Source organism: Gallinula chloropus (genome assembly GCF_964237585.1).
Source record: "Gallinula chloropus genome assembly, chromosome: 2".
Taxonomy (NCBI): Eukaryota; Metazoa; Chordata; class Aves; order Gruiformes; family Rallidae; genus Gallinula; species Gallinula chloropus.
In genome coordinates, this window is record NC_140086.1 from 117,192,759 (window position 1) to 117,336,937 (window position 144,179).

Here is a 144,179-nt window from a genome sequence, read left to right on the forward strand (position 1 = left end):
TTGGAATGGGTTACTTACCTTGGTACGGAGCAGGGCACCTGTCTCAGCACGGTTCTTTTCAATGTCTCTCTCCCAGTGGATTCTGATTTTTTCCAGTATGTCATCCAGGCCACTTCCCAGGGGAACATCAAGTTCTTCCAGCTGAGATCCAGCAAGCTGTTTGTATAACACCTTCACATCCTTGAACAAAAATAACAGACATAAAAGAAAGTAAACTGGACAATTGAATGGTAGCTTCAGAGAGGCTCAAGGAAGAGCATCCTGTTCTTCCTTTGCATACAAGTGCTCCAAAAACACGTCAGCAGGAGAGAGTAATTGTGTCTAGAGTTCCATGCTTAAAGGTACGACATCAGTTGCACACTGTGGTCAGGAACATAAGAATAAATGAGATTTGCACATGCATCTGAACCACCTGGCACTGCAGTCCTTTTACATCAATCCGTGTATGCATGCTATGGGCATAAGCAAAAAATGATGTGACAGCGCCTGGGAATTCTGTTTGCAGGCAGCAGCTCCTGACAGTGACAGTACTGGGAAAAAAAGGACGGGCAAATATATGTGAATTGTGAACCTGCAAGAAGGAAAGCCTCAAAATGTGCCCACAAAAGCACCAGAAGGACCTGAAATGGACTTCCTAGTGTGAGCACTGGAGGAAATAAAGGTTTGAATTAGTTCAGGAAACTCTTTGGGACTTTATTGTGCCAAAGCTCAGCTGGAGTAATTGTAATAGCTGCTTCCAGTCTTTATTCTGTGACTTCCAACCCTGGAGGTGTTCAAGGCCACATTGGATGGGGCCCTGAGCAACCTGATCTAGATCATGCCTGGAGGTTGGTGTCCCTGCCTGTGTCAGGGAGTTGGAATTCTAAGACCCTTGGGGTCCCTTCTAACCCTCACTATTCTATGATTCTATGATTCTCTTGAGCAGCTTCCCCTGGTGCCACTGCTGTGGGAAAACAAGGTCTGTGCTGGGGTGGTTCTGGGAATGCTCAGATACACCCAACGGCTAAAGACAGGAGCATCCTACCACCCCACAAGGGCTCCTTGCTGGCTGAGTGCAGAGCGAGAGGAGCTGTTGGAAAGCTGTTCTTCTTGTTATGCCATATATATATGTATATAAATGGACAGAGAACAGCATCAGAGATGACTGTGCTGGTTTCACAGCAATCATTGTGATAGACAGAAGTCTAAAGAGGATAGCATGTATTTCTATCAGTTGTCCGTTTTCCCTCTTGTCTAAAATGACTTCTGTCTTTCTTGTGCCGTGCAGTGGGGCTTCTACAAAATGCCAGCCTTGGGATTAGACTCCTGAGAGTAGGGAGGGGATGAAGCAATCTCATCTTGGCAACCCAAGTCTCCCTGTTCCTGCCAATGTTGCAGAAATCCTGTGGTTGGAGGAATAACCTGCGAGGCAGGATAACGCCTTGTTTCTGGGAGACATCATGGTTTGAGCTCTCTCTTTTGCTTTTGAAGCATCATCACAATTTCTTGCCACCCCTATTGTGGAATTAGCAGTAGCTCTGTGTCTGAGCCCCCAGTAAAGGTGCTGATTTAGGTCTGATCCTGAAACCCCTGCCAAAAGGAGTAAACCACCTTCATGCAAATAGTGCTGGTGAATGCAGTAAGTGGGACACCAGTGCAAAACTGGGTGATAATGGGCTCCCCTTCCAGCTGCCTGCCCCTGTGACTTGCTTCGGCGGTGCGGTGCTCAGGAGAGACTCGGTTTTGGGAACCAAGCAGCTTGCTAAGCCAAACAGGAGTCTTTCAGGGGAGCCCAGTCAATGCTCAGTGTTAGTGCAGCAGGACCAGAGCTTGTTCCCTGCACAGGCATTTTTCTCCTTATGTCTCTCTAAACCAGTTGCCATGCAGAGCTGTCCACATATGTGACTGTGCAACCCCGTGTGGTGTCTGGCAAGAAATGGAGCGATGACACCTTTTCCACGTCATATTTATCAGATGAGAAAGAGTAAAAACTTAAATATAAGCAATTTGATCATGCCTCAGAGGTTAGTGCTTTCAGTTAACAGCAAAGAGAGAAATAGAAGCAGTTTTGAGGACAATCTCCCCCACGCAGACATGGTAAGTGGAGCTTTTTAGTGCTTGTTTTGCACTAGATGAATGATACCAACCAGATGAAAGAGGCACACATTGGCTTTGCAGTGTCCCGAGTCTCGACTTACTTCTTCATGATTCTTTGACAGCAAAGTCAGTTCTTCTTTCATGCTCTCTATCTGACTCTCCAGATCCATTTTAGTCAAATTAGCATCATCAATCACTTTATATAGGGAATTAATTTCATCTTCCACTGCCTTTCTGAATGGCTGCTCATTTTCATACCTGTGAAGAAAAAAAAAAACAAACAAAAAAAACCCCCAAACCTTAACACAGCACAGTTCAGCCAGAAAAACCGGCATTATTTTTTTTTTTTCAAATGACACCATTGTGCTAATTAGCTTATGTGTCCCAAACAGAGGCAAAGAAACACAGAAGATATGCTTTGCTCTCACCTTGTCTCGCTATACTTGGGTTTTACTGCCTGAAGTACCCTGTCATTAACTCAGTGTGTAATAAAACAGGCCTAGTTAGAGGTGTGTGCTGTGGTGGTGATCAACCTGATCAGACTCCTGAACAAGCACAGAGAGCCATGTGGTCTTTTGCTAGGTCTGCTGTTTATGTGCTTTGGGAACCAATGACTATGGGTGGCTTTTTCTCCGTTTGCTTGGCTGCAAAATGAGAATAATTGCTCAGACATCTTCAGGAAGACTTTTCAGAGCCACACTTATAGAAAACAGGTGTGCATCGAGCATTATTTTTACTAACGGACACGCTGAGGCAAAGTCTGGTCTGTGTTCCAGGGTCCCAGCCCATTTTTAAGACCAAATCCCAGTAGTATCAAAATTAAGAGGAAATGTGAGTGGCTGGTTTGCCAGCTATATGAGTGTAGCTTGCTAGGCATCAGGCCAGAAAATGAGTATCTTGGAGTTGTGCTTTTCTGAAATAAAAGATACACCTAAAAACACGATGAACACACTTTTTGATACAATTAAATGAAAGAGTAACAGAAAGGGAAGTTTAAGGGATGATAAAAAAAATGTAGGAAATAAAACCCAATTAGTTTGAAATACTGTTTGTGTGTCAGATCTTGCAAAAAAAGCTATTGGCTAATGAACAAGTCCAGTGTGATTAAAAGCTAGAAGGATCACACCTCCTGTGTAAAATTTAAAGAGCTGCATGCACTCATTGCGCATTGTAGGCTTTGCAAACAATGACATTAATAAAAGGTAGTTTGCCAATACTTAAGGTCTTCTTTTACTATTCATTTCCCTCAGTAAAGACAAGGGAAATCAGTGCAGCCCATTTCTGTTTTCTTATCTAGTATTTCCACACTGACATTTGTAGTGGTCTAGTTTTTGCTTTTCAACTGCTGCAGCAGAATGATTGCTACTTCCAAACCCATTTGTGTGGTACTGAAAATGAAAACTAAAATCATTCAGAAGTTGGCCTTTATCAAGTGCCAGTCCAAGTTTGAATGAATACTGTAACGAATCTCAGTGAGAGATCAACATCTCCATAGCAAAGAATAGCCAAAGTAATTTTGCTAGTGCACATATTTGTTACTATAAATCTTCAGAATCATCCAAAATAATGCTAGCATCATCATTATTTTGCTGTTAGGAAATCCATCCTGAGTAAGGTGGTTGAATACTCACCTTAAAAGAACAAGCCCATTCTACTCACTAAGTGTTACTCCCCTACTCCTTTGCCAAGGCAAAGTTTCAAAGAAAATGGCCAGATAGGTGCCACCACAAGCCTACCTGTCCTTAAAATCTTCAGCACAGGCTTGAATGTTCTCAGTGTGCAGCATAAGACGAGCATTTTCAAGGACTGCTTCACCCACCTAGAAGAAAGAGACAACAGAGCTCAAGCAGTGAAGGGCTACATGCTCTGTACATGTGTCTTAAGCAGATGTATAGCTTTGATTCCTAAAACAATCCTTCAGCCTAGAGCTGTTCAAGGGACTCATTCCATGTAAAGTAATCTATTGATTTTGTACATAGAAATTCCCTCTTTTTTTTTTCACCCTGCAAGTAGGCTGTAGTGTGTCATCCAACTGTTCACTGCTCTTAAGCGTTCATCTTCCTGTGGAAACACATTTATTCTGATCATCAGCTGACCACAAGGGGCAACATTCGTTACAGTGTGCAAGGTACATTCATCAATTAAGTCCCACTTATATTTTCTAGGTAGGGCTTAAGTAGCACTTATGTGGTTCCTATTCTACTTCCCATATCAGCAGGGTGTCCTCTTCAGGGAGCCAAGGAATACTTGCTGCTCATCCCACCTGCCAGCCGTCCTAAGCTCCCAGATCATTGTTTTTCTTCTCTGCTGGGATCCTGCAAGCTCTTGCGATGGATATGAGACCTGAAAAGCTGTCAGTCTTCAAAGATTATTACACTGAATGTGAAATGCTTCGGAAAGATTGTGCAAATAAGACTCTGGTATCACTGCTATGGCTCTGGGGGGTATCTTTAATGTCCACGAGGCACTTGAGGGGTAAACAAACTTGAAAGGCTTGTGACATAGCAGCTTGTTGTGATTCAAGAAGGTTATATAAAATGGTAAAAAGGTTAAAAAAAAATGACCACTGCCTGCCCTGGAGTCACATGTGCACTGAACTATGGAAGTGACCAAAGATGTGCTGGATTTGGTACCAGGATTAGAGTTATTTCTGCAAATAAAAGTCATGGGGCTCCTGCAATCCCATGGTCCATTGTGTTGCTCTGGAGGAGCTAAACTGAACATCTCTGGACTTTTTCAGGGGACACCTATGGACATTTGCAATTGAAACTAAACCACCACACGAATAAGAACAGCTTTTTTAAGCAGGCCAGGAGAGGTCTTGAAGCAGAAATCTTTCTTTAGATAATTAAGTCTGCAACTAATTTAGATTGCAAATCTGCTGAAGCACTCTACGCCTCTGAGGTGAAAGAGGCCATGCAATGTGGAGACATCAAACCTATGTCCAGGCAAGTTATCTCAAGTACTGCAAGTTGCATCATTGCCTTAATATGGTCCCACCTGCTCTTTGGCCTACTGCTTGGTGATAGGGTGGAGGTGGACATGCAAGGCTGAAGCATTTCTACATGGTAATTAACATTCACTCTCGCAAAAAGTGGCTTACTGCTCCAAAAAGTCTTACAAATGCTTAGACAAACAAATATGAAATATGTGAAGGTGTCTGGTAAGGAGGCATCTGGAAGAATAACTTATTCTCCACATTGAGAAGTCCATAATGGATCATGAAGTTAAAAGCATGCTACATCTTTTAAATCTGAGAAAGTGTGAGAGTTAAAAAAGTGCTTTGCATACTTCTCACCTGCTGTTAGAAACAGAAAAGGAAGGTGGCTGGAAGCCTGGGACTGGAGCTCCATCCCTGCCAGCTCCTGCTCAGCTCAGCTTCCAAAGGAAACAGAACTCATGCCATTGCATGGGTGGCCAATTTTTCTTTAATAACTGTGGGATTTCTTGGCCAATACCAACTGATAGGATAGAGGGGTAAGCCATCTCAGGGACACGTGGTTCCAACACGTTTCACAAAAATAGCATCTAGACAGAGGAGAGAGGTCCTGCGAATGCTGCCACTGAACAAAAAAGCCCCAGTTTAGGCATGAGAAAATCCGAGAGTGCAGCTAGTGCACAGGAGCCAGAGATGTTACAGAAGCTGCAGGGGATGTCACAGAGATGGTATCTGACAGCACACCTGCCAGCCCCACCATGCAGCACATGAGTACAGCAGACCCTTATGTGCTCTCTTGCACACAGAACTGGGTCATCTTCACCTTTTTTCCCCTTTGTTCATTTTCTCTGCTTTTTGGCAACCCCACTTTGCCTAACTTCCCAGCCCCCAGTTTGTCCCTTCTGCAGCATTTCAGAGTGGCTGGGCAGAGCTACAATTTTGGGACCATGCTACTCTGCCATTTTTGTGTTCCTTTGCACCAAGGGACCTGAGTTTCTCTTGAAAGACAGAGAAATAACCTTTACTTTTCACAGGGCAGCAGCATGGAGGCAGTTTTTTTGATACAAGTTCTGAATTTTTTGTTGTTTTCTTGTTATTTTTTCCCCCTCTTTCCTTTTTGCCTGCAGAAATTATTTTGTCTTTGTGCCACCTATATGGATTTTCAGAGCAGCTGTGATTTTTTTTTTCCTGACTCAAATCAGGGAGCAGAAGCGCTGCCCCACGATTTGCCCTGTCCTGTCACAAGAAGCCCGCTTGCCTTTGGCAATGAGCTCCTATGGTTACAATGGCTGACTTAAAGTCTGATGAAAATGGCTGTCTTTGAGGGAATTGGGAACATCCCATGAGCAAAAGTAACATTAAAGGCTGTGAGTTGCACAGTGCCACTCAGAAGTGTGTTAAAGGCTAAGTTTAAGAGGCTGAATTCTGTGTAAAGTGGCTTTTAGGCTGCATCGAAAGTCAAAGCAGGGAGCAGCTGGTGATTTTCCATTGCCTGGATTTCTGCCACTATGCAGAACAAAACTGGGTTTAAAAGTGTTTTTGAGTAGTAATCTTGTGGATTTATTGAAGCATTTGAGATGGCTTCTTACCAGAAGTGGATGTCTCTACCGGAGCCCTGCTACTGTACAGCAGGCCTCGGTTCATCCCTGACTCCCATATTCACAGGCCGACAGCTAAAGCCAAATCTTTGGTAAGAAATTGCAAGGCTTTCCAAAACTGCACACAAACCTGGCCCATGCTGCGTAAGTAAAAACGTTATAAACCCCTCTAATGTCTGGATTACTTCAGGGATGAGCGTTGTAGCGGGAGCCAGCCGGCAGTAGCCTTTCGCCCTCCTGGAAATGAGCCGTTCATGCTTCAAATCCAGCGGTGAACCTGAAGGATAATTAATTACATGGTAGCTTTTATGTAGAAACCAGGTTTCCTGAGAAATTGTCCCTGGTCTGTGTTAGCCGTGAAAGCCCTTTTCTAGGCTTGAGAAGGAGAGATGTGAGACTTCCACCTAGTGGAAGTCTTTTGTTTGGTTTAATTCTCCCAATGTAATCAACAGCTGGATGCAAACACGCAGCATTGGTGAGACAGATTCACAGCCACTTCGCTGACACATGGACTAAAAGGGATGATGCAGCAGTTTAGGAAACAGCCTTCTTTGTATCCATAAGGAATGAGAGGGCTCGTGGTGCTGCAAGGACTTGGATATTGCCTCCTCCACTTGTAAAGCAGAGGACAAGACCGTCCTGCTTCTCAGGGCTTCTGGGAGGCTTAATTCACTGATGCTCATGTGACATTTATACAGCCAAGATGGGATTTGTTATCAAAATGCAAATATTATTACTAATAATAGCTCCTTTAAGTCACGCATTGACTTTCAAGACTCGCCTGTGTCACGCACACACACCTTTTTAGGATGGGGTTTTTTTAGCTCTGGAATTAACACTGAATATTTGTAGTATGAAACAGCTGTAAAGCATCAATAATTTTTTTTAATTTTTCTGTGATTTTATGGGCATGAAAACACAGTTTTAATTTTTAGCAAAAAAAAAAAAAATCTTATCAAAATCTGCATTGACATACAGGCCCATTTTCTGGGTTATGATTGGCAACAAGGAAAACCAGCTGCTCCAAGGATGTGTGTGTGCAGATTCCAGCCTTGATAAAAAGGGATGTGGTACAGACACTTATGGGGAGAACTTAATCCTGGCAGCTGGCAACTTTCGACTTTTTAATAGAGATCTGACCAAGTTTGGAATTGCAAGATTTACTATGCCTTTCACATCCTTGGCTATGCATTATCAATAGTTTTGTATACTTTTGCTGTTCTTACAAATGCCTAATCGTTTTCTGAATGCTGCTGAATTTGTGGCCTTAGGTGTGGCCTGTGAAATGAATGTCATGGTTTAATTATTCATGTAACGGAAAATTATCCGGCTTTTAAGTTTACTTGAGTTAAAGGAAATGATGCCTCTGTAAGGAAAGATCAGAAGATGCTCATCTAGTACACTGAAAGAAAATGTTATAGGACAAGAGGGAATGGGTTCAAGTTGTGCCAGCTTGGATACTAAGAAAAATTTCTTCATTGGAAGAGTGGTGGAGCACTGGAACAGCTGCCCAGGGAGGTGGTGGAGTCGCTGTCCCTGGAGCTGTCAAAAAATGGGTAGATGAGACGCTTCGGGAGATGGTTTAGTGGTTACGGTGGTGAAAGGCTGATGGTTGGACTTGATGATCAGATGTCTTTGCCAACTTTGATGATTCTATGATTCTATATCAGCCCTTTGCCTCCCACGCATTGTAATTCACAGCTCAATCAGGCTAAAATGATGCAAGCCAGTGCCTGCTGCTCAGATGCCAAGCAGTAAACTGGTAATGCTTTCGGTCACGCTTTCCGTGTCAAACCCCTTCTCAGAGCCAAAGGCAGGAGGAGTGGTGTTTGTTGATCGCCTTGGGAAAGGTAATACCCAGGGAGAAGCTGGGAGGATTGACAAGTCCTTTGCTGATTCCTGCCACATTCAAGAAAATATGACTACATTTATACATCTAATATTTAATAAGTAAATAGCACTGCATCAAAAAAACGGCTGGTTCTCGAAGCAGGAGGCACCTCCTAAAGAAATGATACATAAAAGCTGTGAAGTTGCTGAAGCACCAGGAGAGAACCTCACCCCTCCACCTCACAGCTGCGTGAGAAGGTAGTGCAAGGTTACGCTGCTGGAGGTGGCTGAGTGGCTATAACTAAAACCAGTACATTGCCATCCTCTACATGGTGGTTGACTGAGCTCCATGCCATTTTTTGGGACTTTGTTGTGCCCTTAGATCAGTGGCAGAACACCGTTCCACTGGTTTACAGACACTGGGGTTGTGCTGGAGTGCGCTGCGGGTAATACTTAGTCTCTCTCCCGGCCCCGCAGCAAATAAATTCCTTTGTGTAAGTCCCAGTGCAGCAAATCCTCAGGCTGTCAGTCCTATATATTCTCCAGGCTTAATATTAACACTGAGTAAATGCTGGCAGTAAGGGCAGGAGCAAATAAAGGTATCCCAGTGATCTCTCAAAACGCTCCCCATCACGTGCAGGAGTCATGGCAGTGATAAAATTGGTCCAGGACCTTGATTCCTTGTTCTGCTTCTGTGTTTGCTCCTGTGATCCGAATCTGTGCTATGTGACATCTTGGAAACAAAATAAATGGCCGTGCCTCCTGTGCAGCTGTAATTGAACGGTCACAGAGGCTGAGCGGCGCCCTCTTCCCTGCAAACTCACTGAGATTATTTCAAGCATCCACTTTTCCCAGGTGCAGCCCCGCTGCATGGGAAAGATTTGCTGTTACAACCAACCTCCTGTTCTGCAGGAGACACACATTTGTGTGGAGAGAGAATTTTCCACAAGAAGACCAGGATGAAGCCTGGAAAAAGGAGTATGCCTGGGGTAAAATCTGATGAATTTGTATTGCTGTCACATAAATTCCTCTCTGCAAGGTTTTCTCATTTCCCTTGTTTCTTGCAAAAAATCCTCCCACTTTATGCCTGTCCCAATTAGTGTGTCTCCACCTGATCCCTGGGTGGATAATTAATGCTGTGAGCTGGATAGTGGCTTCCCCTCATTCAGCTCCTCTTCATGATCCCCTGCTACAGCAATAGCTCTGATGACTGAAGTAAAACATGAACTTTTTTTTCCCCTCCTGGACCCTCCAATTGGACACTCTGAGTCACTTGTTGCCACATTTTTGCCCAAAGCACTGTGTTTGGGAGAAATGTTGTTGTTCTGCTGGGAGGACAACTACCTGAAATCCTGAAATATGGGATGCTGGAGCACATCCCAGGAAAGGCAGGAGGGAAATGAGACCTTGGTCCCCTGCGGTCTCTTCTACTGAAGAGTTAAGCCCATCACATTTCTGATGTTGGGACCAGGAGAGTCCTACGTGGCCATATCCTTGTCTGCCCACTAGCAGTGCAAGAGGAAGGTGCTACTGGCTAGAACTCCACCCCCTCACACCCCCACATTGTGTATTTCTACCCCAAAACTTTCTCAGCTGCTTCATGCGAACGGCACTGAGGGGTTTTACAGCTGCTGGGCATCCATCCTGGTTGAGCACACAGTACTGGCCAGGAATCAGAATGAATCTTCAGATTTGCGGGAGGGTATGTGGCATTAAGGCGAATGTGGACATCTACACACAAAAAAAATCTAAATATATTTACAAAATTTACATCTAGAAATGTATCTGCCAGGTATCTCTCCTTTCTGTTGCACCTTGCTCCTTGGACACCTTTTAGTCCTCTGACTGGGATGTGCCCTGGCAGGGAGGTACTGGCTTCACACGACTGCGGCCATTTCTGTGGCAGCTGGTTTTGGTGTCAACACGTGTGACACTTTAGGTGTTGATGCTGGGATACTTCTGTCAGTTAGCCCCATGATAACTGAGCTAATTGGTGTTTGGGCTGGATGAGGTCCTACTTCATCTTCCAAAAAGTGAAGAAATCTATTAGTCAGAATGATACGTGACAGCTCAGGTTACATCTGAGGAAGTCAAAACACACCAAGAGGTGCCTCTTTTATTACATGAAGTAATTTGGAAAACTTTGTGTATTCCCTAATGTGTATTAATGGATAAAGAGATAAGGATGATGCTAATCTTTTGCTCTTATTTTCTATGAGACTTGCAAATGCTGTTACTGCAGAGCTTTATTTGATATTGGAAGAGCCCGATATTCAAGCTAGACTTCCTTATGAGCTGCTCTTATTTACCTATAAGAAAGGGAGTTAGAGGCGAGGTGACAGGATGGCAATACAAAGAAAGGTGAAAAGGAAAGCAATTTGGATGAAAAATCCTTCGATGAGTAGGTTCACCTGCACTGCAATGTTTGGGTTTCACATAGGGAAAAAACAAACCTTTTCTCCTCAAGTACTTAGGGTTCTACTTTTTTGGTTGCAACCATAAACCCTGGTATGTTTTACAGGTGAGGTCTACAACTGAAAAATGGGACACACTCATCTGGGAAACAAGGGACGGTGGCTGCAACGTGCCCAGCTACCTCACAGTCCTGCAGTGAGATGGTAGGTTTGGTTTGAGGGTATGGCGTTTTGTAAGCACCCCAGATTCAGAGCATCCCTTGCCTTCAGCAGCTAGGTACTTCAGGAAGCTTTCAGGATAAGTGGCATCAACACTGTTTACAAATGTAAAGAGAACAACTTCAAAAATGGGTGCTTAACTGGCCATTCTGCTGACACCATCCACATGCACCAGCTCATGCTTCCATGTTCAGGGTTTGGACAACATTTGTAGCATTCTGTGTGAAGACCTGCCTTAAAATGCAGTGCACTGTCAAAAAGCACCCTCTTTCCTATGCCACAGTAGAACTCTGGCCAGTCCAAGGTAAAACAAAGTGTCCCATGGAACTTGAAGTTGTTTTTCAGGCTTTCTGAAGACCCACTGGCGGCATATTCTGTGTGTGCACAAGCGCTGCTGGGAAGAGATGTGCAAGATGCTGGGCTCCAGCTCTTTTGGGTCTTGTCCGCTCCCGCTGGGTGGGAGTCAAGAATCTGGTACTTGTGAGGTACACTGAGACCTTGGGGGACAGAGCCCCATGTTTGCTGCAAGTGGGACATCAACCTGCAAAGTCTTATTGGTCTTATTGGTCAGCAAAAGGAACTGTTTCTTATCCATGAGGTCAGCACAAACATCATTTTGCAACCTCCCCGCAATAAACACTTTCCTGGAAAACCTGCAGCTTGCGCAGTACAGAAAAGGTAGGACCAAGGGATGGTGGGGTGGCGACAAGGGGGAGGAAAGGAGTCACTCATTTGTAGCTGTGTAATTATTATTTTTAAATAAATAGAGCTTTTGAAAACGTGGTTAAGCAGACAAGGGAATAAAGTACAAATCTGAATCGCTAATTAACAACAACAACAAAAAATCGTGCTTGTAATGATATCATGTTGAGGGATAAACTAATTCAGTCCTAGCAGTTTTGTTTTAATAATTTTGATGCTCAGTGCAATAACCACAGCTAGGAAAAAAAAATAAGAAAAAAACCCACCCATTTTAATCAGCCCAGATTATGGCGCCTTGGGGTGCATTTCAATCGCCCCCATGCGCAGGATGCCTGAGGCAATTCTCTTGCTTAACAGGCATTTTCCACAGCACACTGTGAAATGATAATGCTAATTATCATGAAGATAGATTTAAAGCCCTCTGTCTAGGGCACAGCGCCTTGAAATCAGGCGGCATGGCATCCATCATCAGCATCAACCCTTGCTGCTCGGGGTTGCTAATAACTCGTGAAGCTCCCCTCCTCCCCCTTGCTGCCGACAGCCCTCCGGTGCTCACCTGATGGTAAATCGCCTCCCAGTTCTCCCGCAGTGCTCCCCAGCTGCCCACGCTGGCTGCTTTCTTGTCCAGGTAGACTCTGATGTGCTCCTCTAGTTCCTGGTTGACCTGCTCGAGAGCTCGCACCTTCTCGATGTACTCCACCAAGCAGCCGTTCAGGCTCTCATAGGAGAGACCCCTGCCCTTCTCCAGCCCAGTGGTCAGGGGCACGGCGGCAGAGGAGCTGCGCAGACCCTGGAGGAAGACGCTGCTGATGCCCAGGGCTCTGCGGGACACTCGGGTGCCCAGGCTGCTCACGCCGCCGGTGGGGACGGTGCCCACATAGACGCCAGGAGGTCTCGACAGGCTCCCTCCACCCCCGACGCTCACCCGGCGGCCGGGTGGCCCCGAGCTCTCGGCTGTGGAGGAAGAAGGCTGCTGTCCCAAGAAGGACGACCGGCGCCTTGGCAAGGGCATGCTGCCACTCCAGCCTGCCGAGCGCTGCCGCTCAGCCCGGCCGCCTTGCCCCGCACTGGCGGGAGGGATGTGCCGAGCCCAGCAGGTTGGGGCTCGCGCAGGGTTTCGGCTTTGTGCGACAGCTTTCTGGAAGGGGAGCTTTGTGCTGCCCGGGAGCGCCCGTCACATTGTCCGGGCGGCCGCTGGGTCAGCAATCCCATTTCAGGGGAAATCTCCCTCCTGCTGCTGCTGCAAATGTGGCAGATGAAAAGCACAATGGTGTTTACAGGGACAGCGGGACGGGGATTCAGTACAACGTACGTGTTAAAATACCAGTGGTGTTTTCTACACCAACACCCAGATGATTTCCTACCCTTGTACCTACAGGTATCTAGACAAATATTCACACGTGTTGGCTGCTCACACCTCATGCTTATGCCAGCATCTCCTGCAGGGAGATGTTACCTGATGTCAGCAGAACCCAAAGTTTTGAGGAGTCGGCAGGGCCGTGGCTGACCAGAGCCAGCCCAGGCTGCAGGGCCTTGAATGCTCCCTTGGCCCCGCTGCGGCTCCTGGATTTCTCTGTGCTTTGGCTTCACCACTGACCAAGGCTCGTTGCCCCAGACCCAGCAGATTGTTAACTAGGGACAAGCACCTTCACATCTACTCCTGCTCTGTGGCTTTAATGTCACATTGTCAATTGTTCCTGGTCCGTTCATCAAGGGCCTGTTTCGTGCTGACCAAGTGAGGCTACTGTGAAACAAAAGAGAAAGGTGAAACAACCCCTGAGACCTGTTGAGGGGGATCAGGGAGTTTTCCCCTCCTTTTGTTGTCACCCATCTTTAGCAACTAATAATCAGGTGGATTGTTTAGAGGTTTATAAGTAGGATGAGCTCATGGTACAGTGAGCTATGTCACTGAACCGTGTTAGGTATAGTTTTTCTATACCCACACACAGGGGTGCTTCACCGCTGGGATGCCAGACTTGTTCCAGAGCAGGATTACCGTGTGCGCATCTTTGCAGGCATGTCTGCAATGTGCTGATGTTGGGCATTGTCCTAATGCGGTGGAGGTTTGCACAGGGCCATTGGCTGTGAGTCTTTGGTGAGGTGGAATACAATGAGAAATCTCTGTCTTCTGCGGGCGCCTAATCCTGGCTCACTGGGTTCGTGGCTGGAGTTTGCTTTGCTGGATTTTTTAAAGTTTGAGAACTGCAAGACTGCCTACAGTCAGGCCACCATTTCCCAGGTGTGGGAAGCCTGGGAATTGCACAGCATCTCACAGCTTTTCAAATATTTTTGATTAGTTTCTAGGCGTTCTGCATTTAGTTTGCCAAGCAAACTGCTGGCTAAATGAGAGGAATCATCCAATGTTTCTTATCCGACATTTTCAGTGTATTACAAAAGCAACACGACATACAGAAAGCAAATGTAAAAATAGGGACTTCTTTGCAAAGTACTGAACTTAGTTCTCTGTGACCTCGCTCTCTCTTTCCACCTCCATGTTGAAAAATCAAGATGAAGGTCTTCAAGGTATTGCTTTTGCTCTTGGCAAGACCCTCAGGAAGTTTTTACTCTATAACCAACTGGTGGTTCCCAGGAGGCTGGTTAGTATTTGATCATGGGGATTGCAAGTATCATGTTGCGTAGTGTTTATCCCTGGGCAAAAAGACGTATCCCCAAAGTGCCCATCTACATCCATAGACAATCATGTCTTCCTGCCTGCCCTATTCCCCTCCTAAGGAAGTGGTGCATCACACTGATTCTGAGCAGAAAAATCAAATATCTAGAAGAGCTCCTATAACATTACAATTCTCTGGGTTTTTGGTTTGGTTTTTTTTTTGGATACCTGTGGCCCACATTCTGATTTGTGCCCTGTCCCAGTAGAAGTGCACATGTGGGACAGGGAGAAAGGACAGGTGACAGTGCCTCTGTGTCCACCCCATCCCAGGGGGAACCACAGTTTGGTCTGACTCCTGCCATCACTTAGTAAATTCATCAGGTGGCTGTAACCGCAGCCACCGGGACACTGCTGGCAGGTGGGAGCAGCTGGACCAGATGTGCCACTGCTAGACTTCCTTTTTCTGGTAGCAGCCATGGCTCACCTTGAACAAGGCACATGGTTAATGATCCCACACTAGCCCTGTCCTTCCTGAGCTTCCCTTTTACACATTCAAGCGATAAACCTGAGCAGCCAGCAGGGCCATGGAGCAGCCAGCTGGAGCCGGGGATGAACTCCCTGCTGACCCACAGACTGTTCCTGATGACTGTAGGTAGGAAATGATCAACAAGGACTGATGATAGCCAGAGGTGGGGAGATGATGGACAAACCCTCAAAGGACAGAGGCCATTTCACTTGCTGAACGATACAAAAAAGGCAGTTTGAGAAGCCAAACTGAAAATTGGTCCCATGGTAACAGTTCTGGGTTACTCAAAGAGAAAGCATCGATTTAGGCAAAGTCATTCTGTGTCCCATGTTGGTCTCTCCTTGTAGCAACCTATTTTTAATCCATCATTCAAGCTTCGTTCACCCTTACTATTCCCCTAACGCTGTTACAGCCTGGAATCTAGCACTTAACTGAGTAGGGCTGAAATGCTCTGAAACACTGCCTGTTTGTTCCTAAGGGGGAAAGAGGGGCCTTGGAGAGGAGAAGGGGGTGTGGGGAAGCTTGGTTCAATGGCACTAGCAGTCTAAGCACAGAAAATAAATAAAACAGTGGGGAAGTGGGATATATGTTCAAAGTCACAGCACTCAGTTGGTGGGCGTCCCTAGTCACCAGATTTCTAATAGATACAAAGGAGGTTTCTGTTCCTTTGATGGGGACACTCTACAAGCCTTCTTTTGAGGCTGTCTGCTCTGCAGGAAATAATTCAGAACTCATTGGGCCGGAGCAGAGCAGCTGTGAGCCCAACATGTCAAGTGTTTAGGACATTCATGCAGGAAAAAAAGTAATTCTCGTCCTTGCTTATGTAAAATAGTTTGGGAGCTCAAACGGGAGCTTGGCTTTCCTGTTTAATCAGTTGGACTTGATGATCTTGAAGGTCTTTTCCAACCTTAATGATTATGTGATTCTATGAAGAAGGTAACACATTAAAATAATGGGGTAACATTACTACCCCAATGGGTTTGCCCACATTTTGTGTGTCCCATGGGTGCAGCAGGTTTGTTTATCATCCCACTGAAGCCCAGCTCCCCTGCTCTCTCTCTGCTGAGCTGTCAGACCCTGGCTGGTTTCTACTGGGAGGGGAACTCTGAAGGGCTCATCTCAGTCAGTGTTCAGGCAATGCTGGAGTCATGCAAAGGATACAAGACTGGCACATGAGGCCTATGGAGCAACGAAGTCGGTCCTGTCTGAGCTGTATCATAGCTTGGCAGTTTAAAAGAAAGGAGTGGTCAAATTATTTCTACAGTAGGAGGAGGGATGGTCACTGAGCAGGAATGCTCATGGCCAAGCTTAGCAATGTCACATTGGATGGAGGATGCTGTACACAGCACATGCTGCCCGCACCAAACCCAGTCTTACCCAACATTCTTTCAGAGCAAGCGTATTTAGCAGCAGATTGTAAGTGACAGTGAAGAACACAGTCCACCTGGCAGGTGTTTTGCTTAGAAATACCTTTATTTTATAAAGCCACAGTTTGTTCTGTAAAGTTTTACCACACTTATAAAAAAGGGGCTGACAATTCTGAGGGAGAAAAGAAAAGCTGAAAACATTTCTTGTAATTCAGGGTTACACAAAGGTTCTATTTATAATATATATATATATTTATTTATAATTTGGAGACGGTGGAGATCAAAGGGCAACAAGCGGGCAGTGGCGGGGTCATATTTCAGAGACTTGCTCGTGTCCTACGAACAGCGTCTCTTGACAGAAGGGGTTCACGAGGACCATCCCGCTGTCACGGTAGTCGCCGTTGGCGGGGGACCGCGGCTCAGAGAGGTGGTCCTAGGAGAAAGACAGAGAAGGGGGTTAGCACTTCACTCCCCGTGCTCTCGGTGAGCACGCAGGGCACTCTGCTGCCCTGTGAGAATGAGGAAACGGACTGTCATTTTTATTGTTCCCCATCCAATCCTCCAAAAGTGCCTTAATTTTGGAGTGCCTGTTGCCTGGAGAGCAGGTTTTGCCCTTGTTCAGGCAGTAGGGGCTGTGGGTGAAATTCTCCTCTGATATTCAGGCTGATTTTTATGAGGCCAATTTCTTCTCAGTCTGTTGAAGTTAGATGCACCAAATTGATCACATTCTTTTTGTTTTGTTTTGGTTTGGTTTGGTTTTTTTTTTCCCGCTTTCCTGACATGTTGCAACAGTTTCCTGGCTATCAGCTGGGCTTGACTCCTCAAAGAGGGATTGTCAGCTTTTTTTTAACATCAGAATACCACATATATGGTTCCAAGCTCGCCCAACACTCCCCAGTTTGGTCATGTTGTGATCAGGTTTAAATGACTTGGATGTCAGCTTTTGGAGATCCTCCTAGATGTGAATAGGCCTGTCATTCAGTTCTTGGTAAGTCCAGGCCTTAGCTTGAGCAACATGACTGCCAGTGAAGTGGGGTTAATGAAGCAACTGTGGGTGCCTGTCTAGTCACATCTCAGAGGTTCTTTTTTAAACACTTTTAGTTAATGAGCTGAGTTAGCTAGCTAATCTGAAAGTCAATTCAGCATAAGCTCAAACTTGCTGCTATTTCTAGGTTTTAAATACCTTTGAGCTAAGCTAAAACTTTCTTCCCTACCTCCACGGCCAGAGAATACATCTCTATCAGCAGTATCACCTGCCTGTATGCAAATGATGCCACTGAAGCAGCAAGATCCCTAAGTAAAGGCTGATGAGTAGACACCACCACTACACACTGCCCCACGTTGCTGCTTTATCTCTGTATCCTGGGAACACTCACCCCCTCAACTGGTATTTGAGAAGCTACAGGCAGGTCCTGAGACATAAATGCACAAAATTTCTTTGCATTATTAACTCCTGCTACCCACCACCTGGTGGCGTGAGGGAAATGCACAACAGGACAGACAGGTTAGAAGGACAGACTGCCAGTAAGAAGCCAGCCCAAAGAGCGCTCCTACGCAGTCAGGGTACGGCTGGGCACTGGCCGTAGGCTCGAGAGGAAGAGAAACCCAGGAACAAATTCACCTAGGGGTGGTTAATTGCTGTGACCCCACAGCAAGAGGTAACGTATTCACAATGCCTGGAAACAGGATGGCAGTCCAGTTTGGGTGATATGTTTATCCCATCTTATAGAGGTGTAGGGATGAGGCCTTCTCAAAAATCTGTTTCCTAGAACACGCACAGGGGGTTCAAGGCTTTATTCATATGACTTCCTCTCCCCTCCTCCCAGCACAGCTTCAGTTACCGTTTTCAGACCCCGGTTCTGCAAGTGAGGTACCTCTGAAGTCTCCAGGGACTGGATCTCTCTTGGTAACTCCACAGCATGCCTGTTGAAGTAGTCCATGGTGATAGCGTTATTCCAGTAGCTCAGGTTGTTTTCTGGGTTAGATGTCTTTTTCTTCCTCCTCATGCAGCAGACTGTCAGCAGAACTGCTGTCAATAGAAACACGTCAGAAATTCAGTTACTTCCTTTCAGTAAGGACTCATCAGTACCACGGATTTGGGTTTTATGTTATTTAAGGAGCGGGCCAGTGCCCTTCATTCACACGACTCCTTCTCTCCCAGTGAGACCTAGCTGTCTCCCAACAAACCCCACACCATTAAGCCTGAACCTGGGCCAAGCAGGTGAGGCAGAATATGCAGTTTTTACTTTCTGTTTGCTGTGAATTTATAACCTTTGAGACGTGGCTGCCTGGCTAATGAAACGTTTTGGTGGTGGAACCGGTGGCATTCTAATACCTAAGCTGGGATTTACAGACCACGGGCACCTCTGACCGTGAAGACACCAGGACAAGGTTCCTCCAGAGAGCTGGCTGAGCATTAGTTTCAGGAACTGCTTTCAGTTCTGGTGTCCAGCTCAGGCAGAGCACAAAAGCCAGGCAAAGCCGCTGCAACGAACTTACTGCTCCCGCCTGTCCTTGCTCAGGCAGGAGCTGAGGGGTGCAAACGGGTTTGTTTGGAGGAGAAACGCAGAAGCTCTGTGTGCTTATCCTACACCTGCTGAATTAACTGAGTGGTCATCTAACTGATTTATAGAGGCAGACAGGTAGCTGGACATATACTTCCTTTGATTTGCACCCGTGAAATAGGGAACACCCTGCTGTTCTTAACCCCCTCACGGTAGAAAAGAAGAGAGGAAAATATTCATGAAGCAGAAAAAGATATTATTTTCTCAGCTACAACCAAAATTATTTATTAGAGTTATAGCCCTGGGGAATGAAGAGAATGTGGAGAGGTCAAAGCTGCTTTGTGTGTTTTGACAAAACATCCCAGCTACCTGTATGCCACGGGTCTAATTTCTTATCCCAGCTACTCACGTAAAATGGCAATACAAAAGTGTGAGGCTAGAGCTCCATTTAAAATAAAAGAATAAGGTGCTAAGAAAAAAACAAACTAATGGGTTTGAGTTCAGGCAGATTATGTCTCATTCAAAGGGAAAGGTGAGCTTGTGCTATAAATCTTCTGAAACTAATGGAAAAATCTCTCCTGCGGTTCTGCATGCTTCAGAAGAGCGGGTCATCACCCAGCTCACTATTATCTTTGACTCACAGTGCTTCAGTCACAAAGAACTTCATTTGCTGACAGGCCACCAGCATGACTCCCGCTGCAGTGCCCACAGGCAGGACCCTTCAGGGGCCACCAAAACTGCACTCCCTGCCCAGGGAAATGTACGCCCACCCCCGCAAAGGGCTGCATCTTTGCTCTCTACTTTGCTGCTACCCTCTCCATGTCCCAGCCCAGCCTGCAGGCTCATTAAGATTAGTAAGGGAAGCAAGACCTATATTTAGTCCTCCCCATTGCTGGTGGGAGCCAACAGACCGGAGAGCTTTCTGGTGCTCCGGCAACAAGTGCTCCCTGAAAGGTGCCTGAGGACATGAGAGCCCCAGGAAAGCCAACTCTATTGCTCTGTAAATACTTTCAAAGCCCCTGAGGCTGCTGACAGACACACATGGGATTTGGGATTTAGGGGCTGGCAAGCCAGTGACACTGAGTCAAGAGAGAGATCTCTGCCTCTTCCAGCAGGGAATGGCCTTGCCACGTGCAGATACGGCTGCTACAGAGCAATAGTGCTGTCACCTCTGACCTCAGTCCACATGTAAGTGAATAAGTGGAAAACCATGGAAAATGGGTTCCTGAGCTTCCTGGAACAGAATATGTTTTAGCAGAACGCTCTCTACCTAAGCTGTCCCAATTCAAAGCAGAGGAGATCTGATTTAAGAGGGAAGGAGAGGACAGTAGGGCTGAAATGGGGCTATTCCCTCTCCATCTCATATTAACTACTCTTTAGGGGCATATTTTAGTGACATTAATGTAACTACCATAGGACTGCCCACTTCCAGAACAATACTAGGAACAGGGAACAGCTTTACAGGGTACAGCACTTTTTTTTCTCTTTATTTTTCTTGGATAGCTCTTTGCTCCCATGATTAGAATGATGTGTGTTACAGGAAAACCTCTTTCCAGGCAGACAGTTGGGATGGCCAGTGAGGACATATTAAGCGGATGAAATACAGAGAAGGCAGAGATGTTTTGGAAGGGAGAATGGCACTAATCACCACAGCAGAGCTGAAGAGAGGAACAGTAGCTGCAATATTGAGCTTATCTTTTCCTGGTAAATGTTCTGATGTCCTTGTAAGGACAAGATAGTGCTGTTGTTCAGGGATGCCATGGATCACCTCTGTGTCAGAGATGGCTAAATCATTTGGGCAGAAAAAAGGGCTAACTGTGGTTTTCAAGCTCTCACCTGGATGCTTCTGGGAGTCAGAAAAGCTAAACTGACTTCTCCCTTTGCCTGCTCCATGATAAAGTCACAAGGACAGTTCAGTGCTGTCCCCTCTATCAGAGATTACAATATGTGTTTGGAAACATCAGAGGTCTCTGCAATTTTGTGGAGACTGGTGGTTTAGGGAGTTCAGAAGCATTTCTGACCCATATCCTTTGACCTGCTGCCACCAGTCTGGAGGGAGAAAAGTCAACCCACATGTTCAGGGGCTGACCTACTGACAAGCTCCAGCCTTGATGCTGGTATCTCTGGTCCTAATTATGCCTGCATTACCTGTTGTGTCCTCTGTTCTTTCCTTGGCACACAGAATAGGACATAATACATCCCACAAACAGGAGAAATTAGATTCTCACAGGTTTCTAGGCTGGTGGGAACATGTCCATCACCTGCTCTTACCTTGCACAACACCTGTACACCGGGACTCTTTCACCTGTCAATGTAGCCATCAGCTGTATGTCAGGCACAGCACATCTCATAGGAAAACATCCAGCTTCATTTAAGGACATGAAGTGACTGGATATCCCTCCCTTTTCCACAAAGTTTGTTCCAGTGCTTAATTTCCACCGTGGGCACATGTTTACATTCCCTGTGTTGTCTAAATACCTCCCACTTCAACCAGCACTTTCCCAGTCTCCTTTTGCCTTTTTCATTAAAAGCTTCCACTGTGCTACCAGAAGTGTCCCCCATATATGTGGGCCTTATCCTTCTCTTAGGCTACCTGATGTCACAAGCAGAGTTCTGTTGCATTTCTCACCTGTTAAATCACTCATGTGGCTCTTCTCTAATCTTACAAAGTTGTTTTTTTTTTTTTAAATATAAACCAGCAGGTTTATATTTTATATCCAATACTGGCATCACACATGCAGCATAGCAAGATCTTACCAACTCCCTATGGTTTCCTGATAGTCTTCTGTTTTTTCTTTCAACTCACTTAAGTACTTTACCAATCTCACATAGCTGCATGCCCCCTTCTCCCGCTCTCCAGCTCCCACGTAAAACATGATGTTCAGAGACCTGAGTATCACAAGCCCTTAAAAGTCCAGAAATACTCAGACTGAAGGATGGTAATTTACTTCTTCCTGTGCCTGCATATCATGCCATAAACTCAGTTTCTACAGAAGCCTTGCCTCAGTGACCAAAATAGTGTTTTTTTCCTGTTATTTCTTTTGATTTCCCTCATTTACTGTGGCCAGCTAGAGTGGTACAGTCTTAGCTGTAATGCAGGTACAGTGATGGGTTTGGTTGTTGACCACAGCCGCTGACATCTGGAGACAGAAGGCTCTTCTCCAGCTACATCTGAGCTCACGCCTGGGGATTACGCGCAGGGCTTGGGATGTCTCTCGCTCCGGGCCGGGAAGGAAACATTCACAGGTTCCGTGGTGGAGAAAGGTAACTGCAGAACACGTCCCAGTGCACGAAACGTGAGCTGAGCGGGGTTAGGTCCAAGGCAAATTCTTCCTACACTCTTTGAGTTCTGCTGACGCCGGCGTTCGCAGGCTCCGGCTTCCTCTCGTGTTCTCCCCTGTCAGCAGAGCTGACGACACGAATTGACTTCTGCCCATCTGATTTGCAAGTTTCTGTTCTCCTGCGTTTTATCCTGCCACTCTCTAATCACAGAGACCTCAGTACTAGGAGCCCAAGGGCTGGGACAGTGGGTTTTAAAATGGGTTTGCAGTGTGTCTTGTTCTGCGCTGCAGGGACAGGCACACACAGATGTACAGGCGCAGGGGCAGAAAAGTTTTCAAGGCTGCCAGAAGGACATGGCAAAACCAACTCAAACTGTGACATGCAGAAAATACTGATAGCAGTGTTAAGTATGACTTTGCTTCTCTGGGAACGTGATGATACAGAGTGTTTCATTTTTGCAGCCCTCAGATGGAACTGGCAACATTGCTACCATGAAACTGAAGTACCAAGAGGTGAAATGATTTCCCCAGGTTCACACAGTAGATGGGGCTGGCACATTCCTATTCAAAACATGACTTTTCTGGCTAGCATTTTGAGAGGTTTCAGTGGGACTAAGAAGCCTCTGCATCCACAAAGAAATATGTACTTTAAGGATAGGGAGGCTCAATCCCATCTCTTATTTCAGCAGACAAGCTCCTGTGGTCCAGGTCTTTGGGCTAGCACTACGGCCACTGAGCTGTGCCACTGGTGGGACCTGCCAGCCAGCCCTCAGTGTGGCTGAAATGCCAGGGCACAGTGATGCTGAATAAACCCTCTGCTGCATCCTACTCTTAGGTGCAAATCCTCACAGCGGGGATGGGTGAGCAAGGAGCCCCATCAGGGTCTTCCCTCCATGAGAAGTTCGGCATCCCAGGCACTTCTTCCAGTGGGGATGAGGAGCCAAGGGCTCCTGTGGTCACTCATTGGCTGGTCACATCCCCTGCTATGGACATTAAAACACCCACAGGTTTTCATTTAACAGATGCCTGTCAATAAAAGGTGTGACAGTGGGCAGCACATGGGGCCCTACTGCCTCAGGCATTGGAGAGGGACAGATGTGTCTCTGCAGCACAGCGGTGTGTCTTCCCTCCCAAGGATTCTGGGTGGCAGGAGCTGTGTGCAGAAGCACCCTGAGAAGGCAGCTTTCCCAGCCCTGTCGCCATGGCAGGGGAAGGATTATGGGTTAAGACCCAAAAGCACAAGCACTCCTGACACAGGAGAGACATGCCAGTGGCTGCTCAAAGGGCTCTGGAAACAGCCCAGAGGTCAGTGAGCTGACTCAGGGACACTCCTCGTCAGCAGGAGGAAGGAGATGACTTAATGGGAGTCCTGCGGCTCTGCAGCCACGCACAGCTGCTGCTTCCTGCTCTTCAGCTTCCCCTTTCCTTCCCGGTAGTGGAGGTGACTTCCTTGCCTCGGGGCTGCCTCTTCCATGGTGCAGGGCCTTGCCCCATCTCACAGGCGTCTCAGCAGCTCCTCGGGGCTTGCTGCCCTTTCCACAGGCCTGCCAGCCTGAGCTCAGAGCTGCCAACCCACAGCTCTGCGGCAGCAGTGACCTAAGAGAGGAGTCTACAGAGACTTTCTCCGTGGCTTGTTCCCTCCTAGGGCAGCTCAGGTGTTTACAAGCATGGGGCTGAGTCTCAATATCTAAGATAACTCTCCCTTTCTGCATCCCAAGGCAGCATCAGGGCAGTTTCTCCTCAGTCCCCCAACCGCTGGAAGAAAACATTTTCACCCCCTCAAGATGAAATGAAATCCAAACGTCTGCACTCCATCCGTCTTCTAGCATCATCCCTCTCTAGATCAGAAGTGACGACACCAAGCGCCAGCGCAGGGTCTTCTGTCCTCAGCTGCAGGCGCCTGTGCCCGGGAGGTGGCGACAGTCCCCTTCGCACACCGCACACCCAGCCTCGCGCACCCTACCGCACACCCCGTACAGCACACCACACACCCTGTACTGCACGCCCCATTCCGCACACCCTGTACTACACACTACACCCCCTCCATACCGCACACCCCATACCGCACACCCCATACCGCACACCCCATACCACACACCCCATACCACACAGCCCATACTGTGTACCCCGTACAGCACACAACACTCTCCCCATCCCATACCACACACCACACCGCACACCCCACACCACACACCAGCACCTGAGGATGTACAGATGCCTGAGGGCCAGGAAACAACACACCCCTCCAGCTTGCAGCACAGAGGGGAGCCACACTGATACATGTGGACCTAGGTAAAAGCGCTTTGGGATGCTCTAAGCTATTTTTCCTCTCCTATAGGAATAAGCTGTGCCTGTGCAACAGTACTTATCCTGACTGAATTTAGACAGCAAAACTTTTGGATGAGAGCAATTCCCTAGGGAGATTAAAAAAAACAAACCCAAGCAAACACTGACCTGCCTGTCTACCACATATTTCACCTCTGAAATAGGGCTGAGGATCCCCAGATTTTTGAAAGGACAGTCCTGTTGAAGACCATGCCCAGAAACCTGGTCCTGAAATCAGGACTTGTGAGTAGTTAAGTCACTTAAACAAGCAGTATTAGAGCTGGTACATGATCATTTTCAAAGTAACACTTGCCCTTTTAAAAAATGTAGCTGACAAATCCAAGAAACAGGACAGGTGCAGTCATAATGTGTTGTGCTCCATAAGAACAGTTTGAACACCACTCTTTTAATGAGCAGTGGGTTAGAAGTCCTGCCAACAGCCTGCTCATATTATTATTACTACGACTACTAATAACTATCATTAGTTATTAGCTCATACATACGGCACACTGCAGGCAGAGCCATACACCACCTGACACACTGGTTCCTGTGCTGGTGTTGCATGGTACTGTGTTTTTTATTTGTATGCTTTCTATCCTGATCAGCTTTCCTGCTGAATGCTGGCCCAAAACATAATGCTTGGATTTATTTGACCCTCTGTTTTTACTGACCAACGGGGCCCTCATAATGCTGCACATGCTATACCCCCCTTGCTCCTCTCCCTCTTCCGCAGAGGTATGTGTGCACGCTTCTGTTTTGGTTCCCCTTTATTTGGGTTGTCCACCTTTTAGGTTTGAGCTTTGTTCACACTTGTGGTTTTAACCATGTTGGCAACAGCAGAAGCGATGGCCCCAGGGGTACGTGTCTAACAGATACACTGAGCCAATGCAGCTGACAAAAGGACCGGTGCTGCTCCCTCTCCAGGTGTGTATTCCCACAGCCTCATCCGCACCAGGTCTCATGCTTATTTGACCCTGTGGGAGCTGATTCATCTCACTGCATGGACAGAAAGTACCAAAGAGCAAAGTGAGTATTTCTGGGCTACTTTAGCAATCTGAATGTGGCTCGGAGAGGTGTCAGGGCAAGCCTGGGCAGAGGGAGAGGGGCAGAGCAGGTGGCTGCACCTCAGAGAGAGCAGCACTGTCCTCTGCAGCAGGAATAAGCTGTACACAAGACATCTAGCCTTGTCATCAGGACAGCTCATAGCTGTAAATACCAAGCTTAATACTCAACATTAGTGGCTGCTGCCTTTTTACGTCTTCTCAAGTGGTAAAAGCTGGGAAATTGTTTCACTCCAGATAGAGCAGCACAATTACACCCCACAACCCACTCAGTGTCTCCTTCTTATTTCTGTAGAGCCAAACCCCTGTGAAGATGCTGCCCTACCTTGTGGATGTAACCTGGAGAAGCAGGGGACACCCTGGCATCCACCCAGAAGATCTCTAGCAATCTCTCCTGTGTTTTTTGTACTTGGGTCAAACGATAGACCATAAGCCAGCTCTGGGAACCCAACCTGCCCTGGTCCTGCAGGTGGCTGACTCCCGGTTTCAAACTTTTCCTGCCCCCTTGGCAGCTGCAAGGTCAGAATTAAATGGAGGAAGCGAGCACTTTGTTTGTCAGCTTTAAAATCTGACAGTGCCTGCAGTAAAATATTTTATTGCACTGTAAAACTGTTATTTCCTAAGATATTAGTCATTTAAATCCAATTCCAGTGCAGCTTATAGCACTTCCTAAAGACTTGTACCATTTTTGGTCCACAGCTTAAATGCCTTGAAGTAAATCTGCTTCACCTTCTCGAGTTGGTCAGCCTTATGTTACACTCTCAGATGGAGGGCCCAAAAAGAGACTAAATGATTTCTAATAGCAACAGAGCAAGTATGCTTTGAGTGTAAACAATTTTGCCCTGCATTTTGAAGCTAAGCACTTTGGTTGGTGAATGTGATATCTGGTTAAGTGACTGCTTCTCATCCATCTCAAGTTGACCTGCCCCTGTTGGGTCTCCAGCTGGTCTTTGAATCATGGGCAAAAATCTGAATCTTAAGGAAGGAGAAAGCAAGATAAAGCAGTAATTAACTTACAACATGAGGATATAGGTACGCTGATAGCCAGGATGATCCAGGCAATGTCCATCTTGCTGAGACAGATGGTTGCTCTGTGCTGGGGTTTGTCCCCTTCGGTGACATGGGAGATATTTCCTTGCACCCCAGGTTTCCAGGTCCCTGCAGGAACCAGTCTGTTGAGGAAGTTCCCGGTGGCGGTGGAGCCAGCCGTGGAAATGGAGCTGGACAACCTCGTGGCAGGCGCTGCAGAGAGAGCACTGCCCAGCAAGGTCGCGTTAGTCACCGCACCGTGCTGTGTTGGAGCGGGTCCCTTGGGGTCTCCCGCTCCTGGGGAGGACACGCTGACGTCAAAACTGGTCTGAACCGAGTGACCTGCTGCTGCTGTTGCAGATCCAGGGCCAGCAAACAGAGGGACGGTTGTACTGAGATTCAAGGTTACCAAAGAGTTGTTTTTGCTCAGCATATCCCACACGCCGTAGTGGGTGTGTTTAAAAGGCACCGACACTGCTTCAGGATCAGTTGATGGTCCAGCAGTTGTGGTGGCAAAATCTGCCTCCTGCACCGCCAGCTTGGCCCCGTCCCCTCGCTCTGCTTCCCTAAGGCTTCCCGAGGCGTTGCGGTGGGGAGAAGGGTCCGAGTGCGTAGTTCTTGCCAGCCCCGTGACGTTTGGATCACTGGACGCTGTGGTCTGGGGCTGAAATGGGTGGTCTGTGAAAGGGCTCCTCAGGGTAGGGAAGGGGGAGTGCAGGGTTGTCTTTAGGTAAGGCTCTGAGGACCCTGTGAAGTTGCCTTTGAAAACCTGGAATATTTTCCCCTTGGGGCGAGTCTGTCCGGAGTACAAAGCACTCTGGTTGTATAAATGGTACGTTTCCTTGTCGCCGACGTGAGGGCCATTTGCTTGCTGCTGCCCAGTGGAAGGGCCGTTCTCTGCCAGGCTGATGGGATGGGGAATGGCGCGAGTGGACGCGGGAAGGGGTTCTGCCGTGCGGCCATCTTTGTGGCGAGGTGTTGTTTCCATGGCTGTGAGAGTGGTAGTGTCCATCGGGAAGCCCTGAGAGGAGGAGACAGTGGGGGACAGTACCTGAACAGAAAACACCAGCTCTTCTGTCAGTGCCAAGATCAGTAGAACACCTGGAGGAAAAGAACACAGAGAGAGGGTGAGATGCCAGCGAGGGACCAGCGGACAGGGAACGGCATGGCTCGCGTGCCTGGCAGGGAGGAATACCTTCCATCTTCTGCAGGAGGACAGAAGACTTAGCATCCAGGTGTGGCAGCTTCTCTGAGAAAGTAGCAAGAGAAAGGAAAACCCACAGGGGCTGCTGTGGCCCCATGGCCGTGGGAACAGTGAGGGGGGACCAGGAAGGTTGGGGGGAATCTCTGCAGCAAAGGGAGAGAGGAGCTTGCGGTATGGACTGAGGAGAGAGCTTTAAAATGTAATAGGCAGGTGATTTCCCTGTAGAAGCTACAAAGCATCCTAGTCTTTAGGGGACGAAACAAAAGACGTTTTCATTTTTGTTTTGGCCAGCAGGCCTCCAGATGAATGTCTACATTATTGCAGGGACCTTTAGTCTGCTCATTCTTTTTGGCTGCAAAATCCTATATTTGGCTGCCTCCAGTCTTGGATGCCATTAAGCAATCTGGGGTTTTTTTTTGAGAGAGCAGCTGCTTAGCCCTTGCTGAAAATTAGGTCAAGAAGGGATGTCTGATGAGAGGGCTTCCAGGGTTATATACGCTGTCCTTTACTTAGCAACTTTGGAAAATCCGGTGGCTTATTTTAGAGTGTGAGATGTGGAAAATCTCCAGATGTTAAAAATAAGCACAAAGACATAGCCACCCCAGCCACTTTAAAAAGCCACGTGATTAGTAGGAGTCTGACCCAATCTAACCCAACTGCCCTTCACACCCATAACCTGTTCTGCGCTCACACGTGCTGTGGGATGGGGTTGTGTGAAGTTTGCCTCCCGCCACCCTCTGTAGCGCACATCATTTCCTGCGGTGCCAGACTCACACCACTGGGAACATCCATTCTTCCATTTATTCCTTGTCCAGATAATGGACGTGGGCAGCTGCAGTAGCATGAGCCTCCCCAGGACGCAGGGCTAACACACCGCGAGTTAGCGTGACCTGCAGGGACCACATCAATCACACGTCACCGTTTCCATATGCTGGAGCTGTCGAGTGTAATGTGGATCTCTGCCCACTAGGAAGCACACGGCATAAATCCATTTTGCACGGTCCACTGAGCATCATCAGATGGCACCATTAGCACTGTGCTAGCGTGAATTGCAACCGGCCGTGTCAAGGTGAAAAATGTTGTCACAGTCTTAACAAATCAGGGAGGCAAGTTCGTCAAAGCTGCAGGACTCCAAATTGGGTAATGATCCCTTTCCAGCCAAGACTGTGGAATACCTTCCTGCCTCCTTCTCCACCCTTTCTGGGCTTGCCAGTTTTCTCTGTGAGTGTGGTTATGCTATTCAGTTCTACCCTACTTGAACCCTGTCATGGGCACCAGCAAAAACGTAAGACAAGGCCTTTGGGGAAATGAAAGATCTCTGATTAGGTGTCCACTTGGCCCTAGAGCTCTGCTGCATGGTGGGCAGATGTGAATGCCATGAAATGCGTTTGGTCTGAATCCTGTCAATCATTCATGTCCATCCACAAGCTGTGCAAAAGCTGACCCACGGAGCAGGACCCGGTCCTCTTACTCAGCTAGATGCTCTACTTGGGTCACTATCATCAGTTCTGAACCAGAACAGCCCAGAGCTCAACAAAATTCACCTCATCTTGTCCCCAGCAGCCTCCTGTTACTTCACAGAGTATCCAGAAGATGAAAACACTGTCTTGATAATATAGTGAGAACCACTTTCCACTGACGGATGCTAAAATTCTCTATTTTTAATTTTTACATCTGAAATAAATATCTCTGCCAAATAAACCATCGCCTGGGATACTGCTTCCCAGTTCCCAGCCAGCCACAGCCGATATGCTCTTAGCAGAACACCTATTCAAAGTAAAAAAACCCATTTTCTGTACACTGAGACACAACCAGCAGAGCAGATCGTGCTATATTCACAGAGCATCACTCTTGGAAATGAAAGACAGGACGTACTCTGAGGTCAAGGTCAAAGCGGATATCCTGGTGTCCATATGGCTAATATTTCGTGCCAAGACAAGATGCTGCCACAGAACAAATTCAAAGAGGAAAGGATGACAATTTATGTTGGATTTGGTGTGTGGAGATAATGTTTCAGGAAACTTCAGACCTGCTGTTCTGAGCACACAAGAAGAAGCGCATAGGCAGATCACATGAGATACCAGATTATAATGATTGCAAAGCCTGCTACATTTTCTTTTAATGTTCTTTGTGTAACCACATTTTTTCCCACCTCATGCACAGAAAAACATCTCTGTTGGGTTAATGGCTTTCTCTAGGATTATTCCTTAAGGAATAAGGAAGTTGTCAGCTTTTCTACATGTTGTGACCTGGGGTTAGAAACCCTGATATTTGGCTAAAACCTACCTAATATCCATCTCCACCTCTTGAAACGCTGATAAATCGGAAGCCTGCTGCTATGAAGATTTATGATCTCTCTGGGGCAGTCTGTTGTGGCAGCGGGTCACCACACATCAGGCATGGGAAGCCAGATGTGATTAGCTAGTACCTTCAGGAGGCTTGTAAAGTACGAATAATTATTCAGAGGAAATACTACATCAGAAGTAATTTATCTGACAATAAACAATAACCTCCGTGACATTAGGCTGTCTCAGGCTGTGGCAGTCAGGTTTTGCTCACCTGCTAGGCTCCCTTTTAGCAACCTCTGCAGAGCCCCCGTGGCCCCATAAACCACAGCTTCTTAGGACCCTTTTTTTTTCACTAATTAAATGGATTGCAATAATTCCTCCAGGGATGACCAGAGCGAATCTGTCCCCCTAATGCCTAAAAAAAATATTCTGTTTATAATACTCAGATTGAGACTGAAGAAAATATTCAGATTGTAAAAATAGCCAGTGCTGTATATTTTGGGAGAACCAGCTGATATTAAGGACTTCATGGTGGGCTTTGCTGGCCCTTTTAAGTAGAATTAATTACTTTAAAATTGATCCAACAGCCAACAGAAAAGCAGAAGTAAAGCTGGAATCGGTATTATCAGATGCTCTGCATCATCACCTAAGTGTGCTCTGGCTGGATTTTCAGTGACCTGATTGTTCAGAGCTCCCACTCACTTCCCTGTCACTTGAGGATCTGCAACGTCTTATAAAGCAGGACTCTTGCCAAGGGCCCTGATATTAGAGGGCCCTGTTTGGCAACTTTGGTTTAAGCCTAGGAAAATGCTATTCTGAATTTCTATACTAAGGCATGGGAGGCATTTGTCACAGAAATGGACTCAACCAACCCCTTCAAATTTCTTCCCTTCTCAACCTCTGTCTCTGCTTCACAATTGCACCCAGACTTGAGAAAAGGGCCATGGTGTGTACACCAGTTGTCCCCCAGTGCCTCAGTTTACCCTTCATCAGACTACAACTGAAAGGAAACTTTCAGCTTGCTAACAAGTTGTCATGGCCAAAGTTCTGATATCGCAGGGGGGGTGGTACATAGGAGATGCTCTTGGTCTGTTCTAAGTGCAGTTCTGCAGCTCTTGGCCAAATTCTTTCAGTTTTGTCTGCTTAAGACTCTTAGGACTGATCTTACTTAGAGCCTGAGCCCTTTGGGGTAAGGACTAGTGGTCCTTACTATCTGCTGTAAGCAAATCATAATAATTAGTTATCTTTTCAAAGGTCAGTTCACACCGTTATGTTTTTTTCATGAGGGGCCATTTTTAAAATGTAGGAGCTCATGCTCAGAAGGGGTGAAACTGGTTTGGCTTTCAAATGTTGTGTGTCAAATTCCCACTTCTGGAGTCTAATTTTATGCCTAGACTAAAGCCATTCAACCCTAAAGAAAAGGCTGAGCTGACCTGACGTCTCTGTGGTGCGAACTGTGGTGTCATCCTGTGGTCCTGCACAGTGCAGCGGGAAGGGAATATTAAGTACAAAATGAGCTCACTCAGGGATGGAGAACAGCAAAGTGGACACTGAGGGTGCCAATGTGCATTTAGCCATAAAAACTCCATCCTGACAACATCGTGCAATTGTTCAAACCTCAACAGGAACCCACTGTGCTGCTTCTTCCCATCGCACACTCACATGAGGAATCCAGAAAAAGTGTGCACAGTTCTGCACATGAAAAAAGTGAAGGATTGGCTTTATAGCGATGTTTTAAAAGACTGGTTGACGCCCTCAGTGAGTCTCTGAAAAGTCAGGGCTTGTGAATATTTTGCTTTCCCAGACTAGGAAATCTGCAGGGTCCTATGATTTGGGAACTTCCTAGTGACCCTTTTATTGGCATGCAAGAGGCAGAACCACCTCCCTCCAAACCAGAAAACTAAGCGATTCAGGCCCCAGCAGCTGTTTTGTCTCAGGACCTCAGTAGCCCCTGCTTAGCAGCCAGGGTCCTGCCATAGGGTAACATGAGAAGGCTTCATGTAGGAGTTAATTCCGCCTGGTGCCACACGGGACACTTCATGGGCACTTTGGGAACAGCCTTTGTGCCTGACATGGCAGAGCAGCCATGTGGCTGTTGAGTCAGCACCTCCTTTAAACAACACAAACTTAACAGAACTTCTGATCTAAAGCCCGTGGAAAGGTTCCCAATGACTTTAGCGGGCTTTGGACCAAGTCCTAATTGCCAAATATCCAGTGGAAACTTTTTTCTACAGCGAATGACTATGCACAACAAGCTCAGCCTGGTGTTTGACCCCTTCTGGCCTCTGCTGCCTCGGACCTTGCAGCAAGACAAACAGAGCCACCCTGAGCAGGGCTTGGCAAACATTTTTGCTGTAGGAAGTCAAGCAGAGATTTTTGTGCAGAGACCTACTGCTGGACTTGTTATTTCAGGATGATGTGGGCAAGGGAAGCAGGGGGAGCTATCCAACAAAGGACCTATTATCTACAGATCCATGGCTGGGGTGCACGTGGGCACTGTAGGGATGCTGAAGCCTCTCCATGCTTCTAACAGTCTTGATTTACTAACAGCAAGAGAAGGTTGTGGAAAACCTGTTCAAAGCCACAGCAATGTTATTGTCATAGTGAAATCTTTCTTCACAGCACCGTTAACTTCTCTCGCGTGTCTCTGCAAATCCAAAATGTTAGCAGGAGCAAAACAGATCTTTAATAGCCAGAAACTGAGCAGAAAGTATGTGTTACTGCTTTTGTTATGGTCTTTTGCTTTGTAATCTGTCAAAGCAATATGACTTTCACTCCTAATAATGCAGTCTTTGTACAAACAAAGAGTTAAAACAAATTTCATCTCCACGATGAAGAACCGAGGGAAGAAAAAAAGTAGGTTACTCTGCCTAGAAAATTTCTCTTCCCTGCCCTCCCGTTGCTGGCTGTCATGCCAGAACTCCCAGGTGCTAGCTTACAAGTTACTGTCTGTTTTCCCCTGTAAGTATTAGACAGGGTGATCAACCTCTGTTTCAAAACACAATGTATTTGGTAAAAAGCAGGGAAGGAGACACGCCGGGTAGCAGCTCTATTTGCAGCAACGTAAAAGCACTGTCAGAAGCTCTGGAAACCACATGCACAAACACAAATTAGGCAGTACTTACTGAGGGTCCCTGCACAACAACAGTAAGGGTAGCTACAGTTTTCCCATGAACAGAACGTCCCGGTCCATTACCAATATACAACCACCACAGAACACCACCATTACTGCCTCTAAGATGCACATCCCTCACAGACTTTTGAGAGATTGAGTCTGCAAGATAAAATTCATTCCTGGTCCTCCTGTGCTTCAAACAATGGGCGATGCAAATAGGACAGTGCTGTGTAGTTACAGAGCCGGCAGCTCCCAATCCGTTCTCGTGCTGCACGGCAGACTCACAGATACTGTGAGAATAGGTGCTTTAGAAATGCTTCAGATCCCCTATTCAGCTAAACATATACAGACATCCGAGCCGTGGAACCTTGTGAAAGGGCTCGCTGACAAGCTAGGACAACAGTAATTACCGAGAGGAGGGTAATAAAAAGAAAGAGCCTGACTCTGGCTGCTCGCTCAAGGTAATGACTTACCTGAAAATATCATTTGGACTTGTCAGCAGACATCCTCACCTGCTCACATCACACAGATTTGGAAGCTTCATCCCTCAGTAGAAAAAGGTGTGGGGGAAAAAAAGCAACGTCTTCTCCCCCAGCAAGGCTGCTGCACGCAGGAGTTGCTGTTATTGTTGGAACTGGTTTGGAGGAATGAGGACAGAGACAGCCCAGGCAGGCGTGTCTTGCGGGGCTGTGCAGCGAGAGGGCTTGCTCCTTTATGGAGTACCTTTGCAACTGCAAAGCCAGATTACTTACAGAGCCAGTTCCCCTCGCTGCCAGCAGATTGAAGGGCTGCTTGGTATTCCAGCTTGGTTTCCCATCAAGTCCAGATACAGTTTGTCTGACACGGGTCTATTCAGATGCCAGAGGATTGCTGGCAGTTCTCGTTTTCTGGGAACAAAACAGCAACAAGCACCCCAGCTGCACGTCCTTGGGAGGCTGTTCAGTCCCTATTTCAAGGCAGAGTGCCCTCCTTCCAGTGCAGTGTTTAGCTTTTTGTGTGTGCATGGGTTTTACAGAACTCCCTCCTGCTTCTGTACCTCCACCAGGCTTTCCACTTCATTCAATTATCTCTAATGATATTAATATTCCTGTCAGAGGAAAATATGGGGAATGAAATAGCGATCCTCTCCTCTCCTTCTCCTTCCTTGGCATCAAAATGCATATTCTGCATTTTATTTCTTCACTCCTCAGGGGCGAACAGGCAATTTCTACTTCGTGACCATAAAAAAGTCCACTGATCCTGTGATTCCTAAAAATGTAATCCTGCCCCCCCCCCCTTTCCTTTTCTTCCTTTATTCTGCTTCTCTCTTTCCCTCCAGCACAGCTGGGTGTCTGAAAGAACAGTACCTGAACAGTGACTGGAGAGCACAGAAATGTGCCCTGTGCAGCCACCTACCAGTCCCTCAAATGCCAGAGGCAGATGTTAAGAGTGCAACAAGTTGGGGGATTCTTGGGAGCAGCATAGGAATCCCCCAGGAGTCAGAATCAGTCTTTGATTCGGAGCCCCTGTCGCATCCGGGGGTGCTGCAACAGCCTGAGTGGTTTGATCATGGGCTTCTCCCAAAATTCATTCCTAATATTTTGCTAGAGAGAAAAGCCTCTTGCTCCTTCTAGCCTACCAGGTGCAAAGGTTCTCCTTTCTCAGGTCTTGGACCAAGCGTGTTGCAGCCTGACTTCCTTTTTGATGCCACGGCCAAATCAGAAAGGAATGATGCTGTGACGATAGGTGTGAAATTCGACAGCACTAGCAGCTAATGGGCCTCTGACAGGGACCCCAGTGCTGATTTTTGGGGACTGAAGCTCCTATCAGAAGGCCAGGCAGGTGCATATGTTGTATCACAAGTATATTTTACCTGTAGTTACACAAACTGTTTTCACAGTCACGATCACTTCCGAGGGGATGTGAAAAGACAGACCACAAATAACATCCTTAGATCTGCTTTGCAAGCCTGTGCTCTCGTGCTGATGTTCCTTTTCTCCCTGCCCTTTCACCCTTACTGGTTCCAGTTTGAAGGTTTTCCTAAATAAAGGTATTGAGTGCATTGTAACACCACCACCCCAGTCCCCCCCCCAACACCCCTCCCACCCGGGTCCTCACAACTATCAGCTTGTTTGCCAGTTTCCAGAACTCGGGGCTGATTAAGAGCTTGCTGCTGAAGAGATGATTTAGCAGGAACCCGCAGCTGGTGTAACTAGAGAACCATGCCACGTATTTTAACCTTTGCTGGAGGATCTGCCACATCTGTAAGTAGTAACTCATGACAGATTTCTTCCCCCTGTGCTGGCATGGATGGAAACATATGGCTCAAAATTGCAGAGACCGTAGTTAGGAATTTCAGATGAAAAGCCTTCGTAAGGACAGAGGTTCTGTGCCTTCCCTTGTCCAAAAACACATGGAATAAACCAAAATCAATTTTAAAATCATATGAGCATTCCTTGGTCTGACAGCTCCTCCCTCACACAAAGCTTGTCCAGCCCCAGCTTTGCAAATGCACATCCCCTCCTTTCCAGCCTTTACTTGGCAGCAGTTTTTGTTGGCAGGATGCTGTTGCCAAGGGAGACAGAAAGGATGTGCAGCTGGCTTTTCTTTCACCTGCACTTAGTGCTGCTGATCCTATTTATGTTACTGCAGAACCTTTGGCTTCTAAGAGACCTACTGTCAATGTCACCGGACCTTTTGAAGAGTTTTGACAACGACACGAATAGCTGTGGCCTCTGATGGAAAGCTTAAAATAGGATCTTGCCAAAGAGAGGATGTAGTTGGTGTCACAGATGCTGACTCAAGCAAGGGTATCCATTTCACAAGCAGCATTAAGAAGGGGGAAAGGAGGATTCAAACCTATCTTAGAAAGGTTTTTGACAACCTCCCAAAGAAATGAGTAACTTCAGAAATGTAAGAGTTACATGCCTGGTCTAAGGTAACTGTGGCTCTGGTGGGGAATTCAGCCCATCCCCAGGTTGACTGGTACCCCAGAGAGGCTCCTCTCTTGCCATTAGCAAAAGAGGTCACATAGAGGATATTGAGCTTCAACTAGAAGTCTAGCTTTCAGGTGATGAAAATTAGGTGAGATGAAACCCACCTTGAGGATTTGTTTAGGACAATAAATAAAAGTGATTTTTGGAAAGGTGAAATGTAGTCTCTGTATTGCAAATCTTTCCAGGAGAGGAATTCCACTGCATTGGCTGTTCAGAACATGTCTCTACTGAACACCAGACAACAAGCCTTAGAAAGCAACACTTCATTGGCATGAAGAGTGGACTAGAGCAGGGCTTGGCATCCTGTCCACGGTAGTGCATTAGGAAGCATTTTTCTTTCCCATATTAGAGGGCAAGTGGGCAAGCACTAATCTGTCCGAAGCTCGGAGCTGCTGCCTTTCAGAGAAACAGCACAGCACCGATGGGCTGCGCCTGACCCCTGCAAGGCAAGACGTCTGGCACCTGCTGGACTGGAAAGCACCAGACAGTACAGGGAGGTGGGAGCCACTTCATGCAGAAGCATTTTTCCAAAAAATCACAGCTCCTAGATCTGCTGCACTCCTTTCAAAAGCCTCCCACATGCAGTTGGAGGTAACCAAGTCAGAGGCTTTTGATTCCAGCACCAGATGATAGGTCTTTTCCAAACCTAACTTCTTCAGGCCTCCAGCTGTTAGGAATTTACACTGACTTACTTATCAATCGAGGATGCTTACTCAAGACTTAGGACTCTCTTTACAGCACAGTAATTTTTAGCTTGCCTTTTCTAACAAAACATTTACAGGAGCAGGCTGTCTATCCCTCTGCCTGTCTTTCCCAGCAGCTTCTGATCCATGGCTGATTTCAAATGATGTAATGTGCAGTATGACAACTGGCAAGGAGGCAGAGCAGAGTGCTGCGCTCACGGATCCCTCTGCTTTGACAATACAGACCTTTTTTCCTTTCCCTACTTGCAAAGGCTGTGCTCCCATTCTCCAGCTGCAGCTACAGAAGTGTTGATACCGCAGCCAGAAGGGATGCTATAGTTATGCACAGGCTAACTTCTACAAACCCTGAAGGTATTTCAGTCATTTTGGCTGTTTGCTGAAAGTAATTTGGATGATTTATTACTTATGCCCCCTTCAAACACATTATTACCTCCAAGTGCCTGTTTATCCTTGTGCTTGATCTCAAATGAGATCTTGTAATAAGGAGTTTGCACTGATTTGTTACGTGAGCAGGTAACATGCTAGAAGAAATCAACTATTGTATTTACCTGCAGGAAAGCTTTACTCTGATTTTTGAACCATTTTCCAGTTTAAGGAAAAGGGATGCTGTGCCTCAGAGTGAGTAAAGGACTTGTTAAGGGGCTTGTGCAGTTTACACTGTCTCAGTTTAGCATCGGGCAACTGAGAACCAAATCAGGTCAGGATCAAAGGAGTCAGCATTTCCATTATGGGGGGCTGACTACTGGTTTGGGGGAAGAAAGGGTCAGTGGGGGGGCATGGGTATTATTGAGTGGTAATAATTCCCCAGGGACTTGGGCTATAAAAGGTAGTGAGAGTTTCCATGTCCAGATTTTCTCCTGTGAGCACAGCCTGAGGATGTCAGGTTACACATAAATCAGCTGCAACGTGCTGCTCTTATTATCTGCTGGATTATATAGGGCTTGCATAGCCTCCAGAGTGGATGTTAAGGTTGCTAGGGAAAGAAGGCAGCAGTTTTAATTTCTGTTCATCCTTCCTACATATAGCAAGAGCTTTCTCTTGGCTTTTGGAACTAAAGGTTGTATTGCCTCTTAGCTGTTTCAGGTTCAGAAGAGGCTGGTTTCAGAATAACCTGGATATCCACCATGGCCCAGCTCCACCGAGCCCCACGTGTGTGGTCTGTGAGCTGCTTTGCAAGGAGGTCTGCTCATGGCCCAGGAGTGAGGTCAGCAAAGCCCCTTCACAGCCTGCACTTCATGGAGGTGCATGCCTGAAACTCAACGAATGCCAGGGGTGTGTGTTCCATTAGGATGTACAAAGATAAAAGGGAAAGATCAAATTCCCTTCTTGAAAATATCAGCTGCTCACTGAAGAGTTGAAGAAAGGGTGTTTTTGCTCCATTCGGTGAATTGCAAGATTACACAGGTATTGAGCTATGGATTTTTTTGCCATCCTTTGAAGCTGGGTATTGGTCTGGAAGGAAAGATGGTCCAACCTGGACCATAAATTGTACGTTCTTATAAGTAAGGTCACAGCAGCAGCCGGATATAATTTCTGCTAATGACAGCAGGACTCTGCTGCTTGTATTTCACTCAGTGTTACTGCTCCTGAATTAGATTCAAGAGGGGGAGATATGCAATATCATACACAAAGAACGTAAGGGTGAGATGGCATGGTGATGCGGCGTACTTGATTAGTCAGGGGACCAGGAATTCAAGTGGAAATATATATGATGTTGGGAAGAGGATCTCACTTTATAAAAATATGCTTCATCAACTCTGCAGTTCATTTCTGCACTTCATATTTCCTATTCAGCACGAATGCAGTTACACAACAACGTTTCACCTTTCTGAGTGGATGGTCTCTTTTTGCATGCACATTTCCAGTGTTTTAAAAAATATTCGGCTATCAATAGGCATGTGCTACTTCCGAACGGCATTTTGAGCATGGATCGGTCTTGACTTTTCATGGGGACTCATGGCATATCTGAAACATCATTTACTTTAAATGGTTTAAGGGTAGATAGCGGACTCAGGTCATTAGAGCTTCATCCTGCCTTAAACATGACAGGCTGGCACTGTGATACGCGGCTTCTTTGCACCACCGACATAGATCCACTGTTTGGAACAACAGTAACAAGCATAAGCCCTCTCACAGCATTATTCACACAGTACTTTACAGGTAAGATATTTTATTTGTCTGTCCTTTCTGGTTAAACCTGCCTCTCTTCATATTCAGGAGTGAATCGGCTTTGCCCATTCCTGAAATGTCATCACGTCCCCACTTAATTGTGTTTTGGAAGGGAATTGTTCTGACAACCCTAACAACTTCTGACTCTTCACAGAACAGCCCTTGTGAGGAGATTAAATGTACTAGCTTCCCCATGCTGCCCTGTCAGCACGCAGCCCTTCGAGACCTTCTCTTGATGTGAAAGTGAGCTCAGCCTCAGTGTTCGTTCATCCTTGACTTCTGTTTCGTTAATACCAGTTGTGCTGTTGGTGATATGACGTGGACATCTTATCTCTCTCCTTCTCCCTCTAGCAACTACACCAGGAGCCTAATGTGCCTTCAGTCAGGCTATTACACAGTTCCCAAAGAGCAGTACTTACTCTTCAGCTGCTGATCAGGAGCCAGCAGGCAAACCAGAGTGCTGCCCTTCTCCGTCTCCCCTGCACCATCTCCCTTCCAGGAGCACAGCATCCACGCCACGCGGATGGCTGCTGAGAGCACCACGTGCTCAGACACCTCTGCCCTTACACTAAACCTGCAGCCTGGGTGACCCTCGCTGAGAAAACATCGCAGGAACAAAGCCCTGAGGTGCTTGTCCTAACGTTTTGCCATGCGCCGTGTCTCTTGCCCTGGGATCTGACCGCTCTGCTCTTCGAGCCTATTGATTTTACCTTTTTTATTTCCCCCAGTGGAGGTGCAGAAATGCCAGCCATGTAACTGGAACATTTGGTTTTTGGGAGTTTCCATGCCACCTCAGTGGGACCGCCTGGGCTCGCTGCACTGCCCTTAACACATGTGGTTGCCGGGGTCCCAGGAAGGGCTGGAGATTTCCTGACGCATCGGCAACGAACTTCAAGCACAGGTGTGGGCTGTTTCCTCAGAAACAACATGAGTGCAAATGTACCCAGTGGTGCATTTGGAAAGAGAAATTCATCTCTGAAATAGCTAATAACATCTTTTTACTGCTTACACCGCTCTGATCCAGGCTTGCTTTGGTCTGGGCTTAATTTATTAATACATAAAATGTAACCTTGAAACTAGGGTGCAGCAGAGCTAATGACCAATGAAGAACTTTCTGTTAAGCACTTTGAATGAGGTACAATTAAACGTCACTCGGGGTCCTTGGCAGACAGATGCTGGAAGAGCTGCGCGGCAGTCAGACGCTGCGTTCCCATGAAACACAACGATAATACTGACATAAGTGTTTTGTTGTCACACTCCTGCCTTATTACATTTTCCCTTTCCTCTTTCTCTCTTTTTAAGCATTCTCAGCTGTCATTGTACCCGAGCAGTGAAATTATTCCCAGAGTAAAGTGCAGTATCGGAAAGCCATTCCTTTTGGAGCCAGAGCACTAAGTGCGGCCTACCAGCGCTAAAGCCGCAGGGCAACACAGACTTTGCATTAACCTTAACTACTGTGGCCAAGAGAATATATGAGCAATGGCCTTAGTAAAGGTCAGGGCACCGAGAGGAAGGAATACCAAGGAGCATTAGACACAGGATGTAATTTTAAGATAAAGTGCTGAGTTTCATCCCCACTCAATATGAGTTGAAAGGACTGGATGGGAATAAATAACAGAAGCCTTGCTTGAGGGACCAATTCCATGGCTATTCATAGCACGTCAGGAAAAGTCCACTGGGACATATGGTGGCTTCTGCTGCACGGATGTAAATCCAGGAAAGCTCCTCTGCAATTAGTCAGATTATTCAGTGCACAAATGACTCTGAGAGGAGAACACAGGAAACATTAAAAGAACCAGTGGAAGTAAAACATAGTTGCAGACTGAAGACCCGTGACCAAATGAGAAGAAATGATCTGGAGATTAATCACAGAATCACAGAATGTGTTAGGTTGGAAGGGACCTTTAAAGGCCATCTAGTCCAACCCCTCAGCAGTAAGCAGGGACACCTTTAACTAGATCTGAATGCTCAGAGCTTCAACAAGCCTGACCTTGAATGTCTCCACAGACGGGGCCTCTACCACCTTTGTGGGCAACCTGTTCCAGTAATGGCAATTAAAAACTGGAAGGAGTAGTCAAAGGAGTGTAAAGGTTCATCTTTTGTTCTCTTCAAATCTGGGTGCTGAGTCTGCCATCTGAATTTATCACAACAGCTCAGCACCACTGTTTGGTCCTTACTTCTTCTCTTTACCTGGTTTGCTGGAAATTAGCGTTTCAGTCAGATAGGAGATAAATAAAAAGTACTTGAACACCAAAGATGTAGAGAACAGCTGGTTGGCCCCAGACTATTCCCCAACAGTAACTTGTATCTGGTAGCTAAAACAAAGTTATCTGGCGTGAACCAAGGTCAGTGGCTGAACTGCCTAAGATATAACGAGCAACTCGCCTCAGGTTGTATTTTGATGCAGTCACAGTCCGACTTCTTGTTATGGTCACTGCCTCAGGAAGGCACTAAAGCCAAAACAGCTTCCATCTGATGTCAGTGGCATCACCCACATGCCAGGAGCACCCCACATGAACAACACTTCACTGAACCAGGACCGGGTTGGGAGCAGGCAGGTAAAGCAGAGGGAGCAGAAAAACAACCTGTAACCTGTACCCCTGCTGTTACGGGCCTAAACCACAGCAGATTTCTGAGGAGGCATACAGCACGCAGCTCTTTGCGCAGATTTGTTACTTGCCCCTTCCACTGTGCTTATTTAGTGTATATTTATTCAAAAGAGTCCCTGCTGGGAGCTGCTCCTGCCTGCTCATTCACTGTCAATTACATTGCCAGAAACACAGAAGCGCCGACAGCCACGTTTCTGTTGCATCACAACTATTTCCTTAAGATGACCTTGGGTCCAAGATATTTATTAGGAGAGAAATAAAACAAAAAGTGGAAAAAAAATGACACAGCAACAGTCTGTAACAATTTTTTTGCCAAGGTGGTGTGATTTGAGCTTGTAAATTACATGCAGGCACTTTGTACTTGCTCTGGCAATACAAACCATCTCATACTTGGTGCTCCATGTCAAGTTCTGCCTCTGTCTAAATTAATGCTCCCAATTAGTCCTGTTTTACTGCGCATCCATCATGGGAGATTCACTGTTAGGCCTTTGAACAATACAAATCCATATACTGGTAATTATGACAAAATACATTTAGCAAGACACAAATGTTTCATATTTATCAGCAGTGCCTTGGGTGCCTTGTTTTTTTTCTGACACACTTTTAATTTCTACAGCCAGATTCATCTTTGACTCTAGTAACTAACTGGATTCAAAGGCTGTATAAGTCTTCATGCTGGGCTCAGTCTTGGCTACTTTGTTTTTCCAGCACGTGTCTTGAAAAATCATCTACCTACCATGCATGTGTCCAAGGCAGTAACTGATCTTCCAAGCTACGTGTCACATGCCACGCAGGGGAAAAAACCTATCCAGACTTATTCCTTGAAATTACATCATATTACTTAACTTATCCAGTGGTATTTCCAAACTCTCTCTTCTTTTTAATATGTAAAATTATTGGCACATGTTAAAAATATATGTGGAATAGCTGAGGAAGGACTGAAAAGATGGTAAAAGGCATGAGTGTACCTAACGCACTGACCAAAATTATCATTCCCTAAGAAGCCCGTGGTTTTAAGAGACACATAACTGTCATGGTAATTATTTAACTGGGCTAAAACTTTTCAGGTTTGGAGTCAGTCCAGATATGACTGTCACCGATTCTTTATTGCCCGGTCACAGGGTGTCTCTGGAGGCACAGGGCGAGCACGATTTCCCTCAGCAAGACCTCTCTGATGTAAGAGGCTATCCACATAGCACCAAGTTATCTTACCAGCTCTTGCTGTCTATATAGACCTTGATGTGAGTGTGGGACAGGGATGAAGTGGAACTGGTGAAGCTGTAAAGCTCTACCTCTTGGCTTCTGAAAGGGCTGCAAGAGACGCGCCCAAGGGCAGGCTGAGTCACTGCGCAGAGAGCTGCTTGGCTTCATTGCTGCTCAAAAGGGGAACAGTTTAAACCTGGCTCCCTTTGTGGCTCTGGAACAACACAGCAGTCTAGAGAGAAAGAGAGTGCATCACAAGCTCTGGGGCCAGGTGTTGGGTTGTCCTGGGTCTGGCTAGGATACAGTTAATTTTGCACAGAGCATCACTTTTTCCTACTCGCTGCCACGCAGCCTGGACAGCAGAGAAAAATCACAGGGAAATCCTAGCAGGGATGAAAACAGCAGGTCTCTGTAGAAATTATTATTTAAAATCTTCTAAGGTTTAATAAAGATTGAGATCTTTTGCTGCTTGTCCTGTCTGATTCCATAGAGGCTTTTTAACTCTACAGGGTGTTAACTTTTCCACAAAATACAGAGGTAAAGAGCTAGTGGATCACAGCTTTCAGGGTGGATGGATGGATGAATGAGGTTAATTTGGCTTTTCCTGTAACATGATTTGTGGGATGAGGAGACCCCACCTAGCCCTTCATTTTCAATTCCTAGCCTAGTCAACACATGCATGATTATCTCATAGGCACTTCAGAGCAATGGCCCAGACCCTCAGCTCATGTGATTTGTTTGTCCCTGCGGAAACCCCGAAAGCACTGCCAACTTGGAGCCCTGCTGAGGCTGGCTCTGTACCTGGGAAGCTGCGAGGCCAAGCACCCTCCATTTTCTACAACACACTTAAGGCCATGAGTGGAGAGCAACCCTTCCAAGGCTCCAGCTTCATCACAGTGGCACAGTTCGTTAACAGGATCATGTCAATGAGTGCTTCTCCCTACACTGCCCTTCTGAGACAATGCTGTAGAGCTTTAAACTAGCCTTAAACAAAAACACTGATTGCAAGGGGGAGGAGGATAGGGAGGACAGAAGGGGAAGGAACAGAGTAATATTTTTAGATGGTAGGACAAAATAGCCGATTGTAATCTCTGTTTAAAAAGATATGAACTGCCCATTCATTCCTTCATTCCTTCATTCATTCACAGGCATGAAGATGATCAAACTCACCCTCCCCAGAATAAACGTTGCTGATGGCAGTTATGCTAATCCACTGCTCGCAGACGCCCGGCAGTGTGCATTTACATGTCTCTTCGTGACGTGCCTATGATTATGCTGGAGAGCCTTCGAGTTCAAAGATGAAATCTTTGGACTGACAAGCTCTCCCTTCTGTGTACCCACAGGCACCAGCACTCTATAGTGGCAGCTGTGGGGGAGTAAAACTGGGTGTATCAGTGTTGTTTCTAATTAACGTATATATATATATATATATATATATTGCATGTTTGGTGTTTGTTTGTCATTTTATTGATAAACAGATTAGGAAAAAATGCAGTCTTTTATAGTTTAGGTCTAGGCTCCTGTTCTGGTACACATGAAGGACTTTCATTAGCCAGAAGTTAGGAAAAACTACTGGCACAGGCTGCCCAAGAAAGACAGTGCCGTGGATCAGATGAAGCATGCCAAAGTGGTCTGAAGTGTCCACACAGAATGGTCTCCACTGGGACAGGAGATACAAATCCAGACTTGTAAGGCTCCCTTTTAGTCTCCATTACAAACCCTGGGCAAAATCATCTCATATGGAGGCATCATCTCAACATATGGCAAAATATCCTACCATGTGTGCACAGCATACTGCTTATGAAGATAAAAGCCATTTAAAATGATGCCTGATCATGCAAAGTGAAGCCACAATCGCATTTACTTAACTCTAAATGTGTGTAACAATCACTGAAGCTCAGCTCAGGCATAAGGATTGAGCGCTCTGACTCCAATTCACAAGAGGTAAAATCATCTTGAATTGGGTGGATGAGAACCCTGGTTGACACATTGACTTCAGCTAGTCCTGGAGGGCCTTGCTGAGGCATGTGGCTGTCAGACTGTGCAGAGAATTGTATCAAGAGACGTCAGGAGATGGCTGGGCTATTTGGGGAGGCTTGTTGTGATATTTAAAGGGTAGGAAGACTCAATTTCATAACTGCTGTTCATCTGCAGTTTGCTTGGTGCAGCATGTGACAATCCAGTAACAGGCAGGGACTGGAAAAATCCGCTTTCTGTAAATACACTATGGGTTTAAGGGGTTTTAACATGGCTGCTTCTTTAACCATTTACAGGTTACAGTGATTTTTCTTGGGTCAAACAACTTATTTGAAGATGAAGGGGCAGATTTAGTGGAATTTTATGTGGAATTTCACACAAGGGCTCAGCTTGACAGAAACAACAAAGTTCACCCAATGAAAAACCCCAAAGTTTTTCAGACCCACTCAATGGATTTATGTGTCCACAACATTTTGATGAGATGCAATCTATACTTGTGTTGTGGCTTTCACCAACAGGTCAAGTTGAGGCCCAAAACTGACATGTAAATGAAAGCATTGACTCTTTAACTGACACTCCCTGGAATGGGGAAGATTTTAAAGAGACCCCTGCGGATAGCAGGCTCAGAGGGAAAGGCTGTAAGGAGGGAAAGGAAGAAGGAAAGACAAAGGAGGTGCAGACAGAAAGTAGGGAGAAAGACGTGGAAGGAAACCGAGGAACAGAGAATAATTGGAATGGAAAATGTGTACTTTCTAACTGAGCAATACCAGATGCAAAAAATATATCCAGAATAAATAAGGTTATCTGCAAAGGTTAGTTGCTGTACATGGCCAAATCCTATTTCTGACCATCCCAGAAGCCTTCCATTGACGTGGCCAAGGTATTTATTTACTGTGTGCTGAATGTACATTGTTTATACTTCAGCCCATGGATTGACATCAGAGCCGGAACTGGGCCTTTCAGAATCAATCTGACGTCCCTCCTTTTGACCTCAGTTTAACATTCTAGGAAAAAACCAAATTTCTTCATGAATATGTACAGAATGTGCCAAGATGAGTTCTGCCCTTGGACTGGCATTTCAGTGCGCTGCTGTATTTCAAAGCAAAATTTGGCCTTCGACTCTAATTGCTCCCAACTCTAGAAATATTGAATTGATTTTCCTCAGACATGAACTGTTTTCTCCTTCATCACCGAGGTCTATAAAACAAGCTGAGTTCAAATTTCCTAGCGTCAGCTGTTCTTGAGTTATGAGGTCAGAGAAGCTGCAACTGGAACAAATAGGAATAGCTGGTTTCTCTTCACGCCCACATATCATAACAACAGCCAGGCTGATTTTGCTGAGAGTTTTTGAAATATTCACCTTTAGGCTGAGGCCGAACCTGAAAATACACTGTCACACTACACCCCCAACTCCCCCTCCCCCAGAACTTTCTTGGGAAAATTAGGAACAAGTGGAAAATGGAGCTAAGCCTGGAAACAGAAATCCATCTGAGGCTGTACCTGTGGTTTGCTTCCACAGGAGTAATTAGCAATTCCCATGCCTCCATCATTATTTAACTTTGTAAGAGCCTACACTCACCTGAGTGGGCCTGTGGCTTTCTTGTTTCTTAGAAGAGTCATTTTCACTCTTAGCATCAGATAATCATAGGGTGGTTAGAGTAATTTTAATCTGTTTCTTATGTCTGGCAGACAGGATCCCCGCCACGATGACTGTCGGGAACGTCTGCAAGGATTCACCCAGATCCTTGCTCACTGCCTGCTTTGGCAGAACCATCTTTCAAGTTCAGCCCAGACCACAGCCAGGACAGTGTGAGCAGGACTCAGTGCTGCTGCTTGCAAGGCCCGTCCAAGGGATTTATCATCATCCGCTACATTTCTGGCTTTCACATTGAGACAAGGTGATCGGATGAGGGACCCTCGCTATGTCAGGCACTGAAGGGACATTGTAGCTGTCCAACCTTCCTCAGACAAACACTTGTACTTGTGGTTGTCTTTCGCAACTTTGATAAGAAAAAAGTAGATTTTTAAAAATTTGAGCCACTGGAAGCAAAGGCCCCAACTTCAAAAGCTTATAAAAGAGGGTTCAAGGAGGAATTTGAGTCTGGAGCTTAAAAAAACAACTTTCTTTCTTGCATATAAGATACACAGACTGACAAGAAAAGCTGGTTTAGTTCTAGTTGTCTCTTTTTTTGCTAAAAATTATTTGCACTTGAAAACCTGAAGCAGCCAAACCGTGTGCACACCCGTAGCCAAAGGCGGCGGTTATGTAACACCACGTAACCGCCGCGTTTCACATGTCATTCCCTGGGACTGGGAATCTCTGGTGCAGCCTGCTGACACCGAGCACATCACATGGGGCCACCATGTGAAAACGTGTTATTACTCACTTGTCACGCTCGGAAAAGCTGCAACTGCTCACTGCTCTAGCGAGCCATGAGTGAGTTGTTTTGCTCCTGATCAACCTCTCCTGGAAAACGCAGAAACACTGAGACAGAAATGCCCGTAGGGGATAGCGAGATGCTTAAATGATGATCAAGGGCAAGTTCTATGGGCAGAAGACAGCAGTTGCTCAAGGACCCAGGTGCCTGTTCTGCCGTTTTTGCCTCATGCTTCTGGGACAAAAAGCTCACAGAGTCCTGTGTGCCACCAGGATTCCCCACCAGGTTCAATCTCACCCTGATGCTCTGATGATGGTCATGACATAACAAGATGCAAGGGGAAGCAGGGTCTGTCTTTGAGGCACCTGCAACACACTGAAGTCACAGGGGTTACAGAAGCAGAGCTGAGGGCAGATTTGGGCCCATTATATTTTTTGCTGTTTGAAGGAATTGAGTGCAATAGTGAAGCTGCTCCTCTTTAGAAACGGGTTACAGAGTATGCATATTTATGGGGCTTTGCTCCCCAAGGTGCACACATGCAACTCCCATGTAGCTAATGTGGCTGACGTGGGAATGCTGAGAGGTGGAGAGACAAATTACTAGGTGGTTTAACAGCTCAGGCTTTCAGTGAACATACAGCAATCTTATTTAAAAATAAGCGAATAGCGGTATTTATAAAGCGTCTGCAACTCAGCATTCAGGAAAACGGGGAATTTGATTAGGAAAACATTTCAAACCCTGAGAATAATGATACAGTGCAATAGTAGCTGCAGTTTTTAAAAAAGCTGATGCAGTCTTGCCCAGGAACTTATGGGACAGGGGATGAGGAATTATTTTTTCTTTTCTCTCCCTTTTTTTTTATTTTAATTATAGGAAGACTTTTTTTTAAGCAGAAAAAGAAGATATGATAGATTTTAAGGAGGAGCAGAAGAGACAGGCAGTCAGGTGGGCCACAGATATATCCCAGTAGGGAAGACACAAGGTTTTGTTTCATGGCCTATGAAACAAGTTTTGTTTGGTGGGCAGATGACCCTGTGTTTCTCCCTACCTTTCTGATAGGCAGGTCATTTAGTATGGTCTCAACTGCCTGGAATATGCACATGGAGTAGCTCCATGTCCTGTCCAGGACCCAGCAATCCTGGAGTGTGCTCTGGCTCTCCATATCTCAGGAATACATGAATGATGTCTGCATGACAGGGTGTACTGATGCATAACTCTGGGATAATTTGGTTTATGGATCCACTTCCTGAATGTTAGTTAATGAGTCCAGAAGCTATAAATACCAAGCCTCCAGCATGCCCAGATGCATTGATAGACAAGTGTTTCCAGGCTAGGCTGGACATCATGTGGACATTTGTGTCTTTTTTTTCTAAAGAAACTTCAGAGGCTGCATGCAAAGGAACATCAGGGAGCACAAGGAAAGCCACAGAAGCCACAAGCCACACAAGCCCTGGTGCTGCCCTGCCTGTCTCTGTCTTTCCAGAAGTTGCAAAAAAACCCCCCACAACTGTCTCCTGAAGAAGCTGCAGAAGGGCTGCCTACAGCTCCTGGGAGCACAGGAAGGGAGCCTGTTGTATCCCCATGGTGCCCTGACTTCCTCCCACCCAAAGTGGGGCAGGACACAGCTGATCCACTCTGCCTATGCCCCGCTCTGACCCTGCAACGAATGGGGCAGGCGCTTATTATATAAAGGGACTTACTACAGGATGCTGCAACCAGCTGGCTCTTTTTAAGGGTACAGTAATTTATTTATCTATCTGCCTACCTACCTATTTTGTATGCCACTTTATTTCTATCTATCTGGAGAAATAAACATAAACAGTATTTTTTTATATATATATATATACCAATATAAGATACTATGTTGTTGCAGTAGTTCAAATTTCACTGTTGCTTTGCACAGCCAGACGTCCTCCAGCCAATTCAATATATTTAGATTAAAATATTTGGCGGAGCGAGAAGTACACAGGCAGCCTCCTTCTGCAGCTGCCCTCACACACAGGCAGACACAAGGGCTCAGCAGCATGGCAAACCGACCTCCCTCAGGTTTCTGTTCTATTTCTGCTCTGCTAAGGGGCTACGGCTGGGATAGAATTAAATAGATGGAACATTTGCCTGCATGTACAGAGGGGGGCAAGCAGAAACGGAGGGGGAAACAGTTGATACATAGCTGTCACTGTAGAGCAGTAAATATTACCATTAATTTTTCTCATCACAAGTGCACATTCATTATGGCTTTCCATGTACCAAATCCATAAGTCTATATGTGCTGAGCCAGTGGCTTGCCATAGCAAGCAGCAAATAATGAATGATGTATTAGCTCTCTTATAATGGATTGGTTATTTCAACCATACTTGGCTTGATGTGATGAAATAAATGACAGCAATTTTGCTAATACATGGGTTTTCTGCTCTCCCCCTCCTTTCAAATAGGGCAGAAAGGTGTCCTTTAACATTTAAAGTCATGGAAGAACACAATATGTATGATGGTAAGTGACTATAATGTAGTATGCCATAAACTGTAAGTACCGTCTGGTTTGAAAGGAAGCTGATCTGAGGTATAAAGAAGGTATTTTACACATGATAAGAGGTAATAAATCTAGAGTTTGCTGGAGGATTTAGATCCAACTGGAAATAAATCCATTGCAAATATTTTTGAAGTATTGTATAGCTACATTAAGAAAGGACTCTGCCACTGAGCTGAAAGTGCTTCTGTTTCAGCAGGTGATATAGCTTTGCCAGTCAAATACTGATCATATCAATCAGTTTTCTATTTCAGGCTGATGCTGGGAAGCACAGAGCATGAGCAATGTATTCCATGAGCAGTGTTACTACATTCTCCATTAAAATACACCTGATTCAATAGCTAAGAATTACTGGTTAATGTCCATTCGATAAAGGAGTAATTGGATGGGGTGAGTGCATCACAGCTCTCTTCCTTCCCCATGCTCTCCTTGCCTTGTTCATGAGGCCAAGCTGTGACCAAGGAATCAGAAGAAGCGGCCAGGAGCAAGTTTCCATGAGCCTAAACCCAGTATCAGAACGTAGTATCCAAGAGTTTAGAGAAACAGCACCAAATTCGACCTGTGCAAACCAGAAGAAGCAGAAGCAGCTGAAGATTCATGCAGAGCTGTCCCTCTGTGCCAGCAGGACACTCAGAGGAAAAGGACCTTGGTGATACCTCCATGATAAAGCTATCTTGGGGAAGGAAACCACCAGGCAGGAGGAAAGCAGAATTCATTTCAGAGCTGGGAATACTGACAAATTATTAGGATAACGCAGATGGCCCCATGTAAAAAAAAGATTCAAGTTTGGTCAAAGCAAGATGCAAAGATTCAGCATCTGATCCTGTGTCCACTGCCATCAGTGGGAGGATTTCCACCAACCTAAAGAGGTTTCAGATAAACCCTGTAGCTCGGCTTGCACATTGTACATGCACCTGGTCCCTGCTCTGTCACCACAGAGTGGCTGTGACCCCACACTGCTCTAATCCTTGGCAAGAGGATGAAATCGTGCAGGGAACTCAAATAACTCCCATGGTGTGAGGACTGCTCTGCCCTTTGGTAGGGCTGGGTGCTCAGACGGCTCTTAATGCTGCCTGCAGCCAGCTGCACGTTCATCTGCTCTCTGGGAAGAGGCACCACCTCTTGGTGATATGGCAGTTCCCCCCTTCTTTTTGCTGGCTTGGACGTGGAAGTCCCTGCCACCCCAAGACTTTCTGATCCTCATCTGGTTGTTTATTTTCCAGCACTCCCCTTGCTTACTGGGCTTCTCAGTCCTCAAAGTTTTATCAGACCCAGCTGACAGGGTCCTGCAGTGGTGGTAGTTGCTCCTGATGTTTATCATCACTAGGATTACTGTTTCTCACCACAGATATTTTTTTTTCCCTGATGTGTGCTGACTAGTCTCTTTCCCTGCTGCCACTTTGCTTAAGTCACATTTGCCCTCAGAGAAAAATGTGGCAGCATCATGAACAGGAATGGAAAGCGCTGTCATACGGGGAGACCAGGATGCAACGTGATTATCATATTAACCAGCTCACTGCCCTTTGGATGCTTGGCCAGCATCCAGCAAAGTGACATCAGTATGGTGCTCTGGGCACATGTTGCAAGTCGTCACATTCCACCTAAATGTCAGAGTGAGTCCTGGATGCTGCAGGGATCTCAGGGGCTGCTCAGCAAAGTGCTGCACAGTGCTGTGCCTGGCCAGATCCATGCTTCCTCAGCATGACACACAGCACACTGCATGGGAGCAGCAGTGCTGCTCACCCACCCTCTTGGGAAGCCACTGAAATCATTGCATACTCCTCTGGGGACAAGCAGGCCAAGGGGTACCATTCACAATTTTCTGTAGCAAACATAAGGTGCAATCAGCCAAAATATGAAATGGACATCTGGCCTTGCCTTGCTAGTAGAGAGCCCTTCCTTGTTGGTTTTCTTTAAGGCCTCCCACTGAAATTCTAATATTTCAAGGAGCCTGATGCGCTTTGGCTTGGGGAAGCCAAGGACGGCATTTACAGCCATATAGACCACTGGAGACCAAGCAGAACTCGCTCCCAGCAGGGACCTGCATGCTGATGACAGTTCTGGCACCTGTCTGCAGTCCACTGAGACATGACCACCCACGGTGGGCACTGGCATAGGCTGAACCCCCTCTTCCAGCACTGGGCTACCCTTTCCTGGTGCTGTCACACACAAGCCCTGCCAGAGCCCAAGCCCGGGCATGGTGTGGCAAATCTAGAGTCAGGACTTTGTTTTCAGTGGCTTCCTCAGAGCAGTACAGTCATGACCACTGTCTTGCCCCTTCAGCAAATGAAGGTTCATTTCCTACCCAGTCTATCTTTTGTCTTCTCCCTAATCCATCAGTGAAGTTACAAAGCTGAATTTCCATGGCAACAGACTGTGAGGTCAGAGAGAAAGTATTAGGCAAGATCAAGCATCTGAAGTGGAATTGGGAAAGGGAAAGAACAAAACTACTTAAAAAAAAATTAACAGTCACAGCAGAGGGAATAATGAGAGAGAAAGAAAAAAAAGACAGGTCAAATAATCTGCTCCTGGTGTGAAGATGCCTTTCAGTTTCTGACAAAGCCAGTGCTGGCCAAACTACCCTTTCGTACACACAGAACTCCACTTTGTCTCTTTGCTTCCTTTGAAGTCAACAGCAACTCCAATAGGAGCAAAATATGATCATCCCAGGAACTGCAGGAGAATTCCCAGCCATCAGGAAAATTTCCCAGTATCTGCCTCATCTTGCTCAGTGTGAGCCCGCCGCATGCTATCACAAGCCTCTAGTGAAAGAACATCACCAGCTCCACAGATGGTGGGACACAGGGATTTGTAAACATTTTTTTTCTAAACAGAGAACATGTTGATGCATTTTTCCTTTAATCATCTTCTCAAAGGTGTAATGACCACAGCCTAAAGCCACATGGAATTAGCAATCAGTGTTATTTTCCTGGAGTAGCCCTAAATCAGGTATGATTTAATTGAATCACACCTCACAACCAGGTGCCCCCAGCATGAGCCTCGTGTGCCCAATGGAGGTAATGGGGTTAGTGGGGTGAGCCTTGCATAGAATCATAGAATCATAGAATGGTCTGGGTTGGAAGGGACCCCAAGGATCATAGAGCTCCAACCCCCCTGCCACAGGCAGGGACACCAACCTCCAGCCCTGGATCTACACAAGGCTGACCTGGCCTTGAACACCTCCAGGGATGGGGAATCCACTACCTCTCTGGGCAGCCTGTTCCAGCACCTCACCACTCTTTCTGTAAAAAACTTCCCCCTAATATCTAATCTAAACCTTCCCTCCTTTAGCTTTAGTCCATTCCCCCTTGTCCTGCCATTATCTGCTCTTTTAAAAAGTTGAATCCCCTCCTGCCTATAAGCTCCTTTCGGGTACTGGAAGGCTGCATGGCCCAAAGATGGATGCCATGACTTTAGAAATGGCAAGGGAGGAGAGTGAGGAAGGAATACAGATTTCCCCCAGCACACTGTCATCCCTTTGAGGTCAAATTGTCGCACAGGAGGCTGTGTTTTTGCAGGAAGGCTGGCAGTTTTCTCATATTTTTAATAGGGTCTCCTGCTGTGCCTGAGATGCAGCTGCCCGCTGCTGCATCGCAGCTGTCACACAGCTCCGGCACTGAGGGGCTGGAGCCCTGTTGCAGACCTGCCTGCACTTGAAGCAACGCCATATATTGCGTGTCCACGTTAGTTACCACCTTCCCCTTCCAGGAGATGATCTAGGAGCTACAGTTCTACAGAGAAATCCAATTAAGGACGTTGCACGAGCCCCTCTTCAGATGAAAGCCGTCAATTCATTAAGCTACAGGCATGCTGCCTACACCCAAGGAGCGAAGCGCGTGTTTCCATCCCCCCCAGCAGTGCTCCCTCCCCTCCTTCCCGTGCGATCGGCACGTGCTACACATCAGAGGAGACAAGAGGCTTTGGGGTCTCTGGGCTCCCCACGGGGGATTTTTCTCCCTTATTCAGGAAAAATAGAGGAGGCAGGCATTACCAGACCCTGAAAACATCCCGGTGATGTTTGGAGGGGAGACAGGCAGATGTGAAGAGAAACCTCCAGCGCATATCTGGGATTTGTAACGTGCACGGGCCTTTGTGACTTAAATTACTGCTTTTTCCGCTGCTTGATCTGAGAGCATATTTGAGTCGATCTGAATATCAAAGAAATTCAGCGAGGCAGTGGGGCAAGGAGTAGGGCAGAGACTGACAAAATAAGAAACCAGGGAGGCGGTACGGAGATGGCGCAGCAGATAGACCAGATTAAAAGATGAAAAAAAGGGGCGACGTGCCTGGCCAGCAGGCAAAGCTGCTCAACTTAAATATGCTTATTTTTTACCCCCGCTTAATTTTTTCAAAGTGACATGTTATGGTCTGCACATACTCTCTTTGAAAGCAAGGTTTTCTGACATGGGGGTGACAGAAGAGCTATAATACAGCTTTGCAGCAGAGTACGGTGGAATAATCCCTGCTGTAGGACTGTTCCTCTAAGCCATGTCTCCAAACAAACCCAGAGCTTGATTTAGCTCCCAGGGAAGAGCATTCAGAGCACTTGGCCAGATAAAAGCATAGATTAAATGATACTCTGCAACCCTGAAACCAGAAGGGGAATGTATGTGTGCTATGAAGTCCTCCAGCCTCTTCATGCTATGTGGCTATTGGTCACTCTGAGAGGTGGAACATAACCAGATCCATAAAAGAGAGCAGAAAGCATGTCTGCAGCCCCTCTGCAGAAGGAACATATGTCAGAGCTTATCATGCCTAAAAAACAGTCCACAGTTGCTTTTATTATCATTATTGTCATTTCTCAGCAAAATTCTCCTTGTCCCTAGTGTCCAGGAAAAGCCTAGGAGGTATTAAGAGACAGCATGCCAGCTCCAGTGCATGTTGCCCATCACTCTGGTGCTACATCAGTCTCTCACTGGGTCACCAAACCAATTCCCACACATGAATAAGTCCCATACCCTGTGTTTTATACCCAGGGATTCACCAGTAACAGATGGCAGTGTTGTCACCAAGAGGGTGGGACCTGTATTACTGATGGCTTAAAGGGAGCAGGAGATGCTTGCAGCTATAAAATTTTATGCATATGTATGATGTGTCTGTGTATATAGATATATATGTGCACACATACGTACATAACACTCACAAAAACTTATAATTAGTGTTTTCACGCTTGCAGGTTCTTAGACTGCCCCTAGGATGTAATTAGCATTATTACTCTATTAATTAAAATGTTCTGCTGTTTTGAATTTAAAGATAGCACACATGATGGTTTGCATTCCTGGAGTATAAAATAATCAGTCTTTGTTTAACTCTGCACTATGATTCCTCTCACTTTTCCCCATATGCTGTTTTGAGGGTTAGCCTTGCTGCAATTTCCTTCTCTCCCTTATTAATACTGAAATATTCTTACTTCTGATTCTTCTTTCATTGCTCCCACTGGTTTCACACATTTTCTTCACATGGTCAGGGGTACTTACTTTTTTTTTTATGATTTGCACATTTTCACCCATCTATAAATTGGCTCTCATACAAGTCAGTCAAAATTACATTTTGATTAAAAAAAGACATAACAATGTCATTTTTTTCCCCCATCCAGCTTTCAGGCTGGTTTTGCAAAATAAGCCAGTTAACAAAATCTTGACTTGTTTATCTGCAGTTTGCAGGCTGGATTATAGCTACGTTTGGGGGGCCATTTTCTGCCTCTCTGTTTTGTTGAGAATCTACTCCAACCTTGGCAGCTACTGAAAAGTTGCGTGCTCTTCTCACAACTTGTCATCTTCCATCTTTATTCAGGCATTGCACTTGGCTACCTTTTGAGGCTTAAAATTAACATGTTATTATTGTTTCTGAAGACCCTTCAGACTTTCACTCCTACCTATTGGAGAAATTTTGATTTCTGTTTACGTACTTGCTCATAATTTGGGTTGTGTTTCCAATCTGTCACTTGCTAAACCATCTGTGCCATCTGGAATGTGCCTGGCCCCAATTTGGTGGAATTCTCTTCCTTATGAAATTCATGAGATTCAGCCTGCAGATGCTTTCACTGCTTCTCTGACAAATTTACTTAATTTGTCAGCTTTGAGGTTTGCATTTTTGTCAGTTTCTAGGACCGCATCATGTTCTTGTTGTTATGCTGTAGGTGGGGGTGGGTGGGGAGTGTATATGGAACATGGATACATATGAAACACGCAAAACCTTCCAGTTTCAACAGCTTTGACATACAAGTGAACACAAAGATTTGGGTACTCAAGATCCTACGAGCCCTTTTTCTTCTAGTAGGCCATAAAATCACCGGCACTTGACAGTGCAAGTGTAAGGTAAATTCCTGCTGTGCAGAAGGTCACCATTAGGTTTATATTCCAGATTAAGCACTGCTGCAGATCCATCATCCAGGAGGAACTGAAACAGACAAGGCACTGGCTCAAATACTGCACTGAGGTGAAACTGTATCTTAACCATCAGTAGATAAACCCTTCTATCTGTGAGAGCCTTTAGCTCAGAAACCAACCAAAACCGTACTAGAGATCTCCTGAGGAGCTGATTTTGGTGCTTTCCAAAACAACCAGTTGGGCCCACAAAGGCTGACAAAACTGGACAAACTTTTAATGGATTATCTGGATGATCTCTTGCTAATCAAAATATGCTGGGCCAATCGTGGGTCAAATGGAGGTAAACAGGGTCTATCTGCTTCTAATTTTGGCATTATAAAGGTTACTCACTTTGCAATGCTCAGGATGAAAAACCTTATAGGAAAATTTTCCTACTTTTTATTTGCTGACTCATGTCTTTTCTGGACCAAATTTGGCTCCTAGGAACTAGTGTTTTGATGTGCAATGATGGAAAAATGTGGTCCAAAGAGCACAGTTCTAACAAAATAGCCAAAACTACAGATGCATTAGATTTTACATGAAAGAAAAATGAACTTTTCCATGAGTTTCCACCCACCCCTAATCAAACTGCGAGTTCCTAGACAGACATTATCAAATGTTAACATGTGAAGTTAAATACTAGCACCTTACAAACCAGATCTGATTTGCAGGGGGATAATCCCACCCAGCTGAATTGATTTGGGGAAAATGCAAAAAATCAGGTAAGAACAAAAGCTCCTGAAGCCAGATGGTACAGAAGCCCATCCTGCTGTGCTTACCTGTTTTTCTCTGTCACTCCCCCCATGGCTGCCACGGCTCAATCTGCTTCATGTTACGGCATTAAACAGAAGTTCTGATGGTCAGCATTTAGTCTGCTGGGTTCTCATCAGAAAATGTTCAAAGTGAGCAGGTGGTCAGGGAGAAACCAAACCAAGCCAGGCTGTGCTCTACGTTGAGAAGCAGAGAAGACACCATCCACAGTAACCTCCACTGACTGATTCCCTTTCAGCTATCAACACTTCTGTGGGTTTCACGTGGCCATCCCAGCTCTTTGGAAGAAAACCCCACCAGCTATTGTAGGGCCACAGCAAAGAGGAAATCGAGGAGACTTTGCCAGTTACATTTTCTGCCTCGGCGCAGGGAGTCACGGAGCTGTTATTTTGCCTCATTATCAGCAACGCAACTGCCAGGGCTTGAAACTTCCACTAAGACTGGATGATGAAGCTGACACCAATTTGTGGAGCTGCCTTGTATTTCCACGTCCTAACTTGACTGCCTCGTTCAGCTATCAGGCGAGCCGTTGCTGTGATTACGGTTGTGTTTAGCCATAGTAAAACCCACAAAGAAGCCACGTAAGGTTAAAAGGCGCTATCTGGATTTATGTTTGTTAATGTCATTAAGCGTAAAGGGCTCCTTTGGAAGACCCAAATCGCTGTGGTCTGGATTGATGCTAATGGGCAGCATCCCAGCAGGAAGACAATGCGTGCTTCATCACGATGCTGGAAGGAGTTTGTCTGCTAGCCAAAGTCTCTCTCCTACTGTTTATAAAGCAGTATCTCACTGAACACCACTCCCCCCTCCCCTTTTTACAGTTCATTACCACACAGTCTTCTAAAGGGGTTGGCTGCTGTTCAGTTTCATGGCTTCAGAGTTGCAGAAAAGCACCTTTCAGGGTGTCTAACCTTCCCATTCCAACCTCACAGCTGCTCAATGCGCTAGGTAATATTTCACGAGGTCTCTTGCTCAGAAATGCCCTGTTCATTGCTCCTGTGGTAATCCCAAGTGGACAGAAAATCCATCGATCCCGTGTACCACAAGTAATTAGAAGTGGGGCTGCATATCATTCCCCCAAAGTTGTACAGGTCAGGAATTTATACATGAAACAGTTTTCAGTGGATTGAGCATTTGTCCTCTGAATAATGCAGCCTATAAATTCAAAGTGCCTTTAAAAGATTACATTTTTATTCTTTATTGTCCTCAATTAGTGTTTCCATAATTTCAAAACAAAGCCAGCATTTTTCCTTTTCATGGGATACCAGGATTGTGGTGCCATACGTGTCGTAACTTTTTAATTGTCTGATTTTTATGATTCCCTTCAAGTAATGGATCTCCCTTGTGTACTCACATTTTCACTTTTGATTGTAGGCAATTAATTTTTATTACCATAAAAAAACCCTCCTGAAACTCTTCTATGATGAGCTTGTTTTATTTATCCAGTCATTAGCCTGCGATGAAAGCGACACCTCTAACGACTCAGTCAAAACCCTTCTACTGGCTGCATATACAGAACTGCCGTGAGGGGTTAATCTTCTGTTCGATTACAGTTACTGTAAAAAGCTGGCATCCAGTTGTTTAATAGGTTTTCTTAATTCTAGTCTTCTACACTCTAAGAAATAGCTAGAGGCAGATGCTAAAAAAGGTCTTCAGGCTTTCCTGCAGTCACATGGTTTCCTTCACATGAACTGGTAATTACTTACAGGCCTTTTATAAATAAAAAAATCCTTTTATTTCCTTGCCAGCCAGCACCATCAACATTTTAATGAAACATTTAGGAGAGACACAAACTATTTCTTGACTGAATTGCAAATATCATTTTGCACTGACGCGTTATGTTCACGGCTTCCACGAGCTTGTGCTGCCCACCAGACCTTTCAGCCACATCTTGGGCAGGAAGGATTTTTTTTGAATTCACAAGGTGGTTGTGAAAGGCAAGAAAACTCACACCCTTTTGGGATACCACTCTGCTGCAGGTAGGGGCTATTCAGACCTCTGGGAGAGCTGATGAGAACCTCATGTCATCTGACTGACTTGTCTCAGCATTAAAGCACCAAATGCAATCGGTTTGGTCTCTACAAGATGGAAATTTTGTTTCTGAGCACGTTTCATTTGACAGCATTTGCTGTTTGTGGGTGGACTCCATCATGGGCTTCGAGGGCTCAGCCCTGGGTGGGACTGAGAGTGGCTGAACCCAAAATCTTTGCTGGGGCCTGCCAGGAGCATACACATAGGAGTATGTATTTTTGTGACTATGGTTGTTGCTGCAACAATATTTTTTGCTTATTGACCGAATACAAATTTTATTTAACAGCTTCATGTGCTGCAGGAGGAACCCAGAATGATACTTGCCTTGTAACTGCGGAAAACACGCTAAAGAAAACTAAGGGAAACGGATTATAATTCCATAGAATATGCTAAGGAGTGAAAAAAAATGCTGATTCCTGAGGACTTCACCATTTTTCTTTTCAAGTCTCTTTCTAGCACTTACAAATGCATAAATTGTTCTAATGCTCTTTAGGTCATAAAAAGCAAATCGGTAGGGTAAGAGCTGCTTTTCCTTGACAAGTTGGGCACCCCACCTCGTTACAGAAATGAAGACAGACTGCTTCCTTCTCCCCATGCCGTCATGATCAAAGGGAGAGGATGTGGAAATTTTCCTCACTGAAACACGCTGCTATTCAAAGCCCTTTGTAGGCACCTCACAGCAAAACACAAGTGTCTGCTACGAGATGAAAAGAGAGTGTGTGTTTTTATTTATTCAGGATGGCAATCTGCAGCCCCAAAAGAAATGTATGTATGCAAGCATGCACGTATCTACATCTGTATATGGGGGTCGCTAAGGAGGAGAGCATTATCTGCAGGGCCCTCTCCTTCCTCTGTGCAAACCCTCAGCCTTGAAGAGAACTCGCAGGCTGCTGCTGGCTCCTGGCAGGGCTCTGCCATCCCTTCCTCTGTTACCAGGCAACATTATCAGCGATGCTGCACATGTGCACTGGACATTAATTACCACTTTCTGCTCACTGTTTATATTTTCATTTATGCGTTTTCCTTTAGAAACATGAAGCATCCTTGAGAGAGTGAGATCTTCATTGAAAGGATGTCCGCTCCCCTAAGCTAACCAGTCTGGTGGGTAAAATGTGCTTCACAGTGGGTCAGGAGGAAGACCCCTGTGCTTCTGCTCAGCTCTGGTCATGCTGGGTATGACCTCAGCCCTGGTGTGGCTGGGAAGGACTGTGCTGCATCATCTGTGACCTGGCATGGCGCATGGCTCTCCCAGCATCCACCCACTGCTGGCAGGTGTTTGTTATGTGGAGGAATTAAACCGCCAATCCTGCAATTAAGGGGCACCGGGATCAGTGGAAAAGTTACCTAAGCTGAGAATTGTAGTGTGTGAGCATGTTGCCATCTGGGTAGTTAAGGTGAGACTTTGAGTTTGTAAAAACAGATGTCAGGAATCGGACGTGTGAAAAGGCAGGCAGGAGTTAAAAAGTAATGTAGTGCTTGTTGTGGTGAGTGCATGGAGATCTATCCCCTGGGTGAGAGGGACAGGCACTTGAGGAACTGGCAAGACACCTATACAGCAATACCTTGTTCCTTCACTCTGACACATGGAAAGGCTGTTCTTAGAATGAGAGATGGAGTAAGGCGCTGTCAGGGCTTCAGTTAAGTGTGTGATGCCCCTGGTTACAGGAGACAGAGCCACAGCACTGGCCATTTCTTCTTATCCTACCCAGAGACCTCATTTCTCAGCTCCTGTTTCGAGGTCTCTATTCTACCAGCTTTAATTACACGCTGCTGTGTAAGGGAGAAGCAATGAGCCACACAGTGTACAGCTATTAATGAAAATCCCATTGGTGCCCGGGGGGGTTGCTGGGGGCAGTGCTGAGCTTGGCGCAGGGGTGACAGTGGTAGGGAGCTAAACCTGTGCTGCAGCAGGGCTGCAGGCAGAAGCACAGGGCAACACCACCACCCCACCTCCTCTGCTGGCCTGCACAAGTGCACAGGCTGAACAGAAATTCTGTACCAAAAGAGACTGTGGTCTGTGAAGCAAAATGTGGGGAATAAAAGAAAACGAACTTGCTGGGCACTTCCACCAAAACCTCTTCTGGCTACGGATGCCTCCTTTTCTGAGCATCAATGTCAGAAACATCACAGCATTCTGAGCGTGAATGGGCTGCTACTACATGTCCTCTAAAAACTTACTTGTCAACCTTCAATGTGTTTTAGATTGAAGTGCCCCAAATCATTAGTCCCATTTAAAAAAGCAGGCAAGGCTTTACTGTAGGAGCCTGTCTCACCATCGCAAGCAGCATCTCTTTTTCACTGCAGAAACACTCTACCATCATTTCTCCATGCCAGTGCAGTCTTTGTGTCCACAGGCAGCCTGCACTCTATCTAGCCGCACGTATAATAGATGTGAAAATGTTCCAGAAGGCATAGGACATGATTTCAGAAAGGGAGAATCATCTCTCTGTCATTACCCTGCCTCTGGTTTCACTGCAATGACACAGTATTTCAGTCTCCTACAAGAACCTCCAAGAAAGAATTTAGGGTATATGGCTCTTCTAATCCTCATAAATCTGGAATTACCCCAATTACCAAGAAGAGACATCATTAAAAAGGAACGACTGCAACCACCTTCTCAACGTCCCTGTCACTACACTGACAATTTAATTAAAATTGCTGTGCATTTAGTTATAATTAGTATGTATCAATAAGGAAAATACAGATTATTTTTTAAAATTCTCAGACTGTGCTCATTGAAATATACCTCAGCACTGCCACTTAGGGATTACATGAATTAACAGGTTTTATCATTCTTGAAGATACAGGAATATCTCAAAAGAAAATCCTCATCTTCATATGGGATCTTCATGCCAGTTTATAAACAGAGTTAACTAGAAGTAATCATCTTTACTGCAAAAATGCATGACCCTGAGCATGTGAATGTCACATTCATTACATAACACTACACAATTTTTGTCCTGTGCTTTGCTGCCCAGCATTAAAAAAAAAAGAGAAGAGGGACCCAAGACAAACCAAAAGAAAATACTAATTTTAAATTTATTGTACCATTTTCTGTTGACAGAAGTCTACTTTAACTCTGGCCTTGCATGCTGGCTTGGGTGTAAATCTGGAGCAGATGCCTTTGTGTCTGTAGAGTTAGGGCAGCCAGGTGCTTACCCATCAAAAGCTTCTGTTGATTCCCTTCCCAGACTGAAAACCTGTGGAACTGTCTTCGCAATTCTTGACACATTTCGTGACTTTCTTCAGACACAGAAGCAGCCCCACTGAAAAGTTCTACTTCAGTTTTTAATAAAAATATCCTTCTAGGCCCTGTGAGTCTTTAATGCTTCAGTATCAGAAGGCAACTAAATGAAACCCAAATGCATTTTCTTATCTCATATTGTTTAAGACAATCTCAGGATTTCCCGGAGCCTGACTAATGATTTTTGAGCACTTAGGACTGCAATGACTCCAGCTGGGGAGCTGATATCCACTTATTTTATTTACTAAATTACTTTATAACAACTGTTTGCCTTTTCACATGTCTGATCCTTGACATGTGGTTTTACAAAAGCAGAGCCCAGGCCTGTTCCAGCGGGAAGACCGTGGTACTCGCTTTAGTAAGACTGTCTGCCAGTACTTCTTCAACCTGGACATGGGACACTGACAATATCCCAGCCTCACAAAGCAGAGCTTAAAACAGCTGCAAGATATGCTTGGCCCACGGCTGCAAAAGATGCTGACATAGTAAAGGAAAGGCCAAGCAGTGAAGACAAAAGGTGTCTCTGGAGTCAAGGAGGATGAAGCTTGCGGGAGGGGGCAAAGGGTGCCTTTGACCTCGTGTTCTTTCCTGACACACCAGGCTCTCCACAAAGATAAAATCCAAATATGACCTCTGCCTATTTTCCTGGCATGCACCTGATCTGCAGTCCTTAGCAGGCAGAGGGAAGCAGGAGGGTAAGGCAGATTGACTACTTTGCATGTGATTAGTGCGAAGAAACAGTCAGTGCTTTCTGTGTCAGCAGGTTGTATCTGCTGGAGCAAAACCCAGCTCTTATGAACGGCTGTCATGACACCTAGAGAAGAAAACACGCAGCTTAAGACTGGGATGTTGTGAGGAAAGGCTGCTGCTGGGTAGAAGAGTAGTGGATCTAGGTAGGAAAGGCAACCTGGAGGTTAAGCCATCTTGGCAGCATAATGGGCTGGGAAGAACGTGGCCTGCAGCACCCTGCCATTGCTCTCAGAACAGGTGAGTGTCCTGTGCTCTGAGGTTCACCTCTGTGTATGCAGAGCATGTGCGCTGAGTTTGGCTGGGATAGAGCTGATTTTCTTCATAGTAACTAGTATGGGTCTGTGCTTTGGATTTGTACTGGAAACAATGTTGGTAACAGGATATATTTGTTACTACTGAGCAGTGCTCACACAGAGCCAAGGCCTTTTCTGCCCCTCACACCCCCCCACCAGTGAGTAGGCTGGGGGTGCACAAGGAGTAGGGAGGGGACTCAGCTGACCCCAACTGACCAAGGGGATATTCCATACCGTATGATGTCATGCTCAGCAGATAAAGCTGAGGGAAGAAGAAGGAGGATGGAGGGGACATCCAGAGTGATGATGTGTGTCTTCTGTGGGGACAGGACAAGGGGCAATGGCTGCAAGTTGGAGCACAGGAAGTTTCGCACCAACACGTGGAAGAACTTTTTCCCAGTGAGGGTGACAGAGCCCTGGGACAAGGGCCCAGGGGGGTTGTGGAGTCTCCTTCTCTGGAGATATTCAAGACCCTCCTGGACACCTATCTGAGTGATATGTCCTAGGGAGCTGCTTTGGCAGTGGGGTTGGACCTGATGATCTCTCAATGTCCCTCCCAAACCCTACAATTCTGTGATTCTATGATTCCCAAGTCACCATTACACGTGATGGAGCCCTGCTGCCCTGGGGATGGCTGAACACCTGTCTGCCCATGGGAAGCAGTGAATTCCCAAATTTGCTTTGCTTGTGCAAGCAGCCCTTGCTTTACCTATTAAATACTCTTTGTCTCAACCCACAGTTTTCTCACTTTTACTCCTCCAATTCTCTCCCCCATCCCTCTGTGAGGAGAGTGGGCAAGTGGCTCTGTGGGGCTCAGTTTCCGGGTGGCATTAAACCACAACAGCATGGCTGGGTGGTCCTTGCTGCAGCTTTGAGGTGATGTATGTTGCTGCTGCTGCCTTAGAGCTATAGGAGTACAAGAGCTGCCTCTGTTAGTAAAGGCAAAACAAAGCAAAGGTGGTCCTGGCACACCATCCCTGCAGGATGGTGGCATCCAAAAAGGTCAACTGAGGGCTAAATCCATGCCTGTAGGTTTCCAAACAGCTTAGTCAGTGGTGAGGAATTACAGTTGAAGTTTGTGGAAGAGGAACCATTAGAGAAGGGGTAAAGTTTGCCATAAAAATAACCATTTGGGAGATTGGCTCTATGTTTTGTTTTGTTTCCATATGGAATTTTCATCAAAATGTGTGTTTTTCTGCGGTTGCTGCTGTATTTCAGACTTTTTTTCCTCTTTGGGAGCAGTGTGTGTTGTCTCCCAACTGCGCTGTTTATGTTCTCCTCAGCTTGCACACCAGCTGCATGGCAACACGCTGCAGGTTGCCAATAAACACAACTGGAAGCCGATGAGACAAGAGCTTCTTTGAAGATTCAGATGCAGAGCTCTCTTTTGGATGCCATGCCATGCCAGATTAAAAGCTCTCTGTGTATCCAGACACTGGTGATAACACGGACACTTCATGCAACCCCCCCACAGATTAGTATGGTCGCCTCCTGATGGAGGAACCTCAGAGTTGCTTAGCTTTTAGAGCCAGACGAAGAGCACAGTCAAGATCATCAGACCTATATACCCTCTCAAAGCATCATTCCTATGGAGAACTTCCAAAATCATTCGGGTTTTTGTTGAAGTGCTGTCTGGTTTGACTGTACATATCATGTCTAAACTCACCCATTCGTCTTATGCACATAACTGGATCTCCGCCTGAGATCTTCTTCTCCACAGTTCTCCCTCTGTTCCCCAAGTAATCAAGCAAAGCCCCATGAAAACTCATGGTGTAAGATGCAAGTTGGATTTGATCTCAGCTAGATAGCTCACTGTGCTGGATATCAACATGTGATGGGTATGGGATGAGACCTGCCATGATGGCGCTGGCATCAGATCTGCTTTATGAAAATGGGATAATGACCTTAACATGAAGTTACAATGTGATGGTTACAGTCAGTGGCATAGAGGCAATGAGCCCTAACTGGGACATGCCTGCTTTGTGGGGAGAGCTGGCAAAATCTTTGGTCTGCAAAAAACCAGTCAGCTGCCCAGACTGGCTGCAGGAGGAAGCACTGGCATCCATGCTGGCAGGACATCACTCTGTGCTGGACTTAATCCTAAATATGCTTATGAGAGGAACTCCTGGGCAGAAGTTGGTAAATATTTCCTGAAAGAAGTGGGGAATTGGCTTTGAATTCTCTTGGCATAAAATGTTGGTTTGTTTTGGTGTGGATTCCCTTTCCCCCCCTTTAAAAAGGAAAAAAAAAAAGCAACTTGATTTTGGGGGCCTTTAAATATCAAAATTGTATTCTGGTTTGACCTTCTTGAAGACAAATATCCCCCAGATTTCCCCCTTGAAGTTTTGTGGAGGTCAGTACAGGTTACCTATTAAATCAGCATTTTCACTGAAAAAGATGTTCAAGCCCACCCTGCATTGTTGTGAAAGAAAACTATCTGAAATACAGACCTTTGGTCCAAAAAGAGCAGGTCCCGTTCAGAATAATGATGAGCACTGCTGTGGTTTTCAGATTAGGAATCGAGACATAACATAGCACAACACAGAGGCATGAATGAGCTCTCAAAGAACGCAAGATTAGCACTGGAGCCCCATGCAGGCATATTTGCCTGACTCCCAGAAGAGGTCATGAGTCACCCGACTCTTTCTCCTCCAGGAGGAGGAGGGAACTCAAAACAGGACAGTGCAACTGCAGACATTCAGATTAATCTGCTTCACGGCACAAATCTGCCTCTGAGCTGAGGACTTCTTTTGCTTTGTTTCCTCCAAATTTTGCTAACATTGCTCAAGCTTAAGAGGCAAAGTTCTTCACTTTCTTTCACCCTAAATAATCCCAAATCAGCCACTGGGATAGCATGGGAGGTGAAACCGTGATCGTGGTCACCATCCCAAATGAAACCCAGTAAGCTCCTTAGACATCACCCCTTCTCCCTGTGGTTATGCCCCAACTACATTTTTGCCCTTTCCAAGCATCTTCTCAGCACAGACTGGTGGGCCTGCGGCTAATGCAAGGCACACGGCGGATCTATTGCAGCTAGACTAAGACTCTTGGCAATACAAGCTTTTTTCATGTAAAACATTTTTCCTCTTTCCTGCACTAATTCCTCAGGGCTGTGGAGGAGTGGTGTTCAGTGTGGTTGGCTAATTTTTATTAATGCAATCTCTCCCTACCCCTTTATTGGTTACATATGGGTGTGAAGTTGATTAGCCAAGGGAAAAATAAAGTTACACGTCGTTTGTCTTCCCTTACATTTCCATTGATCAATCTATTCAACATTATCCATTTCCCATTAATTTTCTATTTGCAGCACACCTTATTTTTAGAGCCATAGTTAGCAAATTGATTTGCTGCTCTTAATCAGCAGTTTCCATTTACAGCTCGGGAAGTGGGATTAACACAGCATACTTGCCATTTCATCTCTGTCAGTGATACCTCACACTAAATAATTTTTGCAGATTGGGTTTGCCTTCTGGAAGACAGACAAGCTATATGAAAGTGCAGCCTGCTCATGGGGCTCTGAGTGGAAAGATGATGAACATAGGTGACAGGATCCAAGAGATGAGCCAGTCAGTAACTGACTGGCAAGTAGGTTTTTAATTTATTTGGCAAAAAATCACCACCAGCTCCTGTTACCAACTTTTTCAGTGGGCCAAAAATCTAACTCAACAGAATACAGGCCTTCCCAGCAACACTAACAAGGTGCATAAAAGTCTAAGAGAGCCAAAATATCTCTGTTCAAAGCAGAATGCAGTGGTGAGAACAACATTGCCTCCTGCATTTGCACTGCCTTCAACCCTCACCCCTCTATCTGATTTTAAATGCAACAAAACTTGATCAGAGGTTGCTCCAAAAAGGCGTCATGATATGAAGGCAGGGTGGAATTTTTTTCAACACATCACAGAAGAGGGTCTGAATGAATTAGGAGATAATCTGTTAATTCATCAGATTGTTCAGGCATAATGCACATAAATGATAGAATAAGAAACATTGCTGTTTTTCTATTAATGGTTTCACATAATGCCGCCTTCCCTCCTGAGAGTTGATTAAAATGTAATTTAAATTGCTCCTGTCTTAGAGCTTCATTGTCTATTATCTTGAACTGAGCCAGAGGCTCCCTATTGAGAGGATGTTTAACAGCAGAACATTAACTGATCTCACTTTTATTTCAATGCAGAAAAATTCTCCATCTTTCTCAGCTGATCTTGTTCATTATGGAAAGATGATGAACACAGGTGACAGGATCCAAAAGAGATGAGCCATTCAGTAACTGACTGGCAAGTCTTTTTATTTAATTTATTTGGCAAAAAATCACCACCAGCTCCCATTACCAACTTTTTCAGTGGGCCAAAAATGCAACAAAACAGAATAAGATCTATTGCTGTTGTTGCAATTCTTTTGCCTAAATTCAATCTGTTGGTATGTATTAACTTGGAGCAGGAATAAGCCTTATTACAATACATCACTGCAAAAAATGAGTCAGAATTTCTGTCTCACTATGCACTGTTTAATCAATGGAAACCATTTCTAAAAAATGCATTGTGTTAAAATAATTGATTTGGGAGAACTATTTGCCACACACTGTGATTTATGTTTAAAGACTTTTTTTTTTTCCCCTTTCCCTACTGAAAATAAGAATGATTTGGCAACTAAACCCATTCCTGGAGCAGACTGAGTTGAAGTAACACCTTTACTTTTTTTGGTATCTCAGTGCAAACTCTGCATTCAAGAGAAAAATTGTGACATTAAGCTCCTTACTATACAGTAAGTCAATATCAAAGTCGATCATAGTACTGCAATGGAAACCAGCAAACAGGACTCCATAACAGAAACCAGTGAGGTCTGGTATAGGTTTCTCTTTATTCTTTGATTCTGGTACAAAGCCAGAATTTTTTCTCAGGCTTTTCACATGGGGTCCTAGTGTATTGCATTTCCACAGAAACTTGGCATTTTAAGTCAAGAAGAAGGAGTAATTCCATAACCATTTTCTACCACACAGCACTGGTACTAATCTCCAAGTCTAATGCTTCAGATTTTGCTCAGTATTAGTGTGCTCCACAGAACAGCCATGCAAAATCTCATCTCACTTCTATCCCCTTTACACTGTTAGCACTTTTTTACTTGCATGACAACGAGGCAGCATCAAAAATGTTAAATGTTTCTTTCAGAAACACTGTGAAATCCTACCATCATAGAGAAATATAAATCTTAACTTGCAAATCTAACTTAGGGACTTGCACTTACTAAATTCCTTGGAAAACAGTGCACAAACATTGAGTAAAGCTGTGTCTTTGCTAGTTAATCAAGCAAGACTCAGGAAGATCTCCAGATCCTGGGTTGCAGTTGCCCATATTATCCATCCAAAAGCAAAAGGGTTCCCAGGGATAGCACTGGTGCTGTTCCAGCAGAGCTACTAAACTGCTCCTTAAGCACTGTGAGGACCTAGCTGCCCTCCACTGCAGGCTGGCAGAGGTTCCCAAGCCTAGAGAGAGATCAATAAACCTCAGCAGCTCACTGCTTCATGCTAGCTGCCATTAAGTCTCAGAATTATTCTCAGGCACATGTAATTTACTAGTGTAGATACTAGCATAAGTAGTTGGAAGTACTCATGAGAGCTACGGAATAAGATTAAGACCAGCTGGAACCACTTCCAGAGGTGCAAAGTTAACCACAGGCTGAGTGGGGGCAATGCTGGGGAAAACAGGACCTGCCTCCACAATCCATTTCACGTGTGTTTACACAGCTTCAGAAGATGCAGGATACCATGTTTATTTACATCACAAAATAAAACCCCAACCAAACTGCAAACTGGACACTCCACGTTGTAAGTATTTAAACACAGTATCAGTGGAAAGTATTTTAGGGCAGAGTTTTGCTGTGTGCTCAAAACACATCTCCTGATTAAGAGTGATTCTATATTCTCAACAGCATAATCAGCTGCATACAGAAATTACTTTCTTTTGAGACATCATGACTGAGCTGTAAGCTGTTACGTATGAAAGAAAGCTTTCAGAAGCAAAGATGGGAAAGGTAATCATGCAGCCACAAGCACTGAAACAAATCTGTGTAAGGGTAGAGTTGTGTTTATGGTTGACAGAGCTAGCAGAAATCCGTTAAGCATGTTAAGTAGAAATACGCAGTCAGACAAAGATAAATTATCTCATCTGGCATAGCATTAAATCTAAATTGTGGTTTAAAACATAGGATGATGATAAAAAACAAAATCAGAATTGCTGCAAGGGAAGTTAAAAGAACTCAGCATTTCACTACAATGAAAGGAATTTTTTCCCCTGCTCCTTCAAGACCCATTGTGTGGCATTTCTATTTTAATCTCAGAATCTGAAACCATTTGCTTTGAGCCTCTGTATTCTACACTCAAAGTTCTCAAGGTAGAATTTTGTTCAATTATTTCAAGCATTTACCAAGATAGTCTAACTGCATTGCCTATTACAAGGAAAAGGATTTGAAGAACTGTATCAAGAGGGATTTTGAAAATTTTGTGATTTGGTTCTTCTGACCAAGTCTTTTGAAGTAATTACACCTGACAACAGGGGACTTGAAATCTGATAGCACATGAAAACTGAGAAATAAGCAAATTAAAATAAATGTAACGTGAGCTAAATGGATAAGCTTTTCTTGCTTGCTGGTAATTATGATTTTAAGATGGGCAGGGTGACTTGGATTAAGTATGCAGCATCAGTAAGACCCCCACTTTCATTCATTAAGTCTTTTGCCAGCCAGGTCTGAAGGAAAAATTCTGATCTCCATTTCACTTTTTATATATATATTTCTGGGCTCCCTGGTATGAAAAAGACAGGGATGTCCTGGAAACAGTCCAGAGAAGGGCTACAAAGATGATTAAGAGGCCTGGAATATCTCCCCTATGAGGAAAGGCTGAGTGAGCTGGGACTGTTCAGCTTAGAGAAAAGAAGACAATGGGGGACCTAATTAATGTTTATAAATATCTTAAGTATGCGATGCAAGCGGAAACGGCCAGCCCCTTTTCAGTGGTCTGTGGGGACAGGACAAGGGGCAATGGCTGCAAGTTGGAGCACAGGAAGTTCCACACCAACATGCGGAAGAACTTTTTCACAGTGAGGGTTGACAGAGCCCTGGGACAGGCTGCCCAGGGAGGTGGTGGAGTCTCCATCTCTGGAGATATTCAAGACCCATCTGGACGCCTATCTGTGCAATATGAGCTGGGGAGCTGCTTTGGCAGGGGGGTTGGACCCGATGATCTCTGGAGGTCCCTTCCAACCCCTATGATTCTGTGATTCTGTGAGATATATATAAAATCTTACAACAGCAGTGATAATGACTGTGGTGTGGCCATGAAGCTTGAGATGGTGACTGACTTGGAGCCACCTATCTCAACCAGAAATGCTGACCAAGAGTGAAGATCGTGTGTAACCCAATCTGAGGACTTTGGACTGCGGAGCTCTAGAGTAGAGCAGGAAGTGCTGAGGGCCCATCATGTGTTTTAGGAGGCTACTTCTGATTATTTCTACCATCCATCATCAGCTGGGGCATGTTAGGGTGCTCCAGAATCCTGCCTTGTTTCACCCATGCTGATTAAATTTCTGCCCACTGAGAAAGCTGCCTCATGGGAACCAAGGTGCAGTACATGGGAACAGGCAGGAGATTCATTGCAAAATTATCTACCTAACCTGAACGAAAAAGCTGACCTAAAAAGCTGACCTAGCCTAGACTGATCATCTAAATGAGAACTAGTCACTGAAATCCAGAGTGCTTTTGGGCAGACTTACAAGACACAAATCAAATACAGTACTTTTGAGGCCACATTAAGGGCAGCCACTTATGCTTCAGGCACCCAAGGAATCACGAAACTGATGTCGCTACAAGATAGAAGACTTTATAGGTAAGTTAATAGACAAAGGAAAAGATATTGAGTCAGACATGAAAAATTTTCACAGAAACTGCCAGCTTTGTGTTCTGCCTGGGAAGGTGCCAGCAATAAAACGCAGTAATTTCAGACATTTTCCCATCTACACATCTCAGTAGAATCGGAGCCTCTTCATGTACAAGATGTGGGAGGAAGCACTCCCCGTAAGCAGACAGCATTCATACTTAATGTTTACATCTTGCTGTATGTACAAATTTCAAGCTACTTTGCATAGTTCCAGGCACACAGCTCTCGCTGAGTTCAAATGAGTTGCACATGACTAAACCACCACGAGCCGCTTAAGAAATACCCCCCTGGGCCTTAAGCAAAAACTCATTGTTTAAGTGTTGATTATTATTTTTTCTCCACTGAGATTAATTAAGGCCTTTAAGGAGCACAAAGGGAAAAGAAGAGAGAGGACTTCCTCATTAGATTAATTTTTCCATGTGTATGTGGTTAATTTTCAACTGTGGGTGAGATACACTGAGAAGCCAGCATGGGATCACGGACCTTCAGGTAATCGATCCAGGTAACAGTGCTGGTTAGCTGAGAGAGAAATTAAGAGTTGAGAAATTCCTTGTAAGAAGGAATTCACAATGAGGGACACAGCCACTTGCATGAAAACTGCTAGATATCAGCATCAGGAAGCCAGTCACTAAAAAACACGTTTAAAGTATGAACATGCTTATGCTTTAGCAGAAGTATATTCAGGGAGTGCCCAACTATCTCTTGTTATCTGCAGACCTACCTCTTCTGCTGGATGAAGCCCACTGAATAAAGCAAAACAAAAGAACAAAAATAGTTCTTCCTTTACTGCAGCGTAAATGGAGGCAGATCTGAATTACGATGCTCCCCTAACCATAACAACCATGCTGTTTTAGTCCACCTGAGGTTCTGCTTATAGAATTATACTCCAGGACTGTAAATCAGAGCCAGAAAAACCACAATTTAAGCAAAACTGCAGGTTAGAAATCAGGATCTAACTAACCCTTTTTCCTCCCATGGGGCTGATTTGCATGAGACTGATTTAAAATGCAGAATAATACATGAACTGCATGAGGAGTTTAAAGGTTTATAAAATATCCTAATTCTCTCCATACCCAGACAGCTAATTTAGATTTTTGCTGTGGATTAACTCACAAGCTGTCCAAACTCATCTTCCCATTAACCCATCTTGATTAGCAAGATCCCAACTGCTGTACAAGGGGCAAGTTCCATCTCAGATGTACTAATTTGGATTCGGGGGCTAAAGTGCCCTCATTGCTGTTCTCTTTTGTGATCAAGAGTCACTTTAAATGGCTTTACTAATCTGATGTATGGGTTAGATGGGGAGGAAAACCTTCAGTCACATCAGCTTAAGAACTAACCATCATGATCTACATTAATTGACATGGTGCACACTGCCACAGAAGCCAAGTCATGGTCCTAGACAGGCTCTGAAGGGCTAGATCTCCTGCCTCTGCTTAGATGCAAATGATCATGACATAGGATAGGCAAGCAATGTGAAAACCCTCCAAGTTCCCAACAGAGGGGAGACAAAACAACAAAACCCTATTGAAATGTAATGCCTGCTTACAGGGGCATTCAATTAATCAGTTCTTCTGCAACTGAGGTAACATTAAACATTGTCCCAGCAGGGTATCCAGTAATTCATTGAGTAATAATTACAGCTCCCAAAAAGGACACAGCAGGAAAACTGTTTATCCATCAGCATGCTACTGTTTGTACATGACCACAGGATAAATTGGTGCTTGGATACTAACCCCCAAGATACGCAGTAGAGCTACCTTCACCCATATAAAAAACCTCATGATGTATCCACAAGCTTCAGAACATTTTGACATGGGCCCAACCAGGATCATTATTGGACCTAATATTTTACCTGATGATATAGCATGGTCTACACAAAGAACTTACAGTTGGCAGCTGTTAACAATTGGTGAAACAGAGACCAAGTTGCTGACACACAAAATCAGAAGTGATGACAATTACCACAACTAATGTTACAGTTTTGCTATTAAAAACCAAATATGGTCTGTACTTTTTTTCCTTTCTTTAAAGAAGCCAAGCTGACACTGGGTGATGAATGTCCCCATGGCAGACCTTCCAGCTTGCTGCTGAAAACTGCAGTGGGCAGGGAACTATGCATTACTTCTGCCTGTGAGCTCTCTACTGTGAAGCTCAGGACAGGACCTCCTTCTGCAGAGATGACCAGCAGGTATCCCTCACAAAACATTGACGTAGGAGGTCTTGCAAGATCAGGCATAGATTGGGATTCTAGACAGCTGGTCTTCTGTGTAGCTTGATTTTTGTGCAAATCTGTGCTGCTCAACAGTTCTGTCAGGGGATTTGGCTCCTCTTCTTGTGAGTCAAAGTCTGATTTTCAAACACACACATACATTCAGAGAAACCCAGGCACACGCCATAGATGTTATGAATCACAGCCCCATGACCATAACAGTAGACAGGTGGCAGGGCTCAAGGTTTGTTGCAAAGCACTATGTTTGTGGGACAGCTGAAGATTATTTTAAAATATAGGACTATCAGACTAAAAAGGAAAATAAATCATTCAACCTGAGTACTATTATTATTGTTGTTGCTTACTTTGAGAGACAATTTCCTTTTATTTATAGTGAGCTCCGATTTTTTTTCAGGGCTTCATTTCATGCATTTTGCTTCTAAACATCCCAGTAAAGTGAACAGGCTAGTTTCTATTTACTCAAATCCAATGCTTCAGGCTATTTACAAATTTAGGCAGACAAAGCCTATTATACAGACACTGTAGTCAGTTGTTGAGTTGTCTCAGTCATACATTCACCCCCTAGTGACTCTCTAGGCTACATCTACAAAAGGAGCTGCAGAGTGGTATAACAGAGGCTAGATCAGCACATGTTATCCTGTATGTTTAAGAACCACTTTTCTCAGCTTCCTAAAACCATGGAGCAGATTGGCTTGGGAGTGCTGGCTGGTTCTTGATCCATGATGAACAGCAGATCTCATCTTTGGTATCTTGGGGCCGGGCTCTGGTTCTCAGGAGCAGCTGGGCACCTTGGTGGCTGCTGAAGGTGTTCGGCTCCAAACCAGCAGAAGCTGAGAGCAACAAGCCACAAAGTGCCACAGTATCAGGTGTGAGATATGGCTCCTGAGCTGATCTTGCTTTGTGAAATGAGCAGTCTGACAGTCTCTAGTGACTTGGGAATTTGAAGAAGGATGGAAGCTGGAAATAGCTGCGTCTCCCCCAGGGGTGAGAACTTGTTAAGGTGAGAAAAAGAGACCAGTGAAGGCAGTGAGGCAGGAAGCTTTCCTGTAAAATCCAGCTAGCAAAATCCACACACAGATGTCTCCGTTGGAAAGCATCTGAATGGGGTGGTGGTGAGATTGCAAGTAGGGTCAGTGCCTCATAACATCCCAAAACAGAGCAGGAGATCAATCACCTAAAAGGCCTGTAATGCAGTGAGGTGTCTTGTGACACAGAGGTCACTTTCCTGAGCTTTTCCTGCAATTTTTAAGGCTAGAAAGTTTCTTGGAAATCTGAGCTGAACCCCTGAAGGAAAATTTTTGTGGGTAGGGGTAAATGCAGCACATGTTAAATTTGCTTGCTGATGAAGTCATATAGAAAGAAGTTGCCTGTTCAGAAATGGATGTTCTGGGATATAGTTTGGATAAAATCTCATGACCCTGCCCTTCATTAGGCACCACCTGGCCCTTTTGTACTTCACACTAAAAATAAAGTAAGAAAGAAATAACGTGACAGTGGAGAGCAAAATACAATTAGTTTTTGTCTGGTTTAGAGAGGACAATAATTTCACAAGGTGTATCTGCTCAGTGTATGAGGAAAAAGAATTGACATGGCACAGGGTGGAGGGCACCTACCCACACCTGGCTCCTATTCAGCCACCATTTTGATAGAAATCTGTGTATCACACCCCTGACAAACAGATGGGAATACATACTTAACATTTACTGCTGTAGAAGAGGCTTTTTGCTGAGGATGAAATAACAATAAAAGCCAAAATGCATATCAGGCACCCCAAAAATAACCCACTTTTCAATCCAACCAGTAGCTGGCACTGTCTTCTCTTTCCAGAGCTCTAAAGGATTATGGCCTCTAATACAACAATAGCAGAACTTTTTCAGCTGATATAGATGACTCTGCAGCAGGCATCAGCAAGTAGCATTTACTTTCACCAGAGATGAAAGTGGCTTAATAAACTGTGTTTGTGTCAGTGCTGCATGATGCATGTGTACAGCACTGCGGTCCAGCGAACAGGCAGCACGGGAATTGATGACTCAGGCAGGAGAATGATGGTTACGCTGGAGGAGCAGGACTACATTCTTCAAGCAGAGGTCATACCTCCCCAATTATTTATAAGTTTCAGTTCAACTAGCTAGCTAATCATTGCTAAACTGTCACTTCTTGGGCTTATGATTCGTTTATACAATTAGCTAGTAACATTACAACCTCTTTTGTTCTTCTTTTTAATTATGTAGCCAATATTCTGCTAAATATGCTGAAGCAGAAGTATAGACACATGAATCAGGAATAAATAGGATCAGATAAAGAGTATTGTCTCCACCCCCCAAGTTATCAATATCTTGTGTTTTCTGGCTGGATCAAAATATGAATGACGTTAAAAAGAATTAAAGCAATTAAGGTTTCCCCAAGGATAATTTGAAGAGATGAAGATTTAAGGCTTAGAGAAGACATGTACAGAAAGGACTGTGAGACACTTCTGCACAATAATAATCAGAAAAGGTAAATCTAATGTCCCTATTTATTAAGTTTGGGAAATCAATATTATATGGAATAGCAAGATATGTGAAAAATGAGAAGCTGTAGAAATAAAAACTAATTTGATACATGATCTTGGACAGAAGGAGAGAGGAGTAGGCTGGTGACCACAAATAGTCTGTGCTATTCTTGTAGAAAGGAATTTAATATGACTCAGACAAGAGCTAATCTAGCTCTACCTGAAAGGGAAAAAAAAGAAAAAAGAAAAAAAGACTGCACACTACTAATCTAAATAGCTTAAAATGGAACAATGAACTCTCTTATTTTAGAACGGAAGTCAGTCATTAAGCTAAGTTAACCTAGGAGCTCTTCCCTAGGGAACCTCCAATACTCTCTTCTGCATTGCCCGGTATATTGGCCATTCTCAGGAAGATAGTACCAGAATTAGATACACCCAGCTTTAGATGTTAGCTGTGCGAAATTGGATGAGCTGGTGTTTTGCTACAATATAAGAGCTCTTCCCTCATTTAAAAAAAACCCACCCTAAATTAACTAAGCACAATCAGCTTCTAATCATGCCGTTTTCAAAGTGTTCATTGAAACTAATGAATAGGAGCAGTAGGGAAAAAATTGCAACCGGGACGGATGTGCTAAGCTTAAGGGTGTAAGGGCAGTATATCAAACATGGCTTGACTCTTTTCATTCAATACAACATGATTGTTAATGAGGAACAATCAATAAATATTCTTCAAACAAAACACCAGAGCGCCGCACACGAGATAAGCAAAGGACAGGAATTTGCCAAGAGGGGATGCACCTCTCTTTGTTATTGCAATAACAAATTGCTAATGCCTTGATTTAGACTCAAGGGACTCCTCTAAACACCGTTTTCTCACTCTGTTGCATATATTTGTTGAAAATCCTGTCCTAGGCATTCCTAGGTAAAGTAGATCCAAAATAACCAGGACCACGATAGATTTTCTGTGTAAGTAAAAAATAGCTAAATTCCAGTCAATTAGTAGCCTACCTAATAATCACTGAGAGGTTACAGAAATCCCAAACTTTAAAAAAAATCCTGAAAGATGCCTCCATTTTGGTAAACAATCTCATTCCTAATCCCTATGGAAAATCAGAAGTTATGTTGCTCATATTGTCCATGATTTTTTTGTTAATTTGATATATTGAACAACTTATATTTTATTAGAAAAACAAACCTTGAAAACTCCCTGACTCAGAGGTTCTCATTCTTTAAAATACATAAGAATTACATATATATTTTTAGATAGACACATCTAATCCTTTCCTGTGCTTCTGCATTCAGGGTCATTTAAGTGAGAGTCTGCAGATAAATCTCCATCTAAAAATTAAATTACCAGGTGCCCACGGCAGGGACAGTCTGTAGCTCTTCTTTTATCTCATCTGGTCTCACCAACTAAGTATGGTTTAGTCTAGTGAATTCCAAGATGACAGACCTCTAAAAATTGTAGGTTTTGGGTACTCCTGACAGTTGTAGTTGTTATTTGGTGGGTGGCACACTTCCCTCTCTGTCAATATAGAGCATGATTTTTAGATGCTGCTGGGGATGCTGTTTTTTTAGATGAAATGGAAGGCAGGAGAATAAGTATTATTTTCAAGGATGAGCCAGAGATTTTCTTTTGGTTTCCATCACTGGTAATAATTAACTTTTGGTTTTTTAAGTTCAGGAATTTTTCTTTCCATATCTACTGCTCTAAGTCCCTCCAGATAAAGGTATTGTCATGACAGACACCTAAATTTTTGGAGCTGCTGCACTGTTCCAAAGATCACGGAATCATAGGATCACAGGGGTTGGAAGGGACCTCGAGAGATTATGGGGTCCAACCTTACTGCAAGTATCTGATAATATAAAACTTTAAATATGAGCATACTCACAGGGAGTATGTAGGAAGAGTATGTTCCACTGCCACACATCACACTGAATGTCAGCAAAAGCACTCAGCATTCACAAACTAATGTAATGCAGGGTTTTTTTCCCCCTTCCTTAATGCTATGTTGGACCATTCAGCAATGTCCATAAATATCACACTGATGAAATCAAACTGATGCAGACAAGATACCACATTCTATACCCACTGAATAGTTTCTGGGGTCTTGGGAGTTAGCTGGGCTCTGGCTGTCCCAGCACAGGGGCCTCATCCCTGAAGGCATTCCAGGTCAGGCTTGATGAAGCTCTGAGCAATCTGATTCAGTTAGAGATGCCCCTGCTTACTGCAGGGCGGTTGGACTAGATGACCTTTAAAAGTCCCTTCCAACCTAACGCATTCTGTGATTCTCTTGGGGCAGCACCACCATGCTGCTTTGCTTTCATGCAAACACCACTGGTTTTTGCCTATAGAGTTGCACCTGCACTGTTTCACATGATGTGCTGCTTGCATTATTTCACAGGTAAAGTCAGTCAAGCAGGACCTGGCAACATGATGGCCATCAGTCCCACCAAGTTCCTGCTATCTTGGGTACCACCCTCTTCCTTCCAGGCAATGGGAGTCGCTGCTAACTTGGCACTGACTGTCATTTAACCTGCAGGCAAAACTGCCAGGAGCTTCTAATTAAGAATGCCTGAATTATACTGCAGGTATTGATCCTCCATGGTGTGGAGCAAGAGCGATGTGTGTTGACCCCACTATTCCTTTCAATAGAACAGCTGGGGTTTGACAACAACAGAGAATCAATGCCTGGGTAAACTGCTGGGTTTTTTCTTTTCCCCTCCAGTGATAATTCAATTTAGCAGCTATAAAGCAGAAATTCATTCTTTGCCTGAATGTATTTGGGTTTTCAGAGACTTGCTGCACTACTGTTCCAGTAAATAACCACGTCTAAAATGGTCGGAGCACTTCATTCAAAGTCAGCAATTCCCTCCCATCAGTCTTGAGTGGGCCTCATTGTTATGAGTCTCTTTAGGATGTTTCAACTGAAAAAACCCGTATTTCTATTTCACTTCCCATGGAACAGACAGTCTCTCCTGGAGGATAGAAGAGCTGGCATTATGTTGTGGAAAAAATGTCGCATAATTGCATTCTTTATTACTAATATTGAAGGCTTAGTTCTGCCACGTTTACACAAGGAGACTGGCTGATTTTGATGGGAATGCTTCTGCCCGATGAAGGAGGGGAGAACTGCTAGAAAATAAACAAATAGTAAATAATAATTAAATTAAAAAGGAAAGTTCTAAGAATACTGAGGCTTCAAATTTAGGCTCGCATCCTGTAATCTGCTTTGGGTACACTTCAACTTGGCTCTGTGCAGAGCAGCTTGGATGGCTGTCGTCTTAAATGGCAACTAATTGCTTTGCGATCTGTGCGGAGGAATCTGTCCATCTATGATCTCCCGTTCCCTTTCCAAATTCCAACGTTAACTTCTTGAAACACTTAGTAAGACAGGACCTGAAGGTACATGGATGGGGATACAGACTACCTACTCGCCATCGAGCTAGCACCTGGTGCCAGGGACCCTGCTCTTGGCTGGCCTGTAAAGGGACACATAGTAATTTTGGCAGTCACACCCAGCACGTGAGGCAGCAATGAATCAGTTAGTGGGATTTTACGGTTCCAGATTTAAGAGCACAAGGAAAGAAAATAATCAAATTCCACTGAATATGTGGCTATAAGAAGATGGAAAGAGACACAGGAATTCCTCATTTTTAAAGTTACAGTTTAGCTGCATGCCTGAGACTTGATTTAAAATTGCTAGTGCTGCTAGCACAGAAAAAATAGAACAACAACAAAAATGCCATCACGATGCACAAGCAGCAATTCCAGCTCTAAAAGTGATATGTCCCATTACAAAGTTGTGTTCACTCTGAATACTAATGCTGACAAATTAAATATCATCATTTTAAGATGTTCATCATCTTATCAGCAGGAAGAAGTGCAACATGCTTTTTCACTGGCAGTAGGTAGTATTAATTATATATAAGGCAATATATTAATCTGCTCCTTGAGCATGCATTTCAAGCTATCCCCAGCTTTGTGCCAAAAAGGAATGAAAGGGGAAGTTCACTCCTAATCAGGTTTTGAATCAATATCAAATGATATTGTCTGATGTGTCAAAAGTCCCAAAAGGTCTAGTCTATTTAGTGAAACCTCTCATTTTCCCTGGAAAATTTCTGTAATGCACTAGGGTATCTGCCCATTGCATTTTATGAACATGAACAATGTACCAGCAGTGGAACATGTAGGTCAGTGGGAAATAACTGGAGCTCAATACCAAAACCAAAGGTATACATATGGGAAGAAAAAAAAGGAAACAGGAGATAGGGGGAAATTTTGTGGGCTTTTCTACTTAATTGTAGCTTTTTGTTATATAACTTAGGTTTCATGTCCTGTGTAGTCATGAGGTATTGGGAGAGATAATAATAGACCTTAAATTGTTATTCCTTGGTAACATTTAAACTCAGAGGTGTGACTAAAAAGAAGAGTACATCAGGGCTGGAAAATATGATGTAGGAACATCTGGAGGCAATTGGCAGGGTTAAAATAGACTGTATGTCCTAATATTTTTTTTTGTTGTTGTTGTTTCTATTATCTGTGCTAACAAGCAGTTTTATAAAATCGGCTTTTAATAGCAGAGTATCAAATTAATGAGTGTTTGGTCATGTGGCACCTAATACTTCGTAAGCATAAGTTTAGAAGTAGCAACCCTTCTCTCTGAGTTACAGCATGAACATCTTACACTGGTAAACATCGTACACTGATGTGCTTCTGATGCACTGATCATGTCCTCAAAAGCCACAGCCAGAGCAGGACACCTCTCCTGAAATGATAAGCAAACCTGTGTTTATCTTTCTCTCCATAGATGGCAGTTAATCAATCAATCATGTCAGTAATTCTATGCACATACCACACAAAAAACAACAAGTGTAGGGTTTGGTTTATAAGGGTGATCCCAAAGGGCCAGCATGTTTAACTGCTAGTCACAAACAAATATGAACCAGAGGAACAGGGCAGGTCTGAGTCTGTTTCCCAGAGGATGCTCCGATCAGACTTGAAATCTTCATTTTCTCAGAAAGGTTGACTGCTGTTTTCTCCAAACGTGCTCAGTTCTCAGGAGCCTCTTGGGCACACTCAGGTTCATGATGAATAAATGGTTCCTTTTCCTGCTAAAGCTCACCAACTCTTAAAGGCCTTTTCATCTAAGAGTGCTGCTGAAGTGGAGTTGCTTCAATTTAAAAAGAAGACCTAAAAGACGACATTAACCCACCACATTACTTATGGCCACCAGCTCTATTATGTTTGCGTGTCCCAGTTTCTGCACAGAATGTGGGCAAAGCAGGATGTGGGGACAGGGAAACAAGGCAAAAGATGGATGAACTCTTTCAAGGTGAAATGGGAAATTTAACCGAAGAAGTCAGCAGTGGAGCCAGTTACTTGTAATGACATCTCAGTCCTGCTCTGCCATGCTTAAGTCAAGACATCCCTCCTAGCTGGGATGACTTGGCACAGTAATGCCACTGGCTAGGGTCAGCGAGTTGAGCAAATATGAGAGGCAAAGGGAACCCATACACAGAGAAGAAAAATCCATCAAAAATGAGGAAACTTGGTCAAAAAAGGTACATGAAATAGTAGCAAAACCCAACAGAGCTGAAAACACACAATATAAATGAAGACCATGTCAATCTGTGAATCTTAATAGGATGAAAATGCATAAATCAGTGCAGTCCTACCTCTCTCAGGGGAAGTGAGCCTTTCAGCATGTGCTCAGTCTCCCAACTGAGTGCCGTGGGAATTATTTATATATTATAATATCGTATTATATTTTTGGACAGCTTCTAATAAAGATAACAAATGAAGAGTAGGGGCAAATGTTCCCACGTACGCTAAAGGGGGTGAGAAATACACCTATCTCATTGTCCTGTGAGAAGCAATGGTGCCCTACTACGTGCTCAACAGGCACTATCATTTCACTGTAGTTCGTCCACTTCGGTGCTAAACACAAAGCCTCCCTTTCTGAATAGAAACTATGTGTTGCTTTTTCTCCCTCATAAAACCACAGTGATTATGTGGGAGCAGCAGGGGACTTCTGCCTCCACAGAAGATAAGCTCCCTACGTGAGAAGCGTACTAATAGCTCACACAGCACCTATCTGCAGGCGTTACACATACTCTGAGTGAGGATCAGAGAAATTAACACAGGATCATTTTTCCCCTAGTAAGTTAGACTAGTTGATAAAATGAGTGAAGAACTTGCACTAAAGCACTGGGCAGGGCCTTGAGGGTGGAGTTGGGATCTACCAGATCTCACTGCAATCTTGGGGAAGCCAATTCCTACATCTTTTCAATTTCTCAAGGCTACAAAAATGCTTTTCCTCATCTTCCCTCTGTTCAGATTCTGAATGCCTTAGAATCCAGGATGGTATTATGCATCTGTGTACAGCAATTGAAATATTCCTCTAGACATAATAAATTACAGAAAGATTTCTTTAACTTTTGAGATGTTGTCTCTGGAACTTAAAGCACAATCTTGATGATGTTGTATCTGAGAGGAACACTTTTGGCTGTAGTAACTTCACCTTACTCACCACAAACAGCCCCATTTTTCTTTACATACTGATTTCCAGTGGCTCCTTTTCAGGTTACAGTAAGATTACTGGGTCTGGTCACATCTTCCTGAAGTTAAGGTTTTCTTACATTATTCCATTACTGTGGGTAAGACTACTGCTGTGGGGACTACAGGGCTCCTCAACAGTCCCTGGGGGCTGTCATACCAAAGATTAGCTTGGTCACTATCCTCCGTACAGTCACTTTGCTATACTGAACCTTTTAGCTTCTTGCTGGCTGGGACTAAAAAAGGGAGAAGTGGTACCTTTCCTATAAAACACTCAGTTCTTTCTGCTATGGAAGAAGAAAGCCAAGAGCTGCAAAACGAGCCTGGATTCTTTCCCCCCCCCCACCCCCTTTTTTACAAAATGTTCCAGTGGAGATTAATGTCTGTTCACGATCAGGCATTACTTCATCCAAGAAAGAAGGAAAACTACTCAGCCATCACTCAGAGAAATGAAAGCAATCTCAGATCAAATCATCACTCTTCTGCTTTGATCAAGTCATCATCTGAACTGAAAGCCCAGCCAAGGAGAAAAAAGAAAAAAAGTTTTTAGGAAAACTTCAAAATTTGTGTGGATGTTCACCAAAAACTTACAACTGTAATATAAATCCAATCATCTAGGTGCTCTAAGAGCCCCCAGTTACAGGATGCCTGGACCCTGTACATTGCCCAGCTGCACCACACTGCTGTACTGGGTGGTCTGCTGGTGGTCGGCAGGGCAGCTGGAGCTGGCACTCCAGGTCTGTTCTGCCACCAACTTGCTGAGGGTCAAGTAATTTGTGCGTTTCTTTCCCTCACAGATTTGGCTTCCTACCTGCCAAACAGGCAGAGAAACTACTTACACATCTGGTTACAATACCTAGTTCTACCTACAAGTGTTCATAGCACACCAAACACAGAAGTAGTTAAGAGGCAATTAATTCCTAGTCTCACTAATGAGGTACGAGCTGTTTGGTTCATCTGCATAAAACACCATGAGAGCCTCAGAAAAAGAAATAATGGATGACATTAACCTTTGATAATTGTGTCTGTGGTGCCATCTGCAGCAGTGAGGCTACATTTTGGGTTTGGTGCTGAGAGAAGGACATTGCCCCATGGCACCGTGACTCACAAGACCCCAGCCTTGCTTACTACAGGTCACAACGGCGTTGAGGGGGCAAAGTTATACCAAATCATATGGCTGGACATTACTGTGCCTGCCATCTGCTCCTCCTGCACCTACAGAGAAGTCAACCAGGCGCAACCATCTGTCACTCCATACAACCCCTCTCCTTGGGCTGTGCTCCACTCATACAAGTTGGTGTACTTTAGGGGATCATTTTCCTATGAAGCATCCTGCCCCCTGCCCAGTGCCTGCTATTGGTCTCTCACATGATGATCATTCAGCTTAGATAGCCGCTTAGTATCTAGGATTACCATAAATATAGGCAAAATTTAAAGCAAATGGAGCAAGGAAGGGGTATGAAACATTAAAGTAATTCAGTACAACAGTTTTCTCTTTGGAACTGCTGTGGAATGAACCAAATCACATTTACCATCAGTGTAAATATAAAGATGATCTACCAAATCACATTTTTTTCCCTTCAAAATTAAATTACCAGAGCAACCAAGACAAGAATCTGGAGCAAATCGCACCAGCTGTCTTCTGGAAATGCCTAAATGTCTGTGCTAGCAAAAGAAAGCAGTTGTCAAGGACCAGGAAATAAATTAAGAGACACTTGAGGGATTTCAGTTGGAGTATTCATGCGAGTAGCTGCATTTGAAGAAGGACTGGCACATCTCTTCCATATATGCTTCCACTAATGTGGAAAACAAGAGGAACATCCTTAAACTAACCATGCTCTTATTTCTGTGCACTGAGAATCTGATTCAGTGAATCAAAAAAAAAAAGGTTTAAAAAATTGAATGGTGTGACTCTGGACTTATTCTACCAGAAATAGAGGCAGACTATAATCTTTAGACTCTCTAAAAGCAGTAGTAATAATCTGCTTTTACTTGTTCCTTATGGCAATTGGTTATAAGGCAGCTCATACACCAAAAGACAAAAGTTAAGAAAGAAACCTGGGAAGTCTTACTCAGAGCACCAGAGATCTTAGCATTTCTCCTTGGTGACACCTATCTTTCTTGTTACAGAGTAAATGCAGCCATGTTTCATGCTCTTGCATCCTCAGTTCACCTGTGTGAAAGGTTTCCTAAACAATACTAGAAATTAATCCCCATTTCCAGTTAATCCTCATCTTTACCAATGCACGTTAATGATTTCTGCCTCAGTTGTAACAATAATTTTTGGAGAGAAGTAGTTTAGAATTATTTTTTTCAAAAATTATTCTTCCCTGCATGTTCTGGATCTTCACCTGAATCAGCTTTACTTGTACAGGCTAGGCATCTGATTTAGTGACTGTGGCTGGCATAGACATGGTCACAGGGGAATGAACTGACATTGTTTTTTGCGGAATGCAGCTTGGGTAGCCACATCTCCACCTAAACTTTGCAGCATTCCCCTCACAGTTTGATTAATTCTTGTTCAAAGGCTAGTAAATAAAATTAAAGGGATGAAAACCGCAGGTGCTCCATCACTGCCAGCAGTGTTTTAGAGTATTGCAATCCCAACATACATTAAAGACAGCCTAAGGGTGCTTTTAGCATACTGACTTAGAACTAAGCAAAGCTCCTTTAAAAAAGAGACCCATTAAATCCCCCCCATCACAAAACCTGGCTGTAGAGAGGGGCCATCACAAATAACATTCTGTTCCAAGCTGAATAAATAGCTAGGAGGCTGCTAACATGGATACTATATAAGCAGCAAAGTCTCTCCTTCACATCATCTCCAAACTGTGCCAAAGTGCTCTTTTGGGGTGAAGGCTAGCCACCCACAACACAGTTTAGCCTCTGCCTCTCTGCAAAGGCTGCAGGAGATATGTTAGGTAACTTCAGTGTCTTCCTACCAATTACTTGAGAAGTTCTACAATATTTTTGCCAGATGTATGGCTGCAATGTATTTTCTTCAGGAGATCATGAAGATCCACCACCTTAATGTTTTCAGAGCACCTAAACAATGGGTTTCCAGTCCTTGCTGGGTCTGTAGAGACTTTTGGTCTGGAAATAGGAATGCAACTGAAATGCGGCTGCGCTCCTCTGAATGCCACTGTAACTGAAAATTCACTGATGGCCGTTTCCATGTTGTGCTCCTTCCAGTTGCTGACGGGTATCTCCTGGAGGTAGCAGAATAAATGAGTTATGAGTGAACCCATGCATCTCCCCTTTTCCTGTTGAAATATCCTACCATATTCCTGTGACGACCAGCAGTGCCAGGGCCAAATGAAAATGGGGGCTGGAGAAGGGGAAGAGATCACAAGATTGATGGAGCTCATATGTAAACTTGCCTTATAGGCAGTATCTGAACAACATACAATGCCTGGTGAAAGCACCACAGGGTAGTAGATGTGCTTGATGCACATATGGCAGACAGGTTGAAATTCTTTTATGCCAAACAATGGACACGTATTAAATATTGGAATAAAAGTAAATTAATATTTTAAAACATTGAAATATGTAGCAAATTCAGTAGACTGTGAGGTACCTGTCTCCCCCTGGATACATACAGTTCCCACTCTGTAACTCTTACAGTTTAATATAAGTAACAAAGCCCCAGACCTGTCATGAAAATACATCCTCAGCGATGGCCAGAAGCACATGAATATCATCAGTGAGCCTCTAAAGCAGCTACTGATTTTATATATGAAAATGGCAAAAGAGGTGCTTAAGACTGGTGGCTCATGTCTTCATTAAATCACTTGTCCTTCAAACCAAACCCTGCAATTCATTTAAATTATCTGGGTCTTAAAATTAGAATATGTATTATAAATTAATCCATTTTTAATCTTATATAATGACAAGTATAATACTATTGGCATCCTACCTTTACTGCATAAAAAAATCCTGCCTGCTGCACTAAGACATACTGGCTTGCTTGAAAAAGCAAACCTCAGAATGTAAATCTCTAAAGCTCATTTACCAGAGCCTTCTACAATATTCTCCCACAACTCAGTCAAGAGCTACCAGTGTTACATTTTCTAAACCTGAGAAGGTCTCAGACATGTGTCTTGTGCATTTCAGAGCTGTCAAAGTGAAACCACTGCAGCTTACAGCTTTATGAAGGGAAAATTTTCTTACTGCCAAATTCATGACTGTCTCCTACTCTTGTGCAGATGCATTGTAGAAAGTATGTTTTGCTTTGTCTTGCATGAAAAAACAGCCACGGATGACTAGCTTCATAGAATGACTTCATTTTCTTTCTTATTACAGCTGTGAAATGCAGAGAGCTGCGCTGATCTGAGAGCAGTCTTCCTCATCCTTGCTGGGTGAGCTACCCTCACCTGCTCCACTTTTCCTTCAGTGGTAGTTTCCAAAGCGCTTACCAGCTGCAACACAGGTAGCTCTGCTGGACTCTTCCCACACCTCAGAAGGAGTACCTAAGGAACCTGCTTTGGCAGGGGGGTTGGACTAGATGATCTCTTGAGGTCCCTTCAAACCCCCTACGATTCTGTGAATATGAAATTCTAGGTGTGGGTGTAAAGAAGTTACTTCTTTTGGTAACTCATCCCTAGCCGTAGATTCTGAGCAATAAAACCTGTAAGGCTGGGCAGGGGTCAGACGTCAGCACAGCCAGCTAGTGGCCTCTGTGAGAAGGAGGTGGACAGCTGAAGAATTGCCTGACACTACCAGAAGAGAACTCAACCTTCACTGATCCCAAGACTGAAAAAGCCACAGAACCTGAAGTCTTTCCTAGCATGGTTTTCTTGTTACTGCTGACTGTAAAAAGCACAACTCATGGTTCCCACCCTCTACCTAGTAAATTCTTTGCTTAGTACAAATACTAATGGATGCAGAGGAAAAGCTGCATACCAAACATGAAACGATGCCTACTCAACTGTCCTATTTTTAGCTTGCTTCTCTCCACCTGTCTTTACTACGAAGCACACCTCATGATGGAAGGTTCAAAAATGAGAAGACTGTGCTACGGGCAAAATCAAAATAAGCCATTTTCCCTCTTTGTTGTTTGGGGTTTTTTTTTCCAGAAGTCTCTTTTATAGAGGTTTCCATTTCTGGTTGCCAGGGGCTCTCGGCACCACGAAGGCTGACTGAGCATTGTTACGAAACATCATTTAAAAAAAAGTCTTTCTATTAATATTTTCCTCAGATTTATTTGTTTCGATAGCAGAAGACTGACTGCGAGTTTGAGAGTTACGTTCAAAATCCACGAGCGCGAAGGATGTTGAAACTATGCAAAACTGAGCTGCTTCCCAAAGTAACATTAATAATACATCTGTAGATATTTCAACCTGCTCTACACTAGTTGAGACAGAGTATGGATGTAATGTATTCACAAGCGCCGTGGATAAATCACCACAATAAATTCTTCATGCTATACTGTAATCTCCAAAAGCTCTCTGACTGGGGAAAATCAGCCTTGCTGATCAGTCTACGATTCTTCTCACTATCCCGTTATTCCTCCACCAGTGACTCCTGAGAATGAAATGGCCGATATCTTTATACAGCTGGCACCGCAAGACAATTTTACCTCACACAAAAAAGTCCTGACTGCTTTTAAAAAATACTAAGAGAAACCTGCACACCTCTTCCTCAAGTCTCCACCCCCCCAGCATATCAGATCACTCTTTAAATGTAAATATACTTATCTGTGCTTTGTTTCTCATGACTGAAGGCAGCAGTGAAAGCTTTTATATAATTTCTACTCAATATTTGAAACACCTCCCAAATAGTTAGAATCATAGAATCACAGAATCATAGGGGTTGGAAGGGACATCAAGGGATCATCGGGTCCAACCCCCCTGCCAAAGCAGCTCCCTAGCTCATATTACACAGATAGGTGTCCAGACGGGTCTTGAATATCTCCAGAGAAGGAGACTCCACCACCTCCCTGGGCAGCCTGTCCCAGGGCTCTGTCACCCTCACTGTGAAAAAGTTCTTCCGCATGTTGGTGCAGAACTTCCTATGCTCCAACTTGCAGCCATTGCCCCTTGTCCTGTCCCCACAGACCACTGAAAAGGGGCTGGCCAATTCACCCTGCATCCCATACTTAAGATATTTATAAGCATTAATAAGGTCCCCCCTTAGTCTTCTCTTCTCAAGGCTGAACAGTCCCAGCTCACTCAGCCTTTCCTCATAGGGGAGATGCTCCAGGCCTTTAATCATCTTTGTAGCCCTTCTCTGGACTCTCTCCAGGAGATCCCTGTCTTTTTTATACCAGGGAGCCCAGAACTGGACACAATACTCCAGGTGGGGCCTGACCAGGGCAGAGTAGAGGGGGAGGATCACCTCCCTCAACCTGCTGGCCACACTCCTCCTGGTGCACCTCAGGATCCCATTGGCTCTCTTATCCACCGAGGCACACTGCTGGCTCATGGCCAACCTGTCATCCACCAGGACCCCCAGGTCCTTCTCCACAGAGCTCTTCTCCAGCAGGTCATCCCCCAGCCTGTACTGACACAGACGGTTGTTCCCTCCCAGTTTATAATTCCAAAATTATCTGTGAAATGGACATACTGCATGACAGCCCTTTCTTAACAGCAATAAGCATCACAATCAACTCCCAGCTAAACTTTGGAGAAATACTCCTCTGTAAAATCATTAAATGCTTTACAAATCAACTGTAAATACTGCTTCACAGGTTTATGTAAGCCAAACACTTGGTCTGAGTTTCACTCCCTTGTGAATGGTGCTGCCCAGAAGAAACACAAGCCAACGCACCCTTTGCGCTTGATCACGGACTCAGCAACACATCACTCCTTCCAATATAGTCACTGAAGGGGAACAGAAGTTCTTGTCACAGACAGTGACAATATGCCTTCAGTCCAAAAGCGGGGCAGACAACACATGGTTCAGAGATACAGCAGGACCACGTGTCATCTTCTTTCCTCCAGGGATATAAAGCTCAAATCTCTTCAATCCACAGGACAAAAGAGGCTTTACACTCATCCGTGCCACGCTGAAAAGCATCGCCTCTGTTAGACCTAAAAATTTCACTTTGAAAGAACTGAAGATTGAGATTTCCCAGACTCCTGTAAGTCATGAAACAGTGAGCAAGAGAGACTCTTACACAACATTTTGCAGGCTATCATGGTTTTGCTGCATTGTCTGCAAAGCAGAATACAAATTTCAGATTAATTTGAGAGCAATGTGTTTCTACTCCATAAACCTCACATTTGTGGTTAAATGTGTTAGGATGGGTGTTGGTAATGTCAAAATTGAACACCACCCAATGTTTTAGATTCATGAATTCATCACCGATCCCCTGACATTCTGAAAGCAGGCACCTGAGGGCACAGGGAATGTTCCCTAGAGGCGACACATCCCTTTGAGGTTTAAATGTAAGATTATTCAAGCAGGAAATTTAATTTTAAAAAACAAGTATTAGGAGACAGATTTCTTTTTTTTCATTCATTCTTCACACTTTCTGTAATAATCTGAATACTTCTAAAAATAAAAGCTGAAGGATGGCATAACCAATGCCTGTTAATAGAAAAATAATTGGCTTAAATGAGGCACACACTCATGCACAAAAAATAAATGGCCCGACAATTCTTTTGAGAGTTACAATATTTTTAGCCATATGGTATTCCTTATTAATTGTTGTGATTACTAAGAGCCAAATATATGCTCGACACTGTACAACACATCCAAATACTGTCAACCCCTAGCCAAAAATGCTTACAGTTCAAAAGATAAGACATGAAAGAGCAGGAGATACTGAGAAATGCAGCGTCAAGAACAACAGTCCAAGGTCTCCCTGATATTAGGAGGTGGATTAGGCATCACTCTTACAACTGCATCAGGAATGTTTCTCCTCTGAGAATACCAGAATGGGCTCTAAGCCTCTTCTCCTCCACAGAGTCAGCACAGGAAAAGAGGCAAGGAAAAGAGCATGTTTTGAGGCTTAACAATCTACACTGACTTCATGAGATATTTTGGGCCTTTAGCAATTTATGCTAATTGAATGTAACCCTCAAGCTGTTCTTTCTGTGATGGGGCTGCCCTGGAGCATGGTGAGCCTAGAGTCCGGAGAAGCACAAGCTCCTGTGCCGTGAGGCTCTGGGCCACAACAGTGGAGGTGAACCAAGGGATTAATGGTGAAAATTTTGATATGCCAGTGAAAGCCAGTGTTAGAAAGACACGCTGCTCTGCTAGGGGTGAAGCACAGTTAGCTGGATGTCCTGGCTTAAGCTTGGTGCTACAGCATCTCCACAGCTCTCCTTGCTGGTGGGTTCACTGCCCTGCCTGTTTTATATGAGTCCGGTAACAGGGAACACACATAGGAGAGGGCAGTGGCCTTCTCAGGGCTTTGAATAACCACATTAAGTCCCCAAACAGCACCATTGCCTTCCACAAGAAAGAGGGATATTTTCTTAACTGGGAAATGCGAGTGAAGACAGGCAGCTTGTAGTCCAGAGAAGAAGCTCAAGCTAGGAATGTAAAGAGGTGCTCCCAAAAATAAAGACCAAGACATTTTCCTCAGAATTTCCTTTGATTTCTGAAACAGATTTTCCTGAAACAAGAGCCAATCAAGTCAATGTACACTGCGTACCACTCGCCCAGGTTTTCTCTCGCTCTGTAAACTACAAGGAGAGAGAACCTTCCTTTTTCCCATAAAAGCCCTTTCTTGGATGATGCACACTATGCATTTTCTGTCATATACTGTCCCAATCCAGTCAGCCCTACGTCAGAGTCCAGAGAATTTATATCTGATTCCCTGTCAGTCACATACGTGCTCTGCTAGGACTTTGAAGCTAACGGTTCCAGTCATAAATCTCCCGAGGGCCAGCAATATACATAGCTGAGGCCCAGGATTCCCGTTCTTTATCTTGTTGATGATCCTAAGGGATTGCTCCACTTGTAAAAAAAAAGAAAAAAAGCTGCTAGTGTCCATTCCTATTAAGCAATAGCAACTACTCCGTTCCTGCACGTCCTCCTTGTCCGCTCCTGGGAATTGATGTCAGAGGATCCTCCGTCCCTAAGCACCTATTGCTCTTCTCTGTCTCCAATGCAGGCTTCATCCTCAATAACTGTCAGGGCATTTCTGTGCAGCACAGACCGTAACATGATTAACTTTATGCTTCACAACCTCAGCATTAAGAAGTAGGTCCCGAGGCAGAGTTTTGACGTGAGGCTCTCAGGCTCGTGTAGGCCTTGATCAGAAAAAGACCAGCTCTTCCTTCCTGAAATGGCAGAACAAACTGGCTTTGAACTAGGCAAAACGGCCAGTTGCTCTACGGAAACAACACTGCCAAATCCAAACACTACTGAAGTGAAAGACATAAAGAGGTACATGACTGCTCCAGCCTACCTCCAAGGGCAGGCCAAAAGATCACAGGGTTTGAAAAACCATTTCCTTTCTTTCATCATGCTTTAAGGCTCAGAATTAACTCTATAGAAATACAAGTGGTTTGCTCTACAACCACACTGTTGTCCATTTCTCAGGTGCTTTGACTGTTTGTTATCTTCACTTTCTTCTCTTTGACGTCTTAATTGTGGTGTCTGTATGTTAATTCTTAACGCCCTCAGCAAAGAGAAGCTGTGACAACATGATGAATTTGTAGCCTCTACAGGAGCCAGTGATATCTAATGCTTTAGAAGATACTCCAAAGTCATCATCACCTTTCTTGTGGGGTGCTAATTTCAAGAAGTACCTTTTTCAAATGCAAAAAGAATTAGAAACTTCATGTTAAAGTACTGAGAGGCCCTCACAGGCTGGCTGCCAGGGAATACCAGCAGCAACAAAGCCCTGGGATTTACAAAATGGATTTACAATCCAGCCAGAAATCTGGTTTTCACACAGCTTACAGAAAAGCACCATCACTAGCGCTCCACGGTTCACTCTGAAAGCCACTGTGACATGTGATGTGGGGTCTCGTATAAACACACATATTTTCAAACTCTCTTAAGATTCTCCTGCAATGACTCATAACTACAGATGACATTGGTTATTGAGTCACTTAAGACTGCTATTTTTCAGGAATGAGAGGGAACTCCTTGTTCCCTTTCTAGCAATAAGGAAGGTCCATGGGTTAAAGACCATAATGACATAGAGTCTGTTGCATGGTTTGAACATTTCCATCTAAGCAGAAATTTAACTTTCTATGCAGAGCATGTTTTATTCTGTCACAGGACTGGACATGTGCTTCCACTGATGGTGGCAGGGGCTTGAAGGGTATCTATATGCACCAGCAGTGTGTTCATTTTTTTACAATAAAAAATGAACGTGTCTGTTTTATTAAGAGGAATATTCAGTCATCTCTCCCCACCCTGCATTGTTTCCTATCCTGATGATCCCTTCATTGATAGGATAGGAGAGAAGTTCTTTTCCCTTCTTCTTCCCCCAGGAGCTGGAATCTTTTACAGCAGAATTAGGAAGCACTGTGTTTTAAAAGCTTCTTGGAGCATGGCAGTGGTGGACCAAATGCCTGTGGGAGTGTAGAGAAAGGAAAGAATGCTTCATCTAGAGCATAAGATCGGCTCATCAGCTGTAACATTTTAAACTGGAGGCTTAAATTAATTACATAAATTCACTGGAACCTAAATTAGTTCCTTAATGCATGCACAATGCTGTGAATTTATAAATTACTAAGAAGCATTTCTTACAATGACAAGGAACTGTAAATGTACTTGACTCCGTGTCCCCCTTTTTTCCCCCCTTTCTTTATAACTCAGTCTTAGTAAGCACTGACTATTATTCATCAACTCTGAAGCAAGAGACTTGTATTCTTCACAGTATTACATAGTTTTGAAACAAAGTCTGCTCCCTTATGTTAGGAGAAAAGCAATAAGATTTTCCAGAGCATCTTGGCACTCCATATTAGACACCTGCATGGTGCAGTTCTTACAGCCACCTGCAGAAGTTTCATACTTGGCTACCGTTAAGATGAAAAGCAGATGAACACCTGGTAAACCTTCTTAGGTACACAGAAAAACCCATCTGAGTTGTCACACACTTGAAGACTTGGAAGCCTCCAAATCCTGCCCTTGTTCCTGGATATGACAGGTCTTGAGTGAAAAGGGTAGCTCAAAGAACCATGTCATCATCACACTACAGAAGCTCAGTGATGGCAAAGATGGTGCGACTACACGGGATTATTCCTTCAAAAGCTGGAGTGGTGGGTTCCTTCTAGGCACTTGTGGTACACATTGCAACAGACACCAGCCAGCATGGGGACCTGGCTCCTCCACCCCAAGAAGACATGGTCTTGGGGTTGTGGTTTCCTTCTCAAGCTGAAGGGATGTGGTGTTAAGTTACTACAGCAGCAGTATTCTTCCTGCCAAGGTCACTTTTCAAACTCCTTTTGTGAAGCATATAACAAACATCTTCCTTTTATCAAAGAATAATGAGGGGAGAAAAATCATGTGAAATGAGACTTTGGGCTTTTTCCAGACCTTGGGAGCCAGTCCTGCCCTTGAGATGTCAGGCATTAGAGGATATACATAGTTTAAACTGATAATGTACTCCAAAACAAACCATTCATATCAATGATTTGTTGAGGAAGTTTTGCAGATGCCTATCTTCAAAATAAAGACTGGCCGGATGCACTGCTTTGCAAAGCAATGGCTGTATTCCAAAGGCTAACTCAGATGATGTGTCACAGCAAATTTTTTTTTGCAGGTGGAATTTTGAAGTCTTTCATTGAGTCGAACGTGCTTAAATTTTGGCATACAGTCAGATTCTTTGAAAATGTATTGTAGAACTGGAGAGGACATCTACATATTTGCTATTTAGAGATGGGAGTGGGATAATACCCACCACATGCTGCCAAGTTGGATGAAACTTGATTTTATATGTATTTCTTCCAAACTGTTTCCACAGCCTGCAATGAGCTTGGTTTTATTTCTTCTAAATTATTTACGCAGGCTGCAGTGAGCTACAATGGTCACATACATGAGTGATCAAAGCTGGCATAACCTCCACACTTAGGTTTTTTGACAGTAAGGGTGACAGAGCACTGGAACAGGCTTCCCAGAGGGATTGTGGAGTCTCCATCTCTGGAGATATTCAAGACCCATCTGGACACCTACCTGTGCGATCTGTCCTAAGGGACATGCTTTGGAAGGGGTTTGGACCTGTTGATCTCTCGACGACCCTTCCAACCCCTACAACTCTGTGATTGATTCTGTTTGTCCAAAAATAATGAGATGTAGAGTGCCAAGAGGTGGGTGGAGGGAGAAGATTTCAATCACTTTACAAAAAGTCCAAGACATTTTTAATGTATACAAGTCCCAGCACCTGAAACCAGCAGCATAAATATCACTGTATCGTTGATACCAGTGGTACATGTCCACACGCGTGGCACTTCACACATGGGGGAATATCAGATAACAAGGTATGTTCAGTATCTAACAGCCATTTTGCTGTCTTTCTCACAGGAATGCTGTCACAGGCACTGGATAATTCATGGACATTAGACACCAGCATGTGCGCTGACATAAAAATGTTCTCGTGTCAAATCAGTTGGACGCGGCTCAACGGAGACTGAAGCCCATGGCTAGTGGCTGCTGTAGGAACAGCCTGCCTGGTGCTGAGAGCTCTATTTACATATCTAACTGCCTTTACTGGATTAGGGCTCTATTGCAGTATCGTGACAAACATACCAATGGCTCTTAAGCACCACGAGGAAGAAAAGGAGGCTGTGGGGAAGGAAATAAATGCTTGAGAGGATATTTTTGTTTTATAACGCAACACATCAAAGCGCAAAGGGAACATGAAGGCTGGGAATAAAATCTCTATCATACTCAAGTCAAGGGGAGTTTTGCCACTGAACTCAATAGGACCAATATTGCATGGTAGCTAGGCTCCTGTTTGTATATCAGTAACACTTCTTCCTCCACTTCACTTGACGCTGAGTCTCAAGGACACACACATGAAATTGCACAAGCTTCTGTGTCTTTGTTCCCAAAGCCTCATTTCTATTAGATGTGGATGAATAGACTTTTGAAAGGAAAAACAGAGAAAAGTCAAATTTGTACTCCTATCTATTCACTCTCCCTCTAAAACCTCTCACTCAAGGCTTAAGGCAAACAATACTGAATCTAAAGTACAAGATTAGACAGATACATTGTGGTACAGTGAGGGACTGCTTCAGGTCCAAAACACGAGCCATTGACAACAAGATGGAAATAATATTGTGGATTCATTTTTCACCCCTCAAATTACAGTTTTAACAAGACAGAAAGGAATTTTAAAACCAAATCCTCGCAGAATTTTCCAACTTGGATAAATATCCATGTTTAGATGTATATATTTAGCATCTCTTGGTTTTCTAGCATAATGATGATGGGCATTGTGACCAGAATGTCCGACAAGTGGTGTGTGAATGCTTCATGACTAAGAATACCAGGATGTTACCCACGTTTTGATTAATTTTGAAAAATCTACAAGTGCCTGGTGCAAATAATACCAGCATAAGCATAAAATTGAAGGTACTTAACGCCAAGAACATAAACAGACTATCAAATGATATGTGCAAAGGCACAAAATGCTTGCCAATAGAAAGGGCAAATATTACAATGCAACTGTCCGTTGGCTTTTTATCCCAAATTCTGAGTTAAGGACTTAAACCATGATTCTACCACCCCAGGCCTATTCCAACTCTTTCTGTGTTTCAGCAAATCTGAAAGAGCAGTGGAGAAACTTCCATAATACGTGATTTTTTTGGGAGGATTGCTAGGTCCTGAATTTGTGTCTGCTTTTGGCAGAACAAGGCAGAACATCCCCTTCCCAACAGATGTATCTCAAATTCCTTTGTTTCTGTGAACCACTACCAAACCTTTTAAGGGCAAGAAAGCTCATAGAACCAGCAAATTTAAAATAAATATTGCAAACTATTAATGTGAGCAATCTCAGGTTTACAATCATCACAAGTGCCATCTGATTCAGAGAGTTGTGCTTATCCAGGCAGTGGAGCAGTAACACGCTCTCGTGTGTGTGCAGCTAAAAATCTCATTAAAGGGCGCATCAAGGATGCTGTACTCTACATTTTATAAGAAAATGCATATTCAATTTAGTTTCTTTACAAGCTGCATCAGTTTGCTTTTAAAGCTCTCTTAAAAAGGTCTGTTTTCCAGACAGGGATCACTAAACGTAAAGTTGCAGCTTCTTTCAAGAAGGCAAAGTTTCTACCTTCTGAAGCAACATCCTTTAACTGAATTCTGGGAAAAACAAGTGTTGATGGACTGCTTGCTGTGAGCTGCCCGATGGGCAGCCTGTTACCAAGCCACGTGACTCTCAAATACAAACGCTCCAGCCCAGTGAGTATCCCAAAAAGCTTTGTACATGAAACGCTGCATACCCAGAGGCTGTTTACCTTTCTAATTTTTAAGCAAACCAGATGGGATCTGTTGCTGGATAACCATTCCCTGCTGCTGTCTTTGCTCAAGCTAGCACCTACCAGCCTAACAGAGCACCACAAAAATGTTTTCTTTTCTTTCCTCTCCGCGAGTCCTCGTGAATTACAGAAAGGACCCCTCTGCTGATGTGTATCAAGTGGTCCCCAGCCCCTTTAAGCACGTCAGCTGCACGTTTCTATCGCACGGATTAATTATACATGGCTTGTGCAAACTGAGAGCCCTCTGTCAGAGCAAACAGGCTCATTTGTGCTAAAGACACGGTACCCAGCGGTCACAGGATCAGAAGGAGCTTTTGAAATCATCTAGATGACCTCTGTCTCCCCTGGGAGATGCTTTTTTCCGTTCGGTGCTTCAGTGACAGACTAAATCCTCCTGACTAGCCTGTTCTAGTGTTTCAATGTCCTAGCCTGCTAAAACGTTTTAGCCAGATGTCTAAATCTCACATCAAGCTACCTGCTCTATAAAACCATTCCTTTGTGTCTTACCTATTACTATGGGCAGAGAACAGGTTATTCCCCTGCTTCTGACAGTAGTGTTTTTTGTACTGTTACCATGGCCCCCCCTCACTTGCTATAAATGAGCCATGTATAATTGTATAAACGAGCCATCAGTGCGTACCCTCTTATTAATACCTCGTAATTATTCACAGACGGTACTTGGCAACAGAAACAGGAGTCAGTGGGTGTTGGCTCCTGTTGGAGGCAATAGGCATTAAGAGATAATGCTGCTCAGCACCTTTCAGAAGACCCTGAGAACTGGGTCTTTAAAACAGGAATTTGACAAAGTCACATTGCTTATCAAATATTTATGAAAAGAGGGATGAGCCCCCGGACTTGCCACACACTGGAAAGGAGTCCTGCCTTGTGCTAACTTCATGGTGAGAGACTGAACCAAAAGGCACACAGGCTGCCAGTTAAAACCAAGAAGGGCGAGCTGCATCCACAGCAAGGAGACACAAGATGCGTGGCAGCCTGTGTTCTAAGACAGGGCCAATTCCCTGCTCTGCTTGCTCCGGAGAGGTGCAAGCCTGTGCATAGGAGACTCTCTCTATTGATATTACTGGGCATTGTGCCAGGCCTCGGAGATGAAAGTGCGATGCTTGGGAGCGGACTAAGTGATAATGGCATGAAGAAACACTCAGACTGGCACTTATTTCCAGATGCTATGGTGACAGGTCCTCATACAGACACTGGTGCTGTAAGTAAACAAAATACAAAAGTCCTCCCATTTTTCAGGAAAATAAATGTCTGATGAAGAAAGTCTCACGAACAGCTCACACACCACGGGCTTCACCGGTTACCCCTTTCCACATTTTTCTCTAGTTTATATGCAACTCTGGAAGCCCTTAGTGAAATAGTGCATGCATGGTAAATTATAATGTGCATGTTTTATTACAGAAAATGCAGACATATTGTGGTTCATGCTGTAGGGCTTAAATCATCACATTAGGTCTTTATAAAAAATGGAGATCGCTCAGCCTCATGGGAAAGGCATTTGCATCTTCATCATTACAGAGGCAACAAACTTCATCCATAAAGATGTGCCTAGAACAAATGGCAGCAAATTGTGGACACATGTTTTGCTTTAATTGGTCCTCATCAACTTAGTCTAGCTAGTGACTTTAAAAAGCTCTCACTAAGAAACCTCTTCCAAATTTTTTTATTTTAATCTTTCTATGTGTTTTTTAAAACGTCTTACAGATTTCAGATTAAACAGAGTCTTTGAAGATACATTTTGAAAGCACTGCTTCTTTACAGTTACATCACATCTTTAATTACATATTCATAAATGATGAATGACTAGAGGTAAAGCAGCATTGCCCCAGAGCTCCTGTCCTGGGCCAAATGTAGCACGGCAATTTTTATAAAGCCTACCTCTTGACAACTGGGATCAGACTCAAGCCAGCTACAATCATATTCAAAACAGCAGCTGCTGCTAGGGCCATTTTCATTTACTATTCTTGATCAGCATAAACGGATGTAATACGCTCTTTCTGGAAAGCACAGCAGACGAATATGGATGGCAATAGACTGATTACATAACTCCTCTAAAATTCACCAAGAAAAAAGATGCATGCTACATTTAAAATCTTATTTAGATACAGGTCTGACTTCTAAAAATACAGCTAACAAGTCCCACTGGTCTGTAAATCAAACTGATACCTACATTAAGTCTGTTTTTCTAGCCCCAAAGCCGCGCAGTCCCATAAGTATGGTGGTCCCACTGCCTGTGACACCGCATGGACACGACTGAAATGAACAAAGGTGGAAATGAATACACAGAAGAGTTTAGCCATTACTGGCCCAGTGGCACAGCTGGAACTCAACCAAGATGTGACAAGCCTCATAGCAATACACCAGACTGGAGATGAAACTACTTCTTCCTGCATTTCTCAGCCACAGGCAAACTCACACAAGCATGGAGCTGTGTCTCTCCAGCTGATCACTGTTCCTTCAAAACCCACCACCACTTTGTTCAAGCCATCCTAGTTTTTGACTCACGGGAAGTACACACATAGGGCACTTCTCTTACTTGAGGCATAGCCCTAAGCCTCAATTCATCACTCATAACATGGCAGACAAGATGAAAATGCTGATACATCAGAGAGGCTGCACCATGGACCCACTTGTTGCAGATGCAGATGAGACAGACAGGCATAGGAGGTTGGTGAATCAGTCCAAAGTAGAACATCCTCTTTTGACACTTTCTCAGAAGGTTCAGGGTTTGTTTTTTTTCTGTATAGGAGCAGAAATTTTCCCTCTTTTGTGCAAATGAAACAAAGACGACCATGCTGCAGGTCCTTCTGATAGCACGAAGAACAGTCACAGGAAACACATTAAAGTAATTTCCTCCTCCTTGGTTGCAGAATGCACTCTCTGGAGACTGTTTTTAGTATCAACGTGTAAATGGGGAAAAAGTGAGCTTAAGTACCACACCTACAGGGCTTCTGAAAGAATACTGATTTAATAGGAATTATGTAACTTGGTGGATCTTGCCGTACGCTTCTTACTAACCAGCCAGCCAAACATTCAGTGACAAAACTCATTCCAGGTGCCAAAAATATATCTTACATAGTTACAGGCATTGCATTTTTTAGTGACAACTACATTTAGTACACATTTTTGTTGTGCTCAGAGGAATAAAGTAGTTGCATGTTCAGAATCCATCTTTTCAAATTACATCGTGAGTTCACAATATCATAGCTTATTCATAATATATATATTTGTTTGTTTGTGTGTATATATATATGCTTGTGTATATATGTATATGTGTAGTTTGCTCAGTCTTTCCCTCTTAATTTTCAGTGTTTCTCTATTTGCTGCCTATATCTTCAACATATTGCCCTGAAAAATACAACCTAAAGCAGCAGGGATAGCAATGGGGAATGTTGCCAAGCAGAGAAGCATGATATTAAAAAAAATAATTAGAGAAAGATCCAACACTCTGATAAGTTGAACGCAGTGTATTCCTTGCTTTTATTCCTTACCATGTTGGTAGAAATGTATTCATATAGTTCAGTTTCATATTTTCATTACAATGACCCTAATATTGGTCCAGCAACTGAGATAATTTTAAAATTCAGTTACTATTCAACACGCAGGAACATGTCAAAATGCAATAAAGCATTCTGGGTCCTTAGCTACTGTAAAACTACCACAGCCCTGAGAGCTGTCAGTGGGTTTTTGGTTTACAGCCCTCCCTGAGGAACTCTTCCCTCATCACGCTCCAGCCAGGAACCCAACCCCTGGGAGACAAAGGTGTGCTGCCGGGCAGGTCACCTAGGCACATCTGGCCTAGCTTTATACTCATGAGAGCAAAATGATCTCAGATGCACCTCTGGAGTCTCCCTTCAGATGTCATAAAGACATGGCTGACTTTCTCCTATCTCATAGGAGAAGCTGCAAATAAGGACAGGAACACTAGCCAATCCAGCAAAGCAAAATAAATGTCTTGCTTTATACCCTGATGGCAAAGAGAAAACAGTAAAGCAAAGATATGATATTAACTGGGTTTCTGTAATGGTTGATAAAATATTTGTTAGACATAATTTTCACACATGCCCCCAAAAAAAGTAATAGTCCTTGCACTGCTCGTTCCATGCACACCAAGCACAAGTTTTTGTTTCATGTCTTGCTTGGACCAGAATAAGACAAATCCATACAAAATCATCTACAAAATTATGTATCTTCAAGTCAGAAATTCTGCTGAATTGTAGAGACAACATAAAAACCCCAATTTTAGATTCTTAGACTAATTAGCAATTTCCTTTGTAAAATGTATGACAGCAAGTGATTGCACTTACATTCATCTATTCTTATTTAATTTCTAAAATTTTGAAGAAAAGTTGTCACTTGGGATGCTGACACTGAAAATTGTCAGTCTACAGAAATGCCCAAACATTATCAATACTGTTTTACACCTACACCCTTGCCTTACTTCTAAGAACAGGGGAGGCAGCCCCCACCTACACAGCCTAAGTTTCACCTGAGTCTTTTCACTGGACTTTCATATTGGATAGACTCTCCCAAAAGCCCAAACTCTGAAAAAAAAGGCTAGTCACCCCAGAAAGTGACATTTAGGTCAGTGTGAGCTGGAGTTCCTTTCCCTCACTTATAGATATTATATTGAGAGACCACCACCAGACAGACCAAGTGGAATGGATCCCTTTTGTCCAGTGAGAACTAGAAAAAAAAGCATGACTACAAAAATGTTGCATTATTTCTTCAAGTCACCATCCTCTGCTTCTACATCTCATATTTTTTTCTGAGGGTGTCCACAGTTGCAAGGCACAGCAAAACACTTTTGCTCTTCTACAAGACTCTGCAGAATCAGCTGATACTTCAACTCTTTTTTTTTTAAATGTAACTCTAAATATCTCAGTTAACAAAATAATTTAACTTCCATATGGTTCCTCTAGGTACCTGAAGCAAGGCACATAATGAAACACCTCCCTGTATCATGTCCTGCATGAAAATGACTATTTTATGTAAGGATTCAAGTTGTTCCTTTTTTACAATAAAAAAAATAAATTAGAAGAAAAAATCACTTACTAAACAGTTGGCAATAGAGGACCTGTAAGCTTCTCTTCATGGTATCATGTGGTCCTGCTGGTCTGCCAGTTTATTCATGATTCTGTCAAAGAAATCAAGAGAAGAAAATAATTTATTACAAAATACATGTACTGTGTCGAGCACACTGGGCTGGAGTGTCTTCCCCAAGTCTCACCTCTTCTCATCTCTCAAGAAGTACAACAAGGACAAAGTACACCCTCATTTCCCAATCTAAACTTCAGTGGTGTCAAAAGGGTGTGTGTGTGGAGGGAGTGGGGTGCCAGAGATCCAAACAGTGCTGAAATGGTAGCATAGAAGGCAACAGAAATATCTGAACATTTCCCTCTGCCTTTGCCCACTTGAGGAGTGACTAATAACATTTTATGTGTCCTCAGATGGTATTTTCAAATACTTGTCATGGATATTTTTCACCTCAGTTTTAAAAATATTATGGAAAAGTAAATCCCAATCATGCCAATATTAATTATTCACAGTGTGAGGAAAATAAATGCATAAATCAGAAGTGAAAAGCAAACGTGGCCCCAAAGCACTGCTGTGAGTAATGTCTCATCAAGTACCCAAAGACAACACAGCATTTAAGCTCTTCATTCCATAAAAAAGCATTTGGTAAAGATTCATAACCAGCTTTGAAAGATAGGACACTGAGATCATCCTCTTAAAATTCCTCTTGTCAATATTAAATAGCATGCAGTATCCCCCTAGTTTTCCCTTCAACATAATTTCACCTTCTGAACTCCCAGGGACATTTCTGAGTCATTTTAACATGCCCTCATATAAATCGTTCAGAACTTATCTGTAACACAATCTTGAAGACATAAGATAAACAAGTAAAACCAATGAATAACACCTTTGAACTGAATAAATGCTGAAGACTTTGTGAAAATAGAACTATGACACTTATGTGGAAGTCTAAAAAGGATCAAGACTTTTCTTGCCTGTGTTCTGTAAGAAAAGAGGCTTGGGTTTTGTTAAATTACTAGATATGGAAATTTAAGTGCACAAAACCCATGTTTATGCATTCTACCCTGATTTCCTTTCCTTTAAAAACTGGCCTTAAAAACATCTGAGTAACTTGTAGAAATGTCAGTATTTTCAAGGTGGGTTTTTTTTCCTAAATGAAAGCAGTAATCTGTGAATTCATTTATTGTTTTTAAAATCAAAATCAGAGTTAGACTCATGCCGTTGACTGATCGTGAAAACTTGCTGAGGGACTCCTGTTCACCCCTATCTCCTTAAGTTTTACCAAACAACAAAGCAGACATGGTAAAAAACGTCAGTCTTCGTGCATAAATAGACGTCAAATAGTCTATTAGGGCAATTTTCCAAGATGTGTACACAAAGTATATGTTTAGCATCCATTAAGATATTACTAAAAATATATGCAGGAAAGAACAGAACTACATAAGCTGCTGAAAATGTAGATCCCATATTCCCAAGGACTCTGCTTGTAGGTTTGTTTCAAAACAGGATTTACAAGCACTGTCCCATCTGAAATAATAAAAATACAATGGAAAAGAGAGAAAATGGGAAATTGCAACTTTAAATCCCTATTATTTACTTTATATAGTTTGAATTGTGCTTGGCAATTGCAATAGCATGTGTTTGGGCTGTGAACCACAATTTTTTTTATTTCTCTTCCATCTCCACGTTAATACTACACATAATGTATAAAAGTATTTGCTTATAAATTCTGGTGTTGTGGTTAAAATGGTATGGTTTTGTGTATATTATTAGACAGGAGTAATTTACAGAATCGCTAGGTTGGAAAAGGCCTTTGAGATCATTGAGTCCAACCATACCTGTCCTCTACTGAACCATATCCCTGAGCACCTCATCTACCTGCCTTTTAAATATATTCAGGGTTGGTGAGTCAACTGCTTCCGTGGGCAGCCTGTTCCAATGCCTGACAACCCTTTTGGTGAGGATATTTTTTCTAATGTCTAATCTAAACCTGCCCATGCTCAGCTTGAGCCCATTCCCCTTCATCCTATCACCTGTCACTTGGAATTTGAGAGGTTGTTGAGAGGTCTTACCCTGTGCTAAGAAATAGAAACTAGCATGTACCTGGGGAACAAAGAAAGATTAGCACTGGAAAATATTCTTCTGTTGTCCTCAATTACAAGATTTGTCTTTTTGACTACATGGCCACAAAGTTATACATGGAGAACTCGGTGAAGATGCATAAAACAAATGTTGCCATGAGCTTATAACCTCTCAGTTTAAGGGCAACAGACATTTTATGAGATTTATTTGTACACCTTTGGAAGCCAAATCACACCAGTGATGGGCTTCCAAAACCAGAGGCTGCTTGCAATGACTAACAATGCTGCACAAAGTTCAGGCAGATTAAACAGCCCACTAAGCACCTGAATCCAGACCTGATATATGAACCAAGGTATGACTGCTGCACCTGCCCACGTGAAAGCTCCAGCAAGAGAGCACATTACTGTCGTTAACATTAACTGTTAGCAGGACCATAAGGAAATTGCACATGAAACAACGTGAGTAAAGTAATCCTTACATCTTGACATGCTTGCTCCATTTCCAGCAACCCTCAGCTGAATACAGTATCTGTGCTGCAGTATTTCTTTAACTTGACGATAATTATTCCTTGCTTATCCCTTCTGTGTCATACACAACTTTAGTCTTGCATTAGACCACTGAGAATCTCTTTTCAAGCTGAGGAATTCTCATATTTTTGTTTCTTTTATACAGAAGATAGACACTTAAGCTGCATATAATCCTTCCAATTTGGATCTGAGGAGCAGGGAACAAAACTGCATGCAGCCATCAAAACCTGGGCGCATATTAGATTTCTGTATCAGATACTGATTTTTCCTGTTTTTTCCCTTTTCCCAATTCTGCCTACAATTCTCTTTTCCTTTGTGACTGCTGCTGAGCTTTACTCCACTGTTTTATAGAGCTGCCTGCTACAGATTCCTGAGTAGCAAGAACTCACGTGGAGTCCACCCTCAGGTACATATAAGCTAGGACAGTTTTCCACTTGTGTATATAACCACAATTATCAGCACTGAATTTCATCTGCCATTTTACCATCCAATCACTTATTAACACGACATTTCTGAGAGATGGCAGTGAAGGGTAAAATCATTATTATTATACAAACTCTATCCCTACTGCATATAACTGCTTCTGCAGTTGCCACAGTTTCACTATAAATACTAACTTCGGCAGTTTCCAATCACAGTTCAGTCACAGAAAGTCCTCTGTACCTTTAAGAAGAGAAGGCAAAGACTCATGGTTGCACATTTGAAAAGCTGCAGAGGAAAACTCCTTTCTGAGTACCAATCCATGTCTGGGGTTGGTACTACCTCATGGTACTAATTCACAGCCATGGAGGCACACTTAAGCCAAAAGCCCTTTATCTGGAAGTGCCTGGGTATTTTTGTAGTCCTTAGCTTATGAAAAACTTTTGAAGGTCTTCTGCAATGAATACATTTATTTATCATGAGCACAAAAGGTTACATATAGAGTGGCTGGGACCTGAGAGCTCTCCATTTCACTATGTTTTCGTAAGGATTTGAGTATTCAGTTTTAGGCACTAAGAGATTAGCAGAATTGTGGCATGTGCAGGTGGAAAATGCAAGACACACGGCCAGTCCCTGGCCTTGGGCAGATCAACGTAAAACCAGAGTTTCACCACCTGGGTTAAATACACCAACTGCCACTTACGAGAAGGAAAAAGTACAAAAAGTGAACAGAAACAAGTGGTGCCAGGAAAAAAAACAAACCCACAACAGTATTTGGAAAATGTGTAATAATCCCAAATCTAATCTGAGTACCTGAGTTGTGTATCCATTTTATCCTCTATTCTTTAACACTTCCCTGGGTTTTCTCAAGAGTACACTTCAAAACATTAACTTTAAAGCACATTGTGCTTTAATATTTGATAAGCCATTCTGAGTATTTGAGGGAATTACCTGTTACAGTCACGTTTTCAGTTAAGATTTAAAAATAAATCTTAACCTTAATTTCCTAGATCCTTATTTAGGTCTCTAAGGAAATGGGCATATTCCCAATTACTTTCAACACCCACTGTCTGTCCTTTGAAAACTAGGAAATAGAGGTATAATTATGACTTTGTGGTTTTTTTTTCCTATATTGGAATTCATATTGCTGTACCTACTGATATGTTTTGAAACAAAATAATAAAGCTAGTGCAAATTTGTACTCAAATCCATTTTAGTTTAGGAAAACCCATCTTCAGTAGTTAAGTTGATAGAAATTTCTGTGCAGAAAAGGTGCCACAGACTTAGCCTCAGATCCCTGTGTTTGTAAATATCTGCTAAGAATTTGGTGTCTGAAACGGATGTAACATGTTTTACCCCTCTTTAATGCACAGTATTTCACATATAGTTTATCTTACAGGGGATGATTAATAGATATGTGAAATCCCTATGGACAGCTAGCAATATTGTCTTTCACAGTAAGTGATCCTCTCAACATCGCAGCTAAATTAAAGAGGACAATGAAGACATAATGATGAATAGAAGACAAAAGAATCCAAAAGAGCTGACACCTCCTAGCCATTCATTATGTCTGATGGGAAGAAAAAAATATATCCACAGTGCCTTAAATTAAAGAAGAAATGAAGAAGAACAGATGATGAGCATTGAGGCAAAGCTAACAGTGAATGGAGAACCCATTTTCTTTGTGAGTCTGTCAAACACAGACCAGAAGACTGAAATACAGAACCTGAAAATATGGTAATGGAAAGAGGAACCAGGCGAAAGACAGGCCACTTCCATCCCATGAAGCACTCAAACTTCGTGATGTTATTTCTGACTGCCTTCTCTCCTCTATGAACCATTATGGAAAGAAGAAAAAAATTACATCACTGACAGTTTTCAAGTATATTATTCCCGGCTCTGCAGCAAATGAGAGTAAAAGATGACATGCCCAGAAGTTCTTCCATCTCAAATCATTGCTCAATTCTCAATCAGGGAAACACAGCCTTGATTCTTTTAGTACCATACTGTCCTGTGATGTTCAATGAATGCCTTACAAGATAGCAACTGCAGAGGCTCCTTACTTACAACTCCAAGAGCTGTGACACCCCCGGGAGTTAGTCACCTAGTATATATTCTGTCAACAAGGTCTTCACTCTCTGCTTCCTACAAGCTGGTCAACTAGAAGGTATTCACATGTGCCCCGTAAAAAGGAAGCAGGTGTACTCTTCTTTACTACATAGGGTTCAAGTGCAACTTTGTGCTTTCAAGTTTATGTGATTTGTTTCTTAATTCAATGGCCTACTTCCACAATCCAGGTGTTATTTTGCAAAATTTATATCCCCAAAAGCTTCAGGGCATGCTAATAAAAAGATGATTAACGTGCAGCAGTAAGATTCCTCCAAGCAAGAATTCTGCGTTCTTGTTCAACATGTGCCACATTGTCTGCTGTGATTTATTTCCTGCTGCTTGGAACATGCAAACTATTGTTACCATTTTTCTTCATAACATCCTGAGTGCAGCATTTTCTTATATTTACCACACCTTTATACTTAGATCTTTTAGCACTCTTTGGAACAGATTCTTCTTTGCAGATCTAAGAAAGAGCAGTTCACATCTACTTCTGCAATTATCCTTAAAAGCATATACCCTTTGCTTTTCTAAGTTCTTCAAAGAGTAAGGTCTGCCCTCAGGATATCACAGTTGACCAGAAGCACTCTTGATGTTGTTGCATAGACCTGTCATAGATGCATAAGGTAGGAGCTGAACTAGACACACTACCATGCTCTTCTACACATACAAGACTTGCATCCTATGTAACATGGACTTAGAGAATCTCATACCATCCAGGAAAAAAAAACAAAAAAACAACCCCAAAGCCTCTCTTCTCTCTGCATTCAGGTGCAGAACATCTACAGTCTCCACTGAGCCTGAGCCTGGTTGTGGTCATTCATGTAGTGGTGTTTGAATCCATACCTTCCCATTACCACAGAGAGAAACACAAATCAAGAAAAACACACAGAGAAAGCAGTGTCAACACACAAGGAAAATCTGACAGTAGTGGCTTGCTCTTCCTCAGTTTCACTTCTTCAACACTAACTTTTGAAATCCCAATATCCTCATCTCTGCTAAAACAATAGTTAAAACGACTGTGTACCCATGGGCCTCCTCCCAATTGTGACAGTGTCTCCATGAACACTCCTAGGCTATAGATGATTACTTAAAGGCTACTATCATTATCGTGGTGAGTTGAGGACATTGTCAGCTAACTTATTCTTTATCATCTTTCTTTATTCATATGTCAAACCTGAGGCGCGTTGAAGTCAGGCAGAGGGAGGGAAGTTACACTCTTGGGGTTCACTGTCATAAAAATAGATGGGCATGAAGAACCTCATGTTCAGGTGACCAGGGCCAGGGGAAGAACTTAGTCTGAAAAGGCCAGAAAACACTGCTGTTGCCTTTGGCTGTCAAATGCCTTGATGTCTGTGGCAATCTTGTGAATAATCACTGAAAAAGCCAAGGGCATGCACTGAAAAGGTAAGAGAAGCAGAGGAAAAGTATCAGCATGTAAATGAAAGGTCATTTAATGTGAGACTTCTCTACTTTGATGTGTGCATTCCCTCTAGCAAACTTGAGCCCTATGACCTTTTTGGAAAAGCTGTGACAGGCAGGGTTACTGTCTTGGCTGATTATAACAGAGAAGTCCCGGAGTTGGAGACTGGAAAAAAACTGTGAAGCTCTAGGCTTCTGAATGTCCTTCACACTCCATCGATAGTGCAAGGGACTATTTCTTGATTTTGTTCTTAATTATCTACTGTTAGCAATACTTTTGAGAATAACTCCACTGGGAGAGAAGTCTGATCTTCAATTGTTTTGGTTGCTTCTCATTCCCATGGATGCACAGACATGACACTATGTGTGTCTGTCCACTTGCAGAGTAAGGCAGTAGGAAGTAGCCTTCTCTTTTCATCATTTATCTCTGTAGAGCTCTGAGAAGCTAGCATCTTCATAAAGATCAAACTGACCTAGCAGCGATAGGGATTGTTAGAATTTGTTGATTAATACACATTAGTGGTGGAGAGGACAAGAGTCTTGTGTTGTGTGCATCTGAAAACTTTTATATGGTTGAATTTGGAGCCAGTAGTATTTACGTCATAGAAATTCCTTTGCTTCCTTTGCCTCTTAAACCATTACTTATGTTACACTGCTAATCAGTTGTATTATTTTGTTGCAGCTGTACCACATATAAAAATACTTTTCCACTTTTGCCAATTAGTTCCAAATTAACATATCTAGTTGCCATTATCAAGTTATTACACATCAAAGTTGAAAGACAGTCCCACAGGGCAATGTCTATTTTCCGCAACAACCTTAACACTGGATCGTGGCACTATTCATTTTAAGGCACTACAGAATGCCATTAGAAACTCTTATTTTACAAGAAATCTCTTACCAGGGAACATCTTCTGGGTGCTTAAAAAGGCAATTTTTTTTTTTTCTAGTCGCAGTACCAGGGCTCCATTTTACAGGTGGAAGAAATTACTTCTGCCACCTAAATAACATGAAAAGCCCTACTATCTAGCAGTCATACAAGACAACACATACCTGAGCCATTCAAACCTCTGTCAGGAAATCTCACAACTGCAAACATGTACTTTGTAAATTTACTTCAACAGGAAAACGAATAACAATATATTAAGTCTAGCTACGCAAATATTTCCATTAAAGTTCTTTCTTTTCAGTTACTAACAGCCATCTGAAACATATCTTTGATGCTGAAATTTAATGGCACAGCTTGAAACATGCTATTTCTGCTAAATCTTTGAGGGGGAAGAGTCCAGCTTCTCTGAGTTAGGGGGAGGAGCTTCTTTCACACTGCAACTTAAAAAAAAAGGTGAAACAACTAGGTCAAGAAAGGTGTACAGAAATAGCCCTTAGTGAAAAGAACCTTTCACTGTCCTCCTGAAAATACATATTTATTTTAAAGGAAAAAAAAAAGATTTAAGTCAGAGTTAAGTAATTTTTCAAATCTTTCTTTATCTGTCTTATGAGACCTAAATAAAAAACCCCTTCCATTATCATCTCAAAATCATGATGAAAATTTCACTTGCTGCAGTATGCCCAGGAAGCATTCATTAGTGTGAACTGTCTGCTCTTTGATAGGAAAACATCATAATCACTGTAAGCTCTCCTGCTAAAGACTTTCTTGGCACACAAAAACTACACTAGTTAAAACATTTCTATAACTTATATATAATTAAAGACAATATAGCTTGTTTTCCATGTTGATGGCAGAAGGGAATGAGCGTTTAGAAACAACTCCTGTTGTCACGTGGCTCTTGTAATGGTGTGTTTTCCCTGGAGGATGTCTCACAGCACCTTACTTGCCTCGGGGTCTCCAATCTGCAGATGCTGACATTTGATTTACTCACCTAAACTCCCATTATAGATAGCTGGTAGATTGGCTCCTCTGAAGCCTGATGACCTGTTTAAAATGTCTCTGCTGGAAGGAGAAGACCCAACCCTTACATTGGGCTGTTTCTCTCTGTTGAGTTTCAGACAGCTGAAGGTCCACTGTTGATTTCAGCTCATAACACTGAAAATGAGAATGCCAGTGGCTGTACAAAGAAATCCCACCCAGTAGTTCTTCCAGATATGGGGATCTCAAGGTTTATGGGGTTAACTTCTCTGCAGCTGTATTAAACAGTTCTCTTGTTCTTATTGTGTAGGATACACAATTAAAAAGACTCAATGTAAGGAACAAGCAGCAAATAGCTCTGCCTGCACTACAATAAAAACTGGAGAGCTGGGAAAGGGTGTAGCTTTGTGAAGTAGCTCACATCACGCTTTTCACATTTGGCTTGATTAAATGTAAATACTTCAAGTAGAGAAAGAAGAAAAGGGTGGAAAAGAGAAGGCACTGTTTTCCCTCTTTTAAAGGGGTACTGTATACCTGAGGTTGCTTGATAGGGTCAAATTTTCAAGAATGGAAAGCATCAGCTGTAAACAAAGAGCATGCATGCTCAGCATGCCAGAAATCTAGATCAATACACCACTTTCATAAAGATGCTTCAGTATTTAGAAATGCAAGTTTGACAGCACGGCACACACCTGTACTGTAGCACTGAAAAGACTGTTAGATTGGTCCCAGGTATTTTCAAAGAAAATCTTTAGAAGAGATTGAAACATCTCAAACTAACATTTTAACTGCAAGATCATCTTCCCTTTAGTAAACACCAGAATTATCCAAGTAAATGAGTAACACTTACTAAGCTAAGGAAGGAAAGTGTCTGCAATTATTTTTACAATATATTTTTCTCATGAACTGAGTTTAGGTTTTGAAAGCTTTGTAAAGAGGGTCCCTTTCACTAATTTCCCTCAAGAGACTGTAAAGATTGAGAATATAGAAGAGTATACAAGAAGAAAAAGGTCAAGATATACTAATTAAGTTTTAGCCCACCTCTAGGGGAATTTCAATTGACCTGATGCAAGATAAGTACTGAACAGCACAGCCCACAGCCTACACTTTTCTGCTTTGTCTCACAAATCCCTGGCTGGATGTAGAATCATCTGTGAAGACCAGAGGAAACAATCACTGAAGGAGGATGTCGACACAGTGCTCTTCTGACTCCGTCAGACGCTGAATGCAGTCCACACAACCAGCCTTTTTGAAAGATGAAGATGGGTGAGGAACAAGAGCTTTGAATGAGGTCACAGTGCCCAAAAAGTATATTTTGGTTGTGGGCCATCCTACTGTATCAAACAAGGTCATATCATTAAGGAGAACATAAACACTTCAGCTGACAAAAAAATTACATAAGGAGCGATGCAGTCATTACTGCAACTTGGAACCGCGCGCGTATGTTTGTTTGTGAGGTACGCAGCAGATGATGGCTATGTTCTCCGCTTGTCTAGCATGCCTCTCCCAGTGACAAAGGGTGGGAAGGGAAAAGAAAAAACAAACATACACGGTTTTTCCCCTTTTTCTTTTCAGTGAAAATAAAATAATATTAAATTTCCCACCAAAATATATGTTTAAGAATATTGCCATGTCATTTTGGGATGGAATGTTTTGAATCAGCTCTAATCATAACGTGTAAGTATAGCACAAGGATCTAATTTCACAATGACAGGTTATAATAGACATACAAGTACCTAAGAGTGAAAGAAACATTTTATTAGAGTTGAAAAAAGCACAGTAGGAAAGCATAACCACCTTTGAGTTCTTAACCATTCAGTCTTAGCAGTCCATTGATATGTTTAATAGTAACTCACACTGTTGTTTTTTTAACAGAACATAAATTCCTAACAAAATCTACACGGTCTATAATGATATTTTAGTAAAAAATATCAGTACAGTAAACAAACATGAAAGGTTGGGGTTTCTTTAAGAGCTTGTGTGCCTTGGCAGATGCTCTTGCCCCACTGACAGGGTGTTATTGTTAGTTCTGGGGCAAACCCAGCTGAGCTGTTTGCCAGCTTCCTTCACACAGCTATTTTCAAGCACACATTTATCTCGGAATGAAATCTATCACTTCAAAGACTAAGTCTGCTTCAAGTATCTTCTGTGAAATTATAACAACTCCTGCTCTAAGAATAGAGACATCCTTGGCAGATTTGGATGGATGGATGGATGCAGGAATGCATGTACCTGATCATAAGCAACAGAAAGTAGGATGATGTCTTGACCTACATGTTCCTAGTTAAACCTCCTGTTAGCAGAGCCATTTACTACCCCTCTTAGAATCAGACATTCAATATGGTAAGAAGAGAAGGGAGATAAAGTGAGCTCTGAAATATGACTGTTCTGCTTTAGAAGGCTGATCAACACACACCAGGAAGCAGAGGAGTATACCCACTTAGACTTGACATTTTATCTAAGAGTTTATTATGACTGTGTCTAGTTCAAGGGACACCAGTTATTTATCCTCTCATTTTCAGCCCCAGGGTTTGATGTCAAAGGCAGAAGTGGCCTCAGAGAGAATAGGGGACTACAACCAGTGACCCAGTCATGAACAGTCAACCCTTTTTATAGAAGAGTATTTTACACACCATTTTGACACGAGGGATGGGAATTAAATGGAAACTTTACATAGCATCGAAGAGAAACATAGCCCTATAATATTTAGGTTTGGAGAGAGGTGGCAGGAAGTAGGCTCTTGGTAATTTCCAAATTATTCATTCTTGTCCATGCAAGATTACTGTAGTGCAAACACTGCATTTCATTTGAAAATGTATGTAGTCATGCCTGATTCAATAGGAAGAGTTTCCAAGAAAATTAAATGTCAGAGCAGAGCGGCTTATTGGTTTTACTCAATGTAAATTCACTTTTTATGCAACTCTGAATAATAATGCCCTGTTCTGTGTCAACATGATGTCAACAACCTCAGGCTTTGGAGAGGGGGGTTAGAATGCAAGAGGAGGAGAGCTAGGGGCGTATCCAGCGCTAACCTGGTGCTGTCTGAGATTTAGCTCTACGTGACAGGTCTGTAGGTCTAGAGAGGATTTAGCACACTGATCACTGCACATCTTATTTTCTTCCCTTTTGCTTTGTGTAGCCAGCAAGACTACTATTGGTTAAATAGGTCATCTTCTCTCCTTCCAAAGGTTCAAACACTGGCATATACATAAGTGCAGGAAAGCCAGAAGGAAATGCACATGAAAGAATATAGGAAATCTCAAACAGCAGCATGGGAAAACACATCATTTTGTCAACTAAGATTACATTTGGGTGCACAATTTATTCCAATAGGTTATCAAAAACTCTCATTTACTTCCCAGAAACGTGAAGTGGCAAAACCCACAGACCCTGACAGCAGCTTTTCTTCAGCACAGATCTCAGCACCTGGCTCAGGATTTGGAAAGCACTGGAAGCAAAGGCCAGTGTTTCAAGAAGGTGGTTGATCTCTTTCCTAACAGAGGTAAGAAGCAGCATAGGCAAGAAAAGAATGAGAGTCCCTGAGACTGCATGTTTGATAGGTGGATTTAATAAATAATCACCTGCCTGAATAATCCACCCCGACTAAAATGCAGAGAGAGTAGTTTCAGGTGTGTCTTTTCTTACATCGCAACTAAGATGGGCTAAGCCATGTTCTGGGCTGCTGAGTGCCAACCCACAGTAATTCCAGTGACTGTCATAGCATGATGAGACTGAACATGAAACCTAACTGGTGAAGGAAAAAGGGGAAGAAATGGCCTTCTGCAAGGCCAGAAGCAAGGCCAGCACAGGAGAAGGTCTGAGGGACACTGGATGATTACAGCAGGATTTCTACATGTACAGGCTTCAGGGGGGCTCCTCTCTCATATTGAAAGCTGAGGGAGCCTAACTATTTGCACATCTGAAAATTGTATCTTTCTGTCCCTCTATTCTCCTACTAAAGAAGTATCTTTCAGGGGAACAGGGACTGTCTTCTCCATGCCCTGCTTGATTATGCCATGGCTTTGCTTCTGTAGGCTGTAAAATTTGAGGGAAATGCGTTGTCTCTTACAGGTGCTATTCACTTCTGAGCCGTGAGGTCAGGCCTGCAAGGACAGAAGAAAGGAGATGCCCAACCATGGGTCTGTTGTATCAGCTCGCATAACTGAGCAATGAGGCTGCCCAGGGGTGCAATGAAGGATCCTTTTCAAGTAGAACTGAAGATTTTCTCTTGCTTATGGAGGCCCTACTCCTGTCTGCTAAGATTGCCATGACAGTTAGGGAAGATGGGAATCAATAAGAAGCAATAATAGCCCTTTTGGTGCATCTATCCCAGCAGTGCAAAAGTTTCCATGGACTACGGTCTGTACATACAGTGACAATCCAAATACTAAAACCTCACTTTGTTGTTGTTTTCTTCTGCCATCCAGCCTCACACAGCACAAGAGCAGGGACTGACCACACACTTGCAGTGACTCAAGGTCATATGAAGAAGGAACCCGCTGTTTGCTGCATCTCTGCCTCACCACTGATGGCACTGGACAGTCCAAAGACAATGAGGTAAAGTCTTAGAGAAGCACCATGGTCGTACCTAGGACAGCCAAAAGCTGCCCTGGGGAACTGGATTCTCTCTCTGCCCTAGTGCCTAATGCCAGGGAAGTCACAAAAAACAAACTGTGTGCAGGCGGTTATTAATTGCATCTTCCTTGTTTGCTTAGAGCAGAGCACAGAACACCTGCGCTCTGATCTGTGGGAGTGTGGAGCAATTCCAACTGTGATGGACTCAGCAAAAGCCTACTCCAGAACAAAGAAAGGGCGATCAAATGCTATTTCTGGAAAATAAGGGCACAAACAACTCACATTGGGCATCTAAATTAAATATCCCCTCTTGACATTATGCTTCTGTGCCTCATTTTCCCTGGTGTAAGATGTCATTTCACCTTATCGGTACAGTGTGAAGATAAATTCATTAAGTGTTTGTAAAGTACTCAGATGCTGTAATAATGAGAGCCGCAGAAGTGCTCCCCAGGAAATTAATAACTCTGGCTTCAAAGCTGGATCTGAATGATGTACAGTTAATGGAGGAAGGGGTGACATAATGAACTACTAGGATAAAATAAAATATTGATTCATCTGAGCAGTGTTGACTGAAATCTTTCCTTAAGAGAGCTTTGTTTTGCACCCTTAACAAGCTTTTAAGTGTAAGAAAAAAGAGGAAAAAAAGACCACACATCAGAAATTGTATCACACAGCTTTACTGACACACAGAGAAGCTTTTAGGTCATCAGCCCAGACTTGTAACCCTTGAACCAACACTTGACCTTGCCTTATTACTAGTCTAGCCTCTTTTGCTAGAGTCTTCCCTGTCCACCTCTCTTTTTCCTGAGTATTGTCTCCATCCCTTCTTAAAAGTCCCACCTGTTTATTGTTTCCATCCCTTCTTACAAGTTCTACCTATTCCTCCTCAGTTCCCCTCTGCTCCTACTTTTTTTTTTTCCTCTCACCACTTTATTTCCACATATTCATCTCTCCGCCCCTCTCCTAGTTTGCCTTATGTAGAGACCATACCTCAGCCCTGCCCTCAGCCAGCCACCATGGTCACAACCTTCCCATCACTCATCTGTGGCACAACCACTACTGACAAAATCCTAGTTGCAAAATTTAAAGAAATATCCATGGATAAGGGTTTTTCAGACCAAAACACAGTCTTATTTGGGAGATTTCCACTAAAATGCAAAAATCTCCCACCTTGACTCTTCCTGTAGATGTCATTCTTAGTTTTTGTCCTGGATCAGCCCTTATCCCTGACAAATTTCAATTTCCAGATCTGTGATAGTGAAATCCCCACAAAATAATAGGAGGTACTATAAATTCAGGAAACGTGCTTTCTTCTTTCTCCCAATTGTTTTTTTCCCCCTCGGAGACTGAGGGATTTTTACTGAAATGAAAAAAATTACATCCTGAAATTGGAACGGAAACTTGCTGGGTTTAAAAAATTTGCTTCGAATGGTAACAAACCAGTTTTACTGAGTGAGGCATCAGGCAGACTTTACCAGACTCAAGGCCAACAGATTCCTTGTCTATACTGTTCTGCACTCAAGAAGACTCTGACCTGTCAAATCACACATCAGGAACTTGAATCTTTTCAAGGAAGCAATCAAACCATCAAGGAAGGGAAGTCCTGTAGATAAATGCATCTGATTCTCCACATAATTCCCTCCAAATTACATAAGCAAAACTTCTGTCTATTTTTTGTTGGACCATATACTCTGAGGTTCATTATGATTTACAGAATGTATCACTGCAGATTTCATCAGTTTTGTTCATATTAGAAGATATGAATGCAAGCCTTTAACTGAGAAATAAATTAAAGAAATTAACTAACATGGACTCAATAACATACAGAATACTTTTGCAACAAATGCATTAATTGTATGCAAACTGAATTAAGTCTTTTATTAGCATGTAATTGGGGGAAATATTAATACATTATTTTAATTTGAAAAAATCATAAGTTAGAAGCTTGGAAACAGAAAGCTGCATAATGGTGACTTTAACATTAAGATGTCATTGTAAAAATGAATGTATATAATGAACTTGGAAGAATAGAAATATGAGTGTCTGATCTTTTCCTTGTTTCCTGTACATCTGCATTGGAGTTCGCCTATTGTTATTCAACTAGCTAATCATCATCTTTTGTGTGGTGTGATTGTGTTTTTACTCAGAGAGGCTAATCTGTGAAGACATCTGTTATTTGGTAGATAATAGGCCATTTCAACTCTCAAAGCCCTGCAAGGCATTTCTGAAGAAGAAGTAGAAGTAGATACATCTGTGCTCACCAGGTAGGACTACAACTGAGCGTGCTGTAACACAGCAGAACAAAACTCACTTGCTATTCACCAAAGCACTACACGAACATGGAACGATGCAAACAAAGAGCAATTCTGGTGTAGTTTGTTAGGGCTGTGAGGGAAACTAACTTGATATAACTGATGTAGCATTTTCCTGAGAAAATAGAACACCTCACATCAAAGAAGAGAGGGATTTGTCAGAACACACTGGATCCAGGCATACTCACACAAAGCAGTGGTCCACTGAATCTGATGTTCTGCCCTTCTTAAAGGTCAACATCAGACATTTTTATTAGACATCATGAAAATGCTTGATTGGATAGAAAACCTTGAGCTGCTTCTCCCTAATAACTTATCACTATGAACTGATTCTCTCTGCATTCCACTGAAAATACACCACCTCTGCATTATCCATGAATCAACTGCAGCTCTGAATAATCCTTCTCATCTAGAGTTTGGGAAGAAACAGGACATATCTTTATCTTCAGGCTGCCTAAGTCACCTAGCATACAGTAGCTACATTCTGCAAGCTTCCAATCCTTAAATCTTTGTCACATTCCCATTGTGCTATGAATGCAGATGAGACCCATATATTCAGATTTATCTTACCTAGGGTTTGTGACACTTACTGACAAATGCAAATACCATTATATATATGTCAGTAGGAGGACAATGTATATATGTGAACTTACAGTATATTCAGACTTTGGAATAGCACTGGCCACAAACTGCAAACTCAAGGAGTTAATGTAATTTCTTACTCCAGTTTCACCTATGTGTGCATTCTGGAGAGTCATTGCATAAACAGGAGTTAAAGTTTTGTTGGCTTGTTTTTTTACTGTCTCAGCTCACAGAGCTAAAATACTGCAGAGATAGCAGAGTTGATGCAGCATTGGCCCATTCTCTGATTAGTCAATTGTAGAAATGCAAAACTGAAGAGTGACATATGATGTTTGACAATTTCTGCTGGTGTGTACAACAGTGTTGTTCAGTGAGACCAGTTAGACATCTTTCTGACACTTTTTTCTTTTTTTGGTTTCAGATATATGCCTGTTCTTGCATGAGAAGATGGCCTTTCAGCTTTTCTCTCAGTAAAATAAGGCTCAACTCTTCCAAGTTAAGGCTTGGTGATTAATCTAGTTATGCACAACCTAGGTAAGTAGTCAGTCTACTAAGTACTCTAACATAAGACTTCCCTCACCGCCCTGCTAGAGGTATTTTTCCATTTTGTATAAATAATTAAGACCTAAACCCAGCAAAGTCTTTTGTGAGTAATGTGAGTGCCCTGTTCACTAAGTGGCAGGGTCAGTTTCTCTGGCTGTGAGCATCGAACTATTTGGGACAGAACAGCTATAGTAGGACACACTGAAAAACACAGACCAATTCTGCAGCCTGTTGGCTTACAGTTTAGGTGAGAAGAACAAACTGCCACAGGTATCTTTAAAACTCAGGGAGCTACTTCCTTGCTCTGCTTCCTGACCGAGACACCTATATATAAATATCAATGCACTGAGCTCTCTAGACATTATTAAACCAAGTGATTTATTGCTAAAGATGGATGCACATTTTGTCAGAGATATTAACCAGAGAAAATGTTGCTCCTAGAAACCACGTACATATATAAAGAAGCATCTCCCTGAGGAATTGAGAGCTTGCAATCCCAGGCAAGACATACACTCTAAACATCTGTGTTACATCTACACAGCATGTTGCAGATAAGGGCAAACATATTTTTCAAAAATGTGAGTTGGTGGAAGGCAAAAGCCACACAGTGTGGTGCTGTACTCCAGGGAATAAATCCAACCTCTTGACAGAGGTTATTGGATCAAGCCTAGCTGAAACAGCTACAGGGTTTGCCATTCAAGGCTGTGATTTTGGGGCAGTCAGGAGCAAAGAGTGAACTCAGACTGGTCTGCAAAGCACCATCAAAGGACAACTAGTAGGCAGGAAACTGTACTCCTGCTAAGAGATTTCTCTGTTACATATGAAGTAATAGCTCTGTGAGAAAAACAGATCCTGGAAGAAATAGACTATACACTTAGGGCATAAAATGGTCTACAGAAGAAGAAAGAACCATTGGAAGTGAACTACTATCAAAACAGATCAACAGCACTGGTATGCAATACAGCACATCACATCACACCCAAGTTTTCAAGCAATGCTGCATATGTGGTTTATAGAGTTTTGACCTCACGAGTGGCTATTCCTTCCTCTCTAACAATTCAGGATGCATGTATCTTAATCCTTGCTTTGCAAGATTCTATGGTATCTGGAGGAATTATTATCCAGTTTAACAGCAGCCTAGAGGCAAGGCTCATGTCCTATTTTTTTTTTTTGGGTATATAAAAATTAGGAATCTCATGTAAACTATTTGCATACACTCCTTTTTAATCAACGCCAAAAAGACAGGGTGTCCTGGGTGGTAACTGATCTTGTGTTAACGAAGTTGAGTTGAATCCCTATCTTAAAATAGGATGTCTCACTACCCACGGGTGCCTGTCTCCCCTTACTGATGACACAGAAAGCCTAGGCACTTTGCTCTAACCAAACAGAACTCTTTTAGAGAACACATACTTAGTGAAATAGATTTCAGCCTTACTAGTTAGTCCAAAATCAGATCTGGAGACTTGAGCAGCATCAAAAAACAAACCAAGGCTTTCAGAGTCTTTGACCTTAGCTTAAAAAACTTTTCCAAGCAGGTGCTGCAGTGGAACATAGAGATGAGACTCCTCCCAACAATATGTCTAGAGCAACTGCATGTAAAATATTCTACTCAGTCCATGACACAGTGTTGCTCAACAGATACTAGCACTGAAGTTAAGTTCAGAGATAAAAGCTGCTTGAAGAGCTAGTGGAATTCTACAAGGAATACATAGACAGTGGACAAATACTATATAGACACATGAAGTATAGAGATGGTAGAAGTAGGAAGAATTGAGGCAAATTAAGACAGGGATAGGGAAAGATATGGAAAATATCATAAAGGAATGAACAGTGACCAGACATACTCAGTTATGGAACAGCCTTCCAAGACAAGTGGGGTGAGTATGTTATAAAACAGATAGGTGAAATATATATTGCCAGATACAGTATTTTCACAGGAATTTGATACTTGAATAGCTCACATCTCTCTAGCTTCCATGTGTCTATTTTATCAGCTCTTCACTTGCTTTTCAGTCCACAGGAAATATTAAAATGAAATCTGGAGACACTGCTTGAAATTGCAAACAACGATCAATTAGGATTTCTCATCACCCAATTTATTACCTTTCTTTTTCATGGCCTTTGTCATACCCTTTAGTGCCACACTGATTTACTACACTGTTCTACTTAATTATCACCAAAGCTTTAATTCAGAAGTGATACTATTCTTGACTGCTTCTTTCCTGGTAGTATTGCATTCAGAGGGACCATCCCATCTTCCATTTCAAAACCACAGCAGCAAGACCACATCTGTAGTTCAGAAACAAGGATCCATTTCAAGTATTTGGGGAACAAGATACTGCTGTGAATTGCAGAAAGATTAATTTATACCAACCAGTCTGATATTAAAAAAAAAAACTAGCAAGCCATCAGCTCCTCTCCAGAAGGCACTAAGATTATTCTGAGAGTGAGACAAACCAACACTGGGATACCTGAGAAATTAATCTTTTCCTCAGATTCTTTAACTGAACTTCAACACCCTGCAAGGGTGCTTTTACACATCTTACCCAGGAGCACCTGACTGGCACAGGTGAAGATACGGTGTGAGCCAGCTGTGGACACATTCAGGTTGGAAGACAGTCACGATGCAGCAGATCTCAGACTGCAGTAGTGGAATAAAAACCCCTTAATTTTTTAAATGAAAAGGGTGATTGATAGCACAACTGAGACAGAAGGGGACTGGATTCCAGATCTGTGTTTCTCTGCTCATGAAAAGGCTGTTTTATTACAGCTAAGCCAAATACAGAATAACAGCAGTATCCTGTGATTTTGTTACTTGTGCTTGTACATAATAGCACTTCACAGTGCAGTAGAAAGCTACATAAATTAAAAGTGGAAAGATACCTGAAAAAGCTGTATCTAGAGAACAGACTCAAGTACATAACTCCTATTAAAAAAACCCAACAACTTGTGCAATCAATGAGCCAGAGATTTCTGCAATCGAAACCCTCCATTGACAATAGGAAACAGGCTCCTGTGATGTTTACTCTTAAAAATCCTACCCATAACTTAACAGAAAGTCTCAGTCCGGGGATAACGTTTGAATAGCCTCCCCAGCAGATGCATTGTTCATGTTTAAAAAGTCAATATTTGCCAAAAGATAGCAAAATATTTCTGCAAGACTTAATGAGGAAGACCTGTTGGAACCTGGATTCAGGGTACATGCTCACCACTGAGCAAAAATTGTGTGTTTACCACTGGACATTGCACAAGGATGGGCAATCAAGGTAATGGGGCATGTGCTTATGCAGGAGAGAAAACATAGTAGGTAGCTAACAACAAAACCACTCAGAAAGAAAATGAGGGTTTGCATCCTTTCAGAATTCATGGCAAAAGCAAAGCCCTTTCTTAAATTATTCCTCATTTCCACATTCTTTATTTTTTGTGCCAATTGCTGCTCCTAACTCTAACAGGAAAGTGTCAGTGTCAAAAATGAGAGACACGGTATAACTGCAAATAAAAGTTAATTACTGTGGAAATTCAACTCCAGTGTTTTAATTAAAGCCTGACAAATGTATCATGGACCCCAGGCACCAGCGTGGAGTACACCCATTAGAGAGATTACTCCCCTTTCTATGGCCTCCCATGCTAACACAAAGGAAATATCAATCATGCCAGAAAATGGCTTTTCCAAATCAAAGATGCTGGGAATTATTCTATTACCTTTCTCATACAGAATTTTCAGAGTTGCTAAGAGGGATTTTCATGTGAGAAAGCAGCACGTTAGCGTAAATTTTTGCTTAATTGCTAGGTTAATGTTAAATTGCAGCTTTTCTTTTAGGAAAAATGGCAGCTGGCAAACCCCTTCCACAAACCTACATTTCCTTCGTAACTTTATGATATGTAAATAGGTATGCAGGAGACAAACAGCTTCAAAATGACATGTGATGAAAAGAAGTGGAGGACAGAGATGCTTGAGGCAATCTTAGTGATAACTGCAGTGGAGTCCATCTAGAATGCTCCAGCAAGCCCACGTATATTATTGCTGCCCTCCAAAACCAACCTGCTATGGAGAAATATTTCCACTGGAGTCCCATTAAGAGCAGCCTGGGATACATCAGGCCCTCACACAATGCAGACAGCATTGCTTTCTCTTTTGGGCTCTAACCTCCAGCCAACTGATGCCAGGGCACTGCCAAAGGGGGCTATCTTTTAAATATACTTTGTTGCCTCAACTGCAATTGTTTCATTGTCTGCTGAGCACTCAGAAGTAATAAACAATCCCAACAAGGTAATACAGCAAGAGAGCTGAACATTTTTGCCTTTCTATTTGCCTAATATTTAAGGCTTGATTTTGCAGGTGATCAAGAAGCAAAAAGATAATCTACTCAGGTCTTTAGAGCTATATTGTTACTCCTTTTGCTGCTGAGGTATTTAAATAAATAACTTTCTCTTTCATAGCTGAGGTCCTCGTCTTCTTTGATCCTGAAGCAATAATGCTATATTTATGAGATTATTTTCGTTGCCATGGAAATTAACGATGTCAAAAATTCAGCATTATCATTTCCACGTAAGCAGGCAAGATGCAGTTCTCCTGAAAGACAAACATTTTCCTGACACTTCTCCCTACCCCTCCCATCCTACACACATGGCATGAAATGGCACAAGAATCAAAAGGCCCCTGTACAGCAACACCACAGCCTTGCATAAAACAAGATTCACCATACAGGTCAGACTTGCCCAGCTGCTTTAATGGGACTAATTTTAGGACTGCAGGAAAATACATATCCCCATTCCAACTTCACTTATGGCACCAACAACTCTGACAAAAACTAGAGACAACAATTTGCGGCAGTTTAGGATTACCAGACCATACTCTACTAGGTAGTAGCCTAAAATCACCTACTCATCTCCCAGAAAAATTCAACTTGAGATCACAATAAGTGCTTTGAGATATAGTCTTTCTTTTCTTTGCATATGCACCATAATCCATCAAGTGGCAACTTCAGTCTTTCAACAATGCAATCACCATGCTCGTCGTATGGTGAGATACTACTTACCAATAGTGACTGGCAGACATCTCTGTCTACTAAATGCAACCCAATCAGGAGCAAACACACTCCCAAAGCAGCCTGCTGTTATATCTTGCATAGTCAGGCAGCCAACAAAACTTGCTGTGGGTGGTATAGATTAAGTTATTCCTCACTGAAGTATTGCTCCAAACACCTTATTTTGTCTGTAAATTTACTCTTGGCTCTGAGTATTGTTGTTATCCAGAGAAAGGATGCTATGCCAGGATTCAAGAAATTCCACTTTTCCTGAAGTCTTTGAATCTTAAAAACATACAGCTAGATCCCTGGCACATCCAATCTGCCTTATGCTTTTACAGGAATCACTGAAATAATTTGCACAAAGCTCCCCAAAAATGCCAAAGCAAACCTCAAAAGCACTCAGATCAAACCCCTGTTCAGGTAAATTCACTCTTTCAAAGTAGTCCCATTCTTGTGCTAGGGTTGGAGATAAAACCGAATTACTTCTCAAACTCCCTTTGTACAGAAACCCTTAACACTTTCCCTCCCAGGCTGAGCATGGTGTGAGTTAAAGTTGCCATCGCATACCAATACCATCTATGGCTTTTTGTTTCTATTCCTGTTTTAAAAACGTGATATTCCTAAAGGACATGCATGGAAAGCTTGGGATTTCAAAACCCATACAATATAACGTGCAAGTGACAGAGCAGGTCTCTTTACTCCCCTTTGCTATACTCTCATGTCTGACCTAGAGAGACCAAGAGAAGTAAAACTTCACGTCTCTTCAGTTCTTAGATGGATTTATGAGACAGATGATATTTCAAGCCAACTGTGATGATGATTGTAATGATGTGGACATCTGTTTGCTGAGACTGGCACATTTATTTCCTTACAAGTGAAAGGACCGAGATAAGCAGCCAGGTTTTTTTAAATCCTTGTGGGTTTACTCTGATGGTAATAGCCCAGATAAATAAAAAACAAATGATCTACATTCTAGCACAATTTATAATTTTGGGTGGTACCAAAAATACTGGTTTAGCTACAGGAAATTTATCCTGAAGTACGAAAAGGTTTCACAAACAAAGTTTCTAGGGTTTCATTCTTTACTGAAAGCAGTTGAATTTTGGAGCACATATCTGAAAGCAAAACGGGGAGCCAATGTTGAGCACTAATCCATAGTGATGACCCTAGGTATTAATATCACAGTTATCTGGCTTTCTGACTATTCCCTATAAGCACACACAGAGAAGGATATGGATAATTGCACTTCACGGCGCCCATCATCCTTCTATTGTAGGTGTAAGTTGTACCTGGCTGTTGAAGATGCTTTAATCTAATTACTGGTTTAGAGATGAGGCTTGCAATTGACTGGATGCACACACAGATTTACTTTCTTACCTCACAATTTTCTTCTAACATGCTGACATATAACTGGCCATCACAGACCATCTACAGCAAGACTTGGGGAAGCAAAGTCTGTCTGTTTCTGAACTAAAGGGATATTTCAATTTACTAGCAACAACAGCAACTTTACATCCTTCCTGTACAACCACCACTGGAATTGACTCTGATGAGTTTTAAAATGATGCTGCAGATCACTTTGCTCGTGTAGTCAGATCCAGATGTTGTGAAAAAATCTCTAGGCCACTATTGTAATACCTAGGCTTTGCTGACCATGTGCTGACCCTGACCTGCTCACCACACAACGGAAAAGACAACATCTCTTGCCTAAATAAAAGCTGCTTGGCACAACAGAAGGTCCGTGTACCAAAGGGTTGCTGAGCCAGAGCCATTCCTGAGTGCTGAATCCACAAGACAAAGAATTATTTGAAGTGGCCAAATAGCTTTCCTGGAAAGACCCCTAATGCTTGGAGAAGACATGTTTGTCTGTGTTTACAAACGTTCCCCTAACCGAGCTGTGATACCTGAACATGAATACGCCGCAATTCTGACAAGAGATGGAGAGATTAATGTACTGTAAGCCCAGAGGGAAATCCCTCCAGACATTGTTTCTCAAAAGCTTAGAAATCAGCCTCTTTTTTGTGGTTGCCGCTATTCCTTAGCAACAAAGCTAGTCTGCTGAACAGGGCTCCGCTGTAACACATTCCAGAAATAACTAGTAGGGCTGGCATTGTTTGGACTAACAAGGGAAAACTAATTGGGTCATTTGTTATGTGCTGGTGCTCTCCACCTGCTGACCACCTGCACAACCCAAGACAATCCAAGAACACCCACATGCATTTTCTTGTGTGTGTGAGGCTGTACCTAAATATACATGTACATGTTTAAAGAGTATTTATAAGAGGTGATTTTTCAAAATTGTTATATGGGGGATGGAGAGAAAGATAGAGGAAGAGAAAACAAAGGCTTTTTTCTGTCTCTAGCAGAAGGTAGTAAGAGTCCTATTGAAGCCCAAAGGGCCTTTTCCTCCCACCCAAGTGCTCCACAATAGCCAGGAAGAACCAATGTCCTTGTCCTCCAGAAAGCATGAGGTTCACCCTTCTTCCTCAAACTGCAAACTCCACTCCCCACATCTCAGTGTGGAGCTTACATCATGTTCCTGCGTTTCTCCATCTTTACAGCAGCGCAGATCTAGCAGCTCCAAACACTGGAGACACCAACACGGAAAGTTCCTTGTCACAGGAGGGAGTGTTTTGAGACTCTCCTCCTCACATCCCAGGGCTTGCCAGAGAGACAGGGTTTCAGGTCAGCACATATCCCAGAGTCCCTAGAGGCCTGAACTGCTCCATCATGTTTTCCTCACGGACACATCAGATAAAGTAAGAACTCCTCCCAGTGTAGTATTAAGGGCAGAGGATTTTTTTTTTTGTCAAGCAGATTGTCAACATCTTGACTATTTTGCTGTTTCATGTTGTGGTAAGGAATTTACAATTGAAATTTTCATTTAAAATTCCCAAACCAACCCCCTAAACACAACCTCACTTAGGATGTAGGAAAGAAAATTAAAACTTTTTATTTACTGTTTAGTTCTTTGATTTGAGTCGACCAAGGACTTGAATCTATAGCTCCAGCTTCTCAACTGAGTGTCTATATCAAGTGGACATTTCATATCCTATAGAGGGACATTCTTCTTCTTGTAACCAGAAACCACCCTGGACTTGAGAAACAGAGGTTAAACAAAAATGTCTACATTTCAGTAAACCAATGCTTTATTTCAATGAAGAAGTATTTTCTGACAAAGTCTGTTGCATTTTAAATGTCCAGGTTGTCCTAATTCATATCCAAGATGTCAAATCCCAAAGCTCCGTGCTGACAGAAGTACTGACCATGCAAAACTTCACACTCAGAGACCAACCAACAGGATCAGTGACAGCTGCTTTGCTATCAACTAAATGGATGCAAACAGTAATACTATACTGACAAGAATGGACAAGAACTGAGTAAACATATCTAAAATTCAAGAGAATGTAGCCAGGATAACACGGAGTCCTATTCACTGGTTCTAGCTAATGGAACCACTTGAGGTTTTTCTCTCAATGCTTTCCACTTGTCTCTGCTGCTGTTGACATGATACCAGTACACTGAATGGTATGCTGGATTCAAGGTCAAAACAGGGCAGGAAAATTAGACCTCTACTTGATTTTTAAAGGTATGGGATGAATTGTTTCCTCTCATCTTCAGCCTGACAGAAGTGAGTAGACAGCAGAGAGGAAAAGTTCTATACACCTGCTATTGCTGGCCAGAAGGCTGCCTTTCTGCTCCAACACACGCTATGCCTCAAGGTGTAATGTAGCCTACCATGTATAACCCCCTTCATTTTTAATTTTACACATTTTCCTCTTCATAAAAAGAGATCTGTACTTCAGTATCAATGAACCAATGCGAGGCATGGATTAATGCACCACTGGTGCGCATCTTGGGCAGGTAAAAATCATTCAGCCTTCCCCAAGGTACTTCACAACAAGCCTCAGGCACATGCAGTGGGCTGTGATGCACGCCAAGCATCCAAACTGCTATATGCTGTCATATATTCTACAGACCTCAGAGTGCTTCATTGCTGAGACAACAGCCTCCAGTGTGATGGTGCCTCAGGGGGAGAGGTACATGGCTAAAACACAGGGCGGCGTGCTGGATGCCCACAGACTCAGGTGCACCCTAAGTTGTGGCAGCCATGAACCAGTTAACAAACGGTTCATCTTATAAATTAAAAGCTAGCTGTTAAAAAAATCTCCTCTCTTGACAACCTTCAATTACAAAGACTTGCTCTATTCACACCCAAATTAAATGTAAAAATCTGACTTTCAACTGCTAATTAGCTGCAGAAGACAGAGTTACATTTCTGTTATGGCATATTATACTTTCTGTTAATTGTTATTTACTCCCACTGTTTTGAAACCACCATTTGATATCTAGCACTGTTAAATGTATTTTTGTAAGACTTCAGAAAAAAGTAAATGTTAAGGTTCAGTCATCTCTCTGGAATAAAAGACACTGTAAAAATAAAAATACTGTGTCTTTGGTCAAAACCAGTATCTACTGAGGTCAGTGGAGCCCCACTGATTTTCATACATGCTGGAAATCTGCTCCAATATTGCTTATACCCATTAAAGACAAATCAGAGACACCCAGAGGTGTTTCTAAGTGGTACTAGCAATGACAAAAAGAGATAAAAGTGGGGAGGGAAGGAAAGAAGACAAACCCACTTTTTTTTTTTTATTTAAAAAGAAGGGAAAAAAACCCAACAAACCAAGAATTTAACCTTTTGGCGACCTTTTCCTTAACTGAAGCTTTGCCAGTTAGTACAAAAAGGCAAAAATAGCAATGGTAAAAGAACCATTTATATACATTCTTATATCACGTGCAGGGTTATTAACATAAGTAGCATTAACATCTCCTAAATCCTACTTTTCTGTTCTGATGATTTACTGCTTGGCTTGTGTATTTAACTAAGCCAGTGCTCAGCATTCCTCTCCCAGAGTCAAAGTCAAAGCTCTGTAAACAGGACTGTTTACTGTCTTAATTTGGGCTATTTTTTTATCCTTGCACTAATTATAGAAATAAACACACATTATACATCAAGGAAATATAAAGAATGCAGTGGATGGCTTTCTGTTCTTACTAAAGTAGGATTTGCAGGGACTTTAATTTGCTTCAACTGAATTACAGCTTCATGAGATGAAATTCTGGCTTTTCAATAACTAAAAATTACACAAAGAGGAACACTTCTCATTGTAATGAAATATGATGGGTTTGCAATGAAAGAATTGGTATTTTGCTTAATTGATCCTTTTCAATAACATCAAATTGCTATATAAACTAGAACACTATCTCAGAAGATTTGATACTATCAAACTGCTGAGTACATTAAATGCTAAAAAAGCCACTGAGAGGAAAATGACCCTTAACGTTTTATTTTCTTTTCGTTTCATTGAACTAAAACAGTGCTCCAATTCATTTTCCAATGCTTACATGTATATCTAGAGGAGCCTGAGGCGAAATTTTGTCCCTTTCAAAGTCTCTGGTATAATTGTCACTGACTTGAGAAGGGTCAGATGTTGGATTTACATAACTTTGGGGGTATAAAATATTATTTCTGTTTCCAATGAAATCAAAAGCTGATCTATGTATGGTAGGCTTGGGCTTTAAATGTGAACCAGACCATCAAATGCGCATCACAAGGAGGAATACAAGATTATCCTTCCTTTTTCCATTTTATGAGTTATATCAGTTGAGCTCACGACAATCTGACCTGTCTGAAATACCTCTTTTGGGTATGAAGGAAGGATTATTGCAACCCATGTCGTTCTTTCTAAGGTAGCAATCAGAAATCAACAAATATCTTTGCTGTCTACTTAAACGATGGCTACCAAAATTCCAAGCATATTCATTAGAAATGGAAAGCTAATGCCTGTCAATTTGGGGAAACAGATCAAGTGCTTAGCATGTTACATTTAACCTGCAATACAAGAGCCATGAAGATGTCTAAACCGAACACAAAGGAGATTTAAAAACTAATGGAAATGTAATCAGTGGTGGTTTTTATCCTACAGGATTCTGTTACATTGCTCCAGACTGCTCCCGACATCTCCCTGTCTCGAAAGCTCAATCTTCTAAAGCAAAGCTTTGATCTGCATGTTCACTGCTAAGTGGTTTCGAGTATTAAAGAATTAATAACCATGCACTGTGTTTCCTCTTGCCTAATTCTGCATGCTGTATGGTTCTTCAAAATATCAAACATTGTCTGTCAGACAAATGGCACCATGGTTATTTGGAACATTTAATTTGGCAGTTTGCTAGAAATTCAGTCTTATTTTCAGTTCTGGTAACATCATGCTGAAAGTGCTGGTATTGTGCAGCTACCACAGAGGCAGTTTTCTGGTACGACATGAAAGGAAAGAAGCCCACCCAGTTGTGCTGGCAAGGATGAAGTACACTGCTTACCACCCAGACTACATGGTGGGAATGAGCTGTGACTCGAATCTTCTGTTCAGCTGCTGTGGGGCATCTTCTGAACTTTCACAGCCTCCACATAATGTGTTTGTTGTTGATCATTTATCAACTATATGACCATAATTTTCTTCTGTTGCATTCAGATACCAGCAGTAATAAACATTGCTACTCAAAGTATTTGTACCCTGCACTGTCTTTGGCTTTTTTTAGTTAACAGCACGTGAAATGAAGCGGACATAATTGGTCTTCAGTTCACTCCTTAACAGATCCAGAGTCTTGGCGGTGACATTTCTTTGCAACACAGAGGAAAGAAAATTAATTCTGGAGTTCATTGGATCACTAGTCTCCACAGGACAACAGTTACTGTAGAGGGAAGGAGACATTCTTCCCTGGCCAGCAGCTGCCCAGCTGCTGGTGTCTGGGAAGGGGATCTCACCCTGTCCATGTGTGAGCACTAAGGGAAGCTGAAACAAACACCACTCTGTCCATCAAGGCAAGTCCTGTATACAGAGTTCTCCATGCAATAGTAGAGATACATGAAGGCTTGAGAGTTGAACTCTATGGAATGAGTTGCTCTACAGAGCTCTGTAGTCCCAGGCTGCATCTATTGAGCAACTGGAGTAGCCGGAGAGTAATACTTCAGCATGACAAACGGTAGTGCTAAGGGCGCAGCAACCACACTGTGTAGGTTTCAGAGTGTCTTACTTGGGACTACTTTCCCAAGGAATTGAATAAGAACTAGCAGTTCAATGTGTGAGGTGATTCTTCTGGTTTAGTTTCATCCAAAAGGAGCCTGGTTTATTAGCATCAGCACTGCTGTGAACCAAAGCATAGGAAGTGCAGACAACTGGAGGGCTTCACTTGAAAAGCACTTTTCTAATCCAAACTAAAATGCTACTGCAGATGTACCCTCTTGCTGGCTGGCTTTCTTTTTCAGTGGGGCTGATCTCTAAACACCCAGATGTGAAGTGACAAACAGAAGCACACCAAGAGAGAGGCTTATAGAAGGGTTGGAATGGGTGGTATTTCAGCTTCTGCATCAACGATGGTAAAGTGTCTGAGTCTGTGCCATGACTGATGCTTCCAGGTGTACCATGAAAATGGAAATTTTCCCCAAATTTACTCCTTCTGTAACCCCATAACCATAAACAAACTAAGGTAATCGAACAAGCTACCAAGCAGGGAGCTGTAGAGCGTGCGGAGCAGCTGATGCAGCATGCTGCGACTGCTGCCGCTGGCTAAGGAAGAGCTGCAAGTGTTCTCTCCTTTATTTTTCAGTCATAGCCAAGGGACATATGTGGTGCTTATAATATACACTGCTATTGAAAAAAAAAACCCAAAACTCCTGTCATGCTCAAAGGATGCAAAGCAGAATACATAAGAACAAATAATGGAGCGAGCTACTTTAACAAAGTCTTTGGATTTCTTATGCTAAAGCAATATGCCCTAGCCTGCAGCTCTGGGTATCCTTGCTAAGCCATTAACACAAGAACATGAAGACTGGGCCTCAGGATAGACATGCAATTAAATATAAACCCTCAAAAACAATTTTTGTGGAGGGCATTAGGAGGAACAGTTAATGGCACAGCAGTGCCACCAGTTAATAGCCACACCCAGCTATTTAACTGCCTGATCACAGCTTGCTGTGGCAGGAATCCACTGCTACAAGGCCTGGATTTTTTCTGCCAGCCACTCTGTGTAACAGTTATCCTTGACCTCCATGCATCAAAATGTTTGCCAGTTTACCAACTTCCCCAATGTCAACTTCAAAGCTCTCAGAAAGAGAAAACTCCTTTCCAAAGAAGCTAGCAGGGATATTATCACTCTGAAAACACTCTTCTCTCTACAAAGTTCGGTTGCATACAAATTCCACCAACAGTGGAACACAGCAGTGTTGCCTGAACTGAGACACTGAAGAGGATGAATTCACTAGGTCATTGCTGTATTACAAAAAAGAGAGCACGTTTTTCCCATGGAAAAGGCTTCTCCACAACATTTTTTGTCATCTACAGGATTTATGAGTAGCAATGTCTGAATTAGGGCATTTGTAAGACACTGTTTTTCACAATAACCACATTAAAGCAGGATTGTATATGCAGTTTTAGTTTTTCTTGATGCAGAGACTTGTGGGAAAAACTTACATATATATATGTTTCACTAATAAGGGAACCGATTTCCCCAATGAAGTTTTTTAACATGGTATTCCACAGACATCGAACAAGTTGACTTCGCTGACACTGTAGAGAAGTTCACCAGAACCCCACATTGAGTGTCCCTGCTCTGTTAAAATCACGGCAAAATACTTCAAAGTCATTCATACTGGAAGGTTTAAAGAATACCGACACCGAGTTTCATACCACCACAACCATGAACCTTACCCTGCACAAAACGAATCCTTTTGTACTTGCAGTCATATTGATGCCTACCTTTACAGCAAGTATGAAAAAAATACCAGGCCACTGAACAGTGTATCGGCAAAGCAACTCAAGTTTTCCATGCCCTTCTTCCCACCTTGCATTGATTCGTGCCCCAAATTAAATACTGTGCAGATATAACCACCTAGGACTGTGATTTTATTTTTTTATTCTTTCACAGTTGACTGGAAGAATATGCAGAGGGGAAAAACCAGAACATTTTCTTTAATCCCACTGCTGCTGATTATAATGCATAATGTGAGCTCTTTCAGGACACTTCCATTGTTCCTTGCCCACTCTGAATATTGAGTGTTATTTGTTTGGTATGTTCTCCTCATTTCTCAGAAAAACACAGTAATTTGCAAATGGGCAAGACTTATTATGTGAAAATTCACTCTCTGGCTAAACTGCAGTTAGCTTCCCCCCTTTTCAAATATACAAGCCCACAACCTAACATGGGAGACAAGGTCTGGTTTTCTGAGCCAATAAAGCCATTCACATTGTTCTGGTGGCATTAAGAACACTTATATCCAGTTTTGACAGCCCCTGTTTTGCCATCCATCTTCTATGCTTCCCAAAGGACAGCAAGAAATTTCCCAACAACTTCCTGCTACTGGGAGGGCTTGCTGGAGCTAAATGATTGCTTTACTGCCAGAGCATGAGGCTACGCTAATTCTAACCCAGGACAGCACAGTAACACTACTCTACCAAGGTGGAAAGATCGAGACTTCCTCGATGGAGATAAGAGCTAACTGATCATTCAGCATCAATGATAACAACCCAGGTCTTAAGTTACCTGAATAATAAAATTGCCCACATCTTGCATCTTTGAGGAGACGAGTCAGATTGACTGCCACTTGCAGCCAGGTGTGGTGTGCAATACCCAAGTGTTATGCCAGTGAATGTTTCTTTCATGGTCTCTGGCAGACCGTCTGACACTGGCAAAATACAGTTTTTCATGCCAATCTTCAACGTATGTATATGAACTTGTAGAATAAATTTTATCACTCTGCCCTGGCTACTATTTGAGCACATTTTAGGGAATAAAACACCATTTACACACAGGTCCCAAATTTATTTGTGTAAGTCTTGTGCATAAAGGAACAATCTTAGGCCTCTCTTTCTGTAGTAGGCTGAGCCCTCTCAACTCCCATTAGAGTCAAATGGAGTTGAAGGAGCTCCCTAAAAAACAAAATATTGAAATGAAAGATCATTATTCCCAATGTCCCGAGTAAAACAGAAATCCACTCATTCATACAAATTGGTTTCATGAAACACTCTCAAAAAACCCTTCTTGGTACTTGCGATGTTCACTCCATTCAGCTTTTTATACATTTTACAAAAAGAAAAAAAAAAAAAGTAAAATCTTTTCTTTGCCACTTCTACATGAGTATTGCATGTCATCTCCTAACTTGACAGCCTCATGGCAAGCAAAATCACCAAGAATGTTTATCATGCACAACTGCTCATGGTAAGCAGCCTTGCAAATTTGAAAGGAAAAGCAGAAAAATGAGACAAGAGGTTTAACTATGCTGTTTAAAGTTCCTATCCACTCAAGGTAGCACCTATTAAAAATTATGTTGCTGATATGCAAACATAGAGGAAAAGCACTGGCTGTCAGTTTGTTTCAGTGCCACACAGTTAGGAGACCAGACTCCTGGGAATAATTCCAGTTAATGGAAAATGTTAATCCTCTTAAAACATATATATGTATCACTTCAAAATGAGTATGTAAATAGGCAAGACAAAGTCTTTACTAGGTACACATAGGTGATGTATTTGAGATCCCCTAGGTTTTTCTAGGATTGGCTGTGGCTTCAGCCACAAACTGTAACCCTGGCTCAGGATGCTCCATCTTGTAATTAAAGGCTTAATCTCCTCCTAGTCATCTGGGCAGTTGTAATGAAATATGCCAGTTACTCCCTAGTCTTGTTTTGGAAAAATGCCCAGCAGATTACAACAGCAACAAAATTAAATTACCCGTTCTGAACGTCCACTTCACGGCATACCCATACTGCCCTTTACCAGGCTGGCAAAAAACAATTAAACACAACAGCTTTCCCTGGTTTGCAGCAAGTGCCAAGGTTTCTTTCTTTTTCGTCCTGAAGGGTAACGAAAAGTCCTGCTCAGGCCTTACTCAGCACATCACTTCTTTCCGAGATGTTGCTTCACACTCTCTGTGGGACACATCTCTCTGCAGCATTAGGAGGAACGAATTTTAGCTTCTTTGTGTTAGCAGCTGAGCAGTATTAACTGCAGACGGTTAGAAAAACAGAACAACAAGGTTATAAGATACTCTTGGAAGCAAGGTATCACCCCCCCAAATGCACTCCTGCATCATCTGGTTTTGACCACAGTCAGCTCCTTTCACTTTCCCCTTCTTCCACCTCCTTCCCACTCCACATACTGCAGGTGCCAGTGACCAGACCCAGTCTGTTTGGTTGGAAACAAAGACTGAAACAAAATTAATTTAACAGGTCAAAAATGACAAAGCAAGTGAGGGGGTAAGCAGCAGCTATCTGCTGGCTTCTGAAAACTGTTCACACAGCTCAGCTGAACCCAGAGAAGCCACATCTTAAAGGCGCATGCACACATCCTGTTGTGACAGAGCTGACTAGATAAATGAAACAATTTAGTTATTTAAAAACTACTGAAAGTTATGCCTCTGTACATCTTCATTGCCCTAAAGTTCCTGATAATCCTTCCTTCCTTCTGCAGTAGAGGTGCCAGCACAAAGCCAAGGGTCCCACCAATACCCAACTGCTACAGCAACACAAGCCACATTCCTCTCTGGAATTAAAGGTACATTTCTTAGACCAGAATACGCATTCTTCTGGTACCACCAAAGGTCTATGAATAGATGTTCAAGACAAGAGTGTGAAGAGGACATGGGTCAGGCCAGAATTTAGGAGTGTATTGAAAACCCATCCTGCACTAACACAATCTAGTTGTATCTGTATCCAGCAACTTCAAGAACAGAGCAAGTAAACTATACCCAGCTGGTTTTATTAAGGAAAGCTGAAAGATAATCTGTTGAATAGTATCTAATAAAGCAGCTATAAAAAGGGGAACAGCTAGGCATTAATGCAATAAAAATATAAGCACTAGTGGTATTTCTTGTCTATTTGTGGAGCAAGAAGGTTTGCATGTCTGCGATCCTGGGAAGGGAGGAGCAGTAGAGCGTTTCTGTAAGCCCTTCTAGACTTGTCACTTCCTATTTTAAGGGATGTCACTTCCTATTTTAAGGGGCTGAACTTGCTCTTCATTAAGGACTAAATTATGTTTTAAACTAGCTTAAGAAAAGTATGAAATAAATCAATTTTGGTTGTTCTGGATTTACAAAAGATCAGAAACCAAGCTGTCCAGAAAAACATTCCAATAACACACACATTTACACAAGGAAAACAGGCTCAGGCAAAACCCTTGCTCCAGATACTCCAAGGGATGGAGAGAGACTAATCCAGAATAGCTGCTGCCTCACGGACCATCCCCAATGGTTACAAAGCACCTGAGTGGAGGGAAGTAGATAAAAACCAGGTGCATCTGTATTTCAGTAGTGAACTGTTCGCACGCAGAAAAGGGACATGCTTTTTGGCAGCCATGACTCACACAAGCCCTGCTGTTAACAAGGAACCACACTGCCGTGATGTACCATTCAGACACTATACCAAAAACTCCACTATAGACTCAAATAAAAGTTGCTTCTGAGCCTTGCCTGTTAACAACCAACCGTACTGATTTACATTCTAAATCTGGTCTTTCCCTTTTCACAAAGCTGTTAACAAAGCAACTTTAGATAGCACAGCGCTTGCAGAGCTGAATCCCACGGCATTTTTTAACCAGCAAAACAAAACCCCAGTGTTTACAATTTAGATCTTTGTAGATGCTTTTATGCAATGAAGATGCCCAACGTAGATGACTTATTTCTTAGAAAAGCAGACAAACATAAATACCCTTAGGAGGATCAAGGAGACAACAGTCATTATGCAGACAACTTGCAAGATACAAAGACCAAATGAATGCCATAATGAGAATGGGAATTACCCTTCCTTTTGTTGGTTTTTATTCCACTCCTGCTCAGCCTCCATCAAAATGACTTTGATGATGTTATAAAAAAAAAAAAAATAATCACAGGTTCTTAGAGAAAATGCGCTCAAAACATCTCAAGGCAGCTATTCCAGCTCCTGTAAGCAAGGGCCAAATCAGCTTGTAGCAGATAGGTTTCTTCTACAACTAATAAAAGTGGCAGTGGGGTTGGTGCAACAAACAACCATTCTGGAAGAGCTCCCAAGCAATTCATGTTTAATTTAGGAATTTGGACAGTGAGTTTGACATTTGATTAAATATGAATTTCCAGATCAAACAATCTAAAGAGCATTAAATTAATAACACCATTATATCTTGCCAGTGACATAACAACTCCCAGTGCCTCCCCGGGTGTTGTTAGGCACCAGGAGTCGATCAGGAACACTGATAAAGCTCCCCAGACTGATTAAATTCAGGTGCTTTTTACATCTTGTTTTCAGATCCTGCACAAGCACAGCGTGCATCACAGCTGAGACCCATTTCGCTGCTGTTCTGCAGCTCTTTCTAAATAGGCTTACTGATCACGCTGGAAGCTAAGTTGTTCACCTTCACCTGACACCCTGCTCCAGCTGAATTTTGCCTTTACCTCATATGCAACTATTTGAAAATATGTGCAAGTGCCCACAGGAGCAAGGTCTAGCAGCAGATGTCCAGCATCTCAATTGATAATGGTGTCCAAGGCAGGGCTGGGGAAGCCAACAGACAGGTGTTCCTACTCCTCTGTGCTGCCAAGTCTGTCCCATTAAAGCAACGAGGCTGAAGGCCCTCAATGCAATAGTCAAAACTTAATCTCCAAATGCGTCTCTGTTCTAAATACCTCTCACCAGCTGGTTACTACTAATCCCCTGATGGTGTCTGGGCACTTTCCCTCCAAAAAAGCAATCAACCTCTACTGATGCGGTGTGAAAGGCCAAGCCTGTTCCTTCCTCAACGTATGGACACACAATCCACCTACAAAAAGTTTGCAGACTGCCAGAAAGAATTGCTCGACAACTCATTTTTTCCTCACTGAGCTGGGAAAAGCCCATCAACAATCACAGCTGACATTTCACTTTTGTCATTGGGAAATCTTGCCGGTGCAGCAGAGGCAGCACAACTGCCCTTCTCATCTGCAACTGCCAAAAGACAGCAGAACAAATTCTCCACTCAGGAAGCTCGGTGGCAGCTCCACAAATTCAGTGGAGAGCATAACCCAAGGCAGGGCTTTTCATGGTCCCACCACTCCTTCTGCAAATGCACCAACTTATGCCTAGGGTATGGGTTAGGATCAGGTAAGCCATGTTTTATCACCAGAGAGGCATGTCAAAGTACAAAGGATGTGGTTTTTTTTAAGGGAACTCATGGGTGTTCAAGTACTTAACAGTGCTTCAACTCCCCTTCTGGAGACCTCACATGTGTGGAAAAATATTTGGGCATGTGCTTAATTTAATAACGAGCATTTGAGTTTATTGCATATTTCAGGGAGGGACTTCCCTGAAAACATTCAGTGCTGAGTTGGGGAACAGCCATTGCTATCACCGGAATGTAGAAAAGTGATCCAGGAGTGTAAGTACCAAACCTGGGTCACATGAAACAACTTCTGTTACCAGGCACTCAAACATGCTCTTCACCTGTTTTGTTTCTACTTATCCAAGCATTCAGGCTAAACTTGAGTGCTAAAAAGAGCTATTCCAAGTATGAGGAGGTGCTCTATATCAAAATAGAAGCAACTCTTACATTTTTAACAGTGTTGCTAAGCTATCTGTAAATAGAGGATATCTGTAAAGGGAAGAGAAAAAAAGCACTAATTTATTTTTATGATCTCTGCTTACTTTTAGCACCTTACCCACTTGGCACCATGCTTTTCCTCATCTACTAGAAGAATGCTACTTAGTTTCCAGCCTATCAGAGGTAGGCTTGAATTTGTTTAGAAACCACGAAGAAGAATTGTCTCTTTATCAGAGCAGTGTATTGGGACTCAGGAAACACAGGCTCACTCCCTGCTGTGACAGAAATTTTCTTTTTGACATTTGGAAAAATGCTTTATTTCTCCACACTTCTGAAAACAGCATCACTGTTCTGTTATCCCACAGGAATAGCGACGCCCCATCTGAAAGAGAGAGATACCGTTTCCTTTTCACTACCCACTGTTTACACTGTAGTCTCTGCAGGATTGGGACTTGTCCCCGCTATGGGTTTATACGGCATCTGTGAAACAGTGGGGCTCTGGAACAGTTTAAAACCTCTAGATGCTACTGGAATACTAAAATATTAGTTGAATTATTACAACTGAGAAACCAAAATTACTGGGGGAGGGTAAAGCGTGAAAGCTCCAAAATCAAGTCCTGCAGTCCTTTTACTGACAAAACTCTTCCGGCTATTGAGAAGTCAGGATTCAGCCATAAACAAGGCACCTGTTATTTTAACAACCAAACTGGTAATGCCTTTTCATTAACAAACGTAGAGGTAGTGTCCAGTCCAGCAACACATCCATGAGAGAGGAGAGACCTAAAACCCCACCTGGCTGACAAATTCAGGTTTTTCATTATTCAAACCAGAGGACTCCACATAGAGGCAATAGCAAAGGAGAGAGCTTAATTTATCCTACATTAAGATTCAAATTGTTCAGAGTTAGACTAGCACTGATTTAACTCCACTCTACAAGATATCATGGCGTATGATTTAATTGGCCAATTACTTATGCCTGATGAGAAATTGGTGAGAATGCTGTGCCTCATACATGAAAGGGTGGTTGTGGTAAAAGGGATAAAATGTGCAAGTCTAAATCAGAGCATTTTATCAATCATTTGCAAAGCTGACAGCTTTAATGGGTTTGGAATGATTAATATATTGGCATTTCATTATCTGTCACAAACTAATAGAAAGCCCTATCAAAGTTACAGAAATTCTTTGTCCAGCATAAACAAATGATCGTCCGTATCCATACTTGCTCCAGGAGGAATAAAACACTTTCATTAACTAGTTGTTTTTCCTGACTAATACTTCACACACCGAGTGGGGAAGTTCATTTTTGGAAATGCCTAACTACACTTCCCAGGTTTTTCCCCGTGTGCCCAAGGAAATCAGATCTCCCTGGACCATGTGATGGACAAGATGCTGCCATTTGCAGCACAGAATGAGCTCTTGGTCCATCATCATACCCTGGGCGCCTGGCTCAGAGGGACAAGTTTATTGAGGTCTGAATGAAAAGCCCCGAGGAGGACTGGTAAATGGAAAATGGAGGTTGTACAAGGAAGAAAAGCCTATTTCAGTTTTGATGGCACTTTCTGTCAGTCCTGCCCCCAGGAGATGCAGTGCAGACGGAGGTTACTGCACGAGTACATTGTGCCAAAAGGCCTTGTGCAGGCCTTGTACATGCCCACTGCTCAGGATTAGGCTGGGTGAAGCCCATGTTCGCCTGTGCATACTGAGAAAAGCCGGTGACAAGAACAGCACCAGAAAGCACACAGGAGCACACATGCTCCATGCATGAGCAGTCATATGCTTTAACATACCATTTTGAGCAGTATGTTCATCCAATACATGCTGATACTCTTCATAGTAAAGCGTATCACTTTCTCTAGCCACTCCAGAAGTTTTTATTCTCGTTTCTATCACCAATCTATCTCTAACAGGGATGAGGACACATCTTTCATATTTCACATTTTCATATTTCAGGCTCCATTAGTTCATCACTTGTACAGCTTTGGGGATAGCTAAGTGCCACAACTACCTACTACATGCAAAATAAGATGATGTCTCTGCTCTTAGCGCTATAGAAAGTGAGCAGGGGAGCCCAAGAGATACATCTGTCCTCTAGACAGATATACAAAAGGTGTCAAAAAGACATCAACAAATGAGGCTTATTACCCAGGCACCTTTGGTTTGCTCAGTGCATGGAGAGGAAATGCCTGAAAACTTACCAGGTGCTAGTTTAGTAGTAATCTTCATGTGTCATTACAGCTGGCCAGATGCTTTAGCATCTTCCAGCACAATATTTTCTTGACTATGTGAGAGAATTCCCTGGAAACTAACAAAGAAAGCTTCAGCAATGGTTCAAGACCCCTCAACTTTGCTTAGGGAAAATGCTATAGCTCTATTGCACCAGCATCCAGGAAGACCATGGAGCCACATGGGTTTGAATGAGTTTGGGTTGTGGTCAGTTTTCTTCTCTAAACGAGAGAGTTTCATTTAAAGTCCACTTGCACTCAACAGAGGATCACCATGGGCCTTGGATAAGGCTTTTAATCACAAAACACATCTTGAAACGCAAAAGATAAATGACACTGCACTTACGGGATTTCCACATTATCAAACTATTAAGGTGAAGTGGTGTCTGGGGAGCAAGCATTTGAAAATTGCATGCTGCCAGTGCTTTTAAAATTTCTGCTTCTACTGTGCAGGGTACAAATCTTATTATGCCAGATAGTATTTCTGCATATAAATGAACAAGAAACCATTGAGAGGAATCAATGAGCTGAATGGAAGGTTTTTTCCTTCTTAATCATGTTCCAATTTGGTGTTTTCTGAGTTATTCTTGTCTCTTTCTTTCTATTATCCTCAAGTGCCTGGAATTCTCTTTGATGGAAGACAGCTGCATCGTACTCAAGTTGACAAGCCCTGGAAAAATGCATCTGACAAGCAAACTCTGGAAAGATGCATCCATAATGGTTTCTTTCAGTGTAAAAGGAATCAATGCAGCAAGGTGAGAGCTCTTGCTCAGCTGCTGCTTTCTGACACTTTGATGGCTGCTTGCAAGGTGACTTAGCCTATAGGCATGCCAGAGAGGGCCCCAGTCTTGTCAGGTCTCATAAACAAAGCAGGACAGGAATGGGACAGCATTTGCATAGAAAGCTAAATTTTGCAGGAGATAAAGTTGGGGCTTCAATAGATGGCAGTCTTACCTCAGAGTCAGGCTGAGCAGACAAATGAGTGTGCTATCACCGGATGGAAGTGCCATCTTTTATTTTTAGATGCAAAAATCAGGTACCAGGCAGAAAAAACCCTAAGGGTACTTTTTCAAAGGTCATGACCAACTGTTAATTTTTCACTGAGAAACTGTTCTGCCAGCCTGCAGACTTCGTCTTGGAGTTTCAAAGGGATACCCTTATGAAACCATGACATGTACTTTAAACTCTCCTATCTCCCACGCCAGAGATTTCTCAGCTTAGTGAAAAGTGATGTATTATCTGTGTATGAGACCAGAATCTCACTGTACAGTCCACTGAATAATGTTAAATAGGGAGCAGATGTCACAAGAGTGACACTGAAGTATAGACTTCTTAATTTTCAGTGTTGAATAATTCTTCCATTACACATCCAAGAGATGATTAAGCTGTGACTTTGACCATGTAATCAGAGGGGAAAGAGGTGTAAGAATTTAACTTCTGTTACATGATGCGTGGCTTGGCCAGCTAGCAGAGCCCATCCAGTGTTAGTCATAAGCTGTCTGGTCAGAAATGCTCCACACCCAATCTTCAATGCAAGAAGAAGAATTACATCAAGGATCACATCTCTCTAATTGTCCTATCTTCTCTGGCCATGCATAAAGCATTCTATCAAGTGTTCAAGGCATCTGGTCTTGTGGGCAGCACACTACGTTCAATTTTTTGTCCTAAACATGAAGTGATTTTGAGCTGCTGTCCCACAGAACCTACTAAAATTTTGGTGTGGGAGCTTTTTTGTCTTCAAAATATTCTATGCAAAAAAACCCCCAAAAAACAAACAACTGCAGTTCTTAAGCGTGAGATCCCCATATGAAGTTGAAAGAGCACTGAATGAGACAGATGCAATGCTGAAGCACCCCATGGACAAGTGTAATCACCAGGGAGACAAAAAAGTAAAAAAAAAATCCTAAGAGTGCCATTTTCAGATATAAATCTATGAAATGCAGTAGGGTCATTCTTATCCCTAGTAGAAATGAATGCTTTTGATGCTTAGCTTTCACTCCCAGATCCACTGGTATGTTCCTGATTATTTTCTAATTAATATTCTGTTTGACTGGCAGGTTATAGTTTTCTTCATTCTTTTGGCCTCCTGTTTACCTCTGATATTATACAACATTGCAACAATACCTGCAATGTTCCTCTCGCCTGCCTCTCTGAAGAATACTTTCCTAATAATAGATCTATTATTTTGGAATAAAGGCATATCACACTGGGCTGCTACCTCTGACCAGTTCTGGCATCAGAAAAGTACATCTTGCAGATAATTATCTGCCCAACCATGCAGCAGCCAACCTCCTCCTTGGGCCAACAGCTTACACTGTGCTGATGTCAACCCAGAGGTGAAACATGGCTGCAATCTGCAGTCTTTTTACCATGATTTGGCAGGATTTTCCACAGGTGTCTGAAAGCTCAATAAAGAAGCACGGACAACACCAAACCCTTACCTTACCACTGCCATGTGCACATGTGGCACGCGTAGTGATCTCTGGCTGATAGTGGGTACCAGTGAGAGAATACAAGAATACTCCTCCTCATGGCAGGCACAGACAGCTGGATGCTTTCCCTGCATCATGCTCCAAGTAGTTTTTACATAGCTGGATCAAGGTCTTCTGATGGGTTTGGCAGTGTCTGGAATGTCTATCCCCTCCTTTTTCTTGTCTGAGTGCTGCAGGGATGTGCTGCAGGGACTTAATCCCTGCGGCTCCAGCTCAGAGAGTTCAAAAAAACTAGAAGCTAGAAGGGCCTTTTGCTTTGCCAACATTAAACACATAGAACAATACCCCCTTTTTTTTTTTTCTGGACTTATTATACAATGTCAACCTCCTCTCACACCATTTTTTTCCCCTCTGATAAGAGAAAAAAGCATGTTGATGTACATGAGTCATTATGTTCATAAATACACTTGTAAACAAGATGCATCTAGAGCAGTTGGAGTGACTGAAGAAAGCATGCATGGGTATGGGACTGCTTATTTCTGCACATGGATTTAAGGGCTTACATAGATCCACAGTATTATTTTTCCTCTCTGAGTTTTGTACATTTAGTTGTTCTGATTTGTTACCATATTTTTCCTGAACACAGGAGAGGTAATACTCCCCATTGCTCTTTATGCACGAATTATTTTGCCTTATTTGCAGAAAACAAAGTAACTTTTAAACAGTAAAAAAGAAACAAAGCATTGAACAATGATCAAGGGGTAAACAAACATATTTAAGAGAAACCCTACCAGGGAAAGCAAATTACTATTTCAACCCTTTGAAGAATTTCATTAACCATTCCATCACAGGTTTGACTTACTGTACCAAGCAATCAGCTAGTCTTTGGTACACGGTGTAGAGATCTGTAAGCCAATGAAGAAAAGGCCTCAAGAAGGGATTTGTTGAAGTAGATTCTTGCCCTTTTGCTAGAAATTTATGACATTCTCAGTGTGTTTGTGACACAGAACTAGGAAAATCTGAATAAATACACAATGGGCTAAAAAAAGAGAATAATTAGCAAACGGTGCTGGTTAAATGAACAGCATACAACTGCCATGATGAAACAGTGAAGAAATACAGAAAAGAGCATTCTTTTCCACTTGTGTGGCTACACACATGTGCTGCTTATTATGTCAGGATACAGCAGCCCAGTCATTCAAAATACACTCCAGTGAGCATTAGGAACTTGTGACATCCCAGCCTTCTCTCTGGCAATCATGCTGTGTTGCTTTTGACAAGCTACTTTATCTCTTTGCTGTAGTTTAACTACCTGTAAATGGAGAGACTATTACTTACCTACCTTAGGGGAAGGTTAGGATTCTTAGCTACATAATAGACCTTGTGTTGTCATCAAAAAACCCACTATGATGTCCCTTTCAAGGAGTTGCAGCCATTTGTATTGATTCATTTCTTACAAAGACTGAAAACATTTAACCCATTACAGAGAGGAAAGATGGGAAGAACCACAGACTTCTCAGTCATCACTTTCCAATGTAAAAATATGAATGTAAGTGCATACAACATACAGAGTTGGCATGGATTGCAAAGGAGGGCCACTGCTAATGATAACAAAATCACTTTGACACCTGAAATATCTATGACTGTACATTTAATCAAGTATAATGCCTATTCACGATGAGAAGAAAATGTCCTCTACCTAGGCTTTTTCACAAAACAGGAA

General features: G+C 43.1%; 2 protein-coding genes across 3 annotated transcripts in view; both read right to left on the bottom strand.

Annotated features, from left to right (window-relative positions):
- The window catches only part of BFSP2 (beaded filament structural protein 2), a gene marked incomplete at its 5' end in the record, with an annotated part of 19,166 nt that extends 6,377 nt beyond the window's left edge, over window positions 1–12,789 (bottom strand). Inside the window, 4 exons of the mRNA XM_084260104.1 lie at window positions 19–180; window positions 2,178–2,334; window positions 3,813–3,895; window positions 12,334–12,789. Coding sequence (XP_084116230.1) covers window positions 19–180; window positions 2,178–2,334; window positions 3,813–3,895; window positions 12,334–12,789 — 858 coding nt within the window. The remainder of the gene's footprint in view (window positions 1–18; window positions 181–2,177; window positions 2,335–3,812; window positions 3,896–12,333) is intronic.
- A 3,656-nt stretch (window positions 12,790–16,445) lies between these two features.
- On the bottom strand, window positions 16,446–101,794 carry TMEM108 (transmembrane protein 108; the record flags this gene model as incomplete). 2 transcript variants are annotated; one of them, XM_084279763.1, is made up of 4 exons in its annotated part: window positions 16,446–16,714; window positions 18,156–18,310; window positions 26,470–27,582; window positions 101,755–101,794. In XM_084279763.1, the coding sequence occupies 4 exons, from the start codon at window positions 101,792–101,794 to the stop codon at window positions 16,592–16,594; spliced, it is 1,431 nt and encodes a 476-aa protein (XP_084135889.1). In that variant the 3' UTR covers window positions 16,446–16,591. The 2 variants fall into 2 exon arrangements, with proteins under 2 accessions (XP_084135889.1, XP_084135890.1); XM_084279764.1 differs by lacking the exon at window positions 101,755–101,794 and adding an exon at window positions 33,562–33,607.
- Window positions 101,795–144,179: the final 42,385 nt, after the last annotated feature.